The 121,843-nt window shown below is 34.4% G+C and overlaps 10 protein-coding genes and 1 long non-coding RNA gene across 25 annotated transcripts; 6 read left to right on the top strand and 5 right to left on the bottom strand.

Annotated features, from left to right (window-relative positions):
• Positions 1-4,067: 4,067 nt before the first annotated feature.
• On the bottom strand, positions 4,068-37,552 carry LOC106672869 (eyes absent homolog 1). 6 transcript variants are annotated; one of them, XM_014404634.2, is made up of 11 exons: positions 37,453-37,552; positions 33,518-33,618; positions 7,472-7,592; positions 7,317-7,403; positions 7,142-7,247; positions 6,395-6,914; positions 5,887-5,976; positions 5,466-5,806; positions 4,984-5,105; positions 4,815-4,918; positions 4,068-4,406 (listed from the first exon to the last, which is right to left on the bottom strand). In XM_014404634.2, exons 2-11 carry the CDS (start codon positions 33,584-33,586, stop codon positions 4,326-4,328), a joined length of 1,641 nt encoding a protein of 546 aa, XP_014260120.1. In that variant the 5' UTR covers positions 33,587-33,618; positions 37,453-37,552; the 3' UTR covers positions 4,068-4,325. The 6 variants fall into 6 exon arrangements, with proteins under 6 accessions (XP_014260120.1, XP_014260121.1, XP_024080329.1 ...); XM_014404635.2 differs by lacking the exon at positions 37,453-37,552 and adding an exon at positions 33,679-33,750; XM_024224561.1 differs by lacking the exon at positions 37,453-37,552 and having other exon boundaries at positions 33,518-33,720.
• Positions 31,248-32,451, top strand: LOC106672872. The gene is made up of 2 exons (XR_001341320.2): positions 31,248-31,389; positions 31,583-32,451. It is a non-coding gene; the product is annotated as an uncharacterized LOC106672872 (long non-coding RNA).
• Positions 34,210-35,984, top strand: LOC106672871 (heterogeneous nuclear ribonucleoprotein K-like). 5 transcript variants are annotated; one of them, XM_014404641.2, is made up of 2 exons: positions 34,210-34,505; positions 34,963-35,984. In XM_014404641.2, the coding sequence occupies exon 2, from the start codon at positions 34,966-34,968 to the stop codon at positions 35,812-35,814; it is 849 nt and encodes a 282-aa protein (XP_014260127.1). In that variant the 5' UTR covers positions 34,210-34,505; positions 34,963-34,965; the 3' UTR covers positions 35,815-35,984. The 5 variants fall into 5 exon arrangements, with proteins under 5 accessions (XP_014260127.1, XP_014260128.1, XP_014260131.1 ...); XM_014404642.2 differs by having other exon boundaries at positions 34,246-34,434; XM_014404645.2 differs by lacking the exon at positions 34,210-34,505 and adding an exon at positions 34,575-34,662.
• Positions 37,553-44,177: 6,625 nt separating the features above from the next.
• Positions 44,178-53,561, top strand: LOC106672904 (exportin-2). Its single transcript, XM_014404706.1, has 13 exons — positions 44,178-44,445; positions 44,519-44,664; positions 46,473-47,174; positions 47,412-47,889; positions 47,950-48,145; positions 48,276-48,376; positions 48,456-48,612; positions 48,679-48,770; positions 52,191-52,491; positions 52,554-52,721; positions 52,798-52,944; positions 53,072-53,232; positions 53,290-53,561. Exons 1-13 carry the CDS (start codon positions 44,361-44,363, stop codon positions 53,379-53,381), a joined length of 2,826 nt encoding a protein of 941 aa, XP_014260192.1. The 5' UTR covers positions 44,178-44,360; the 3' UTR covers positions 53,382-53,561.
• A 2,043-nt stretch (positions 53,562-55,604) lies between these two features.
• Positions 55,605-59,033, bottom strand: LOC106672915 (eukaryotic translation initiation factor 4E-1A-like). The gene is made up of 5 exons (XM_014404723.2): positions 58,779-59,033; positions 58,433-58,588; positions 56,499-56,676; positions 56,284-56,426; positions 55,605-56,217 (listed from the first exon to the last, which is right to left on the bottom strand). The coding sequence occupies exons 2-5, from the start codon at positions 58,573-58,575 to the stop codon at positions 56,106-56,108; spliced, it is 576 nt and encodes a 191-aa protein (XP_014260209.1). The 5' UTR covers positions 58,576-58,588; positions 58,779-59,033; the 3' UTR covers positions 55,605-56,105.
• A 2,588-nt stretch (positions 59,034-61,621) lies between these two features.
• LOC106672903 (protein arginine N-methyltransferase 1) lies at positions 61,622-67,024 on the bottom strand. 2 transcript variants are annotated; one of them, XM_014404705.2, is made up of 8 exons: positions 66,917-67,024; positions 66,543-66,643; positions 64,035-64,177; positions 63,504-63,793; positions 62,651-62,888; positions 62,433-62,593; positions 62,302-62,353; positions 61,622-62,238 (listed from the first exon to the last, which is right to left on the bottom strand). In XM_014404705.2, exons 2-8 carry the CDS (start codon positions 66,613-66,615, stop codon positions 62,068-62,070), a joined length of 1,128 nt encoding a protein of 375 aa, XP_014260191.1. In that variant the 5' UTR covers positions 66,616-66,643; positions 66,917-67,024; the 3' UTR covers positions 61,622-62,067. The 2 variants fall into 2 exon arrangements, with proteins under 2 accessions (XP_014260191.1, XP_014260190.1); XM_014404704.2 differs by having other exon boundaries at positions 66,775-66,984.
• Positions 67,025-67,621: 597 nt separating this feature from the next.
• LOC106672884 (derlin-1) lies at positions 67,622-71,118 on the top strand. Its single transcript, XM_014404672.2, has 6 exons — positions 67,622-67,892; positions 69,875-69,986; positions 70,074-70,165; positions 70,398-70,546; positions 70,608-70,718; positions 70,784-71,118. The coding sequence occupies exons 1-6, from the start codon at positions 67,740-67,742 to the stop codon at positions 70,893-70,895; spliced, it is 729 nt and encodes a 242-aa protein (XP_014260158.1). The 5' UTR covers positions 67,622-67,739; the 3' UTR covers positions 70,896-71,118.
• A 452-nt stretch (positions 71,119-71,570) lies between these two features.
• Positions 71,571-81,359, bottom strand: LOC106672883 (serrate RNA effector molecule homolog). 2 transcript variants are annotated; one of them, XM_014404670.2, is made up of 15 exons: positions 81,084-81,359; positions 80,917-81,009; positions 77,613-77,708; positions 77,213-77,380; positions 75,879-75,945; positions 75,475-75,802; positions 75,329-75,379; positions 74,959-75,008; positions 74,790-74,900; positions 74,570-74,710; positions 73,553-74,026; positions 73,217-73,495; positions 73,039-73,151; positions 71,732-71,821; positions 71,571-71,665 (listed from the first exon to the last, which is right to left on the bottom strand). In XM_014404670.2, exons 1-15 carry the CDS (start codon positions 81,176-81,178, stop codon positions 71,593-71,595), a joined length of 2,229 nt encoding a protein of 742 aa, XP_014260156.1. In that variant the 5' UTR covers positions 81,179-81,359; the 3' UTR covers positions 71,571-71,592. The 2 variants fall into 2 exon arrangements, with proteins under 2 accessions (XP_014260156.1, XP_014260157.1); XM_014404671.2 differs by lacking the exon at positions 77,613-77,708.
• Positions 81,360-81,964: 605 nt separating this feature from the next.
• LOC106672912 (signal recognition particle receptor subunit alpha homolog) lies at positions 81,965-88,076 on the top strand. Its single transcript, XM_014404716.1, has 6 exons — positions 81,965-82,290; positions 85,870-86,375; positions 86,445-86,580; positions 86,755-86,897; positions 86,952-87,588; positions 87,653-88,076. Exons 1-6 carry the CDS (start codon positions 82,174-82,176, stop codon positions 87,953-87,955), a joined length of 1,842 nt encoding a protein of 613 aa, XP_014260202.1. The 5' UTR covers positions 81,965-82,173; the 3' UTR covers positions 87,956-88,076.
• Positions 88,077-89,967: 1,891 nt separating this feature from the next.
• On the bottom strand, positions 89,968-96,620 carry LOC106672909 (ornithine decarboxylase 1-like). The gene is made up of 8 exons (XM_014404714.2): positions 96,349-96,620; positions 93,000-93,106; positions 92,771-92,931; positions 92,154-92,680; positions 91,980-92,088; positions 91,678-91,908; positions 91,236-91,444; positions 89,968-90,237 (listed from the first exon to the last, which is right to left on the bottom strand). Exons 3-8 carry the CDS (start codon positions 92,855-92,857, stop codon positions 90,150-90,152), a joined length of 1,251 nt encoding a protein of 416 aa, XP_014260200.1. The 5' UTR covers positions 92,858-92,931; positions 93,000-93,106; positions 96,349-96,620; the 3' UTR covers positions 89,968-90,149.
• A 2,549-nt stretch (positions 96,621-99,169) lies between these two features.
• LOC106672901 (focal adhesion kinase 1) lies at positions 99,170-115,324 on the top strand. 4 transcript variants are annotated; one of them, XM_014404703.2, is made up of 17 exons: positions 99,170-99,434; positions 99,871-99,997; positions 100,058-100,306; positions 101,971-102,312; positions 102,377-102,454; positions 102,533-102,779; positions 102,876-102,917; positions 103,029-103,130; positions 103,323-103,505; positions 106,960-107,367; positions 107,471-107,675; positions 110,946-111,025; positions 111,122-111,321; positions 111,846-112,124; positions 114,386-114,485; positions 114,662-114,890; positions 115,058-115,324. In XM_014404703.2, exons 2-17 carry the CDS (start codon positions 99,890-99,892, stop codon positions 115,194-115,196), a joined length of 2,991 nt encoding a protein of 996 aa, XP_014260189.1. In that variant the 5' UTR covers positions 99,170-99,434; positions 99,871-99,889; the 3' UTR covers positions 115,197-115,324. The 4 variants fall into 4 exon arrangements, with proteins under 4 accessions (XP_014260189.1, XP_014260188.2, XP_014260186.2 ...); XM_014404702.2 differs by lacking the exon at positions 99,170-99,434 and adding an exon at positions 99,544-99,640 and having other exon boundaries at positions 111,122-111,279; XM_014404700.2 differs by lacking the exon at positions 99,170-99,434 and adding an exon at positions 99,544-99,640.
• The last annotated feature ends 6,519 nt before the right edge of the window (positions 115,325-121,843 follow it).

The raw sequence follows: 121,843 nt of genomic DNA, 5'->3' as shown, positions 1-121,843 counted from the left end.
TATGCCTATTAAATAAATATGCATATCTCATATAAAATAATAGCAAAAATAAAACAAATTAAAATACTGATAAATAATACACATACAAAATTGTGTGTGGTTTTATGTTTTGTTTGACTGTGTGTATTTATTAGTGTGAGTGATAAGGGATAATGGTGAAATATAGCACTACCATAGCCCCTCCAGCAGTGAGTGTTTAGAGATGGTGTAATATTTATGAAAGTACCAATCGACCTAATTTAGGCTATTAATACTATGTATAGGACAATGGAGGATAATCAAGTGCTCTATTGACTAATCAGAATAAAAGCTATGCATGATGTACCAATTAATATATTTAGGGATAGGGATTACTTTGACCTAAATATATCTATTGTGCTCCTCTATTTTTTATAACTCACTGGCCAGATTCAGGTTGTTATTCAACCTCCATAGCCAGTGGCTCCTTAGTCTCAGGATCTTCCTTGTGGCGTGTCCTCTCCTAGTTCTGCACTTACAAAGACCTTCACAAAAACATAAACCATATTATGCGTTCTACTCTTTTTCCTGGCAGTATCTGCCCAGAGTTTATTCTGTCTGTACTCATATTCAGTGCATATACCACCTTAGGTGGCAATGCGCTGACAGACCAAACAGAATCCTGGTTCCGTTGCGGATGTCTTTCAGAATTCCCTTGCATTTTGCAGATGGCGCTTTATGCATCTCTTCACGTGCCTCATGCCCAGAGTATTATTCCACCAAATGTTGGATTTATTTATCCAGTTAAAGATATATCCTCTTTTGTGGTAAGATGCTAGGCCACAGCAGGGTTCAGGACGTAGAATTCCCTCTTTAGCCAACATGTTAACCTTTTCATTACTACCATTATGCCCTGAATGCCCAGGGACCCTAATTTATCTAAGGGATATAATAGCTCTTAAAGGGCCCAGTATAATAATATATAACCTCGACTAATATGTATGAATAGATTATTTGTATTACTGTATGATAGAATTTAGTTACTTTTAGGACATATTTTAGTTTGCATACATTGGGGGCTGAAATGACCTACCTGTCAACAGCTCCCATTGGTTGGAAAGCAATTCTGGATATCTGGCTTGGGAGAAACTACGTAACCCAGGTACATAACAGGGTAGGTGAACTCCCTGAGGTATAGGCCCTAAGGTCAGCACATTGGGGGGAGGGGGCTGACAATACTCCAGGAAGAAAGTCCAAAGCTCAATAAAAATAATGCAAAATTGCATTTGACAAAAGTAGTAGAAATGCAGTCAAAATCTTTAATATGTATATCCTAATTTTAATTTTAATTAAATATTGAAACAAATATATAAATTTATGAATATAATTATAGGTTCAATTTAAAAAAGAAGGATAAATAAATGAAATAATATAAAAATAAAAATTAAATATAGCACAAAATAATAAAACAATTAATAATAAATACTGTTAAAAGTTTTTATTTTATTTTATTTTTAACTATTACTAAACACTAAAGACACTCTTACGTGACATCATACTTCCAAGTTTCATAATTCATATTCAATTTCATAATTATATTATTTTTTTTAAGTAGTTCAGTTGTTGGAAGGTTGTTTGAACATAAAGCATTACTGCATGTGGAATAGGAGGGAATAAATAATAATTAAATATAAAATTATGATTTTTATACAATGACATTATGTTCAAAAGTTTATGCCTATATGAAAGGGAAGTTAAATTGAGTTGTGCTAGAGGATATTTATAATTAATTTAATAATTTTTATCCTAAATCTAGATGCAATAAGTCTTAATAACTTATTTTGTACCTTGTCGATGCTATCAGAGTTGGATTATGGAAAATAATAGGAGCATACATTACATACCCTATATTCAAGATGTGATGTAGAAAGGTAGAGCAAAAAAGATTTTTAATTGAAATGTAGAAAACACTACATTCACTCTAGCATGCACAGGTCAGTATTACCCTGAGGGGAAGAGGGAAGAGGACTGATGGCCTATAAAGGGTCTTCATTCCTTCTAGATTTCCAAGTTCAGGCAATATTTCCTGGCCCAAAAAGAGTTATTGCCGAAGCATTTGACTAGTTCAGATAACCAACTCACACCTCCCAGCCTTGGTGGCCTATCTTTCCAAGAAAATGTCCGGCAGTTATCTCCTGAATGTACAATAAATGAATAAAAGGTCATGGCCCTTCATGGGAAGCACCCTCAAGAATTGTGTTTGCCACATGTATGTGCATTTCCACATATATGTGAAATATAGAAAGAGTGGCCACCATCCCAATAGAGGATAGTCTCCTCCACTGGTATAGTCCCAAAAGCCTTCTGGAGAACTTGGAGGCAGTAGGTTTACTCAAAAACCTTTGCCTCCACGCAGAAAGACATAATATTATGCAAGAACTATGAGATTTCCCCCTGTGGTTGGCTGAGTGATAACCCTGTTTAATTACTTACCTTTTTTCCATCCTCCTCCCCCACCCTAAGGTGGAGTTCCTAAGGGAGATCCCTACCGGCATAACAAACGGCTACTTGGCATGCTAAAATTACATTTTTTTAAGGCCTGCATTTGGCTTCCTTCACCTATAAAAGAAGGCCAAATAAAGGAGGGAGATTATACATCTTTAAATATACTTATACTAATTCAATAATTTTACTGGTTTCCTCTTTTAAAGAAATATCTAGAAAGGCTTATAAATATTTACATTTATATATTAAAATTTTACATTGTCTAATTAAATCAAGAGGAAAACAGCCAAAAATAAAATTTCCTAATGAATGATTGTAATTTAATCAAGCCTAATAAAATAATAAACATGAATAAAATATCCATCATAATATTATCAGACAAAATTTGTTAAAAGCCTGGCAGTTGAGAAATCTAGACTGACTTTAAGCGCCAGTTACTCGAGTGCTCTTTTTTGAGTATGTCACACTCTTCCTCAAACCTCATGCATAAGATCTTGTGCTAGACATACTCTTTGAACCTCACACTCCATACACAGGGGGCTCTTTTCTAATTTTACTTTATTTTATTTATTTGGATTTGTATACATTTTTTTTTAAATTTATGGAGGTAACTGACAAGTTGCCATACCCTGTCATCAATTTGGCTAGTCCAGTAATCTGGAAGGATTCATTTTCCTTGGGTTCAACCTTGAACTGGTGGTAAGAATTGGTAAGAGAAAAACATCTCTTAATGCTATTTTCCATACCATTTGTACCGTACCATATTTTCCACCTTTCATACCATTTTTCCTTTACCCATTTGACCATAAACCATTTGCTTTTCCTCATTAATAGAACATATGATTAGCCATTCCATTTCATGGCTCCTCAGGCCAATTGTTTCCCCCCCCCCTATCTCTCAAAACAGTGCCTTTTTATCGGCACAATCAGATATATTAGAAGCAGAAGGTAAAACTTGTAGGGCTGGTTTGTATGCTGTCGTCGTCCTCAGCAATGCGACTCTTTGGCTCTGTTCTTTTGAGCTAATGTTTTTAGTTTTTCTTTTCAGCTTAGGAACTCATGCTTCTGCACCATAAGTTTCGTTGGGAAGGTAAACACTTTTATAGAGGTGCATAGGGCCACCTTAATCCCCATGTAAATTTGGCAATGTTTTTGAGTTTGGTATGGTTTGTCACTTACCTATCATCTTGGTCTGCCTCTCCTCCTTGTTAAGAAAATATAAATCGGCGATGATAGGCAGACCAAGATGATAGCTAACTATCAAACAATACTACAAAAATTATCCGTAAATTTATGGATTAATCTTTTAGGATTGAAAAGAAACGGATGTGCTTGGCTTTGCTCGAACACCATTTTGAAGGGGGAAAATCTGCACTGAAAAACATGGGCTGAGAATTAACATCTAAAGATAATGCGGATTAATAATTATAAAAATAATACAACTCACTCTTCTCATTATTCTGCATAAATATTTAGTTTTAAATCATGAAATTATCTATTGTTTATAAACAATACAGTCAAAACTACATTATTTTATAATAAATAAACATCCACTCTTAAATGAAATATTCAATAAAGCCAAATTCTAAAAGTAATAAAACACATTAGTATTTTAGGGAGATTTATTTATAATAGTGTATTCTTTTCAATGTACACTAAATTCTATTTAATGATTTAAGTATATTGAAAACTGATTTCAACCAATAATTACATCCAAAATGGAAGAAACAAAAAAATATTTACATCCAATTTTTTAATGTCAATTTTTTAAAATATTTTAAATAATATATATTTCAAGTCTTAATTATCAACATGAAAGTTGTTTATTACATTGAATAATTACACATTCCATAGTTACCATTTCATAAAAAGCCCATATCCAGAGCGTTGTAGAGTGCTATGAGGTCTGTGTGTGAAGACACCCTCCAAAATGGAAAGTTCAGCTGTAAAACAAATCACAATGAGATATAAGGCTATAAAGTTAACTTTTTAAATGTGTATATTTAAAATTAAATATTTTATTTAAAAGCAAGTATGTATATGCTAATGGAGCATGCTAATGAAAAATTTGCATTTGTACATAATATACATATGAAATTTGTTGCATTTCAGCATCACATCATCTTCAGTGTTGGATAGACCCAACACTAGAGATTAGAAAATGCTGGAGCCCACACAGTGAGGATAGACCAGCCATCAGTAGTTAATCGGTAGTGACCAAATTATTGCAGGTTCATCATCCCGTGGACCACACAGGTATCTTACAATATACTTCTGTATATATATTCTTTTATTTCTAATGAAGTGTTGGGATTGTGCAAATGAAAATAAGTGAAATAACAGGTCCTTACTTGTTTTGCAGCTGATTCTTCATCCTGTCCATCGCCAATGACAACGTATGTACACTTGCTCCTCCCAAACCGCGTTACAATCCGTTCAAAGACACTTTCTTTTCCTAGGAAAAAGGAATATGAGAAAGACTGTCTAATTAAATAAATGAAATAAATAATGAAATTTTACCAATTTTTGAGGCTGAATAGATATTTTCGACTGAGAATACATTTCCAAGGCCGAATAGGAGTGTTTTTGCGAGTGCGGGTACCAACTGTGTTGTGGTCACCATGACATTAACACAATTATCTCTGCAAAATTTACATAATGTTTAATTGCCAGGTCTAAGCAATAAGTAAATTAAAGTTAGAAGAAACATTTGTAAATTTTATATAATACTAGCTTTATAACCCCAGGGGGATAATAAAAAGTTCTCTTTTTTGTAAATCCTGATGCCCATTATTTATGTGCCCATTTTACAGTCTCTAAATCCATCTGACAGTAATAAGAACTATGTGAAAGTTCGACTAAAATCAGTTCAGTAGTTTTTGTTTTTATCATTAATACACATACGAACCTTCACTTTATATATATATATATATATTATCTTGCAAATTAAAGTTGAAGTGTAATTAATTTTAAGAAAAAACAAAGTCAAAAATTATAATGACCTTGTGTTTATGTGACTTAGACATTTTGTTGCAAGTGTGAGCCAGTTATCTGTTGCAGTTTCGATATCCGATCGAACCTGCAGCCACTGCTCCCGCTTGGCAGGGCCAATGAGTCCTCCCACAGAATTCCTATAATTGTTGTACACGTCTTTCATCTTTCTATATCTAAAGGCGAGCTTCCTCATCCAGTCGACTCCACCGCGAACGCCGACTCCGCCCTGGCATGCAGTGCCCCCACCTCCAGAAGACACTGAGAAGCCATCCGATGAAAAATTATAGGAGCTCAGGTCCTGCCCATTGTCATCGGATGACACATCGTCAATATGGACCTGATCACAATCCTGTAAAGTAAATATGTCATTTAACATGTTTTAATGGTAATTTACATAATAAAGTTATAACAAAAGTGTAATAAAATTACCTCAACATCATTAAAGAAAAAGTGGGAATCTGCAAGATTGAAAATTAGTTCCTCCATCTTAAACCCCAATTGAACTATGGACTGGGTATCCTAGAAATAAATATATTTTTTATCTTGATTAGTCTGCCATTCATTGACCAGATAATTAATATTTTTATGATAACAATTTTCTTAGTGATCGTGGTACACCATTTCTTGTGTTATGTTTTTTTAGATACAATTTGTCTTTTCAAATATTTAAGTTATCAGAATAGTCATCTGAGTATTACACTGAACTGAATTACTGAAATATCTTACATTTATTTATTTTAATTTTTAGCATATTATATCTGTTAACTTTATTGTGAAAAATTATGTTTAAATTCTTATCACAATTCAAGAACATATCAATAAATAACACTCCCTTTTCAAAAAGTATTCATACAATCTTGACATGCCTAAACCTTAAATATTGATTAATAATTTAATTAATAGATTAATTTAATAATTAAATTATAAATTAATCTACCTTGTTATATTTAGAGGCATATGTCCCAGTGAGGAGGGAATGAAAAATAATAATAGTCTCATCTAAATCCCATATGAAGACTCGTTCAAGGTTCGACTCAGAGCCTATACCAGGACTTGGCGGTCCGAGAGGACAGGTAACCCGCCTGCCACGTCCTCGTCCTGTTTTACCTTCCACTCGTCTCTCAGCTTTAGCAGGCGACGGAGGTTCAGAAGTTGCAGGTGAATCCGACACATTCTGGGAATATGGGGGCTGATAGTAGCCTTGCTGTGTTGAATAATAGCTTGCAACTGCCACACCACTGTTCGACGAGTAGTTTTGGTAGTAGTCTTGCTGATAGTTTTGGTAACCAGAACCGTATGAAGGGTATTGCTGATAGCCAGAATAGTTGTAGCCGTTACCTAGCTTACACTGGCTCCTACTTCCAGAAGGTAAAGGGTATGTTGTAGAAGGGTAGCTCGAACCGTAAAAACTACTAGGGTTGACATATGATGTGCTCTGACCACTGTATGCCTGCATGCTGAAAAAAAGTTGAATCTAGGTTTATAATACGTGAAAAGATGAGTCTGCAAGGTGATCAGACCAATTACTGGGAAATAATTTTAAAAAAACGAATAGCCAAACCAGTGGGGTAAGAACAAATGTTATCACCAATAATTATTCGATTAAAAATACAAACAATCCTTTTTACAAGTTCCATAAAACTTTTATTTTCAACTCATTATGTGTAATATGAATTAGTTTTACCTTTGGTAATATTGGCTATTATAGTAATCCTGCCTATAAGAGCAATCAGTGTAGTTTTCTGGATTTGAAAGTTCCTGGTTTGCTTCAGTTTTTACCTCAAGGGCACCTGAAAAGTTATTTTAATAAATATTTCAAACATGGAAAAAAACATTTCAAAACGTTTTTAAAGTTTTACCCGGAAGTTCAGGAGTGAGGGTGGACGACCAGGGATAGCCATGCTGGAGGCCGATTCCTGTAGCCATGCTCTGTCCAACAAGACAACCTGCACATTCAATATTAAAAGTTAATCTTTTTAAATCCACATTTGATGAAAATCTCCCTGTTACTCACTCTCATTCTGTGGAGAGCTGCAGTTCGACTCCGTCCCAGATGAGATCTCCCCAGCCATACTGGAGTTTCCCTCCCGTTGGGCATCAGGTGTATTCGAATTATTGAACCCTTCTTTGACAGACTGAAATAGAAAAATGATGTAGCTAATATGATATAGAATGTATGTACTACGTAATGTACAGATATATTATATTTAAATTTGGTTAATTAACATTAGAAAAAATAAATCTAAAATACATGTGTACCAAGAAGCTTATATTTTAGTTATGTAATCGTACATTTTCATGGAAAATTAAACAGACGTCAGAAATCACAAATGCAAAACTATAATGGGGGTTGAAATTCTATCCAGGAGCAGAAAAGGTAATTTCCAATTTTTTTACGTTTTAGGCGAATACTCGGTTGCAAAGAGGGCCCAGTTAACCATGTGTGTGTACGTGTGCGTGTGTTTGTGTGTTCGTCTGTTCCTATCTATTCCCCTCTCGTTCTACAAAAAGGTGAAACACGATCCTGGATCCCCCCCTGACAAAAGGACGGGCGAAGGGGATGACAGTTGATTGAATGGTTTTAGGCCGGGGGAATAGTTGAGGGATGGAGAGAAATGAGGGCCCCTCGGCTTTTCATTCCGGATAACAAGGGGCCCTTTTACCTCCATTACAATGGCCCTTCATTAGGAACAGAGATCAACAAGCGCCCTTCTCGAAAGTAGATCAACAAGTGCGGCACTCTGAGGTCCCTGAGCCTAGGCGAAATAAGTTTTATCAGCCAGGTTGATGTGTTTGCCAAAAAAAGCAAGATTTGAAAAATATTCCAACTGTGTTTTGTAGCGTCTACGATCCGTCTTTTCTCGTTGGTTTTGCCTGTCACTCGCATTTGGTCAGTGAGTTAAGTCCATCGTAAAAATTGTTTGAAGTGTGCCGGTATTGTCTTTGTACTATCGGCGTTAACGATGTGGACTAAGTCAACTTATAACAATTTAAAACTTCAACTTTGTTAAAATTGTGAAGTATTCCTAAATTCGGTAGGTCGATGTGAGCTGGATCTTCTATTATTATCCCCTTGTTTCTAGTATTCATCATTTATTTTTCTGGCAGTCTGTTTACTACCATACAGTTTCAGTCCAGTGGATTTGCCTGAGAACTTTCCTATGACATTTGTTAATTTTAGTACTATTTGGTCGATTGTTTTTATAGAATTGTTTTCTTTTAGTCATGAATGAGTTTTATATATGATCTGTCTGTTCGTAAGGGTTATCTTGTTAAATGTTTAGTGTAAGATTTTTTTTCTGCAACAGCTTGAAATTTGTTGAATTGTTGCAAGTTGGTCAAATTTAAGTGTTAATTCAATTTTCCGTCATTATCCTTTAATTATTTATCCCTTCTATATACCTCCCCTCGCAGTTAACTGATTTTTATTGTTGTTTTTTATTAAATGGATAAGTTAATTTTACATCATCCTTGAATGGCTATTTGTTGTACACTGTCATTTTTTTTTTTTTTTTTTATATTTCTGAGGCCTTTTGTATAGGTTTTTCAATCTGTATGTATACGTGTAACACAAATTCAAATCATATCGAGGAAACTGTTAAACTGAGTTAAAGCCCTGAAGTTCCGTAATTTATTTTTATGAGTCAAAGATTAAGAACAGTATTGCGCAGAGGAAAAAAAGAGATAATGTTTGAAGGAGAAAGGGCATCAATCGCCTCCTCGATAGGTGCGGGGGCTGCCTTATTAACGGTGACAATAAAAAAAAGTTTACAGAAGCAACAAAAGTGAAATTACAGTGCAATAAATTTAATAATGAGGAACCTTTAACATGTTGAAACCCTAAATTGTTACAAATCGTATATTTTAAATTTACTGTCAAAGAGAAACCTCCAGCATGGCTCAAACTAAAATGGAGAGACGGCAACAGCCCAATGAAGCAACATGGCCCCATGAGACGACATGAATAAGACGTTTAATTTCAAGCAAAATGCCCAATCAAATTTAAGCCGAAAACAGAATGGGAAAAAGGGAAAAAAAACGGCACTATGAGCTAATTCGCTGACGTATTTAGAACGCAGGAAGGTCCTAGAACCGCTCAGAATCCATGGGAAACTACAGCAGTATCTTCCACGTTGAATCCACGCAATCGAGAGAGGTACCTAATTCAATCTGAATAAAGGGTACAAAAACAGAATATAGCTCATGTCAGATAGCCAAGCAGCTAAGTTCAAACATCATTATATCAAAGATGGTGCTGAACTGCAAAACTAAACTAAATATATTAGGTATGCAAAACAAAGTCTCGCTGCTGGGTCCCAGGGTATGTAGTAGATGGCAGAGAGTAGAGGGCAACGGAGAGCGGACGCCCATGCAAGGAAAGGAGCTGCTAAACCGCTTATATGCCCTGAGTGTGGCGTAGGGATTCACACTATCAATGACTATTTTAGACAAAAAGACGAATTAAAAATGAGGAAACACACTCATTGAGCAACATTCCAAGAACCTTCTAGCAAGTTTTGAAAGAAAAGAAACATTACATCAAAGGAAGCAGGGAAAACTTTGAATCCTGACAGGATTCTTGACAGGACACTGCAGACTGAATGGGCATTTGATTGGTACAACCCAACACGGCATGTGCAGATTTTGGAAAGAACTAAAACTCACCGGTGTGCTCTAAGTACGGAACGGGGGTACAATACGTTTTAAATGGCGTATATCTACATAAATTTATCTCAAATAACTACAAAATTGAATTGAGTAAAAGTAATTTGGGTATTATTAAATTATTCCTCAATGGTGATGGTGAAGAATCTTATTTTTTTTTTTTTAATTTAGAATGAGGATTTTAAACAATATAAAAAATGTTACTTTTCTATTATCCATGGGTTCGTGCACTGGGGCATGCATGAAGGATTGAGGGAGATGAAAAATCGGATGACCCTGCGAGGAAGGGTAATGCTGACCTGGGCGGCTGCAACCCTTCAACGTTGAGAAAACAAAGAAATTTTTAGAATAGAAGATAAGGTAATGTTAAACAGAGGGACCCAAGGGCAGAAGAGTCTTATTGCATACGAGAAAGGAAAGAAATTTCAGCATATATAAAAATAAGAAGTAAGCTGTTCAGAAACGCACCAGGTTTTTCTGTATTGCATTTAACATCGATGCAAAGAATAACACTCCGGCTGGGCCGTTGCAGCTGTCGAAATAGGTAAAAACTTCTCACTCACTCTCACTTCTTAAATTCTTTAAAAAATCTTTTCTTATAACAAGTATGTATCTATACAATGATTTCCCAGATGAAATTAAGAAGGCCTCCAATATAGAAGAAATTAATTTTTTTAAACTACAAATAAAGAATGATTAATATTTGAATTTAGCACATCTCTCAAGCATTCAAATTATTATAGTGCATTGTTTGTTATTTTGAACAAATTTGTAAGTTCTTTTCAAGATTTGTTCCTTAATTGATTTAGTGCAGTTTAATGAGGTGATGTAAATATAATTTTATATGTATGTAATCCATAACATTGTAAGTAAATTTTGTAGTTTATTATATGATTTCTTTCTTCATTGATTTATTACGGTTAAATGAATCTATATTTTAATTTAGTTATTATTACTGTTCCACATTCAGCTTATTTTTTTAAAAGTATTATATACATATATATTATTCTATATCTAGAAGCGTATGTATGTAAGTTCAAACGTTCGTTTCTTGTTGAGTGTAAGAAAGGTCAAATTGACAATTCTGCGAGATTTGCAAAAATAAATCGTTTATCAAATCAAATTAATCTCTCTTTCTTCCCTTCTTGTTCCTCTCTTGTTGTCTGTTTGTATGTCTCTTTCCCCCCTCTCTATCTATCTATCTATCTATCTACCTTTAAAGGAGTCGTGTACATTCGATCTACAGATATAGAATGTGGACCCAAAAACATGTATTCTCGCAATATCCTTCAAACTATAAAAGTGGGCTAATCAGAATAGCGTTATTAATCCGTTCTGTAATGAAATCAAATTAGGTTGTGTGCTTTAATAATAAATACTTTTTTTAGAAATTGAGGATTTAGGCAGTTTGTGTTCATATTTAATCACTTTTGTTAAATCGAATGTAAAATAAAAGCACACACGTGTAGATTCAAAAGACCTTTTGTCTATCTAAGATCTGATTGACCTGAGACACCTTGAACCAGCCCCACCAAATAATCCACAAAATAATTTATACTATTTTCCCTATATTGTGCAGGATATTGTATTGCAATTTCCCTATAAGGAAGAATCGTTAAATGGTTTTAAAATAAAAAACGTCTGGTTTGAATCGTATAGTTCGCTGGTGTCAGAGGGCAAGTTCGTTCACCTGCCCGCCTTTTCACAATTTATTCTTCTTATCCGTTGTCTTTAATCCTCATTTTATGATGAATCGTCGTCTTTGTTCTCCCTCTACCATAACCCGAACTATCTCCGTCACCGGGTACAGGCGATAAGCCGGCAGGAAAAAATGCTTGTGTATGCCTTTTTCCTGTAAAAAAGAAGAAGAAAAACAACTGCGGACGGACAGGCGAAGATTTACCAAATCGAGCTTTAATAAACCCCAACAGTTCTATTTTATTTTTATTTTTTTAATGGAATCCACAATGACCGCTCAAAGCCACAAACAACTGAACAAAAATGGTCGGCTGGGATAAGTTGGAAATGGAAAATGTCAACTGATGATGCCCATCAAAACATTCTATTGCCTAAATCTTTTTGAAAAGGAGTTTTCTAGAATAAGTGTCTATAAGAATTTTTCAAGTACAAACGTATTCACTATATTATTGACAAAGTGTACTTACACAAAACTACTCAATTGTGTATGTAATGAACTGATACAGATTCAGTTCAAATAATTGCATATATATATATATACGCAATACAAGTCTAATTACTCTCATAAATTTCGTTTTAATATACATTTTTGCTAAATTTTAATTTTAAAATTGCAACAAGAATGAATACAGAGAGGTAAATTTGTCCAGTAATCGGCTATTGGAACCATTAGGTGGGACATGGAGGTTTTCACGAATTATAGCATTTTATGGAACGCGAAAAGTGATGGTAGAACGACATTTTATTGAATGTTAATTTGCGTAAATCCTCCGTTAAATTCACCAAGGGTTTGGAGCCGGTTTGGTCGACGCCCATCCTGGGTCGATCTCGCCCATGCGCCCTTCGAAAAATCCAATCCAACTTAAAAATACAGCTACACTGTGCCGGAAACGGATAAATCACACCTAGCAACAATGCTTAGACAAACATGGACATAATTTATTTCAAAGATGCTAAACGAGTTATAGAAATATATTCGAACAAGCCATATTTGTCAATAAGAACAAATATTCGATTGCCCTTCCACCGGTCTAAGTCCCAGGCAAAAAAAGCTTTGAATTGTATCAGAACAGCGAAAATAGGCGGACGCACACACTCCAGTGGCAAAAAGTTTTGCAATTCGATTGGAATTGAAAAACAACAGCCTATGACAAGGGGAATACGATCAGAAGGGTCAAGATTTATTTTTTTTTTATCCCTGGATAAAGATAGCTTTTATTAAAAATTTATTGTAAAAGCGACCAATTTTATAACAAAAGTTTTTTTAGAATATGACAACATCCATGTTTATCCGGGTTCGATGGCTCCCCATCATCATATACCATCTTGGGTCTTTATGTAACTTCAATTTGATTGAGCCACATTTCAATATTAACAAATTAAGGCTCATTGCACAGCTTCGATTAGTTATGAAAAAGATTTGCGGTATTTATTTTAACAGAAAGAAATTTTACTTCAATTTGGATAAAATGTGCTCTTTATGAACCTTTCCTAATGACCAAATGTAATTTTTAATTAATTACCCTATATTGACTTCTTATATTGATGAAAATATTTCTTGCATTAAGACTTAGAAAACTAATTACGCTAGACTAAAATTATGCTGATTTGACAAACAAAATAAAGTACACTTTTATGTTCCATATAGAAAGTTCAGATTAAAGGGTCTCCTCATAAGTTAAATGTTATTATATTTTTTCTTTTGCTACTTTATTATATACGTATACATATTTAATATAATTTCAATGTAATGTTACTCTTATTTGTATGCCTTATTTTATGTTTGCTTCATTTACATATTATGTTGTGTATTAAACCAACTTTCTCGACCTTAATTTCCTATAACAGAATAATTATAAATTCAATTAAATATACAAAATTTAGTTAAAATTTGGACAAGTATGTGATATTGTTATCAGATTTTATGGATTTCCCCTTGATAATTGTCTTTTATTCTCGCTGGCTTTGTCTGTGTCGCTGTTCGCTGGTCTGTGCATGTTGTATTTGTATTGTACTTAGCTTAACTTTTTTTCGAAGATTGATATGCTGTTGTTTTCTCCATGACTTAACTTTTTAGTTTTTTGATAACGATGATGCATAACGCCGGCAGGATGGGATACCATTTAAACTGCATGTACACCCCCCAATTCACCCACGAGTTTGCCGTTCCTAAACTAACAGAAAACACTTGTAATCCGAAACTTCACACATGCCGGGGCCCTCGACTCGAAAAGGGCGAGGGTGGATCGGGCGATGGGGAAACGGCAAGCAGGGAAGGTCGAAAACTAATAATAATAGGAATAACTGGTGTCTTTTAACTTTGATTCCACTCGTGTCCGAAGACGATAAATTTACAACAACGGTACATCTTACGACTACATCTGATGAACCGGATTTTAAAACGATCGGCATTCTTCGTGTATACAGAGACGATTTATCAGATTCGAACAAATAAAATTACATTATCTTAACAGATTCCCAGAAACGGACAGATAGAGTCCTGAGAATCACTTCGGAGGAACAGTTTATCGCGATGGAACGAGATAAAATGAGTCTTAGTCCACCATACGTCTCCCTATCACGGGCGACGACCGTAAACGTACTTTCGAACATCAAGGACCCCCAGAATCCTATAAAACATATAAATAATATATAAATTAATAATTCATCAGTTGAAATTTAATAATGAAGAAACTGTTTGATTTTTAATCAATGCCGAAAATGAATTAATTCAAATAATAAAATTGATAATAATAAGCTACGGATGCGAAATTTATAAGATAGAGAGAGATACAGGGGTAGCAATAATAGTGGAATGAATTGTGGTGTGGATGTAATTAATTAGTGTGAAAAGGTTTATTCCCAATTACCAGAAGAATATCCACTATTCTGGGGTAGTGTGAACGAAGTCTGGTATGTGGATGGAATTTATTAGCGCGAATGGAGGTGATATCCCCAATTATCCCGAGAAATATCAAGTACTTTGGCGTAGTGTGGATGAAGTCTGGTAGGTGGAAGGAATTTATTAGCGCGAATGGAGGTGTATCCCCAATACCCCGAGGAATGTCGACTATTTTGGGGTAGTGTGAGTGCTAACCAGACTATTATGTTTTATCTTGTCTCCGTTTTTATGTGCATTTGTGTTTTTTCCGCAATTGACGAGGCCCTGAAGGCAAGCAATAGGATAAAGAAAAAAGAGCGTCGGTCACCGTCCTAATTAGACTGGTCATAACTTGGCTGGAGCAATAGGAAAAAGAAATAAGATTGAGTAAAAAGTAGGGCTAAAACGCGAGAAGGGAAAGAAAAGCAAAGGAGATGGCTGGCAGTGACCAATAAAGTTTGCCGGCCCAAAAACTAACGAAAACAATTTGGGCAAGGTGTCCAAAATAATTATGATACTGCATTGATAGCAGTAACATCGGACACGACAAAAAAGTATGATACATAGTTCTATAAAACGTATAAATTGGACACGCACTTTTTTGAAAGATTATATCATTTTAAGATTTATATTTAAGCCAAGAAAAAACGTAAAACAGAACAAAAATAAACATAACATAACACTGCAATAACTTTGATTGTAGTGTTCCTCCATATCATATAATATAAATAATGATAATTAGCTTAAATGAAATTATGTAAGAAAAGTAGTTTCAGTATTAGATTAACTTTAAAAACAATGTCGTACTTTTGAGTGATAACAATTTAAATTAATAAAATCAATCATAATATGGTACGGAATTGGTATATTGATGATTTGGTATTATCTCTTTGCCCAAGTTTTGTTTAAAATAATATACCTGTAGCTGGAGAAGTGTAGTAATGTAGCTTAGAGCGTGTGTTAGTTTTTTCTTATTTTAGCTTTTGTGAGGAAAATTGGCCGTATTTTTTTGGTGGTCTAACGTTTTACGGTGTACCGGTTTACGGTGTTCCCTCTCGTACACGGTGGACAGTGTCCACAGCCGATTTTTTCGCCCTCCACGGTGGATGGGTCATATAAAAGGCCACACAAGTCGAGTGTTGTACGCCTGTGTTTAATGTCCGCGTTGACCCCCGCAGTCCTCCTCATCCCCGTGGAAATATCAGCCGGAGGAGATCTGAACCGGAGATAAACGCTTTGTTTTATTGCCCTCCGCGGCACATTTCTCACAGCTCGACGTACGCACGCGCGCGCCTCTTCTGAGCCGATGTACGCGCCCGTTGGACACCAGAAAAGGACATTTTTCTCTTACTAACGAGCACTGGGATTCCGGGATTTGCTTTACAATGAGGACCGACGTGGAGTATGTCTCATCTTTTAAGGACGAGCCCCTTTGGCCAACCTCTCCGGCCCCATTTCTCTTTCGACCAACCGTTGAAGAATACTGTATGAGGAAATGGATTTTATCGCAAAAACAACAAATGCAATAGTTTTAATCTCAGAACTCGTTAGTAACAAGAAATTTTACTTTCTGGCTTATTCATCCAGAGATTTTATCACAGATGTCTAACACATTCAATCTCACTGGCATTAATCCGATGTCCGTTTAAAACTACTTCTTGAACGTTTACCAAATGTTATACCGAAATATAAAATATAATAATTATCTTTTCCCTTTAACCTTACATGATTCGTGTAACTACTACCTCCAAAAAACCCATCCATTTCATAAATAAATTAAAGGAGGATCTGACAAAGCTTTTGTTTTACCTTGGTTATCGTCACATAGTATAATTCTGCACTGGTACAAATAAATGATCGCGGAATCGGATTAATAAAATGCAAACTTTTAAACATGAGTGAAATTTTAAATATAAACTAAAGAACCTTAGAATTGGAAATGTACAAAAAGAAGATGCGAACCAACAAAATTGCATTTTTTAATGTACATTACAATCAGGTATAAAATCAATTTGAAAGAAACAGTTCCTGAGTCAGTCGAGCTTTCGACGAATATATTTTGTATACATAGACGCTTATATTTGTTAATCTTGTAAATTATTAATAATAGTTGAAAACTATAAGAACAAGTTGGTTTTGTTTGCCTACCACGCTCATCCCTCATCGGTAATAAACAAAATTACCATTAGAATTAATGATCGTGCTGGACGGAAAGCCGGTGAACTTTGCCGAACCGGCTTAGGGTTTATATGTCCGAGTAGGGTTCATATGTCATTTTATATGACAGACAGTTCCTCACTGAAGATGGCGGAATGCTGAAACGCTTATGAATAATTCAACTAATCAACGAGTGAAGTCGGTCCCAATATGTAACCCTATGATGGTTCAGTATGAGTTACGTTAGTGTATTATAATATTATTCGCTAATAATTCAAGATTTCCAATAATCTGGGACCAATCGTTTATTTACTAGAAAAGAATATGTTAAAAAAATCACCAAACCCTTTGTATTTCAAGTAGAAAATTAATTATGATAGGTATGGATGACAAGGTGATTTGATGATAAAATCAATGTCATATTTTAATTCTGAGGACTGCAACACAATCAGACTTTAAATGGTACGATTTTATCGTTTATTTGTTAGTATGAAAGTTTTTAAAGTAAAACAAAATATATTTTAAACATACATTTAAAGAAAAATTTCAAGAAAATCATAGCTGGTTGCGTCAAAAATGACAGAATACCAGAAATGAGCACGTTGATGAGTTAACAAGCCAATTCGCTTTGTTTGTTTTGAATTGTGCCCAAGCAAAACCCGTTTTGATTATTATTGTTCCGTACCTCTCAACTCAAAATAACCCTAAAAATAAACCGGTGATAAAAAAGTGAGCCAAGCCGGTGCCAATCAAACTCGCGGGACAAGAGGTGTATGCCTGTCTGTCAAACAAGGCTAGGGATATATAGAGGGAGACAGATCAGATAGACCTAGATTATCGCATTTTAAAATTCAAATTATAAAATTAAATGTTTGCTTATAAAAATAAATAAATAGGATTGAAATATAATATTTACCTTACTTATAATTGCCTTTTAGTACGAAATTCCGGGTCCCAAGAGAAAATATGTATGTCAATGGTAAAGACACGAATCACATCCCCTGGAAACTTCTTCCGACACAATTTTCTGCGTTATGAATGCGAAAAATGAGACACAGGAATATATGTATATTTTGTACTGGAGGACGGCACTGGGCTGACTGAAAGATGTACAGACTGCTTTCCTGGGGTTCCTCGCATTTAGAGGGGGTTGCGCCAATGCGGGACCCGGGGTGAGGGAATGGGCGGAGCCGAGGAGGCAGACGACTAAGAGAATCAACGATGATGCCCCCGGGTACAGCTGGGAGGTGTGCCTAATGGAAATGATCCTTTCTGGTCCGCCTTTCCTCGCTGCGTCGGGGAGCAAGTCGGAACTTTTCTAACGTCTCGAAGTCAGTTGACGAACCGTTTTGCCAAGTTGTTAACGAACTGTTCGGCAACATCTAATTTTTGAAGGAAAAACTCTCTAATAAATAAAATATTTACGCTGCCCAACAGATGTATCGTCATGTGCCACAGAATGTAGACAGGCAAAAGAACTACTTGTCAGATAGAGTCATCGTCAGTTTTGATATCACGGAACACTTAGTTTTTTCTTTTTATAATTATTTATTTATTTAAACACATCATTGTACGACCCAACAAGGTTTCAGAGTTGTCGATACCATCCCTTCTGCTCTTGAGAACAAAGAATCGCTTGTGTGCATTCCTAGATGTAGCACAGGCTTTTGATAGAGTCTGCCACCCGGGAAAGCTTTATAAACTTAAGCGCTTACCCACCCCTTATTTCCTTACTCTGAAATCCTATATAACAGACCGATGCTTTAGAGTGAGGTGCGGAAACGAGTTCTCGGAAATCTGACCGATACAAGCCGGCGTCCCACGTGGGAACTCGTTGGTCCCATCCTTTATGTCATTACCACCTACACAGACCGCAATTCTGTCATCTAACTCGAATCCTATCCAAGCTACCTCCAATATCCAAGAGCTTATCGAAGACTGGTGCAAAAAGTGTACGGTCACATTGAAAAAACAGTCTAGTCCTCCACTGTACATCTACAGCAGAGAGATATAGACTTCCACTAAAGTCAAATACCTAGGGCTATAGAAGACTTGGAGAACTACGAAGACTTCTAGGGCCGAAATCTGTCTTTACCGTCAACACTAAACTAACCTTATACAAGATTTTACAGCGACCTCTTTGGACATATGGGATGGAATTGTGGGGTTCTGCTAAGCCATCCAACATCCAACCATTCAATCCTTCCAATCAAAAGTCCTCAGGCAAATCGATAAAGCTCCTTACTATCCACACATAGCACAACGATTTGATCCGTCCCGATTCCAAAAGTTTCACACCAACCTCTCGATCCATCCTAACCCTACAGCTCGAGCACTCACTACACATTCCCATCCCGAGAACCTGCCACGTCGCCTTAATCGACGATGGCCTCGAGACCTCCTTGCCCATTAATCCTTCAAACTGAGAGCCGGCATTGGCTAGTTTCTTATGGCATGTATCCTCCGGGTGCAGCGCTGGCATTAGCGTTAGTGCTGTAAACCGTGTGGAAAAAAACGTAGTGTAATCAAGTTTGTAATATGTATAAACATGTATAGGCTACAAATAAATGATTTTTTTAAAAATATGAGAGAGAGAGCGAGAGAGAGAGAGAGAGAGAGAGAGAGAGAGAGAGAGAGAGAGAGAGAGAGAGCGAGGGAGACTGTATCTATATCGTTGCCGTTATTTTATTACACTGATTGGTGGTAGCAATAATATTCGTGCGTGAATATGTGTTTGTTGTTTTCTATTTGTATATTATATTGTGAAATAAGCCCAGATAGATAAACCTAACAACCGAACAACTATTATTACACTATTCTTCTTCTTTTTAAGAAGCTGAGTGCGCGCATGGAGCGAATAATTTTTTTTCAGGCAACTTAGTAATACAGATTCTTAAAACAATTAAGAATTTGTATGTTTATTGTTTAACAAAGTGAATAGAAAATCTGCACATAATTTGGAAAGAAATAACAGTTTCAGAAACTAAGTACTTATATCAAGATGAATAGCGCCCCTATAACGTGAGTGAAGACTATAACTACAATACCTAATAAATAAATTTACAAAGATATGGATCATGTGTCGTGCGGGGAGTGAACAAACATTGTTGTTCTTCCAACTAACGCGAGGACTAAATTCTCTTTTAGTAGGTCGCGAGGCCGAGTCTCTTCAGTCATCTGGTGGGATTATAGGGGTGGTGAAGGTTTTTGAGGTCATTGTGAAGGAGATGTACCAAGCCCCAAAGTTATAGACCGTACGTCCCGATTGCTTTTACTATTGTCTTGTGGACAGTCAATTTTTTTTTGAAACGTTAGATTTGTGTGCCAGTAGTCTGTGTAGTAGTCCGGAACGACGTTTGTTTAATTCCAAGTCGTCTTCAGGTTAGGATTGAGACGGAATCCAAGTTTGTTTTTGGGATGATAGTATTATTGAGAAATATTGTATGAGGGGTGTTGTTTCGAAAGGTGCTTTTGCTTTCATTGAGCTTTTTATACCTGTGTAAGCTCCATTCGGCTATTTGTAGGAATGTGCCTCAGAAGTAATTGTGGAATAGGGATCTGAAGAAAGTACAACTGTGTCGGATATCTTGTCTGGATATCTGCGGTGTAGAGGACGTAAAGGATCGGTTCAAGTACGTTGCTCTGAGGTACTCCTGCTCCCAGAAGACAATAGTCGGTTAGATAGAGGTACGAAGGAAGGAATTGGTCTTGGCATTGACAGAAGGTATTTGGAAGGATGCACTTTAGTACATACAAGAGGCCTTCATGCCACGCGAGGTCAAACGCTTGTGACAGGGCAAGAAAAAAACCCTACACACTATTCTTTGGGCTCAGGGATGAGGATGTGCGGTTCACAACGCGAAACACTTGCTAGGTAGTGGACTGTTGAGGTCGGAATCCAAACTGAGGGTCTGGGAGCAGGTTGGAGGAGATTAGTGTCGGGATTAATCGTTTGAGGAGGATCTTTTGAGAAGATCGTGAATAAACTGATTGGCCAGTAGGAACAAGCATTTTAGGTGGGTTTACCGGGTTTTGAAAACAGGATAATATTGGAGTATTTCCAGAGCATTGGGAAGTGGGTTGTGTACATTATACTGTTGTAAAGGTACTCACTAACCTACGATAGCTTTCTTAAAGAGTTTTTGGAAAAATAAAAAATGAATTTACAAGCTGTATATACGGCCCTTGATCACCTATGGTGACTCAGTTTGGGGTGCTTCCCAACTGAGCTAGTTGCTCTTACAATTACTGGTGTGTTTCCACGATGGACATAATGGATAGATAATATGCATACTGTCTATAACATTCCAAGCATAACAAAACGTGTGGCTTAATTGCGAGATTTAGTGACGCGTTCAGCTTGTACACATCACGAATCTATTTTCTTTTCACAAGGAGAATTTCAAATACTCCAATTATATGCATAAAACAAACAGATAACGTTTGTCATTGAACGTTGTATGTAAAAATGACTCTAGTCTCACAATTACTTATCTATCTAGTAACTGGTTACTGATTTACCCAAGCTCAGCCCGCACACGCGCACACACTTCTCGCGAGCTGCCGACAATAACTCACGGGTATATCGGAAGAATCACTTACCTCCTGCTTCTACAGTCTGAGGTCAGATCTTGGTCTCATCAGTCGCCTATGGGAGCAACCAACAGCTAGGTCATTTCAGTCCTCAACGTAAAACGTAGTCAAATCCAAATCCACTCATACTCTCACTTATTCTCAAATACATTCTTTCCCAGTTTTACATTCTCTCAGGTAGGACAGTTGAAAAATCTAATTATTTATTTATAAATATCCTTATAGTTGTGTGCTTTGTCTGTTATTAACAATTGTCTTCAGCCTAACTAAATTTTATATTATAAATAAATTTTGATTCTTTGTATTTTTCATTATTATTTCTGTTAATTTAATTTTTAATTATTATTTTTTAATTTTTGGAGGGTATTTCATTTACGAGGTTATATGAATCCTCGTGGTGCCGGCCTTTTTGAACAAAGCCTAATTTGTAAGCACGTCGGGTTCGAACCCACGACTTCTACCTTACAGTGATGAGCGCGTGGAAAGTTGGCCTCATATTGTATGCCCCTTTGAGTCGACGTGCAGAAACAGCCCGCCACCGGCAACTCAGGAGAATATGGTGCAGTGAGCGCCTAGAAGAGAACACCAATTGGAATGCTGTTATGTTTAGTGATGAGTCGCGTTTCTGTCTGTATTAGCAAGTGCCGAAGAGTTTACCGAGAACAGAGGATATGTTCAATGGGCTAGTTCGTGCTCCCTTCAATGCAGTTTGTAGAAGACGGTGTAATGGTCTGGGCTGGGATTTACACTGGAGGACGAACTGAACTACACATTGTTGAAGGCAACCTCACCGCAGTCCGTTATGTCCGAGAAATTATCGAAGAATACACCCCTCAAACCAGGGATCTCACTGGCAGGGATTTTCGATTTCTAGATGACAATCCCAGACCTGATAGAGACAGAGTTGTTCATCAATGTTTAGAAAACCTGGGAATTTCCTATCTGCCCTTTTCTCTATTGTCTCCAGACCTTAATACCATTGAGCACATGTAGGATGCATTGCAGAGAAGTCTTTTCGATCACCATCCGCAAACAGTTGACTTGCAACAACTGAGTGCAGCGTTGCTACATCTATGTACTGAAATTCCTTATGAAATTAGTGAAAACTTTATTAGCAGTATGCCTAACAGGTGCACAGAGATTTCAGCTAACAGAAGACATTATACACGGTATTAATTGTTTTAAAAAAATTATTGTGTCCAATAAACAAAATTATGGAATTAAAACCTTTTATTTTGTTATTTTTCAAAATCCCCTAGTTAAATTTTCCTTCAGTAAAAAAATAATAATTTCTAATAAATTTTCCTGCAATTTATAATAAAAATAAAATAAAAATGCTAGGGAAAGTAAATACTACAAAATTGGCAATATCCCTATTCATTTCTGAGCAGTTTATTCGGATAAAATACGTGCACGTAAGAATTTTAATCCAGAGAAGCGACATGAAGAAGATAAAACAAAACAAAACATAAATAAAACTTGCATATATTTTTGTAAATTCGAAAGCAGTCCTAAAATAAAATATAAGATGTAAAAAGGATAAAATCCCTTGGGATATTACTTCCTATTACGTCTAAATTTAAATACTTTTTTAAATTAATTATACCGGATGGTAGGGCAACTGTGGGTAGGAAAAAATGGTTGCTACCCCTTGGGATAACTCATTGGAACAAAAAAAAAGAATAAATAAATGATCCGCAAAATAAAACCATTCCGGGAATCGCTCATGTTGATTAAATACAAAACGAATATTACCATAATATTGAAAATAAAAAAAATACAATATTTGCTCAATTTATATTTATCATGGTTACTTTATCAAACGCGAACATATATACTTAAATAATGAACATATAATAAATTGATAATCTAAGAATGACAAGCGTTTCTTCCTTCTTCTTCTTCGTCCAAAAATTATGATATCTAATGATTAGTTTCAACACTATCCTCCAATCTGGATTCAGAAGGTGTTGTTTGTCATATCCAAGCAATCATCATGAGCAGTCACCCATTTCAACGTGACACTTTTACCTTTACAAGTAATCTTCTTGATTACGCGTATACTTTTCTACACAAGCGGAGTATGGCAATCGTGATCGGAATTACTTTCTAGAGTCAGTGTTTGTTGGAAAATATTGATAAGCATAAGTTACTTACTGTATAAACATGTAAATTAGAATATAAATATATATACTTGCTAATAACGAAATATATCAGAATACATTACATAACGAAAGATATATTAATTATAATATAATAAACATGTAAACAGTGTTAAAACAATGGGAACTAAAGAAGAAGTTTCAATTGAATGCAACTGAATGATAAGGAATTTTTTAAATTCTTGAAGAGTGATGCAATTATCATTATTTTTGTTAAAAAATTGACCCCTGAATACTTATAACTGTCAGTGTGAATTAATAAATTTCAACATTTGACTGTCAATTTATTAAAACTAACTAAAATCTGCATAGTTAAATGGCCAGTTTGTTTTTAAAAATTGGGGTTTCTTTTAAACAGTGGACAATTTTTTATAATACAATTGCTTTTGTGTGCAAATTAAAATAATTTTGATTTTATTGATATTTTTTCTTTAAAAAAAATGAAATTAAAACTGACCAGAACTGAGACTTGTTATTCAGAACTGCCCGCAACAGCTTTTTCAGGTGAGGTCTGTCGACGTGTCCCATTAGCATGAGGAGGCAGGACAGAGCTTGTTGAACGAGGAGGCGAAATATCGCATTTTCTTTTTATCCCCCTTCTTCCTCATTTTCGAAATACGAGAAGTGACTTTGCCAAGTCGTGCGTTAAGCCGGGGAAGGGTTTCCGATTTCAGACGGCCGCAAAAAGTGGGGGGGGGAGGCAAAAAAGCTCGGAAAGCTGCTTGTTTTATTTCTTGTTTCTTTATCCTGGTAGTTTTAATAATAAGGATTATTATTTCTGCTATAGGTAAGTCTAACACGCCGCAAACAAATAGTGGATTTTGTAGTCCTAAACAATTTTTTTATTTTTTAACAACCATGTCCCTAGTTCCTTAGAATGAAGAACTCATAGTGTTTGTTTTGTCATGCCGTACTATTACTTATTCAATCCACTAATAAATTAATCCAACAAATGTTGATGTATTTTACCACCTTCTGGAAATTTTTTCTAACCATGTAGTATGGTCGATTCTGATCGTTTTAGTATGAATATAGGCCGACCAGGAACGACCAGCCTACAGTACTAGCACATCAGAACGCAGAACCTAGGATGAAATCTGCATTACTTCCGGTATAGCCCATTATTGAATAACTTTAATTAATAGTAATGTGAAAAAAGTATAGTGAAGTAGTATGACTCCTCGTCCGCGTCATTCAACGGGGGGATGTTATGCCTTCCTGTAAGTAAGGAGTAACTTATTAGACGGACCCAGTGAAGTGGTCTGTATCGACTAGTTAAACATGTGTCCATAAACTACCTTTTGGCCTAAACTACGGGTTTTCGGTTGTTTCGGGCATTATTTCGGTTTAATTAGGGGAAAAAGACAGTTTTGAACATTCGTGATATTTACATTCATTTAAATGTAGATATCATCAAGTAGGGTGCAGGAGCTTTAAGCTTCTTGAAGGTCTTAATCCTTTCTGGGCTGAGAGCGTTGTAGAAATGTGTTTGACGGCTTGCCTCCCCAGCGCCACTTCCTTATGCCTTTTCGGTGGGCTGGTGTAATCCACCTCCTGTGTTTGTGTTCTACCTTCCTTTTCCTTCTAACGAAATTTAATTAGTCTTACACCAAAGTAAGGGAAAAGGTTAGTTTTTCGATTCCACTAGCGACCACCATTCTCAATTCTCCCTTCTCCATTGAAGCCTGGTGCTCCTCTCGTCAAGTCGTTCAGGATACAGGCTTTGTATATCGTCCGCAAGTAGGGACTAAAGTCAGCTCCCATACAGGGAACCCATGGAGACCTCTCCTCGGTCATTCAGCACTGGTGTTGTATGCACAGTAGGTATCCTGCATCCGCGACCATTTCGCGAACATCACCAGGATCCATTATCACGACGCTGTCAAGAAATATCAGAACGGAATCGTAGATACTGTGAAGCATATTTGGGCCCATTTGAGCCTCGGGATATCGGGAAGTAACCCCAGCAACCTTCAGTGCAGTGAATTTCGCTGAAGAATTGCTCATTAGGAGTATATATATGCTTTTTCAGGCCTTTCTTACTTAGCTACTATCCAGCTTCTAACCATGGCTTTTGATATATGCTTAAGAAGTTTTCAGGCATCACTGACCTTTTTCGGATCGATTTTCATCAAATTTTTCCGTTTATTCACACACGAAATTTTTTAAACGGGGCAAGGTTTCAGACCTACCATCGTCTAATGTTTCTACTGTTTCATTTTAACTCAGTTTAATAAGTTTTAACTAGAACTGACAAACGAAATATTGGTAGTCAGGTCATTGATCATGCCGATTTTGTCGAATGTAACGTAGAACCAAAAGTCATCTCTGCCGCCTGGTTCAAATGTCGTCGTAAACTGGGGCTCTAACCTATTTTCCTCAAAATATTACCTGACCTAAGTGTTCCATTGTTTATCGGATCAATGCAAAATTTGGATGTAGAATCAAAGACCTCGACGACTTGACTCATATCAAGGCAATCTTTGCCGCCTATTCATTACAGATATGAAGATTAATAGAAATGAAAAATGATGGAGTGAGGTGGATGAAGGTGATCAATTATTTTTAAAAAGGACTGACCTTTTTACCCCAAGGCACAATTCCTTGTTTGAGACAGGATTTTTCGGGAGATTTGCACTAGACGTTAATGATGCTTAAATCTTCTGGTTTACTCATCTGTGTTCCAACGAGAAGTTATGAATCGTAGAGTTCGCTCGCACATACGAATAAGGTGTCGAACGTGCAAGGCACCTTTGCCTCCAGGAGAACGTTAAGGACCCCAAATTACCCCCTGCAGTCATTCAGTTTTTATGACGTAGTTTTACAGGTTTGGGCGTTTTCTGTTAGGATTGTCCCCATAGCTTATAATTCCTTTTAATGTATAGGGAGTCGACGTCGAATGATGGCCTTCACGGACTTGGTGGTAGGACTTGGGATAGCGTAGGAATTTTGTCCAACTGGGGCATTTCTTGTGATTTATTGTTGACACACAATTGTTGGGAACACAGGAACCTATTAACCATATTTACTATCCATTGTTAGTAAGTACATGATTTTAGAGAAGTGATAACTAGTGAATAGAAAAAATTTGTTTCATAATTCAACACTCCAAAAACCAATGCGATAACTTCCAAAATTTATGTAATCGAGGGGTAACCTTTCTTTTCAGACTACCCGCTCTGAGAGCAATGGCCAAATTAAGTAACACCTTTCATACATGTTGCTACAAACTGTAGCAGAATACATTTTTATATCAAAATCCAAGAAGTGTCGATCAGTCTATTACGATCTCCTGGTGAAATGTTATTTGCAGTGAAATAATGTACATACCATGTATTTTTATACGACTTCGATGAATATAGTCAGATGTTATTTGAGCAAATATACAGTAAAGACGTAGCTTTTTGACATTCCCCTCTAATTGTTCTACAAATTACTTCTTTCGTAAGGGGGCAGAACATACTAAACCAACAGTACGCAGAAGCGTTTAAGAACACCAGAATAACAACTGGTGTAAGTAGACCCTCGAGATTGTAAACTAAAGCCGCATTTTTTTTTAACATTTCATCTTTTGTAAATGATGTTAGTAATCATCCCTTTTCATCATCATGGCTTTACCGCACTTTATTTTTCATTGGTTGAATATATTTAAGTTAATGACACTATTGGACATTAATTTACATAGAATCATGGTCAAGCGCTTGGTTTATTTTATTCTGGTATTTATTTTGCATATGGAATATCAGCTAGTTATCTCTCATGATCTCGCTAGTTCTTCGGTCATGGTAATCAGAGTTCTTATAAAGTTTTACAGATAACAGTCAAAGGTAAGATCTTGACAAGCATGATATGCTGGAAAAACCACTCGGCGCTCAGTTGTTTATGTAGAATACTTCTAACAAGGCAACAATCGAACATTTTGTAGAATGATATACTTAAACAAACGAAAGGAACAAGCGGAATAATGCCTCGTGATAAAAGTCAATATAGGGTTAATTCTGTACAAATGTTTTATGTACTTAAATATAAATATTGCAATACTATGAACATGTTAAAAAAAATAATAAAATAAAAAAGAAGGCCAGACATGCCTCTAAGCGTATTTGATATCTTGGAACCTTTAGGTGTTATGATCACTCGATATAAACCTATAAGTTAATGGTTGAAAATAAGAAGATCCTCTCCTTTTCATAAAGTAGTTCTGCCTTCTTAGATTTCAAAGCAATTATAAACTTGCATTAGTATTTGTTGAACGGGTTATTGCATGCTGTTATACGATATAGCAGGGCGAATTTATTATCTATCCTCCCGTTTTTGTCTCTTCGCTTCATTCTGTTTATAGGAGCGCCCTCTCCGCCCCAAACCCTTTTTCGAAGGGGTTCCCACCCTCGCTCCCTCCGGGTATCGGGTTCCACGAATAACGTCTCCGGTTACACAGAGGGGAGGGGCCGTTCCTATGGAGACACCCCGACCACACCCGGGTCCACCCAATTTTAACTGCCGCCCCCGGAGGCGGCGAGATGTAATACAACCTATGCCACTGTATTTTATATCGACGGTATTCCGAGTACATTTGGGATGTTGAGCATTAAAGGGTACTCGAGAATTTTGGAGTTAGTCTTTTTTTTTTATTCTTGCCTAATTTTACCGATTTTCTCTTTCCTTCGCGAAACTTTTCAAGGCTGAAGTGCTAGTGGCCATAGAAAATTGTGAGATTTCTTCATGGGTTCTGCGAGAGGAGGTTAATCTGTAGTTTGGTAGTTAGTTAAACTGATGATCCTCACTCGTTTCGCCAGGTACAGTGATGGTAAAAGGTGTTGCGTATTTGGTTTATACATACAAAATAAAAACTTTTTTTCAAACCAAACAATATAAAACTGCTTTCGTTGAAAAACAGCAACAAAATCAATCACCGAAACTATCGCGTCGAAGTACCGAATAACCATAGAGATATCTGCTTTCTTCTTTTTGTTCTTCTACTTCTTCTGTTCTTTAAATATTTTTTTAAATTAGCTGATCATTGTTCGATTTCTTCCTGGAGTTACGAAACTACTAGTTTCGTTACAATTTGGCTTTTTGGAGTTTCTGGACTCGTACTGCAATTTTACGTTCAACCTTTGCTCCCACAGATAAGCATTAAATGATGAAACAAAACCGCCCAAACAAATTTAATTTAATTATCTTCATTTCATTTTCTACTCTGCTTTGAGAAGATTTCTTCCAAAAGAAGTATTAGTTCTTGGATAGGCAACATTTCAGTTTTATAGTCATTTCTCTACAGATTGGAATAAAGCCTGATTCCTGATAATAATAAACATTTAATTTTCATCATATATACTTTGTAAAAAAAATTAACACATCTAAATAAATAAAGTGTACAGTGACTAATCTCATTATCCATTTTAATATTCTCTTTAGTGGATTTTTAAAATAGAGAAACATTTGTAGTCGCCTAGACGTTAAAAAATGTGCAGTTTAGTCGTTTACTCATATTTCTGGTACGTCGATTTTAGCTGATTTTGTCTTGAATAGTGTTTTGCCATCCTCATTTGTTGGTCTACCTTTGCGTTATCGGTGACTTTAATTCGATAGAGCGAATATTTAACAACCATACATTTTATGGGCTTTAAAAATACATAATGCGTTACATAAGTCGTGACTAGGAGTTTTTGAGACAGTAATTTTTAACCAATAAATCTGATTAACGATTCGAAATGGACAATTATAAAATGAACCTTTTGGTCTAAAAGCTCTGTAAATATGCAAAACTTTAAACGTTATTTTTTTATTATCCTTCTCTTTTTTCCATCATAGAAAATATCAATCGTGCTTTTTTTTAATTTTGCCAACAATTAAAATAGCATAATAGACATTATTACTATTTCGTCTTAAATTGTTTTATCCTTAATTTTGTTTGCATGCTTTTAGTAGATAAACCGTCATCAATTAGGTTGATCAAAATCGAACGTGTCTACACCATCAATCCTCGTTGTCGATCAGTTGTCAGCCGTATTTGACGTCCATTTGCTGAAGGAATGTTTTTTTTTTTCATTTTGGGAATTACATTCAGCTACTTTTTTTTATACTCCTTCCTGCAATCTCTATTGACACTTGGTGTCCAAAGATATATAATCCGAATATAATAAATTAAGGCAATAAAAAAATAGCAGGTAGGTAGGTCGGTGGTCGAGCGGGGCTGGATGAGAAAGTACGATCGGTGGCGAGGGTGGTAGGGCGTGGGTGAGGATTGAATTACAGAGGCAGCGAAGGGGTTTTGACTCATAGTTAACACCGTACTTCCGGAGGAGAGCCAAACACAGGTTTCAAATTACAAACCAACGAGAGATACAATTACAAGCATTTATGCACATATAGGCAAGCGTTAATATTTCATATTCGACAAACAGGAACATAAGAGACCTATGAATATTAAGACTTAATAACATATAAGTAGATACGTCCAATTATGCTGCATTCGCTAATCAGAGGTACGAAAATTGAGCAGAGCTATCGATCTGAATTCATAGCTACAGTACTTCTTTGACGACACCGATGTTTTATTTCGTAACTACTAATTATCAATTAGGGTAGGAGAGAATATTTATAAATATGATTCGGAACCTCTGATATAAAATGTTAAAAACAAATGTTTTAGCATAAAATGTGATTCTCTCTCTCATTCATACACAACATACAAGGTTTTGTAGAGGAGTATGTACTTTAAAATGAGATGGCAAGTTCTTTTAATTTCCATAGACGTCGAAGCTGGTGGCCAGCAATATTTCATAAGTTATAATAATTTAAATGTAAAGGTTTAAAATATCTGCAAGATCTTCCAAGAGATTTCTTTATAGACAACTGATACATATTTTATAAACCAAATTTAATTTTGTCACCAAGATGCTTCCTAAAGGCTGTCTTCTGGGTTCTTGCTGCAGCCCATGTTTTTGAAATATAGTCTGTGAATTGATATTAAAAATCAACTACCCGGATTACACAAAACGAATTTCATTTGCCGATGATTGCATGCAGCTAAGAGCAGTTTTCAATTAGAAGTCATCGGTAATTCAACTCTTCGAAGGGCACAATTTTGATCACGAATTAACAAAATGAAATTCAATCCACAAAAATGTCAGATGTCGCTTGTCCATGGTCAAGTAGAGAAAGGAAAAAGGAACGATAAGTGTCTGAAATACTAAGGAATTATTTTTGATCAAAAACTCACATAGATCAAATAACGGAAAAGTGTGGACAAGTAAAAAAAAAACCGTGTCACAAATACGAAAAGTACACTGGGTTACAACTCATCAAGCAATTCGAACCAAATGTATAAAAGAAAGTGCACATTTTAATTGTCAAGAGTTTAATACATCACACCCAGAGCTGCAAAATAAATAGATATTTTTGTAAAACCGTGTATTGTTAAAAAAAAACTCCATCTTTTATCCATTGGCAGGTTCATATTCCTGAAAGTTCACTATGACCTTTTCTGGATCCTTGTTTAAACGCAGAAGAATGGAAAGTTAGACTGTTAACACAGTAAAAAAAAGACTATTTTATAAAGACCGTATCCGCTGTATGACTACACCTTAGTTTTCCATTGAAATTTGCATACAATGTGTAGGATGAAAAAACGGTTTGCTTATTTAAAACAGATAAATCTAGAACAAAAGACATATGGGTATGTCTGGTAGAGATAAACACTGATGATCAAATTTAACGCACCACTCTATTTAGTTTAAAATTAAATCCATCATCTTTCCACATTAGATACAGGTAATTAGCAGCTATAGTAGTCAAAACGAAAGTAAATGATGTTTTGTTTACTTTTGTACTGATTAATCCCATTTACACAAAAAGTATACATTATGCCCTTCCATTCTGCTAGCCTAAAGATCTCTTTCAGTCAATCTTTTTCCTTCCTTGGTTTGATTTGATATTATCCTTATTCTTAAATCTTGTTCAATAGCTCCAGTCAGGCATTTGAGTGAGTATGACAGTGTCAGGGTCATAACATTATTAGAGGAAGGATACAGCCAGCGCGAAGACGTCCCCAGGAGACTAAGCGAAAATCACTCTCCTATAGGAAGGGTTCAACGGCGCTTCAGAGACAGGGCTTCACACTAGAAGGTGATGAGACAGGGTTGATCTAGAGATAGATCCATCTGTCATCAGACTCTACGAAACCGCGGCATTTCGGAAAATGAGATAAGAAATCTGTGAGGACAAGTCCGAAAAGTTTCGATTTCCTCCAGGGCTGTAAGAAGAAGGCTCTATGAAAATAACCTCAGGGCCCGACACCCGGCTCTTGGACCTCTCCTTACCATAGCTAAGAAAATGTCCAGGATTCAATTCGCACGGAAACACATGGATTGGACATAGAAAGATTGGGGACGAGTTCTCTTTACAGATGAGGTGAAAGTCGTCCTCAAATCTTCAGATGGGTGTAATTTCATATGGAGACGCTCAGAAGAAAGGTACACCCCATGATGTATGGTTGCTCTGGTGGCATTTCACGGTGGGATTGATGTTCTGGGATGGCATTTCCTTGGACACCCCCACTAAATTGGTTGCTGTACGGGAAATATATCTAACTTCACCCAGGTACTTCAACGCATAATCGAAGAACAGGCAGTGTATTTTGCTCCCCACATCGGTGATTCTTTCTAATCGAGGATAATGTCAGGGCCTATATAGCACGTGTTGTGGAATACTTCCTGAATAAAGGGAATTGGAATTTTTCATAAGACAACAGCAACAAAGCACTTTTTTCTTTTTATCTATGTACACCTTAACTACATATACTAAAGCCAATTATAGTAAGACATTTTATTCTTATATTATTAGACTGAGCATTTATCTAAACGTTCAACTATTTCCTTTGAAAAATTGTTCTATTTCATAATTCTTGAAGGCTGTTTTTTTAAAAATATTTTTTATTATTATTAATCTATACAATATTAACCATCTTGACATATCCATTGTCATATCGATTATCAATCTAAAAATAGTACAGCTCACAAACTGTTCTATGATAATGTATATATTTTTTTTATTTGTAGTATTTGTTTACATATTTGTATTCAGTTGGCTCCAGGGCATTATTGCACCTTTTTCTCTTAGTCTGCATTAAATATAAGAATCATTTTATCATAAAATATATATACGTTAATCATAACCACCCTCTGCTGGGTCCCAGGGCAAATGAGACTTGGAGGGCCGCGAGAGAGCTTGAAAGGAAAGGGCTGATAGGACTTGAGCCATTCTTTGGCATAGGGATTCACACTAACAATGAGTACCTCAGACAAATGGACGAAATGAAAATGAGTAAACAGAGAATTCGGCATAATCCATGAACCTTCTGGCAAATTTTTGAAGGAAAGAAACAACAGAAGCAACAAAGGAAGCAAAATTTGGTCAAATAAATTTGGTATAACATGGCACGCGCAAATACTTACAAACTGTGGCGCTACATTAGTCTACAGGAGGAAGTATTTTTTTGAAGTACAACGTTACCGTAGAAGAAGTCCACTGAAACCGGGACTACTAATAAAATTATTGATGAACTAGGACTCGCCAGTGTATGTACTGAAGTACACAACGGGGATTACACGGCACAGTTATTTTGTTATATTGTACACACCTAACATAACATCTCTCTACATATACAACATAAAATAGTTTAGAGGAAAAAATTATTTTTGCTTTATGGTTACACAACGTATACGCAAGAATTGGTTAAAGAATACGTGCAATGCTATTTTATTTCAATTTGCAACTATGCGAATCGTACTATAACCCCGATGCTTTTCACAATTTAACCAGAATTCTTGTAAATTTTTGACAAAAGGCAAACAGACGATAAGCGGGAAGAGGAAATAAGAATGACATATAACAAACTCACCTTCTTCCCTGAGGGTGCAACATCCCAACGAGACTTTCTCTGCTGCGAAGCGCCGTTGTCCAGTAGCATAATTGCAACTTATGGAAATGTCATTTAACCGACTATAACATTAAAAACAGAAAATGTACACTTTGTTTGTTTACTTATACCTATTGTTTTACATAAGACTCAATTAAAGCCACGCTGTAACCTCAACCCATGGTACAAGGTTATAAACAGAGTTGCCTAGCCATTTGATCGGTGTAGGAATGCCCAAATTTCAACCGCCTATTTCAAATTTTTTAAGAAATAAATTTGGTACTTAGGATGTTCCTTTTTTAAAATCATACTTACAAAATAAAGAAATGAAACAAAATACTATTTTTAATTAAACAATTTTATGTTCTTTTCAATTTTTTAGCCAAACTGCTAAACTACCAAACTTACCATGAACCTGATATTCAGAAAAAAAAATCATTTTATAAAATAGCTAAAACCTATACAAAAAAGAAAGGGTAAAAATCAATAATAAATTATTTTAATTTATTTAAAGTGTGATTTTAGTAAGAAATAACGAATTGATTTGGGGGGACAGAACGAAATCTTGAAACGAAAATGTTGCTTTACCCAAAACAGACAGTCGTAATTAAAAAAAAATTTATGAAATTTAAAATTTTGTCTTTCACTTATGTTTTTTATTTAAAAATCGATGTAACGACGATTCTTCCAATCGAATCTCGTATCATTATCGAAGATTGTCTTAAAAGTTAAATTTCGGCAAGGAAAGCCGGACAACTCGGCGTCTGTGTCTTGTTTTCGTTCCTAATATTTTACTTACAAAAAAATAGTATAAACAAAAGTACTAACTCGAGATACAAAGCGAATATAAAGCAGGGACTTTGTCTTTTGCATGGTACTTCGCTGTTATTTCCCTTGAAGTAAGTACAGAGATTAAAATAAGAAGAAAAAAAAAACAGTCTCGGATTTGAAAATATTTTTGTGCGTGAAAGTGAGTTTTGTTTTTCTTGTATAAACTATTAATTATTATTATTCTGTACGTTTAAGTTATTAAAAATGATTTCCGAAATATTTGTTAAAAACTTTTTCTAGTAATATTTAGCTTAGTTTTACCAAGAGGTTATCCGGTTGCCGGTTTCCGGCTAAAGGTAATCTTATCAATACATTTGAAAGTTTCAGTTTTGTTTTCAAAGCAAAATAAAAGTGCATAATTACATTGTATTTTGTAGTCAATAATAGTGAGTTTAATATTTGTATCGTCAAAATGATTGTAGTCGTACTTTTAGATATAGGAGATACAAATTTCATCAGATTTTTTATAATGGTCTACCGTCATATCGGTCAATGAAAAGATAATCTAGAATCAGCATTAACATCGGTTTATAAAATATAACGATATTTTAAAACAAGTTGTAATCATTGTGAAATAATGCTTTTATGTTTTACAGAGTATGAAGAGAAATTCAGATGGTGGTGGACCGAGGGAGAAGAGAGCAAGACCAAACGGCCAAGATGATAGAGGAGCTTTGAGGCTCCTTATACCTTCAAAGGTAGCTGGCTCTATTATAGGAAAGGGTGGAAGGAACATCACGAGCCTCCGAAGTGACTTTAGTGCTCAGGTGCAGGTGCCAGATTGTTCAGGTCCTGAACGTGTTGTAACAATTTCCGGTACTGAACTAGAAACGTATCTTAAGATAGTTGAACGAATTATTCCATCGTTGGAAGACCAGGGAAAGGAAGTCGACCTGCGTCTTTTGTTGCATCAAAGCCTTGCGGGATGTGTGATCGGCAAAGGTGGTTCTAAGGTGAAAGAACTCAGGGAGAAGACTAATGCCAAGATAAAAATATTCGGCACGTGCTGCCCTCGTTCGACTGATCGTGTTGTTTCTATAATTGGAAAGCCAGAAGTCGCTGTCGACGGACTCAGAGAAGTCCTCCTTCTCATCAAAGACACCCCACAGAAAGGCTATGCGGAATCGTATAATCCCGAGTATTTTGAAGACGGCTATGCAGAAGAATACGGTGGATTTGGGCCTGCTCGCGTTTGGGACAGACCTGATTTCAGAATGCGTGAAAGTTCTGAGCAGGTGACTATACCTAAAGATTTGGCAGGTGCGATCATCGGAAAAGGAGGTATGAGGATACGAAGGGTACGCGGTGACTCCGGTGCTGATATAACAATAGATGAACCCCTTCCAGGCTCTAATGACAGGATTATAACAATAAAAGGAACTCAACAGCAGATTCAATTAGCACAGTATCTGCTACAGCAAAGTGTGAGGGAATCCCAACGATATTAGAAATTGAAAATAAAAAATATATATTTTATATATATATATATTTGTGACAGTTTGCATCTATTTTTTAAGTACATATATTTCATAATTTTTAAAATACAATAAATTCACTTGATAAAAGTAGGTTCCCCCCTCAAAGTAGGTATGTATATTTAAATATAAATTTATACATTCAGCTGTGTAACTTCTTTCAGTCCTTTGAGTTTTATACAATATACATTTAATATTTATTTATTTTATAACTTAAGCTTGTTTGTGAATATGTTAATCTCTTAGATGAATACCTCCTATCTCATGAATACCTCAGAAAAGTATCCAATGCCACAATATAATGATAAAATGTCTTTCTAAATTCTGTACATATTTGGTATTGTTGCAAATCAATAAGTGTTTAAATACATTATTTATTAAATATGTATTGTTTTTAAAAAGGGTGGACACTAGTTTTTCATTGTGTATTAATAGTTTTTATTTAGAAAATTATAGTTTGTTACAAATTTTGTTTTAAACTGATATTAAGTTTTTATAAACTTGCCTTTTTCGTGTGGTGATTTAAACGTTTAAATACATTTTTTTTTTAAATATGTATTTATGTATTGTTTTTTAAAAAGGGTGGACATTAGTTTTTCATTGTGTATTAATATACAATAGTTTTTATGTAGAAAATTATAGCTTGTTACAAATTTTGTTTTAAACTTATATTAAGTTATTATAGACTTGCCTTTCTCGTGTGGTGTTGGATTAATAATAATTAGTATGTACATTACTACAATCTCAGCATGACTACAAAAAAGAAAACGTATTCAGTAAATCACTGCTAACAATCAAAACAACTGAATAATTAAAAGTCATAATCAGAAACAGGATTTTTATGCAGTAAAAATTGCCAAAATATGCATTGAAAGCCCTGAAATATGCATATATATATAAAATAAATATAAAATTGCATATTTGAAGGATTTTTATGTAAAATTGCCTTTATTGCGCAATCCTTCAAATATGCAATTTTATGCGATATTCATCAAATATGCTTTATAAAATTTAACCCACAGCTAACTAGATACTTGATTCAGATAGATAATTGATTTCATTGGTCGTATGTGGTGGCAAACAAAATGTGAAACTGCATAAAAATCCGGTTGTCATAACAGATTTTACAAGGTTTCCTTACAAACAAATGTTCTACACAAACCTACCTCACATTAGAAAGATTTTTCAGTATAATAATTATATGTGAAAATGATATTGCCTGCTATCCCGAAATGCCAATAAAAACCAAAACTATAAAAATGAAACAATGCCTTGTAGTTTGACAAAAAAATAATAAAAAAATTCCCTTACTAAACCATCTACAATTCCCATGCAATTAATTCCAACTATATTAACATGAATTGAAACTCTGCTTATCAAATTTTTCTTCAACTATGATTACTGATCATGATTAACCTGATTAGCAGCAGACAAAAGGTATCATAAATGGTATTAAAATCATCCAACATGTAGACACCTTCAAGACAAAAAAATTATTTTGTCGTTTATTTCAAACTATCTATGAGTTGAATGAACTATGACTATGAAATGTTGAATAACTATGAAAAGTTAAAATAAGCATGTTGAGGTATTACAAAACTTGAAACTTACATGAGTTGATAATTTGTTATAAAAATTCAGAAAAGTACTCGCCTCTCCTCAAATCATTTCTATTATAGTTATTTTAATGTAAACCAAATCATACGAGATTAGAAATTCATGTGTTTTAATAAAAATGATTTTGAAAGAAAAATGACTAGAAAATCGAAAAGTGATAGATAAAAATTGAACTCACAATTATTCTATCACTATGATTTTCCAGTGTATTAGGGAATTTTCTTCCAAACCATCATAATTAAGTAAATTTTATTAAAACTCACAAATTTCTGATCTCATTTAATTTGTTTTACAATAAAATAAGTATGATGTAATTAATATAATAATAAAAATGCTTATAGTTTGAAATAAACAAAAAACAAGAGGGTCTGGTTTTTGTTGCCTTTGAATATATGTAATATATATGTTGTAGGTGTCATTCCTAATATTGTTCTCCCTCCCAAGAGACCTAATTATTTATTTCTGTATTTTTAATTATGATTCCTTGTCTAGAGCTTGACGAGAGTACATCATTAAATTAGGTTAAACTTATTCTTGTAACTTCAAATAAAGTTTTTTTAAAAAGGAATCCGCAGTTGAAGTTATTTAACTGGCGCAGTCAGTAGGATGGCTAAGGATTTCAAGAGGACATTGAAGCAATTGGAGAAGGACATGGTATAACTTGAAGTAATACTGTAAATCCAGAAGAATTTATTATTTTTCGATTTTTTTTTTTTTTAATTTTCAAATATACACAAACATTTACTTAAAACTTAAGTATAAAACATATGTGTTTGTTAAACTGAGTAAAATAACAAAAATAAACATATAATAATAATATAATAAAAATGTAATAACAAAAACAACATAAAACTAGTAACAATATAATTTTAAAAAAATTGTTATATAAATAATATAAAATGAATAAAAATTGTAAAATTGCATCGAATAGGATTCAAGAGCAAAATTTTGGTTTAAATCAAATTCCTACTTTTGATAGTAATCCAAACCATCTAAATAGTTTCATTTCTGATGGGAACGAAATTCAAGTTTTTTTGGTACACTAAACCCTGAATTAACCGAATATGAAAAATCAGTTGCCTTTTTAGGTATAAAATAGAAATTAATAAGTAAGACTAGGGAACAGACAAAAAAGCAAAATTTAACACATGGCACGACATAAAAACTCATTTACTGAATAGTTTCGAACAGACATCTAACTTAGAGATGATAATGAATGAAATCTCAAATTTACAAACAAAAAATCAAGTTATTCGAAGAGACGCCAGACAGATTTTTTGAATTTAAAGGCACACTTGGACTGGAAAATTACAATGACCAACAGCAAGAAGCGGTCAGCGAAGTAGTCGAAAAATGGGTGGTTCACAACTTTATAGGGAAACTGAGCGAACCATTCAAAAGTTATTTAGCAAATAGAAATCCGAAAACTTTGCCTGAAGTCGGAAGTCTCCTTCACAACGACTATCAGTACATGAAACCAAGTAATTTCACAACATTGAATAACACGGCCTCAATCTTTAATAAATCACCAGGTAATCAATGATTTTTAAACTACGGGCAGACATCTCAATTTAAACATTTTACTAAAGAAACAGTAAATTCCCAACAGACTCATCATCAACAAAATATGTTTGCATCCAAAAAACATTCGCAATGGGCAAAACATTCACCCAACTCCTATGAGCGTTTCCACACGGGATATAACAAAACCCAATATTAAATCACAACTTTAATAACCTTTTGAACAAAATATATATAAATTTGAAGAGTTAAATAATGTTGCAACTCTGCAGCTGCAGAAAATTTAGAAGGCAATGAGTCTCAAAATTGCCTTGAATATGATTCCACAGAGGATAATTTACAAAAGCTGCATGCCCACATAGACTTCAAAACAAACACACTTAGCACTACTCGTCAGAAAATTAAAATTCTCCATTACCAAGTGCCTAAATCAAACCATAACATAATGAACAGGAATTCAGAACAAATGTTCCAAATTCCCATGCAAAATGTACAGTCTGACAAAACGATAATCCCACGCAGAAAATTAAGAAACTTACAAATATCAAAATCTCTTATTAATGCGAGTAATTCAAAAGCAAAGGTAAAAATGAGACCACGATTTAAAAGAAGAAAAAAAATAAAAACTTTTTTAAAGTTGGCCTCAATAGAAAAATCTCATTATAATACGAAACCAAATATTCATTTATCTAATATAAAATGTCCAAGGAAGTTGCTTTATCAATTTAACAATAAAAACAATGATTATTTACACCACCCTCGTGGTGCTCAAACTCAGCTTCACCTACGAGATAAAAGATGTAATGCACAATAATGGAATTCTGCCGATTAGCTTAGGAACAGCAAAATTGCAAACCTTGGAACACACTATGATCCATTATTATGACTTAAAAGAATGAACTTCTGAAATAGACATTTTAATTAACCAATATCTCAAAATCACAAAACACGAAAAAAATTCAACAAAACTATTCTAGAAGAAACACTACCTACACTCGTAACTTAATAAATTATTCCAAATCACTCATCGACGAAAAAATTAACCATATAAGTGCACACAGGAAACTTAGACAATACAGACCAGGAAAACTTCAACAAACATATTAATCAAATTAAAGATAACCAAATAAATATTGAAAATCAAATTCAAATCCTATATGTACTGCTCTTGAATACTCTTCAGTATATTGAAAATTCCTTAACATTTTCTAAATTACAAATCATGCACCCAAGTATAATGAGTAGTCATAATTTATTTCAAGAATTAAAACGTTTAGAACAGTATTTAAAACTTCAACTCGTACTGAAAGTAAAATTTGAAAATGTATTAAATTTTAAAGTATGTTAAGAATGTATTGTACGATCGATAATGATCATAGGATAACATATTTCCTTCAACTACCCCTATTTCTGAGTAAATTTTTGAATTATTTAGCTTTCACCCCATTACCACAAAATATAAAAATGAATTTGTTACAATAATATCAGATACAAATTACGCGATAAAATCAAAAAATAATAAAATTGTAACTCTTAATGGAGACTGTGTAAAGTCCAAGATATACCAATGTTCAAAAAGATTAATATATCCACTCATTAAGATTCCTGTACAGAACTCCTGTTGACTGGAAACACTACACTTTGCAAATTCAGTAAACTCACATTCCACGATAATCAACTAATCTTTATTCCGGAAATCAACCAATTTCTGGCAATATTCACAACCCCTGATAAAATCAAGGTACAACATAATTTAATCGAAACTAAAACCGTGGAAGGAATATTTCTCATTAAAGCTAACAATGAAGAAATGATGTACAAAAACGAGTCGTTAATCTTCAAATCATTCACTTATGGAAAACCCACCTTGATACAAAACATCAACCTATCAATTTCACCGAAGCAGTCTAAAGGGATTACCATAAAACTATGGAACTTCAACCTAAAGAAGATTTCGCCAAATATCTTTAACTCAATAAATATGTCCACCAATATCTACCTATCTTACCATATGGATATGCATACTGTATTTTATATTCATTGTAATCATCATATGTTGTGTAATTAGCTATAAGAAATTAGAAAGATATGTACTCTCAAATTTTATGAAAAATATTGTTGATATAGAAAATGAAGTAAGTTTAGAACCCCAGGGTTCATCTATGAGGGGAGGAGTTATGTGAAATTATCTGTTTACAACGCTTAGTGCAGGTGTCATTCCTAGTATTGTAGTCAACACCTTCTCCCTCCCAAGAGACCTAATTATTTATTTCTGTATTTTTAATTACGATTCCTTGTCTAGAGCGTGCGAAGAGTATATCGTTAAATTAGGTTAAACTTGTTCTTGTAACTTCAAATGAAGTTTTTTAAAAAAAGAATCCGCATTTGAAGTTATTATATATATATATATACTTCTATGTATATAAACTAAAGTATGTATATATACTTCTATGTAAGTATAAACTTTAATGTGGAGGACTAGGCGAGTGGTTAAGGCGATAGACTCTCAGATAGTAGATATTGCAGATGTGGGTTTAGTTTCCATCATTGCTTCTGAATTTTTGACAGTGTAAGGTCTGGGGAGGGACTCAGGTGATCCAGCAGATCTGTTTAATCATAGAGTAGTTGAAAGCCAAACAGATTGGGTGTTATTCTCTTTATCCTCAATCATTTGCCTTTTAAGGAGTTTTTCAAATAATTTATAAAACTGGCAGTAGACATTTTGGCCTGCATGATCTGAGTTCGTGTTGCAGTTTTTTGGTTTAGAGACCATGATGATTAATAGGAAAAACGAGTTTACACTAATCAATTATTGTAAACAGTGATAAGATCAGCCAGAGGTTGAGCTACTGTTGTAATATGCATGCTATTTTCTATTGCTGGTCTTAATTTGCGTAACGTTTTTCCTTGTGATGTGATTTTGTTAGGAACCTGACTCCGATGAAGATCAAGAATCCATCAAGTCTTTATAAGTCCATCATATGTCAAAAATTAAGTTGCAAAATCACACAAATATAATTACTTCATGGCCCACAATTGCCCTGTGGCAAATAATATGGCTCCGCAACCTCTTAAATGATTATTCCAGAGTGGCTACTTATTTTTTATTTTTTTTTATTTTATTTATTTATTTACGGATCGAAATCCACTATAAAAAAGACATTTTACAATAACAAAAAATATAAATAATATATGTAAAAATACAAATAATATATATAAAAAGAATAAGGACGTATATCCATGGTAATAATATAAATGGTAAATATAAATGATAAATATAAAAATACAATTAAAGAGTAAAAANTTAGAAAAATCAGTATACACTGAGTCTACTTGGTGTCCAGAGTTTATTGCATCTAAGATGTAATTTTGAAATGTGAGCAGGTTAGTAACAGTTGATCTATTAGAGCAGAAACCATGTTGCTGAGGTATAATAAAATATTTACTGTCATTTTTAAGTTTATTACAAATAATAGAATCAAATATCTTGGAGAACATGGATTGAATAGATATTGGTCTGTAATTGAAAACATTAGATCTATCGCCAGCTTTATGTAGAGGAATGACAAAAGTGCTTTTCCAAGCATTGGGGAAAATACCTGTTTTTAACGACTGGTTCAGAATATAGTGTAAAGGAGCAGTAAGAGCCGCAGAACACTTTTTAATTAATATAGGGGGTATGCAATCGGGACCAGAAGAATTTTTCACATTGAGTAATGAGATAGAATTTAGTATTTCATTGTGTGAGATATAGTAATTAGAGGTAGTGTGAGAAGATGGCATAAGGAGAGAGGTTGTTTCAGGTAGGGAAGTGGGAAGATCAGAACTATGGTCATAGACTTGGGAGAAATATTTAGCAAAGAGATTAGCAATGTCATGGCCATTAGATGAAGATTCATTTCCTAAACGCATGAAAGAGGGCATGGCCTTAGAAGTGTTGACAGAATTCACATAATTCCAAAACTTTTTAGTATTAGATTGGATTGAGTTTTCTGTATCAAAAAGATAATTCTTATAGCAAATATTCGACAGTGTTTTACATTGGACTCTAAGAGATGAAAATTTTGAATAATAATAATTATCAAGAGTTTGCTTGTACAATGAATGATACATCTTTTTTTGCTTGACTTTTTCAATAAGTTCTAGACAAAACCATTTCGGATATGGGTAATTATTGCCAGTTTTAGTTTTAGGAACATACATTTCTATAGCTATTGAAAGAACTTGATAAAAATAATTTAAACACTCGTTTACATCTGTAATACTAAATAGAATATCCCAACGGAAGTGGGAAAGATAATTTTGCATGGCATCATAGTCACCCTTGAAAAAATTGTATTCAACATTAGAGAATTTTAAGAAAGATTTACTAAGTTTATAAGGTAACTACCTCTAAATGCCGATTAATGTCTCAAGACAAAATTAAGTGTAATCTGCTGGTTGTGTATAATACTCATAGTTCTTCTGCAAAAAAACAGAGGAGATATTGATATACCTACTAACAAACTGTGGTGCCACACTTGCATGCAAGAGGTTGTGTTTTGGGATGTACAATGTAACCATAGAAGAGATTCAACCACTGAAACTGGGCCCAATAATCGAATGTCTTGATGAGTTAGGTCTTATTGGCATGCTGTAAGAATGAGGGGTACGATAGCTCTTAAAGGACCAAGTATAATATAATACACTCTCTGATCAATACACCTACATCTACCATATATGCCTAATTTATGTAATTTCTGAAGTAGAATCGTATGATCAACACTATCAAAAGTCAAGGTAAGTACAATCAACTTGTAGTCCTTAGGAAAAAGATTGTAATGTATATTCTTGAAATATTAGTAAAATGGTTATTGTAGATCTTTGCAAATGAAAACTATGTATATTATGCCATGTATTTTTACAAGCCTATTGTAGCATTATAATTTTATTAGAAAATCCAAAATCTCTTACAACTTAGAAACTTCTCTAACACCTGCTTTCCTGTTGATTTTTTTTACCTTGACTGCAGATGAACTGTGACGTTTGTGTATGTGAAAGGCAGACGATAAAATAGAGTAAAACTAATTGATGTAATAATTAATTTCAATGAAATCTTATGATGAACAATAATTGTTGGTAACAAAAGTGACTTTTTGATACCCGAAAAGTTGTGTTGGCTAACCTTCATACATAAAGCGCGCTGTAAAGCTGAAGGTGGGATTGTCTTGTAACAGCAGTACAGCACTCTAATCTAACGTCTCTCTGTTCGACTTTTGTTCCTAGTTCAGTGTTCAGTCATTGCTGTCTTTCCGCCAGTCGAGAAAGAAGACTTTTCGAAAAAGGAATCTGATCGTGCCGTCATTTTTTGAGGAGCAGTCGACGTCTCGTTAAACGTTAAAATGGAAGTGAACGACGACAATCTGAGGACCCTGTCCAACTATCTTATTCAGACGTTGGACCCCAATCCTGCCGTGCGCCGGCCCGGTGAGTTTTATTACGTTTTATAATTGATAAAATAATATTTATTCCCCCTGTTTAAACAACGTCTTCTTCTCAGCCGAGAGGTTTTTGGAGAGCGTCGAATTGAACAGGAATTATCCCGTTTTGCTTCTGAGGCTCATAGACTCGAAAGAAGTCGATCCCACTGTTCGTATGGCTGGAAGCGTCGTTTTGAAAAACTACATCAAGCGAAACTGGCCGACGGTAAGTCAACAGTATAACAGAAATTTGTTCTACATATTACATGGAACAATTATATTTATTTTTGTTTTTAAAGACATTAAAAGGGAAGTCAAAACATATTTATCGAAATAATCTCGTTTTTATTACAGCAATCTTTGCTGTATACGTCCTAGGCTGGATCTGCACTGGAAGCGTATTTGCACGACACTAGTGACAACTGCAATAAGAAACTAGGCCTGGTTCCCATGGAGGCAATTAGTATGAGATACAAAAAGTATCCTGACGACTAGATTCATTCATATCCCCTCCATCCCATCTCGATCCTCTCCAAAGGAGTTTGATCATGTCATATTTTTATAAAGGTGGCTCTAGACTTGCGCTGATTGCTGTCGAATATTTGCCAAATCTCGAGCTGTTTGTCTTGGTGTTTGCCAAATAGTGTTTCTTTGTATACTCATATGTGGGGTTTGTACAACCACCTAGTTGGTGCGGAAACAGCGTATACGTATTTACCAAATGCTATCCAAGTCCTCTACTTCTACCAGTCGTGATGGACAACAGTGATACTGTCATTGCTGCAGCCGTGATTACTGTTTTGTGTAGTGGCTTCAAACTCAAGTCACATAGTACTGTTGCCCAACTTACTTTTGATCCGTTTCCACGCATAGAAAACCTTCTTCCGATTTTGGTGATTTGGAAGAGAAGTGTTCCAAATTATTAGTTCAGTCATGTTGTCCCAAAGTATGGGATCTATTTGAACTATTGAAATAAGTTTGTTAATGTCAAAAGTGTCACTTCTATCTATTTTTTAAAAGTTTAAAAAGGAGGCATATGAAAACAAGTGTCAGACAGAGCAATATGCTCGATTCAGAATGAACTGCGGAAATGACATGTTGAGCAATGTTCTGTCAGGCATCACAAGGGACTAAAAATCGGTATCTTTGAGTTCGGTTATTTCATGAACGTTTGTGTACTTTGAAGTGGACAAGGAAACTGACATTTAGGCGAGCATGGAATATTGTTGCTCGGCAAGTAACAGCACCTGTACCCGGGGGATTCGGGATTCGTTGAATCTTTGCTTAGCATTTGGTGACTTCCACATGTGCCAGTTGCCTTCAAGTCTTCCCATTTGAATGAAGGAGTTTGTCCCTACAATACCACCGTCACCTTGATACCGATTGCCTTTGTATGAACGAGCCTTACAGGTGACAAGTGGTAGAAATTCCAACAGTAGAAATACTAGGAACCGACTTTTCACACCCCCCTGTCTTACGCTAAACTCCTATCGATGGAGGTGGACTCATCGCGCAATCACATTACTTGGGAGATTCCACGCTCATTGCTTGATCATTTTTTGTGCGAAACACTTCCAGCATAGAACCAGTCCTAGGCTTATCTCAAAATTGATGTAATTTGTAAATTTAAGAATAAAGCGAAAATATTTTTTCTATTATTTTCTTCCCCGAGTTATTATGGGGGCTTTCATGTAGGTCCAGTCAAAGATCATATCTATCTCAAGTGTTTTCTGGCCTGTACAGCATCCCTATAGTGTAATGTTTACTGATCAATAATTCTTACAGGACTCTTGATTACGATTACGTCCAATTGGTATCAAGCTTAAATTTGCTGTAATTTTTCTTCATGTTCTATTCTGAACATTTTCTGAAGTTAGCATCTTCTATAGTTATTATTTTAATTGTCCCATTAGTTCCTGTTTTGTGTGCAAATAATGGACATAATTTCTGATTTTGATTTAACATTAATAACCATTATGAAATAGATGTTTATTTTCTTAATATAGAGAATAATTTTTTATTGATTTTATGCAGGAGGAAGATGCACAGGATAAGATTGATGGAAATGATCGAGAGACAGTAAAAAAAGTGATAGTTCAGTCAATGGTAGTAGCTCCACCATCAATCCAGAAGCAACTGTCAGATGCAATTTATACAATCGGAAAATCTGATTTTCCCATTAAATGGCCCGATCTGGTCCCAAATATGGTTTCACAATTCTCCACGGGTGACTTCAACGTCATAAGCGGTGTCCTGACAACAGCACACTCCATCTTCAAACGATATCGATACGAATTCAAGTCGCAAAGCTTATGGGAAGAGATCAAATTTGTACTTGACACATTTGCAGATCCATTAACCAAACTTATGAGCGTACTCATGAAAGCATTTTCAACTGTCGACGATGCTGCAGTACTGAATATCGCATCCTGCCTTCTCCTAGTGAATAAGATTTTCTATTCTCTTAATTTTCAAGATCTACCAGAGTATTTCGAGGACAATGCACAAACGTGGATGGAGTGTTTTCAAGTGCTTTTACGTCTTCAGGATAAACGTCTCGAATCAGATTCAGATTCTGAGCCTGGCTTAATTGAATCGGTCAAGACCCAAGTGTGTGACAACATCTCTCTGTACGCTCAGAAGTATGATGAAGAATTTCGTCCCTTTCTACCCGGTTTTGTAACAGATATTTGGAATTTACTCATCAACACAAGTTCACAAGTGAAAAATGATATTGTAAGTTGACCAAAATTTAATACACAACAATATAAAACAGGAAAATAAAGTAGATAGTAGCATAATAAGACAATGCAATTATACAAAAATTTAAAATAATATGTACATACATACTATAAAGGCTCCTTGACCCTCATCGGTTGGATGTGAATGTCTCCTGTATTATAGGAATTACTTTACATAATTTTTTATTTACTTGATTACATTAAATTAAATGGTTATTTATATATTGTTTAGCTTGTCAGCAAGGCGCTTAAATTCTTATCAACAGTTGCTGAACGAGACATGTACAAGAATTTATTCGAAGAGGCTTCAGTCCTTTCAGACATTCTAACCAAGGTCATCATTCCAAACCTACAATTCCGAGAAGAAGATCTTGAGCTTTTCGAAGACAATCCTGATGAGTATATCCGAAGGGAGGTGGAAGGCCTCGATTCTGAAACAAGGCGAAGATCAGCATGCGATCTTGTCAAAGTCCTTGCAGGCCACTTTGGTGAGCAGGTGTCCAGTGTTTTCTCGCAATTTGTGCAAGTCGCATTGAACGACTACAGAACGGATCAAGGACGTTGGATGCAGCTGGACCTTGCTCTCTACATTGTCACATGTCTTGCCGAGCGAGGTTCAACCACTAAACATGGAATCACCAAGACATGCGATCTTGTTCCTATCCCTGAGTTTGCAGCTGCTAACGTTTTTCCTGAACTCGCCAAAGAAGGTATTTTAGCTATTTTCCTCATTGCTAGTTTGTTGTATATAACACTGTCTTAATTTTCAGTAAACCTTCATCCTGTGATTAAAGCAGATTGTATAAAGTATATAATAAAATTTAGAAGTATCCTCCCGAAAGAGATGCTTCTAGGAGTATTGCCAGACCTCATTAGACATCTAAGTGCGGTGAATCCAGTTGTTCATTCCTTTGCAGCTTGTGCCATTGAAAAGCTTCTCATTATCAGGCAGAACAATGAACTTATGTAAGTGCTTTTTTAATAATTCTTAAACTTATTCAATTAAACAAATCAAATTATTATTTACTAGTCGAGCCAAGTCCTTATGCATTAGTTAAATCAAATAGTCAAATTATTATTTAATAATTGTTGGCAGATTGACCGAGCAAGTTTTAGCCCCTCTTTCAGGGGATCTTCTTAAAGGACTGTTCGGAGTTTTGACGTCTAAATCTGAAGAAAACGATTATGCAATGAAAGGTTAGATGATTTTCATCTCTGGATATTGTTTTGTATATGTATTTTATGTATTTATTTTTAATATTAAAATTGTTTCCAGCTATCATGAGAAGCTTTGCAACACTTCAGGATTCTTTGCTTCCATTCTTGAGTGAACTGCTACCAGTGCTTACATTAAAATTGAGAGTCGTCGCAAAAAATCCTATTAAGCCGCATTTCAACCATTTCCTCTTTGAGACTATTTCAATTTCTATAAAGTGAATTGATATTAAATTTAGTTATAATTTGTTAGAAGCTATAATCTTTTTTAATTTTTATTGAAGGGTTGTCTGTCAGAAGAACTCTAGTGCAGTGAGCTTGTTTGAAGAAGCCCTTTTCCCCACATTTGAAGTTATTCTACGTGAAGATATACAAGGTTAGTGTGCTATGTAAAGATTGGATTTCCATGTTATCCTGTTATTCCCTAACTTAGAATGCAATGAAACTAAGACAAAATTTGAATCATGAAAATTTCTGACACTCCTTATTTTTATTTTGCACACTTTGTCATTATTTTATGACATACATTTTAACATTTTATGGCATAAAATTGAATTTTTTCTTTCAAATTTGTTTATTGTTATCTTTTTTTGCGTGTTTATTATTATTATATTTTTTATGCATGAAAATAACTTGTAAATAATATGAACAGTTAAACAGTATTGAATAAACAAGTTGAGGGTAAAGTCATTGTGCTGTGCCTAAGTTTTCACTCCCTATGGTAAAATTATCCAAGAAATTGTTATATGTGTGACATCTATTCTGTTTCATTAGTTACGTATTTTTCATTCAAAGTATTTTGTTGGCATCGGAGCAGGGCAGACTCATATTTTAAAAATATAATAATAATAATAATAATGCGTAAATATTTATGTAAACACTGATGAAATAACAGATGCACGAAATCTGTACCCTCATTGCAGGTATTTTGCTTCCAGAAATAGAGTCAACATGGTACTTAATATATTCACTTAAAATATTCGTTATAGCCATCATTCTGGACCATCACACTAAACCCTTCCCCATATATGGATGTCCTGAATGTCGCACCTTTTCTTAATACCCTGCTTCAAAGCTTGTTATTGGATGTTAAGGATATTTTTGGAATAAGATTGGTATCACAGGCCTTTACTCTTTCGTATCGCTTTTGCAACTTTACTGTGAAGTTAAATTCACTAATTTCGTGGTCCGCTTGACCAATTAATACATTACAATTAATTAAGGTTTTTAGTTGAGATGAAAAAAAGTTAATGGCACGAGAGGTATTCGAACCCACGACCTTCGGCTAGAGACGCCGCTGCTCTACCACCTGAGCTATCGTGACCTTTATCCACTCGGACATCAACTCCCCATCTAAACCTCGAGTAGATCGAGGTCACGATAGCTCAGGTGGTAGAGCAGCAGCGTATCTAGCCGAAGGTTGTGGGTTCGAATCCCTCTTGTGCCATTAACTTTTTTTCATCTCAACTAAAAACCTTAATTAATTTTACTGTGAAGATTGTTTTTTGATTTGACCTTTGGAATTTTTTAATGATTTTTTGAAAAAACAATTTTTATAATGCAAACTTTTGCCATCTTGGGAGTCTTTAAAAATTAGTAACATAATGAAAATGTTACTATCATATAGAACTACTAGAAACCAATTCTGAGACCATATCAGGGTATTTATTAACGGCATGGAGTAGCTTTTTTGGTGAAAAATCCTATCAAGATCAGGTGGTTTTTTTATGCTTCTAGATTCATATTTCCTGCATTGCACCTGGCTATGAGTTGCAGGAAAAAACAAAATTAAGAAAACATTTACATAAATAACTAAACAGTTGTTCATAAATTAGTTAGCGACAGAAAAAATATTTCTAAAGGACCCCTCAAGGGTGGATAGCATAGTGTAAAGATGTCGTGACAGGCCCCTTACTTTCAAAAGCTGTAATAAAATATTTTTAAAAAACCTGGTGGGGAACTTAATTTTATTCTGATAATTTTTATAAATTTAAAAAATTTAAAGAAGACACATTGTCTGTAACAAAGATGAAAGAAATTTTAAAGGATAAATCGCTTAAATTTGAATTAGCATTTAGGAGTTCACATTTTGGAGCAATGCTGAAAACTCTAAAAAGTTTTGCAAGAAAAAAAATCTTTTTTAATGCTTAATTATGTAATAACAAAAAAAGTATAATTAAGTTTAAAACAATAAACCAAAAATATTGGTACTTGAAGAATTTAATCCTGTTTTTTGGAAAAAAAACCTCTTAAGGTTTGTTCCATTACGTTACAAGCGTGGTGTGACTGGCAGTCAGTGACATGTGCAGATCTTTCCCAGGTCTTGCACTTTCATCAAATCACGAAGTTCTTATTGGATTTATATGTGAAATAAAATCTATAATACAAATGTATTTACATTTTAAAAACAAATATGGGAGTAAAAAAATTTGAAAAATTAAAGTTTTTTTTAAAATTTTCTAATTAGTACTAATTTCCAATGTACTTACACTTGGATTTTTTTTTTGGAACACTGGTACTCTGGAAGTCCATATAATCATGTAGCGATGTAGCGGAAATATGTAAAAAAATATATATCTATGTATGCAATACCCTCTAACAAGTGTAGATGTAGAGCTCTTTTGAAATGCATTCTGGTAGCAGAAACCTTTGGGATGGTGAGCCACAATGAAAAAATTGTTTTTGAACTTTATTGTTTGGAATGGTAGATATGCTCCTGTAGCGAATGCGGTTGCTTTGTCATCTCAGTCCTGGCCCATGTGGACCCCTTTTCACCATCTCTCAACATTTGATGTCTCTCGTCTTCGCCCTCTTCCGACTCAGTTCAGCTTCTTAGCTTATTTTCTCTGATTTCTGCCACACACCCAGCTCTTTCCTCATTTTAAGGCCCCGTTTCCACTTTTTTGAAAATTCATCCACCGCCTCTCATTCGGGATCCAGCACTCACCTTAGCCAACCTAGACAATTCCTTTGCTAAGAAGGATAGCAAAAGAAGTTTGCTGCTAAGAAAAAGAAGTTTGCTGCTAAGAAGGATAGCAAAAGAAGTTTGCTGCTAAGAAAGATAGCAAAAGAAGTTTGCTGCTAAGAAGGATAGCAAAAGAAGTTTGCTGCTAAGAAGGATAGCAAAAGAAGTTTGCGAGAGTCAATGAAATTGCGGGGAAAAACTCAGAGTAGAGGATGGAAAATGTGAAAAAGGAAAAACTGCTACCTCCCAGATCGGCAATCAAGAGGTTATTGGACAATGAAACACCTTACAAGATGAAGATAAACAGAGGTAGTTTGAAGAAAAGAAGAAGGATTATAGCAGACTTAAAAGACAGTTTCCTTACTTTATCCGAGTATGACAACATGGATGAAAGAAGTTCTGGTAGGGAAGATGAGGTAGGAGTAAAGGAGAACGAAGAGGGAGAGCTAGAAAGAAAAACGGACGAGAGTCATTCCGAATTTGGTCGCAATTCACACCGAATCAAGCTCTTGGAGGGAGCTTTGAGGACTCTTGCATCAAAACCACAACAACAAATACATACTTTATTGTTTTAATTTTTGCACTGTTTAAAGTTGTTTATTGCATGTTTTGTATTTCATAAATGTGTATTATGTTTTAAAAATATCTATAATTGTTTAGTTATAATTATACACAATGTTTAAGACAAGAATTAATTCTATTTTAAATGGTATTTTTTATCTTTATTATATTTTACACATTTTGAAAGTCTTTATTGCATGAAACTTTGTTCTTTACAAATATATAATATAATGTAAAAAATGATGACATTGATTTATTTATATTTTGCAGAGTTTGTTCCTTATATAATGCAGGTTCTTTCAATGATGCTCGAGATCCACAATGAAATTCCCGGTCCCTACCTGGGCCTGTATTCTTGCCTTTTGGCCCCCGCCTTATGGGAACGCCCCGGCAATGTAAAAGGCCTTGTACGCCTATTTAAGAGCTACATCAGGAAGTCAACCCCAGCGCTTTATGAGTCTCATCTCAAATTACCCGGCATACTTGGTGTTTTCCAAAAGCTGATATCGACTAGAGCAAATGATCATGAAGGATTTTTTCTTCTCCAGTGTCTCTTCACTTACTGTCCTAGGTTGATATCAAAACTAGTCTTTAAAATTGTTCGTACAATCTAAAATTATTTATTTTGTTTAGGAACCTTCTCGAGCCATTTATTAAGCAGATATTCGTTCTATTATTCCAGAGGCTAATGTCTAGCAAAACGACTAAATTCGTTTGCTGCCTCTTAGTTTTCTTTTGTTTTTACACACTTCGATTCTCAAGCACAGAGTTTATCGACCTAGTAGATTCTATTCAACCTCGGTACATCAAAATCTATCAATAAATAATTCAATAATGATAGTAATAATAAAGTATTAATTAAGTTTGGTTTTTAAAGGATGTTTGAGATGATACTGGAAAAACTGTTTGTCCCGTATGCACAGAAGATTACCGGAAAGACAGAAAGGCGCACTGCTGCACTCGGCATGGGAAAAATGCTCGTGGAAAATAAAAGGCTTCGAGAAGGGGATTATTCTCAACAGTGGTAAATTACTTTACCTTCATTTATTGAAAAGTTGAATACATTTTATTTATTTTTTAAACTAACTTCTTTATTTGGAACTTTTATACTTACATCATTAAAAAAATAATATGTTGTATTATTGTTTTAGGCAGCAACTTCTCAAAGTCCTCACAGATTTGATGGAGAACCCAGTAGATGAAACAGTCTCTGTCGAGGACCATTACGTCGACGTAGAAGATTTCCAGGGCTACGAGGCCACTCACAACGAACTCGTATTCATTGGACAAGTTAAGGAAGATCCCCTAAAAGGTAAGAATATGCATGCTAAAAGCATATATTATATGTATAATTTTTTTTGTCTTATAGGAATGGTAGATCCTAACTTGTACCTTCAGCTAGGAGGGTCCCTTACCACAAACCAAATGGAAATACTGAAGAACTGCTTTGCTCATTCATAACTTTTTAAAATATATTTATATATATAAGAAGTTTTATACAATTTTTCTACAATTAAAACTATAAAAACCCGGTCAGAAACATTGTAACTACTTTTTAAGCTTGTTAATGTATATATATATAATTGTTAAGTTATTGTAAGGTTCTCCTTTCTCTCGAATTAAAAAAAAAAAATTGTGTTATTGAAATTGTAGAATAAAACTTTTAATTTACTTTTTTTTAAAGATGAATTACCATACTATAAAACTCAAAGTTATTAATGAGTATTATTTTTAAATTAATACTTATTACAAATAATAAATATCAATTTACAAATTAATACTTAAATTGTACATTACTTTCAACTTTGTTGAATTGAAAAAGCTAAAGGAAAGTAATTCCTGACATACAAGAGGAGTTAACATACAACTACCCGTTGGGTGACGCAGACGAGGGATCAAACCATTTTACAAACTATAATTAATTTAAAAATCATGGGCTCTGCCAGAATTAGGATCCAGCACCATAGCATGGCAAATACAAGTTGGATGCCCAAACTATTCAGACACTGCGGATTGTAATTGTAATGTGTGTTGCTCAAGTTTGGGTATTGGGGAGCGAGTAACACAGCCACTGGCTCTGTCAACATCCATTATTCAACATGTTACTCTTCATTGGACAGTACTAAATGGATGTGGGTCCAGTTGTTCTGCCAAGTAAGTTGGCAATAAGATAAACCATCGTCCTACTGCCCTAAACTAACATCCTACATTCTAAAAATGTAAAATAATGATTATGGCGCAGTAAGATGCCTCTTCAGGTTCTCTGCCCAATTTTATTTTCCAATTACTCAAGTTTCCTCAAGCAACTGGTAATAACCAACATTAGAATCTCAATCTGCGGATGACATAATGATACTTGTGTGGTAAATGTATACAACTGTGATTTACACATCTTACCAGAAGTAAAAAAAAAAGTTCTTTAAGTGGAATATGGATTTACCCTAAAATAAGAAAAAAATGCCACATCGTTCTAATTCAGCACTCCAAAGTTTTGATTCCAACCATATTAGATCTTGGTAGATAAAAATTAGAATTGCTCTTCATTCAAATTCTTTGGAGTGGTGATTGACCAAAAATTACAGTGGAAACCTGAAATTAATATATGTAGAGAAAAGTGTGAACAAGCCTTAAATGTTCTAAAATATATGTTAAGAATTAAATATGGTGCACATCTGTACAGCGATGTACCAAACCTACAACGAACATCTTCACGCTACCAAAACATAGACTTGATCAACTGGGCTGGACAGATTGTAAAGCCAGCAGAAAGATGTATTGGACCTCACCAGATTCAGTACAGACAGCACCTATCCTCTGCAGAGGCATAATTCCTTGGGGGAACAGACACTGCAAAGGTCATATATGCCTAATTTCATCAAACGTAGCTTTCAAATAGGAAAAGAGGTTCAGGAATAGCATTGACATAATTGCACATGAAAGAAATGTGCCAGAGAAGTCTGCCGTACTAGCTCTTTAAAATTGGTATAAAACACAGCTCGACGTGTCCCCTTCCTTCCAAAAAAAGAGAGCTTTACTTCTGCTGTTGGGTGAAGTGGTCTGTTCTTGCCTACCAAAAGGAGCATCATTATAAACAATATGAACAAATCTCAAATCAGAATATCTATAGTTTCATTGTGATTTATAAATTATTTAATTTGTGGGTGGGTTATGGTCCTATATGAGGTGGGATTCTGAGTGCTTTGAGCCCTGATATTTGTCCGAGTCCATCTGATGTGTTCCTAGTAGGAAAGAGGGATACAAATCACTAGTAGAACAAGCGATTGGTATCCACGGCGATGGCGTGGTTGGGGCTGCAAAGTTTGCATATAAGATGTAAGGTTACAAAATAGGAAATACTTTGGGTGCAATGATTAATATTTTATCCAAAGAAGAATTCTCCTCAAACTGTCACACATGGCTTGGAGACACAGAGAGAAGTTTGGTGTACAGAATTCCAACCACACGCAGTAAGTTAAGAAAAAGGGTAGTGTAAGCGAAAGAAATCCTTGTTGAAACTTCCATTTCTGCAATCAACATAAATACAGTAATTTATCTCACAAAATTTCTGAAATCGCCTTACCTAGTTAAAATCTCCTGTTCAAACCAACAATCACACATAATTAGTCATTATTAAATACATAAATAAAAAGTGAACAATTTTAAACTTCATTTTTTATTTTTTTGTAACTAAATTATTTTTCTTTTTCAATATATATTCAAAGAGAGAAATATAAAGGAATTACAACCAAATGCACGGAGCCTTCTCTTTCTCAGCTTCTGTCGTGTCTTCTGTGTCTTTCTCAAATCGCAGGTTATTTGTGTTCTGTTTTTTCTTTGCTCATTCTGGCAGTTTAGGCGGGTTGATGCCGGAGTCCAAATGGGAAAGGGTCAAAATCGGTGTGGGGCACAAAAAATAAATTAAAAAAAGTTACTGAAATTACCTCAAACAAGAACGTTTTGGGCGAGGAAGAGGCAATATCAGAGTATGCGAAAGGAACTAGGTAGGAAAATAAACAAAACCAAACAAAAAAAAAAAAAAAAAAGGAACAGTCTGGTATTAAAGTTGATTTAAATTTTTTTTTTTAATTTTAATATTTTTGTTGTTTTTTTGTTGTTCTCTTTTGCTGATTTTTAATTTTTTTTTAGTTTTAGTTTTTAAGGGGTTTGATTGTTGTTAGTTTCTTTTCAGACATAGTATTTATACTTCCCAGTGCCTGAATTATGGAGGGCATCAGTATGCACCTGATAAGAAATTATTTCATGCGGTGGATATCCTATGAGCTCTTTGAGTTTCATCCTAAAATCAATTTGTTATATTTCATGTTATCTTACCAATCATACAAATTTTATTCATTCTAACTACCCAATGCCAATAATCTCATGCTGCCCATTTTCAGAGTCACGGGTCCACAACCCAATTTTATTTCCCTTACTCCTAATGTTGATCGTTGCCCCATTAATCTTGTCGTTGAGACCATGAAAGCATTCCCCAATCATATTTAACACCTGAAAAACATCAAGTGATTATGGTTTAACATAAGTTATTAATAGTACAGAGTGGTAGACATTGTAACTCACCAGTTCCAACCAGTAATGGTCCAATCTCTGATGTGATGTCTTTTTGTCAACATTTAGTATCCATCGACCTCCATTCTTGTTTGCTTCGTCTTCCCACATTGGCCGAATCCCCTTCTTAAAAAGTGAGTAATCACATCCTCCTTTCAAATGGCTAACCGGCTTGATATGGTTAAATAAACTAAGAAAAAAATTTGTAATGACAATGATGGGCAAGCTGCCATTTCATCAAGAATTACACAAAATTAAGAAAACTACACCACAGCACAGTGGGAATTTATTATATAAGCTGATCAAAAACGATTAGGGATATTGCCAATTTTATAGTATGTACTTTTGCTAACTTTTTTATTTTATTTTTGTTTATAAATGGCATTAAAACTTATGGAAATTTATTTATTTTTTTACTTTTATTTTTACTGAAGGAAACTTTAATTGTGGGATTTTGAAGGTTTTAATTCCATAATTTTGTTTATTGGATAATAATTTTTTTTTTAAATTAACACCGTGTAAATATCCTCTGTTAGCTAAAATCTCTGTGCACCTTTTAGGCATAGGTGTGAGGTCTGGAGACAATGGAGGAAAGAGCAGATGGGAAATTCCCAGATTTTCTAAACATTGATGAACAATGATCAATGAGATCCCTGGTTTAAGGGATGTATTTCTCAATAATTTCTCGGACATAATGGACTGCGGTGAAGTTGCCTTCAACAGTATGGACTTCAGTCCATCCTCCAGTGTTAATCCCAGCACAGACCATTACACCGCCCCCTCTAATTTGCACTGAAGGGAGCACGCACAGCCTGGGGCATTGTTTGCATCCCCATGACATTATTTCTGTCCTCTCTTAGCGATGTAATGTGCCGAGATCCATTACCAGGCCTCCCATTGGCACTTCAAGTCTCTCAGAATCGTTCTAAAGCCTGGGAGATGACACTCTGGGAAATGCCGACTGCCTCTAGGATATCCACTTGCCGGAGCCCTTGATTATTGATATTACGAACTTCTGGTTCAAGATGATGTATTTCCATGGTTAAAGAGGATTAAAACAACTGAATTAAAATGGAGAAAAGACGAAAAAAGGTGTTTGTTTTCAAAATGAATAATGTTCATGTTTACTATTTTTAAGTAAATCCGTTTTTTATTTTTTTTTAAACGATGGTTTGCAACAGCAGAGGTTATATTAACCCTCGGGGTGCCGGTATTTTTGAAAAAAAAAAAACCATTTGTAAGTATGAAGGGTTCGAATGCAGGGCCGCTGGATTCGAACCCGGGACCTTTACCTTACAATGATGAGCGCCGTGTCAACGCCTAAACCGTTGCGGCCACCGACACCCACAAATCCGTTATTAAAAATGAGGATTAACATTTGTTTGTTTTTGGTTAGTATTTTCTATTTTGTTTTACCCAACTAACAAGAATATATCAGTTAATTTAATAAAATTAATACAATAATTATAAATTACAAATATCCCTATTCATTTTTGAGCAGTTTAAATGAATATTTATTTATATATGGGAAATTAGCCCTTTACAAGTACATCATAATAAAAATATTGCTGCCATAACAATATTAAAAATAATATAAATATACAAAACTACATATAAATCAATAAAGTATTTTTAAAAATGTTTATAATTTAAAAAATTTTAAATGAAAAAAATAGTTTTAGATAATTTAACAATTATAAGAACAGAACTTAAAAATGGTAAAAAACTTGAATATATATATATTTTTTTAATAACTTTTCATTTAAACGTGGAATAATGATTTTTTTAAATCTTCCCGTTTCGCCTCTCCAAGAAACAAATAATTTTGACGCTATTTATAATTTTAAAAAATTTCGGCAGTTCAAACTTGTTTGTTGTATTTTTAATTTCCGATTTTTTAAATTTTTTAATTTATTTGTTTTATTTTATAATGTGGGGGTGCTTACCACCAAAAATCTTCAACCGTCCCGAAACTCCCCACCTCCATCAAGCACTCTGCCCAGGACTTTGTCTTGTTCCCGTCCAGGTACCAAAGGGTCCAAGTGTGCTCCAAAGGGTGCTTGTAATCCCAATACGAGAACACCTCCATTTATATTTAATTCCTGAGAAAAGAACAGACAAAAAAATTAAATACGATTTTTTTCCGTTAAGGTTTAGGTTATGCTCTTTTTTTTCTTTTTTTTTACGAGAACTGACTTTTTCCGTTAAGCCATTTTAGGATGAGCGTTTTATATTTTAAAAAAGGAAATAAGGAAAATATAAGATTTATTGTAGCAATTGTTTTTTTTTTACCTTTGATTTATCTAAAATGTGAAAATGTGTGCTCCTAGAGAGTTCTTTTTTTTAAATTGAAACTGGGGTCAAAACAATTTTTTACTGTTTCCTAAAACATTTTTTGTTTTTTCCAACTGAGGTTACTTGATTTCCGGAAAAGAAAGGTGGGGCGAAAAGGGGCCCCTTCTCTTAGTTTAAACTTATCAAAGCCCTTTTATTCGACTTTCAACTGTGAATCGTATTTTTCCGACAATTTTCTTTATTTCGGTCTTATGCTCGCTATCATAAAGTCGTCTCAGCATAAAATTGCTGTGGATGAAGGCATTGTCAATCGACACTGCTAGTCTGTTTTGCTAAAAGTGGGAGTACCTAAATAACAATATTTCGCGTAAATTATCTATTAAAGACACAATGTGTTATGTGAGCCGTGTGGAGCACCATTGGGTGTATCACCTCATCACAAGTTTCAGGTCAATTACATTTTAGAATTAGCACAACAATAAGTACAAATTTTTTACAAAAGTTAACAAAAACGTATAATTACAAATATTATTAATTATAATTATACGTTGTTATTGTAACTTTTGGGATGGCTGAATGAAAGAGATGATAGATTTAAAGATATTTCATTTTGAAATGGGTACAACCAAAAAAACCATATATACTGTACGATTCAAACAAACAAGAACATACTCTTACAGAGGAGTAGCCTGATTGAACCATAGCTCTGTGTGGGTGAGAACAAGCTGATTTGCACTCTACTGCAACTCACCAGTTTGTCCCTGGTCAGGAAGAAATTGGGGATGTGATGATTGAACCATAGCTATCTGAGGGTGAGAACAAGCTGATTTGCACTCTGCTGCAACTCACCAGTTTGTCCCTGGTTGGGAAGAAATTGGGGATGTGATGATTGAACCACAGCTATCTGAGGGTGAGAACAAGCTGATTTGCACTCTGCTGCAACTCACCAGTTTGTCCCTGGTCGGGAAGAAATTGGGGATGTGATGATTGAACCATAGCTATCTGGGGGAGAGAACAAGCTGATTTGCACTCTACTGCAACTCACCAGTTTGTCCCTGGTTGGGAAGAAATTGGGGATGTGATGATTGAACCATAGCTATCTGGGGGAGAGAACAAGCTGATTTGCACTGCTGCAACTCACCAGTCTGGCCCTGGTTGCGAAGGAATTGGGGATGCAAATGCAAAGATTGAATCATAGCTATCTGAAGGTGAGAACAAGCTGATTTGCACTCAGCTGCAACACAGCAGTCTGGCCCATACTACAAGGAGGAATTTGGGGACTTGGTGATTGACCCAGCCAGTTGGGCATAAGAACAAACCAATTTGTACTCTACTGCCTAATGGCGTGGATAGCCCTGATTCCTAGTTTCCTGATTACAATTACTTTCCCTAGTTATCCTACCGGATGAATGCTGTATAACTACATTTATTACTACTAGTAAATATAACAACATAAGTTAGAAACAAAACAAGCCAATTTCACTGGTACTCTTTACAATTATTATTCATGCTACAATGTACACTTAGTAAAACATACCAAATGAAATCAGAAATAAAAAATTTCACCAGTTGATTTTTGTGTATGTTGTTTTCAATTTGAATTAGAAAATAGATAACATTATTTGTTCATGTAAATGAACTTTAATCAATCCTTAATTGCATAACATTCAGGATTATTTAATATTGCACCATTTAAGAACTATTTGTTTCCACTAATCTATAGCTGTAGGCCACACGCCAGTGTGTCCGAAAGAAATGCCTTTTGTTTGCTTATATGGCCTGTGCAGGATCTATCTCTACAATCTTTCCTTGATCTCTGAGCAAGACTTTGGTTTCCAACTTCTCACCTTATCCTCTATGCTAAGACACTGACCATAGAAATGCTTAACTAGCAAAAAGGTTTGGACTCTTTCTGCAGTGTGGCCTTTTTCTTACAAGTATGAGTATACTTACTTCTTCATTGGTTTCTAGCATCCAGTTTGTCTCTGATTGGACATCCGATTTAGCTTTATGTTTGTAACCTTTAACTGTAAACGCAATGTGCATTTCAATCTCATGAACACTTGAAACTATGAGTTTTGGATATGTTAACTATTCAGATTGAGTTGGACTGATTTTGGCTTGAAAGATTAGACTTAGGTGTACAAGGTAAAAAGCTCTTTAGATACATCAGTATACAAACAAATTGTTTCTTCTGTGAGCAGAGGTTTTTCCCCGTGCTCCTTAAATTGTTGAATTTTAAAAGAAGCATTTAAAATAAGCATTTTAAAACATGCACCAAGATTTACCAGGAAGGGTAAAATTATGGTCAAAACGCAACTATTTTATGAACTAAAAAGTCTATAAATATTTATTATATCTAAAACATATTGAAAATGCTTACAATTTACATCTAAAGTAGACTGTCATTATCCATGGGGAATACACACCAAGCACCACCGTGTAACTGTAGGTAATAGGAAACATCTAAAATTTCAGGTGTCGAATTTTCTTCTATTTGCATACCAATCAGACACTTTCTGTATCGCATGTGCCATCGTCAACTTATGTACAAATATTTCAGGTTGTTTTATTTATTTTCTTCTTTCCATCACTGAACCTCCCTTTATTGCATATTGGTTTAGTTCTGTTAATAAATTTCTAGACTGAAAAATTGATTAGGTACTAAACAAAACCTGTATTGGATACAAAAATACCTGCAAGTTGAGAACGGAAGAAAAGACAATTGGGCTGTGTGGTGTCATCAGTGGTCTGCCTATTTTTGTTGCTTCCGTCCAGATCTCAAGATCTTCAGCATTTTACCAGCTTCAGGAGATAAGAATAAAAGAAAAATTGGAAAATCAAAATTTCGACTTTATTTTATTGTTTCACATGTAGGAGCACTCTTTCACAGACAAAAAATATGGTACAAAAAAAAGATATTAAACCACAATGGAATAATAATGAAAATAGTTGAATACTTCAAGTTATAACCAGCGATTAATGTAAATGTAAGCAATAAAACAATTAGAATGTATTTTAAATAGAAAACAAATATCAGGGTGAAAATAGTGTAACGAGACATTATTGAAATGACACATTGTTTCTTGAAAAAAAGCACACTTTCCCTGTATTTCATTTTTATTATACATACACGACATACCGATATTATAATTTAAATTTTAAAAAAGGAGAAGAAAGAAGAACCAAAAAAATTAAAAAAATTAGATTTTCCCAAACTATCCTTCTTTCAATTTCCTTCCATGCTTGATTTCTTCATTCCATGATTTTATTAACCGTTGTGTTTTTACCGCATCCGATAAGAATTGACCTCATGGAGGGAGTCGTATTCACCATCGAAATTGACAGCAATCTTGAAATCAAGGTCACGCGAATTTCGAGGGTTCGGCCTTAATGTGAAAGTACCGTTCACAATTTCATCCCTCTTTGCCGTGATATACTTCTCAAGATAAAACACCTGTAAAAGTAATAATTATGTAATTAACTCAGTTCAAGTGTTAAAATTATTAAGTTATATTACGGTTTGCTTCCAGTGCGTGTAGGGAGATTCTGGCGATGTTGAAAGCCATACTCTGTGTTTTAAATAACATCAAATTAAGTTTGTAGGATTGGCTCAAATTTATTTAAAAGAAAAAGAAACATTTTTTTCACCTTTTATGACATTTAGTGAATTCGACAGTAAAATAAGTGACGAGTGCTTGTATATAGTCATCTCTAAAGACCTGCAGAGCGAAATCAGTTGAGAAGTTCAGATCAGCCTTTGTGACTGTGTATAGATCCACTTCTTTAATCAACGATGAATTGGTAACGACCTATAATTACAAAAATGATTAAGTCTCGTACAACAAATTTTGTCACGAGGTTCTAACCTGTTTTGGATCGACAATATCGACTAGTGGTTCAGTAATAGCAACTGAGCGTATCGAACTCATGTTAAAACCGTAAACGTTGTCCCACCAGTTGATCTTCTCATCCTTGTACTGACGGTCCTCAATCGCAGTTATGTACAGAGATGCACGGTCGGGAAAGAGCAAACCACCCGGGCAAAGCCACTTGTCACGGGCAAACACAACTGTGTCAAGCATCGACTCGTAAAATAAGCAGTAACTGGTTAGAAGAGAAAATAAATTAAAGTTTACCTAATCTGCCTAATTGGCAAAACTGAAATAAATTCAGGCATTCTATTATAACTATTAACTTCATCCTCTAAAAAAAGGGTCGAGTTTAAAAATATAGGAAGCAAATGACTGAAGTTCAATAAAATTTTTTCCTTCTCACAGAATAATGCAATAACAAAACAATGATTCAACAATTTTATGTAATCTAATTGATATATGTAGAGATTAGTGACCATTAATCGATAGTTATTCAGATATCGTGAGATGCGGTCGGGTGTGATGTAGGTTTCAGAAAAACATTTTCTTTATCGTGCCAACGTTTCGATCTTTTATTGAGATCATCTTCAGGGCTAAAAGTGTTTGTCTTCTGTGTAATTGTGCCATCCTTGCATGTCGTGTTGAGAGTGCCACTGCCAGTGAAGATGATCTCAATAAAAGATCGAAACGTTGGCACGATAAAGAAAATGTTTTTCTGAAACCTACATCACACCCTACCGCATCTCACGATATCTGAATAACTAATTGATATAATAAATATTTACTATACACTATATATAATTGAAAAGATCTGTTAGATATATTAAAAACAAATGAAAAAGCTAACCCCATCCATTCGGAGATGATTATGTCAACCTTTTGGACATCTTCAGGCAGTTCTACCTCTTCAACTTTTCCTTTGACAATCGTAATGACATTTCCGAGCTTGTTATCATTAACGATTCGCCTGGCATACTCAACAATGTTTGAGCACTCGATCCCGATGACCTTTCTCGCACCGGCCTTAGCGGCGAACATTGAAAGAATGCCCGTCCCACATCCGACATCCAATACGACCTTGTCCTTGAAAAGGTGCTTATTATGGTAGATGGAGTTGCGGTACGTAAGAGTACGAACCTGAAATATAAAAAAACACCAAAGAATGTAGATAAAAAAACTGAAAAAATGGTTATGAATATATCATATATATTATGCTAATATAATAGTATATCAATTTAATAGTTCAAAAGGACAGTTCTCACAATTTACAGATTTCTTTCAGTTTGACGATGGGCCTTTAATTGCACAAAATTCAGGAAAAAACTATCCTTTCAGCCTATTAAAACAGAAGGCTATCGACAAGCTATAAAGTTCTTACTTCGTCCTTAAGCATTTCCTCATGGATCCCAAAATGGGCGTATGAATCAAAATAATAATCCTTCGAAGTCATCTCCTCTGGATTTATATCACCGCACTCATCGGAATTGGAACCGTTTTGCAACTCCATGAGGACAACTCCTTCTACAAATATATATTAAAAAAATGAATAAAAAATAAAAATATGATTAACTTTGGTTTACCCCCCCCCCTATCTATTATTATATGAGAAACAATAGAAAATGGCCTTAAGGGGGTAAGACAAAATCTAGTTGTGCTGTCATGCATTCGACTGTGTTCTCGAGCTTTCGCGGATGAAGCAGCCGATGGCTCAGTTCCTCAGGTGTGTGAGGGGGGACTTCCATGAGAGCAGAGCCAGGCCCATCAGGTGAAATTAAATTTATTAATCATTTTAAAAACTATTTTATTTTTGCATGAATAATAAGTCTTTTAATATGTATTGGAGGCTCTAATTGATTCTCTCCAAACTTTTGCCTGCTTTCAATATACTGTTCCTTCTTTCTTCTCAATTTGTTTTATTCTCTAATGTGTCGCAAAATGCTTCCTCTTCCAAAATGGAAAAAAAACCGTCCTGACTCTTGGTGAAAGAGTAAATTTTTGGAGTATGTTACATTTTTTATGCAGGCCAAAGCTTTTCTTCAAAACAGCTCAGGGAAATTTTAACCTTGAGGGACCAACTTATGCGTCTACCAAGCAATGGATTTTAACCCACCTTTAAATCAAAGTTTCAAGTTTAAAAGGGATATCAAGGCCGCTTCAAATCCTTATGTGGAAATTCTTAAAGAAATTAATTATTTGGTGAAACAGTCAATTAATATTAATTTGTTTCCTTGTACATTAAAAAGTACAAACAATGAAAAGAACAAGTTCAAACACTGTTATGTCTTCCACTACGTTTATTTCGAATAAACTATTTTTTTAGTTCTAAATTGTATCTCAATTTTGGGTATCATTGCTCTCCTTATAGTACTCAACATTTACAAATTAAACATTCATGGCAGTTTTCTGGAACCAAACACCCGCGAATGTTAAGAGATTATTGTAATTATTCCTTATATGATAAGATTGTTTTAAATAAAAGAAAGATACTTTCAAAGTTTTATTTAAGTATGGAGATTTGTATCCCCTTAAAATCTCTCTTATTTTAGGGGGAACTCCCAGGACCTTTCTTCTCAATTGAGGACTTTCCTGGAATTTAGCTAGGTGAAATCACAGTGCACTAATCTGGCATGGCTTGGTAACAATTTTTCTTATAAATTAATTATCCTTCAACTAAATCTGCACTTGATAATGGATAGATTCAGTCATTTAACTCTAGACAAGAATTTTCTTGAAATAAATTGATGCGCTTAAGAATAACTTGTGAACACCAGCTTACAGCCTTTAAAAAAAAAGTGGTGTTTCTGAGTTCCTTTGTCACTTCTACAAGGGTCTCTCTTTTCTCCTACCACACGTTTGCTCTCTGCTCACAGCTCCTCTTGAGTCCCTTGAAAAAGACCTTTGATTTTTATATTGGTCCCAATAAGGATGATGACAGTTTTATCGTGTGAGGTCTGGACCCTTGTGCTGTCCAAGTGTCGTATTTCCTCATGCTTCATGGGAACCTTCCTTCTTTTTGCTTAGTTTAAATTCTTGGAGGAAACAGGGATGATTTATTGCATTATAGTTTTGTGTCTTTAGCATGTGTTAATAGTGAATGTAGTTTATTAGATCCATTATATTTAGTGTTCTAATTGACCAAATTCCTTCCTTCAATTAATTATCCTTTGTATGTAAGGTCTTGGTTGAAATGAAAAAGTTAGTGTCATGAGCAGGACACGAACCCAAGACCTTTGGCTCAATACATCGCTGCTCTAGCCACGAGCTATCGTGGCTTTGATCCACTCAGACACCAACTTTTTCATTTCAACCAAGACCCTACATACAAAGAATAACTAATTGAAAGAAGTAATTTATTAGCTTGAATGTGTAGTATGAGAGGGTCGATGGCTGAATGTTTAGTACCCCATTGACCTTGAAATAGGTTAATATGTGTGGAGGAATATTTAGTACCACTAATTGAATGAATGTTACCTAAATAGGAGAGAATGTATTTAAGAATGAGAATGAATGGGCTTGGAACTGCATGTGTTAGGTGCTGAATTGTCCTAGCTGTTAACAGCATCCAAAGCCCAACCTTAGTGGCTGGACAGATAAGAATGAGGCCTGTCCCTAGAATGCCAACACTCGGGGTTGGTGTTTCTCGAGGGGCTGCCCGGTAATTTATTGTAAATAACAAAAGCTGGAATTGCCCATGGGCTATGAATAGTGATAGGCTAAACTCTGCACATGTTTTTATGTATATACGTACATGTGCGGATTTGCGCTTATTAAATCAAAATCAAAATCTAAAGGTTGCATACAGTTAATACTGAAATTATAAAAATTGTATAGTATTTTTAAAAGATGAGCAGGGCATATTAAAATAACTTTTAATTGAAAAACTAACCTGAATTTTTGTTGGGCATCTCCCCGTTTTCGACCGGAACCGGCCTCGCGGCATAATCGACCTGCACGTCCATCTCTCAGTTGTGAAAAATACGATTCGAACTGAAATAAAGAAATGTCACCGTGTTTTAAACCCATGGATTCGACAACTGCCTAGGACATTTTCGACTGGACAAAGGTGGAGAGGAAAAAAAAACTTTAAATAATCATGTGACGCTCCGTTTTCTACTCACTTCTTCCTCCCGTGTTTCTCCTCTGGTTCGGAAAATGGGCCGGCGTTAACGGACTTTTTTGCGAAAATGGTTTTACAAAAGATTCGTGCAAAAGCCGGGCTTTTGACACGGGGGTTGCGTAAATTAATTATTATTACACTACCTTTTATATACAGCCTCGGGAAGATGCGCGATATTCAGAAGTTGGCCATCTTAACTTTTCCCCCACCTCAGAGAACCGACGCCGGATTGTAATCAAGTCTCGGAAATAATACTTTCAAACTTTCTTTTATTAATTATTTATCAAAATAATCTTGCGAAAAAATGGAAAAGTTCGTAAAGAAATCGTTGCTAAACGCACGATAGTGTATTATCTACTTGCATATTATCAGCCAAATAAAGACGGTGCGCGGGAGGGGCTCCCTTCCATCTCTTGGAGACCCAAAAGAAAAATCCCCAATTTCTTATTTAGTATTTTATTCTTTTAACTTTAATGAAATAAAATAAATATTTTTAATTTGCTGCAATACTCCAAGGATGTAGGTTTTCACAAATTTTCTTTTCAAACGAGCCAATAAATAAAAATTCATCATTATTCCATTTCCAAGTTCGTTTAATAATTGAACCAAATAAAATGTTTGTCAATAATTTAAATATGAAATAAACGTAATATTTTTCATTTCAATAAAAAAAGTACTATTTATCTGTGAAAGTTTTAACGAAGAATCATTCTCTATCTCAAGAATTTTTTTCCTCATATTTTCATATTCTGGCAGAAGAATCGAAAAGTATATTTTAAAGAAATTAAAGAATAACAAAAAAATAAAAAATAAAAATTAAATAAAACATAACTTTCAGTGTTTGCAACCTTTTAGTTCTTGTTATCAGTGAATGCGTTGTCTTAAAATCGGCGATGTCATCGGGCTAGTGAACGCATATTTCCATCATTTTCTCTAGTTTAAAGTATATAGTGTAAAAAAATTGAAATGAGCGACATTGGTGTCTGGTTCAGGTCTTTGCCTATTTTCACGCGTTCTTGGCTCTCTCTGACTTTCGCCTTCACGTTGCTGGGACGTTTCGGCATTCTGCGCGCCTACCAGTTGACCCTCTCGTACGATCATATTGTCAAATACTTCCAGGTTAGCCGCATCTGTAGTTTTACTTCTATCTAAAAAGTGTGGTTTTTACGATCTGAACTTGTAATTTTCTTAGATTTTCGGCCGGCAAATATTACGTATAAATATGATTAAAATTACAGAATGATATTCGTTGGAATTTTCAATAAGTACACGAAACGCAGGTAAATGTCCGTCCAACTGCTGTCCTACAGATCTGTATCCGTTGCACAGAGATAAAAATGTTTCAGTGAGAAGTTCGAACAGGTAGTCTCTTCAATGTTCGAGACAATTCAGTTCAGGTTAAACAATATTTCCACTGTGCAGGTTTTTGCAAGTCGGTTTTTGGTTCCCATGGTCGGTTTTCCCATGTCCCAACCAGACCACCTTGATATACTTAGCCTGACAGACTTACGAGTATTCGCCAAATGCTACGGAACATTTGTCAAGTCTCGAGATGCTCGTCTTGGCATTCGCCAAACAGTATGCCTATGCACACATCAGAGCTTGTTCTACCACTTAGTTTGTGCGAAAATGGCGAATACGTATTTGCCAAGTGTCGTCTGAGTCCTCAATTTACTACCAATCGTGATGGACAACAGCAAACTTATTATGGCAGCTGTGGTTTATTTCCAAAGTTTAAATTTAAACTGTGGTTTTTGGAAGGGGGCAGGCAAAATTATTTCTATGCCACTTTTCAGAGTGAAAACTTACTATGCCTTGTTGGGGAGCTACATGTATAGAATAGGAATACATCACTAAACTGCCCGACATGCGACCTATGTGCCATCTAATATTAGAATGCCCGGAATATGAAAACCAGCGGAAACACTTGTTGGACAATCTGTACAGTGACCCTGAGTATTTCTGGCTCAGACTGGAAATATTGCAAGTAACGTCAGTTTTTTATTTAATCGATAAGTTTCTTAAATCAGTTAATATCTTGTTTTAAGGTAATATAAAAACAGTGAGTTGTCAAATTCCCTTACCCAATTTTGATGTAAGTAAATGGAGAAAAGACAATTTGAAAAGGGAAAAAGTACGCAATCAAAAGAAGGTATAAAGTTGGGTCACAATGAAACCTCGAAAAATAATCTTTCAGACATGTAACTCACCCAATTATTCGCTTTTTTGCTCAGTTGGCTCTGTAACGCTTTACAGTTCTTGCCTCACTGTTATTTACTAAACAGTTTTCTGCAGTCAGTTGTCCTTGTCTCAACAGCTATTCACTTCTCAGTTCACTCACTTTGACATCAGCTCTATGCTAACTCCGTAGATCATAAAGTTGTCTGTCATCTTCTTGGCAGTTTGTAATCGCCCACATTTGGCTTTACTCTCCTTGCCTCAACTCCCTTCGTTCAATTCCCTCGAGGTGATTCTTTTCAACTTCTGGTGTACAGCTCTTGGCTTATTTTTCGACATCATGACGGGAGTTGAATTTTTCTTTCACTGCAGAAACTTAAAAACTCCCATATTTAAAATTATTTATTATTGATACTTCCGAAATTAATGTTTTTCCCTTACCTCGGGTTGACTGCATAAATGGACTCCTTTGATTTGATTACAACCTGTTCATTCTGTTTTTATATCACTTCTGTTAGCAAGTAGTTAAAGTGAAATCCTGAATGAACCGATTCTTTATGTATATAACTTTAAGCCTAACGAGATGTTTATTTAGATTTGTGGTGCTTCATCGGACATGGCACATGTTGTCCTGCATTGTGTACATTCCAGTAAGGTACGGCCCTACTCTTCCTGGGAACCATCCTTCAGAAGTGCAATGCTAGCTGACAAAATATGTATCGGGAAAATTTGAAGTTCTTAATTTACCCAAGTTGGAGCTTTTTACTTAATCACCACACTTGTAATTCAGTCATGGTACTGATGTTGCCTGTGTAGTGTTATCCTTAAATTTTACAAATATGAAGGAAAAAAAAGAGGGCTTTTTAACTATTTATTTACAAATATAAAAAATATGTTAAAAATGTATTTGCTTTATGTTTTAGATATGGCGACCTTTCACCGCACTCTTCTTCTATCCACTTTCACCAGTAACAGGATTTCATTTCATCATAAATTGCTATTTTCTTTACATGTACTCAATAAGACTCGAGACCGGTAAATCATACGTTTTTAAAACATTCAATACACACAATAAAAATCATACTGATGATGAATGATCATGCGATTATTGATGACTTTTAGGTCAATTCTTTGGAAGACCAGCTGACTACCTTTTCTTACTTGTCTTTAATTGGCTAGTATGTGTTGTTATCGGCCTTCTGGTGCAAATATCAGTATGTAATCATTTTTATATTTAACAAAAAAATAAAATAAAATAAACCAGAGAAAAGTACAAGTACAAAACATTTTATATAACTAACATTCAATTTTGGAGACCGCCAAGTGGTCTGGTTGATAAACTCTCAGCTTGTATTTGTGGGTTTGATTCCCACCGTTGTTCCTAACCCTTTTTTCACTCTAACTTATCCCCCAACTATACATGATGAAATAAATTTTATTTTGAAGGTTCTCATGGATCCAATGGTATTGAGCATACTTTATATATGGTGCCAATTAAATCGTGATGTAGTTATTAGCTTCTGGTTCGGCTCTCGGTTCAAGGCGATGTACCTACCTTGGGTACTGCTTGCTTTTAACTCGATTGTAATGGGCGGGTAAGAATTGTCAATTCAAGATGATCAATCTAAATTTAATTGTAAATGTATTTTTTATTAGGGGTGTGATGGAGTTGTGTGGGATCATAGTGGGACATATCTATTTCTTCCTTATGTTCAAGTACCCACAGGAGTTCGGTGGCCCTCAACTGCTTTCAACACCTCAGATTTTGTAAGTGCTTATTGTTATTTTTAAATATTACAAGTCTTACGTAGTTTTTCGTTTTGACCTTTTAGCTATGATTGGTTCCCGTCTGTACGAAGTAGCAACGAGGGCTTTGGTCGACCACCTGATGGAAGCCCAAGGGGGTACAACTGGGGGCAAGGGCATGTTCTAGGTGCCCAGTAATTTATAAATGTACTCCTTAATTTTAAAATAATTATTTATAAAAAAAATATTAAAAAATGCTAATATATGTAAGTTTTTAAAAAAAATACCCACTACATTCTCATACAAACATTATGCAGGACGACCAGATTTATACTAATTATTCATAATGAATTTTGTTATATCGTTGGCCCGCTAGTTGAAATATATAATTTTTTTTTTAAATATATCTTTACCATCCTTATACATCAGTGTGTATTTGCTTCTGTGCAATTTTTTTCAACACCTTTTTGGTGACAGTGAGCGATTGTTGTTTAGATAATTTCAATAGAAATAATTTATTTTTTTTTATTGTTTAGTCAGTTACTGGTTCTTTGTTTTGTCTTATGGTATAGTTGACATGTTATATTATTGTGTGTAATATATTTATTATTTTTTCCGTTATTAATTGTGCCATTTTGATATTTTCAGTACAAATAAAATACATTAGATTCAGTTTTGTTTTTTAAAAAATAATTTATTATTTTGGCGTTTTAGTTTCCATTTATTTTTATTTTTTAAATAGACTCAAGTATTTAAAAATCATAGTCATTACACATCTTATAAACAAAAACATTTTCACATATTGTTCAAATTTATTTTCTTTTTAAATTTTTTATTACACTACCTATTTTTACATTTTTTTTAAATTTTTAATTTTTTTTTTTAAATAATAACTTTATATAATCTCATCTGGCTCTGATGGTGCATCCAAGTCCCTATAAGTGATAATTGGCCTATAATCCACAGACCTGGAAGAAATAAGTATAAAAATAAAATTTGTGACTGTGATTGATGTTAATTTTGATCTATATTACCTTCCACGAGGAAAGCCACCTCTCCCTCTGGCAAACGGGTGTCCTCCAAAATGGCCAAATCCCCGACCTTTAAAAGGTGGATACTGGTAACTGTAAATGATAATACATTTATTTATTTTTTGTAAGCTTAACATTTGAGCCAGGCATAACTTGGCAACTGCAATCCCTGAAAGGTCCTAAGTCATCGAATAACCGCTTAAAGGGATGAAAATAATGTCAGTTTTAACAAGTTCAATGTGATAGGCGACAAGCTCTTGGTACTTTCAAATCTCTCAAAAAATATTCCCCTAGTAAGTAAACAAGTCAAACAAAATAGGTCCCACAGTAAATGCGTTAAACCAAAACATTTGACTGGGGTCTTCTACTTCAAAAATTATATACACCTTAAGAGTAAAGGTCTGCTGTAAGCTGAAATACCTAAAGTTGTCCCCCCCCCCAAAAAAAATGAACATAGTTAAAAGAATAGGGTTAAAAACATTTTTATTAACTAACAATGCCCAAGCACTTGTACAACTGAGTAAAGGGATTTACACCAATTTCATGACTCGGCCTACAGTGAAATTCTAAATAAAAAAGGACTATTTAGATAAATTTCACTAACATGGAAATTACCAATCCTGCAGAGTTTTTGCTGTGCTTGGTCTTGTAACTTGGTGGTAACTTACCAATGTCTGGTCCGTTTTTCCGAAGTTCTTAGGTCCTAAGTTGCAAAACGTTTAGTATAAACAGATTTTAAATAATCATCAGTTAGGCTCAACAAATTTAGCACATGGTATACAATTTCTTTAAGATCATTTGTGGAGAAGGAACGCCAGTAGACACTGAGATTGTACAAAACTGATGGAAAAACTTAGACAGTACTGCACCTATTATGAATCGAAAAATTTTAAATGAGACCTTTTTATTTTTTACAGTACCTCCAGATAATAAAATGCAATTAAAAACTAAGTATTTTTAGCGAGGAAATGTTTCAGAGGATTGTTTATTCTGATGCACAAATATGCTCGATGAATTTGAAAACCCTCTAATCATACGAAAGGCTAAAATCTTAGGCATTCCAAAGAAGTCGATATCTTGTAATCTCTAATGTGACTCATGTTAATACTAAACATTTTTTCTCCCGCTCTTATTCCAAAAATAGACGCCTCTATAGCAGACAATATATCCTTCCCTAAGAGTGCCTCTTATAGTGGAAAAAAAATCCAAATTGAAATGCATTAAAATAAACAGAAAAATCAAATTAGAACAGATTTAGGCCTTCGAGACTATGCAGTCAATGTGTTCCATAGAATTATGTTTATACTTACTGGAAAGTAGGATCTGAAGGAGACGGTACATCTTTCTTTCCTCCTCTATTTCCAGGATGTTCTGCTAATTGGGGCCTCTTTGGATCTCTAAGATAATTGTTAAAATAATCCACCTATGGGAGAAAAGGATTTAAGATATATTACTGTTTGTAGATATTTGTATATATTTTTTACTCACTTCTTTTTTGACTTCGTCAAGTTGGTCTGAATATTTGTTGAAAATGTGCTTCCGGACAAATTGAGCCCCTTTGAATTTTTTACCTGAAAGTGGGCACAGCCATTTGTCTTTTGCCAACTCTTGTGTGTTGGCCTGTATAAACTTCTCGACTTCGGCTTCTTCTGATTTGGCACCGAGTTGAGTCAATTCTGCCTCTGAAAGTGTTTCAGGCGGTCTAACCAATGGTTCGAGTTTTGTCTTGTAAGATTCACAGTAATCATTTATTTCCTGTTGCGAAACCTAAAATACAAATAAAAATAACACATGTCGATAATAAGTGAATAAAAGCTTGCTTACTTCAGTATTTGATGGCATTCCACGTAGATGCATTATGCCACATCTATTGGGCATTTCATCCTCAGAAGTATATTGGCTCATGTTATAATAATCAACAGAATAGACGATACGCAAGTAGAGGAGGAGACGATCGAGAACTTTCAGAGCTGCGGAATGCCTGTTTTTTGAGTCGTCGGTGACAACTCCCTCCCCTAGCAGTTCCTCCTCTTCAGCTGGTGCTTCCTCCACAAGGAATTCCGTAATATCACGGAGTACTGGATTTCCGCTTGCAAGGCAGAATGAGCTGGCATCAGTCTCCTTGGCTGATTCTTCTTCTTCCCAGAGGCCATAGCGAGCGTCCAATTCCTGTATTATCCTCGCACAAAGTTTTATGTCATGAAGTACCACCTGTTTGTGAGCGGACAGCCCAGAAACACTTCTAACACGTCGAGAAAGATCACGGTTCACAATTGCGCCCATCTCACAATCTTTTACCTGCAAAAACATCCATTATTGATAAAATTTTAAATATGACATGATTTTTTAAAATGATTTATATTATAGTTCATTACAACACCAGGGAGCAAGTTTTCCGATTTTTTTTGTTTGAAATAGTATTTTTTTACTTTTTTTTTAAATGAAGGTATTCAACTATGAGGTTATATGAATCCGAGGGCGTCTTTTTTTTTTTTAAATAAAGCCCATTTGTAAGTGTCGGGTTTGAATGCAGGGCTGCTGGATTCGAACCCAGGACGTTTACCTTACAGTGATGAGCTGTGTCAATGCATATACCGTAGCAGCCACCGACACCCGATTTTGTCTTTACGGATCAATTGTTTTATTTTTAAACACTGAAAGCAATTAAATTCACTCGTAAGAAATTTGTAGAGAATACTTAATTGTAAATTATGTATTCAATAAGGAAATATTAAGGAAACAAATCATCATGGTATTATTTTTGCTAATATAAATATGTTTTCCTTTAGAAATGGTCATTGAGAAGAAAGTATCAATTCCATCATTAGAATTTCAACTTACCCTTATGTTGTTGATATTCCAGCATATTTCTTTGATATTAACATCTCTTCTAAAAGTGACCCAGCCTCGTCTAATCCAATGTTGTTCTGGCTGGGGGTCTGAAAGTGAAACTCTTAAGAATCCAGGATATTTTTTACAAATCTGCAAAGGGATAAGGCAAACAAATTAATTATAAGAATTGTACGTTTGTAATAAAAAAAATTAATAAATAAAAGTGTACCGTTTCAATTTCTTGCTTTGTAATCCTGGGCGAGATGGTGCGAAGAAAAATCGATGATGTTTTATGGAGAGGACGTGGAGTAAGAGGGACAACTTCATCATTTTGCTCTTTCTGTAAAAGAAAGTCAAAAATTATTAATGAAAAAACAAAAATTGGTTTTATGACTCACATCTGAATCATCCCCTTTTGGTTCTTTTTTATCTTCCTCTTTCATCTCACCTGTAATAATACAAATCAGCATTAAGGTATACAAACAATACTTAAGGCACCATTTGTCAGAAATCAATATAAATATGTTTAAATTTTCATTAGCCTTACTTTTATCTCTAATTTTAAAATTTATTTGATTATCTGCATTAAAATAAGAATTATGTGCAAATGATACTAAAAATGTGAAAGAAAATATCAAATTCAGATTTAATATAATTCAATCATGGAGAGAATTTACCATTGTGGAAAAAACCCTATTTACAATTATTATATTCTAATTTTTAGTGTTACAATACCATCAACAAAATTATGCATGTTGCATAACTCACCATTGTCTTTAATCTCGGAGTTTTCGTCTTCTTTTGAAGGTTCATCATCAACTGAATAAAAAAATGATTTTATAATAAATTCTTATTACTGCAGTGTACATAAATAGTAAGTGTGCAATATGGTTTTATTTAAAACAGTAATATACCTCCAGGAGGTCCTTCTTCTTTTTCTTCTTTACTTTCCTCTTTTTCTATATTATCTGCCTCAGCGTCTTCCTTAATTTCCTTGATTTCGTCCGTGTCTTTTTCTTCCCCATCAGGCTCCTTGACTTCTTTTTCTTTCTCCTTCTTATCTTCCTTATCAGGGGGAGTTTCTGTCAGTTCAAGTACCTGGAGGTCTAGGTCAGTACCTCCTTCCAGCCGGATGACAACAGAGTCGAGAAGTTTAACAACTGCATCACCCTGGTCTGCATCTACACGTACTTCATCGATCTTTGACTTGTTAAGCATTTCCAAAAACACGGACGCCCTTTTCTAAAAATAAAACAAAGTAAATAAATTTCAAAAAGCCTAATGTGGAGGAAAAAAACAACTCAAAATTAATATTTACCTTCAAAGCTGATATTTGTTCCTCTTTGCGCTTCTGTGACTCTTCAGGATGATATTTTAATTTAAACCTACAATTGCAAAGAAACAAATAAAAGAAATTAGTATTCTATTTTGAAATATCAATTCAAAAAATAAAACTTTAAAACTGGAGAGAAATGACTAACATGGAAATAAAATTAAAACATCATAATTTATTTTTAAAAAAATTCTGAAACTTTACCTTTTGTACACTTTTTTCGAGAGCTTTTAAGTTTTTTGTAATTTTTTAAAACAGGATTTTTTAGTAAAACAATTTTTTTTATAATTGCTCATATTCCGAAGAGAATGGAGACAAATGAGATTGTAAAGTAACATCTTATACATCAGGAGCCTAACAACCGTAACACTTTTTCAACGCACAGTTTATAAATTGCATAGAAAAAGATAATAATGAATTGGCGTCGTAAATTGTCGTACCCTTTTTAAAATATATTTGCTCTTGCTAGAAAAAGAGTTGGTTTGTGTGTTTGTCACAAATGATTAAAAAAATAAATAAAAAAATATATGTACATATAAACAAATACAAGTTTATAGAAATAATGATTGTCAAACAACACCTAAACAGTGTAAAAATGCAAGCCAAGGTTTTTTCTATTAAAATACATTGTAGGTTTTTTATTATTTTTAGATTTTTTTAGTTATATAAACATGTAAATGAATAATTAATTAATGTATCTCAATTAATTATTTAAAAAATTATAGATTTTTTTTTGGCGTGCACCACTGTATAGATATGTTAAGAAAACATGGGAACTTAAATTATTTACTGACAAAACTACTAGAATATCTACAATGCATAATAAAAAAGAGACAACTCTGCTGGAAATATTTGTGGCACTTGTTTATCAAAAGCATAGTGATACTGACAGAGGATTAATAATATTTGTAAACTGATGAAATGAAGTAATATTGAAAGTAATTTATGTTTTATATACTAACATAAATTACTATCTCTAGTTATTTTTGTTTACCAGTAAAAGTACAATAAAATCTTGATTAGTTCCCATATTTTACTTGAAATGAGAAGGTAGCTGTCAAGATGGATAACGTTGTGACCTTATAAATATAAAATGATTATTATTGATTAAATAATCATGAATACTTTGGACCACAGTATGGTCCAGAGTATTCATAAGTAGAAAAGTGGTCAATACATCTAATGCTTAAAACTGAATAAATAATGAAAAGTATCCAATATTACTAATTGCCTTCTCATATATAAAAATAAATAATACAAAAAAGAAAAAATATATAAATATACAGGTAGGCACATAAGTTTGGCCTAGTTATATTTACCACTCCTCTTCTTTGTGTGCGACAAAGAACTCATTAAGCTGCTGTCGCCTGAACTCCATTTTATATTCAGCATACTTTGAGATAGCTTCCTCATCCGTAATATTATCATCTTGCGTCTGCAGGAATGCTTTGAATGTCATAATTGGTGGCTGCGTGTCAACATCCCCTCTGTTGATTGTTATGGTTTTGTATTTTTACAAATATTTTCATGAGATTTATAGTTTCAAAAAAAGGCAAAAGAAAAAGACATGGTAAAAAATTAATAAACACAGAATTATTAAAAATAAATAAATTAATTAATTAAATAAATAAATAAAACATCTTCAAAACTCCTTCGTTTTTTGAATGTTTGTGAAATAGTGAAAGGTTTATTTTGTCTATTCTGCAAATCTTAACGTACCTAGAGTTCCCCGGCGGATAGCTAACACTGTCTGGCACCCAGGAGTTGTACGAGTTGTATGGTGGCTCATACCTCATTCGACGGATATCCTCGTTCCTTTAGAAAAGAAGAAATATAGTTGGGGAAACCCAAGCCGAAATGGTGTTGGACACGAAATCTCATTTGAAAGTGATTGAAAAGTCGAATATTGTGAAACATTGCAGTGAGGTTTGTAAAGTAATATAACTTTATCATCTATAATTGTCCTGGTATATATATTTGCCAGTTTTTTCTATCATGACAAATTCCGGCATTTTATCATCTTGATTTTTTCGTTTGGTCAGTTGGTGAGTTTTCTCATGGTGAATGGACATGTAAATCAAGATAAGAAAATTCATTTCTGTCAATGTGGAGTACGTTGTACAATGTTTGACTTGTTCCGAGATCACTGTCTCTAAGACTACACACTACACTTTTGATCAGCTAAGAAGCGAGTCTGTGATCTTCTTGTCTGCCTATCTTCGCTGTTTAGTGCATCAGGCATGTTTAACCTTTTTCACCAACTTCAGTCAGTTGCCATTTGTTTCCATTTAACATAGTATCAATAACTTAATATCATAGGCACCACTTGCAATGTAAAAGACTTGTTTAGTTTAAAAAACATAATAAACCAAATTATCATACACACAAACTACACACTAACTCTAGATGCCTCATTGCGTTTCATAAAACATCCTAATAAACTAAATACTTAACATTATCAAAAATAAATGGCATGCCATATGACCACACATAAATCTCCCATACACATCCTTCATAACAATGTAACAATGTTATCACACTGTTGCACAAATGGTTATTTCACATACATTTCTACTATTTGGCGTAGCCATGGGCAGCAATGTTGGCCATGTAGTGATGACACAATAACTGAACGCTGTTATAAAGCTGGGTTTCTACTGCATGAAAATCACTCGCGCAATAAGTTTTATAAAATTTGTCTCACATTGTACCTAGCCGGGACTCAGAAACTTTTGGCGTGAGGATGTTTCAAGGTGAGCCGACGAGCAGTCTGTTTTTTGGTGTGCTTACGTTGTTTCTTTCTCTACACTTAAACACACTTGTCTCGAGTTTGAGCATGAACAAGAACTTATCTGAATGTATCACAGCAAGCAATTTTTGTGGGATGTTAAAGAAAAAACTCATAACAAGAACAAGTGAAAGGAAGCGTAGAAAGAAATGAGCAACAAAATAGGACAAAGACCAAAAGTACAACAAAAAAAGATAGCAAACACTGTTGTAGCAGTTGGTATAGTTCTAAACTCATGCTTGTCTTTCCTATGGGTTGCAACATGTTTTGCCTCATGGAAATGTTTAACCTGAGAGTGTTTCACGAGTGATTCTTGCATTTAATTGGGCGAGTGATTTTTTTTCGTACAATATTTTACACAACTACCTTTCACATTACTCTTTCCCTCTTCGATTGATGAAATTTTAACAGCAGGACCCTCAGATCAAATACAAACATTAGACACAATTAACAACTTTACATCCTCACTTACAATTCACAGGAACAAATACTGTTCCTAGTCAAATAATAGTGTAATAAGACAAAAAGTTGGCAAAATAAGTACAGATTGGTACCAAAAACCAATGAATTCAGATCGCTACCTCTTACATATATATACAAATCCTAAACACTGAAAAAACAAAAGCAAACGCAACTTTCTAGAAATGGTTTACAATGACAGACACACAGCATTAATTACATCATAGGTACATGTAAACTCAGCCGTAGCTTTCTAATATTAGTAACTATGCCCATCAAAAATTGAATCCAGAAAATCCCCATTTTCAACTTTCTTTGAATCAAATAAAACCACCTTGACCAAAGAAAATTTCCCAGATTTACCAACAAACAGCAGAATGCAAATTCACTTTTCACAACAATTACACATGAAACAAACATGACACTACAAGAATAGCATCACACTTTATGTAAGTATGAAATATTTGGTACATCTATAGTGTATAATCATTTTTTATAATCAACATATGTTTGTAATTCACCCAGACCCTGAAGATGACTCGAATAAAGGTCAAAACATCGACAAAAATTCAAAAGGTGTTTATCATACTTTATTCCTGACCTCTCCTCACTACTTCAATAGATCATTTAACATCATTAAATCCAGTGTAGAAGATGGTGCAAAGCTAAACATGCCTTAACAGACCAACACCAACTTATGTGTAAAATTGTAACATGTTATTAAATGCAAAGCCAATGAGAGTAGGCAAATAGGTCGGAGACAATCACACTACAATAAGTATAATCAGTGAAAACTTAGAAAATTTAGTACACTTTCAAATGACAATTGAAACAAAAGAATAACGTTATGATTTCAAAATCAGGGTTTATGACTCCTAACTCCCCACATTTCAATCTAATACTGATTGCTGATCATAATCATATTTATATTACAATAACATAAATTATGAGGAGATTGGGATCGAAAGGCTCTGTTCACATGTAGGCAATTGGTATTCGAGACAGACCAAGGAGATGGAGGTTACACAGGGACAGACCCCCCATCATACAGTCGGGGAGACTGGAAGAAAATACCAATTTTTGTCATTTGGGATGTTCAGACTCTTTTTGTACAAAGGCACATAAGGGACATTGTCATTCATACAGTTCATTCTGTATCGAACAGATTGCTCAATCCGACTGTCATTACTTTTAAAAAATAGAAGTGACATTTTTGAGAATGATAACTTAATTTATTGGTTATTTACTTCATCTGGATCATGCATTGTATAGATAATATGAAGTAATGACATGCAGTAATTGTTAGAAACTTCCTTCCAGTAGTTCTTTACAAAGAAGGCGTAGCTGCCTTAGTCACATTCCTAATTAATTGGTGAATCCACATTATTCTATCCCTAGTTGTTTTTCATTTATCTAAATACCAAAGAGATACAGCTTCTAACTTGTCCAATAAAGATCGGATCAAGTGAGAACAGCTAGAGAGGAAACGACTGAATCTAATTGCCTAAATACTCTTTGTATCTAATACCGGTATCGCATACCAATCGCCCCCGTGCGAACTGGGCCAAGCCTGCAAAACTTCCTACAACTAGAACACGCATTTTAAGGTAATGAGGATGGATTTCTGAAGGTGTAGACGGGAACGGGATGAAAAGGGAGGAACTCAGTAGGGAAATGTAATATGATAGAAAACAAAAAGAACTTTGAATGAAATTTGCAGAAGTGATTTTCTTGAAGATGTCCATTTCCAAGTAATATTGTCTAAATAAAACTTACGGTTCGAATCTCATCCTTTTGTTAGGCGGCATATCCTGGTATCCCTGATAGCGATCCCTGTAGTCGTTCCTGACTCTCGACCGGCCCCAATCGCTGTTGATAATTTTTATTTGTAATAAAAGAATCTCGTTAAAACAATTGTAATATATAATTGTTAAGCGGCTCACTCTTCCTTCCTCCTGTCGTTCCTGTAAGACTCGGTCCTCTCGCCCTGAAACTTGTCCCGCCGCTTCTTGTCATATTCGTCGTCCGAGTCACCCATTTTTCTTTTTCTCTTATCCAAAAGAAGAAGAAAATAAACTCGAGACAAATGGATAAAAGACCTCGGTTCAGAAAGTGCAATCCTTTGTTTTTCTAATTTTCTTTAGATCTCAAATTGAAGTACGACGAAACAGAAAGCACAACCGCGAGAAAGTTAACCAAGCTTCCTATAAACGGACATCGCGCAGGGTTGAAATTCACAGGTATACCAACACTACTCCATCACAAAATTGTTTTAATTCAAAAAGCCAAAATCAATTGTTAAAATACGCAACTTTGTTTAATTTTGTTTGAACAAATTAAAAGAATCAAGACAAAATATTATTTTTAATTAGCATTAATTATACTTCATGTATAATTCAATTTTCCCCCTTCCAACATTTCTTATTGATAAACCCAAAGTCGATCAATTGCGATATTATATATATATAGCACAAAATGGTAAAGAAATTAAAACGAGACTTAAAGAAACAAAATTATGGTAATATCTAGTTGTGTTGTAATTAATATTTTTTGCATGTTCAAAATTGAGCGGTATTAAAAACCTGCTTCTCATTGGAACGTCGCATTGGCTGCGGATCGGAGGCTTCACTCTAACAATTTACGCCGAGATATCTGTTGTTACTCCTTCACCCTGATGATGAATGTTTAATCCTCGAAATCCGATCGTTTTAAACACAAAACCTGTGAGTAAGAGCCATCCTTTTCAAAAATTATATAATATATATGATAAAGTTTGAAACTTTTATTAATCGATTAATTATCACATCAAATTCGATGTTTTATCATTGACTCGAATAGCCACGTCAGAAGGTTATGCGAAATCGCAAACACCTTGGGATTTGTGATCTGTTCAAATTGTACAATCCACTCGTCCGGTTTTGAAGCGTTGCATCGTCCTGCTGATTTGTTTTCCCGTTTCGGCCCTCTTTTCGTTTTTCCGTGTCGTCCTCCGTCTCGTTTACAACCGTCGAGTGAGAAAAAAAATTCGGTGTCATGTTAGACCTCTTCACGATATTCAGCAAAGGCGGAATCGTCCTCTGGTGCTTCCAGGGGACATCGCAGATCTTCACCCCGTCCGTCAACGCCCTCATCAAATCCGTCATCCTCCAGGTGAATAGAAAATGATTTTAGCCACCTCCACCTCCACCCCAACGTATTATGGTGACGGCGCGTCGGACGTCAAAGGCCGACCGTTCCAGACAGACGCGATATTTCAGAATATTGGAACAAACACAACATCCGCGAACCACGAAAATCGTGAACAATTTGACAAAACATACACAATTTTTTTTTTTAAACTAGAAGTAAATTTATTCAAGATTCAAAACGTCCCTGGTTTCATCATAACGGAATACGTGTTAACATATGGAACCGTGAAACTGGACGGTATCTGTTTGTATGTATGAATTTTATTCCATATAAGTTTTGATTTACAGTATTTTGTTTACATAATTGTACTCAGTTGGCTCCAGGGCATTATTGCACCTTTTTTACTAGTCTATATTAAATATAAATTATTTGGAGAGTGTGAGATGAACGTCCCAGAACAACTGTCGGAAGAGTCTTCTATCACTACCAAAATACTGGAGGTTACTCAAGAAGGCGTGGATCAGGTCGCCATCGTGCCACATCTCGCAGAGATGACCATTTCATAGTTTCAAATGTACTCTGTAATCGACATTCTACCGTTGAGATCAAGCGAAAACTTCAACAAGTTAGAAAGGTTGATTCGATTGATTTAGAAAGGTTGGTTTACGCATTGTAAGAAGCTGGATTACATGCGAGAAGACTTGCCACTCATAAAATACACTGAAAGGCAAGAAAGTGGCCACCATCATTTTTTAAAGTAAACATTGCAATCATTATAATTTTGTTTGTTGTTTACTGGATATTTTTAAAGAAAATATAATACATTGGTAAAATAAACAGTAGAATAATTTTACCAAAAATGTTGCTATGGAAACAATCCATTATGTTTAATGGTCTGATTGACCAAAGTACTTCTTCCAATTAATTATTTATCAAAGTCACGATAGCTCAAGTGGCTAGAGTAGCGGTGTATTGAGCCGAAGGTCGTGGGTGCATCCTGCACATGACGCTAGCTTTTCATTTCAACCAAGACCTTACATAAAAATAATAATTTATGGAAACAATGAAAAAAATATTCAATTCAGTAAAATTGCATTGATCACTGCATCGATTTTATTAGGTTTTGAATGTAGTGCTGCATGTTTCCATACTCCTTCTACATCCTCATTCTTAATTCCTGCAAATTCTTTGTCATTGGGTGACTTTTATTCTCTTTGACAACTCATCCCAAAGCTGTTCGATAGGGTTTAAGTCGGGACTACATATCACTCCAAAGATTGAATTTAAGCCCGTTCCAAATGGTCACCAAAGATCCTAGCTTATTAGGAACAACTTCTTGAGATAACATATATTCAATTTTTGTATAGCTGTTAAGGAACCCTGGATCAAGGTAAAGTTTATGTGACCTTCCATAAAATGCCTGTCCAAACCATAACACCACTACCTCCTTAGCTTCTCTGGAGAGAAAATTTAATAATTAAATTTAAATATCACTCTCCTGATCTTCTCCAAACCCTCTCTCATAAGACTTCAAACCAATCCTTGACTCATCTGAAAACAAGATTTTAACCCAATCCTGGTCATACCAATTGATATGATTTCTGTGGTACTTCTCTGATGTTCTGGACCAGTGGCAAGCCTTCTTGCTCGTAATCCAGCTTCTGAAAGTCTTCAACTTGTTAAGCCATTGCTTGGTTTCATTGGTGGTATGTTGATTACAAAGTACATTCGAAACAATAAAATGATCATCTCTCTCAGATGAGATACGATGGCAACCTGATCCATGCCTTCTTGAGAGTCCTCCAGAATCTTGGTAGCGACGGAAGACCCTTCAGACAGTTGTTCTGGGAATTCATACACTTGCCTTCTTTCATCTTCCAACATTGCTATGATTTTGTCGAATCTGTCTCAACCATCACTCAAACAAATTTGAAACTGAAAAATGGTACAGCTTAAAAAATCTAACCACTGGAACATTAGAAAGAAGGAACCTACATCACACCAGACCGCATCTCACGATTTCTAAATAATTATCGATTAACGGTCACTAACCACCACACGTTAGAAAGAAGCTTTACAGAAAAACCAACAAAGAAGAGATTGACTATTCAAAAATTTATTTAGAAAATCCAATTGTAAACACGAGTGGGAGATTTTAGCTGTCTGTGTTTTATTTATCTGAAATCCTTTAAAACGGACCAAATATTGTTGTAAGATAATTAATGGAGGACATACAAGAGTTTACTTTATAATACTTTTCTTACAGCTTGTGAAAATTCCAAAGTTCACCTGGCAGGTATACAATACGTATAAAGATACAACGTTCCCCCCACACACATACACTCAAATAAAATAAATAAGAATGAACTTTTTTGAATTACAAATCTTGAAATTGACAAAGTGATGCACATAATTATTTTAACATATCAGTACAAAATAAAATATTAATTTATAATCAAGTATTGAAACTTGTATGGATGTACAGTATACGGCTCGGGCTGTGCCAAAAGAATGTAATCAAAGTGCAACAATTCCAGAACAAAGTGCTACAAAATGTGGTAGATAGTGCAATAGCGACATATATAGAGACCCAAACATCCTTCATATCGGCCCGGAGATGATAATTATGATTTATTGAACTTAAGAAAAATGACAATTGTGCTTTCAAAGCATTTATTGGATCCATCTGCTAGAGGTCGTTGATTAAACAATCAGAAAAAACAAAACTGAATGAAGAAAGATAATATCTAAGATCTCACACAGTATGCTTATAAGCACTATTTGAAAGCCATCTGAACACCATGACCACATAAGACGTCTGAAGGAGAATTTGATTTAGTTTTGTAGAAACTTCATGTAGAAGCTAATTTTATAAACTGTGTCAATAATGAGTGTACTAAAGTTATTTACTATTTATTTACTTCTAAGTTAGTCATTGTATTAAAATTAATAGCTGTTCTCATGTGACCAGTTTTATTAAATAAATTTATTTTTTTTAAATCTTCCAATTAGACAATGGGTTCAGTTTTAAAATTTAACATAAAATCTTTGGAAAATCTGCGTCTTGTAGTAATGTCTTAAAATACAATTTAATTAAAAAATATAATCAGAATTTGTACATGTTTTGATGAATTATTGATTTATTTTGTATTACTTATTTAAATGTTATTAATATTTCCTTCTCATGACACTGTTTAATATATAAAATTAATTTCTGTTTGGCGGTTTTTTTGTACACATTTTTTTCCACAATACAAATTGTGTATGCTAAATAACGTTTCTGTATGTATTTAAATTGAATTTTAGTAGGAAGTTGTGGAGGAGTGCTACATCGCTTTCCACACTCTATTGTTATTTGTAATGTACAAAAATCTTGAAAATAAACATTCAATCATTCTTTCATATAAAATTAATAACAAACAAGATTTAATATACACCATTTCTTGAAATAAGAGAGAAATAAACAAAATAAAGGATAATTAAATGTAATACTTATTTAAATATGTTTGGCTTTTAATAATTATTGTTTTTCACGTACACCCCACATTATTCGATATTATTTAATATGACAATAATTTTGTATGTAATTTTCTGTTTTAGGAGAAGACGGGTAATAACTCTTTTGAGCACAACTCGCTTACACTCAAGTATCGGTTAGATAACGAGTTTGAGCTTGTTTTTGTGGTTGCATACCAGAAAATCTTACAGCTATCATATGTCGACAAGTTCCTCGACGATGTCCACTTGGAATTTCGAGACAAATATAAAGACGAACTTCAAGGCGGGAGCACATATGGAGACTTTGATTTTAATGATGGTTTTTTATCTGTACTTAACCGGGCGGAGGAGTGGTCTAAGAATCTCTCCTCAGTCCCAAAACCGATGCGTAGTTTTGAAGAATCGGGTAAATCTAAGAAAACAGTCGCTTCGATGATCGAACGTAAAGATGATCCAAAAAAGAAAAAAGAAGAAATTAAAAAAAAGGAAGTTTTTCCAGAACAGCCGAAAACAGAAAATGGCAATTTGAGCGAGGAGGAACTCATATTGGCCAACAGGGCTAAGATGGCCTTAAAAATGGGTTCTCCAAACCAAAAAAAGAATAAAATGTATGCATTTGTGTTAAATGAGTTTTGTGATTATGATGATGAATTATTATTTTTAATTTTTTTCTTTAGGAAAAGCCCAAAACCAGCAAAAGAGGGAAAGAAACCACGCATCTGGGATCTTGGTGGTAGCACAAAAGATCTACCAGATCTTGAGAGGACAAAAGATAAACCTCCTGAATCTAATGAAGTCAAGGCTGATGTTTCTGTAAGTATTTTAATGATTTTCTCCTTCCAACATTTAAATTTTTTAATGTTTTTCTGCCCCGAATTGAGTACAATTTAAACATAAATAAAAGAAAACATGAATATTGCTTTAAATATAATTTATTGTATAATAAATTACTGTAACATTAATTTGTCAATTTCTTTGATATATTAGATGGTTGGCAGGATGGTGGGAGGCATTAAGGATCTTGAGGTCGAATCTGATTCTGGGGATGAGACAGAGGAAGAGGAAGAAAATGAAACAAAACTTGCGAAGAAGACTGAAACCAAGTCCAGAGGCGTTTTTTCACTTTTTAGGTTTGTTGGTACTTTTAATTATATATATTTTTTGTAACTTGTGTTTTTTTAAAGGGGGCTTGTGGGAAGTAAGAGCCTGACGAAGAATGACATGTTACCTGTGCTTGAGAAACTTAAAGACCACTTAATTGGAAAAAATGTCGCTTCTGAGATAGCAAACAAGCTCTGTGATTCTGTCAGTGCTAAATTAGAGGGCAAGGTGCTTGGAACATTTGAGAGTGTCACAAACATTGTGAAATCTACAATGACCGAGTCACTCGTTCAGATACTGTCGCCATCACGGAGGGTGGATATACTTCGTGATGCCAAAGAGGCGAAGAGTGAAGGGCGACCTTTCACAATGGCCTTTTGTGGTGTAAATGGTGTAGGCAAATCGACCAACCTGGCTAAAATATGTTTCTGGCTGATAGAAAACGATTTGAGCACTATGATAGCGGCATGTGACACTTTCCGTGCAGGTGCAGTTGAACAGCTTCGTACACATATGCGCCACTTGAATGCCCTCCATCCTCCAGAGAGGCATGGCGGAAGACAAATGGTCCGCCTATATGAAAAAGGTTATGGAAAAGATGCTGCTGGCATTGCTATGGAAGCCATTACACATGCAAAAGAATCAAAAGTTGATATTGTGCTCATTGACACAGCAGGGCGTATGCAAGACAACGAACCATTGATGAAAGCCTTAGCAAAGGTATGCATTTAATTACAAACAACCAATCAAAGGTTATTTTGCTTAAAAAATTTATTTGTTATAGCTTGTTCGTGTTAACGAACCTGACCTCGTACTTTTTGTCGGAGAAGCTCTGGTCGGAAATGAAGCTGTGGACCAGTTAAGCAAGTTTAATCAGTCTCTGGCTGATTACTCATCATCGACTCAGCCTCACCTCATTGACGGAATCGTTCTTACAAAATTTGACACAATCGATGATAAAGTCGGAGCTGCCATCTCAATGACATATATGACAGGCCAACCAATAGTGTTTGTCGGCACAGGGCAGACATATACCGACCTCAAATCGCTCAATGCAAAAGCAGTTGTGCACGCTCTTATGAAATAGAGCGGTCGATGCAAATTGTGAGTTGTTATTATTTTTAAATTATTATTTTAACATTCTGTTTTGGCTTGTGTAAGTATTAATGGAAAATAAATATTGTTAATAAATTAGTGTTATTCTTGGATATATTTTTTATATATACCTTCTCTTTATTCATCAGTTAATTTAAAAATTGTTCAAATATTTAGTCAAATATATTCTTTATTACATTTGTATATAACATATGCTCTCCCTCTCTCTCTCTCACATGCACATGTGCTCAATAAGTGAATCGGATACGTAGTTTATATAAAGTTACTTTCAATATGCATTAACACTTCTGTTACTGGTGTCATTGCAGAACGACTCAAGTCAACTTGCATTACTCTTCAAAAACTCATATTTCGGGAGTGGTATTACAATTCACTTTTGTAACAAATGTGTTAAAAGGGTATTGAAAAGTATTAAATATTTTAACAGTGGTAATATTATCAAATGAAGGGGTGGCCTATAATTTTATGCCTGAGTTTGTAAATATTTTTGAATTAGATTTGTATGACAAGCCAAGAGAATCAAGTGTAGTTATGTATCTCAGCCCCATAACCAGTACATGCAGATTTTTTTAATCTAACTACTTTCACTGGAAATGGAGTACTTGTTATCACCCTATACACAAATTGCGCAGGACTAATTGATGGCCGATGTGGGCCAATTAATTAATTACACAATAAATTTGTCTCCCTCATCCTAATCAAACACTCAATCCAATAATTTAATACAAAGTTACTATTACATCAAAAATATTTACTGTAAATGGTTCATACCACAAACTGGTAACAGGGCTCATACGGACGGCATTCCTCTCACAATCCATATGCATTTGTATACAGTACATAATAACAGTACGAGTGACACATCTAACAACTTTTTTCTACATCAGGGTTTGTATAAAAATTGACAACCGTAATAAAGACTGACATTTAATGTGGTAACAATTTAATTTATCTAATAAAATTAATTATTTTAAGCATTATTTATTTTATAGTGAATCGATTATATGTATTTGAAAAACTCAATATATGCAAATTTACAATTAAATTTTATAATTAAAATCTGAAAATCCAACTAAATTATAAAAAAATTACCTTGTGAAATTCTTTACTAAAATTTTTTATTCGATTTCAAAATGTTTTGTAGGATGAAATAAAATTGAAAACAATGATTCAAAGATCCGCTTTGCACACAGCATTACAGTTTTACCCTTGCCTGAGGATGGTAAAAAAAATTTGGCCATTGGACTTTAGATCCGGGTAGTCTTATAGGCACTTTGAACATTCGGTACAATGAACTTTGTTCATGAAAAGTGAGTGTTGGAACCGAGCGGATCAGCAGGTGTCTAATGTAAAATTTTAGGCAAAAAATTTCTTGTAAAATTTTAAGCAACAATAGTATAAGAACTTGGACGAAGCGCATTATAGAAAAGATCGACCCTCAATTCATTTACTAAATATTGTAAAACCATAAAAATTATGTAGTTTCATGCTGTTTTCATGCTTACAAAAGTATTTTAAAAAAATGATTATTTGGAGATCATGAGATGCGGTCTGGTGTGACATAGGTTCAGAAAAACATTTTATCATGCCAATATTTTGATCTTTATTGAGATAATCTTCAGGGCCTGGGATTTATAAACATTTTTGTTGTTTTTTTATGAACCAAAGTCACACCAGACTGCATCTCATGATCTCCATATAATCATTAATTAACGGTCACTAAAACTACACATTTTTAAAAAGAAAAATGCAATTTTATACATAAAACCACAAAAACAAACAATTTCATGCAAAAACGTGGTCAAATAAGAATAGTGTAAAAAAAAAAGGACGTCCTTTCTATGATTAAAATTTCTGTCCTGGTTTCATTGGGAATACAGAATCCACTGATGACTTTTGGGTAAAGTATATTCAATTCCATAAACAGAATCACTTACTTTCCATTACAAATTTTAACATAAGGTAATAAATAAATAAGAAAAATTAACCATATCCACATATATTTGTTGTTTGTTTTATATCTGTCTCTACATCTACATAATTAATTTAGTGCCTCTTTGCTGGCGACTCTAAATATAAATAAAATCAATTTTGTTCTTATCCCCAACATAATAAAATAATATGGAAAAATTGTTAAAATATTGTTAGAAGTATTTTTTTGCCTTTTACATGATTATTTTCTCATTTGCTTTAAACCAGGATGGCGCTGTTTCAAAAGTGAAGATATCTGGGATGATATCCTTTAGAAGATCCCTTAAACATTAACAAAAAGGAAATACATAATTAAAATATTGGTTTACATTTCAAAAAGTTATACATAATGCATGATAATCCGAACTAATAATTCCAAATGTTGGTTCAGATAAGAGAAAATTCAAATTAGCAGGAAAACATGTATAATATTTATATATGCAGTACCCAACAATCATCACAATGATGATCAGACCTTTTTAAAAAGATAGTTCCTACTCACAGTAAGTTTTTTTTGTAACGATCCGGATTCCGAGCCCTTAGCTCATCATCAGGTTGAAGGAGTTCTACAACCACGTCTCTCGAACTCCTGATGAGCTAAGGGCTCAAAATCCGAACCGTTGCAAAACAACTTACTGTGAGTAGGAACTATCTTTTTAAAAAGGATTGAACACTGCACTCACTCCACCATTCATCATTTCTAATGATGATCAGATTTTAAAGATACATGCATTCAGATGTCAAATTAAAATAATGACGTGCATATTATAAGTTGAAATTTAATAGTAAATTATTATTTATTTGGATATCGTGAGATTCTGTCTGGTGTGACATAGGTTTAGAAAAGCATTTTCTTTATTGTGCCAATGTTTCGATCTTTATTGAGATCATCTTCAGGACTCAAAGTGTCTTTGTGCCCCCTCTCAATACTGCACACAGTAATGACACATCTACACAGAAAACAAACACTTTGAGCCCTGAAGATGATCTCAATAAAGATCAAAACGTTGGCACAATAAACAAAATGTTTTTCTAAACCTATGTCACACCAGACCGCATAGTACAATCTCCAACTAATCATTTATTAACGCTCACTAAACACTACACACTTTACTAGTAAAAAAAATTAATTTAAAGGGATATGTTCAGGAATTCCAATTCCAAAAGAGGACAATCAAAAGATATTACAGTTTTTCTTGTAGTTGGGCAGTAGAAGTACAAATAGACTCAATTCAAATTAACGCAGGTTCGGATTACCGTACATATTTAAAACCGCATACCATGTCTCTTTATCAGCAAAATGGTGTACTTTAGGCTGCTCAAATCCATTGAAATTTGTTGAAGTCGTGATCGTGTAAGCACCCATGTTGTCAAATATTATCCAATCTCCAAGTGACATCTCTGGGAGTGGAAAATTCTGGGTGATCAAATCAAGCGAGTCGCATGTTGGTCCCCAGATTGTGCTTTTGTGCATTGGTCCTGAGTGTTTCTAAAGACAATCCGTTTAAAATAAAAAACAGCAAGAGTAAATTATAATAAGAATTAATTTAATTATTATGAAAAGTATGGTTGAGTTGAAAAATTAGTGTCACGAGCGGGACTCAAACCTCTGGAACAAGAACCCCATAGCAGAGGTTGTTTGTTCAAGTAATTACTTTGGTTAATAGAACCAACAAAAACATAATAGATTAACATAATAATTAATATTGTTAACAAATTTACCTTCAACGGTATAGGCAAGACTTCTGCTTTGTCAAAAAGGAGACAGTTAAAAGAGCCATAGAGGCCATCATTAATGTAGTACATATGTGATGACTTGTCAATTCTCTTTGAATGTATTCTGGTAGCAAGAGTGTATGCGTTGGTGACAAAGAAGCGCCCTGGCTCGGCAATAAAAGAACCTTTGAAAAAAGGGAAGTGTTCACAGATTCCCTCGAGAACTGAGGATGACATCTACAATACCCATTACAAGGATTTATTAAGTTTTAGTTCAACATAAATGAACCAAGACATTATTGACTTACATTTTCAAAGGATTCCTTTGTAAATCCACCCCCAATATCAATAAGCTCAATGTCAAAGCCATAGTTCCTGCATTGTTCATAAACGTCCTTGGCATAATCAAGTGCCCTCCTAATTTGAGAAGAAAATTATTTAAAGTATTAAAAATATAACTCATATTAAAAAGTCAATGTTACTTGTATGCTTGATTTTCTCTGCAACCTGATCCGACATGGAAGCTCACCCCTATGATGTCAAGATTGAGGGAGGAAGCGAGCTTGATCAAGGTGTGTGCCATATGCGGCGCTATGCCGAATTTGAGCCCCATGGCTGGACACTGTGAATCGGCTGCATCGGCACAGATCCTAAGGACGAGCTTCGCGTACGGATGGTATTCTCTGATCTTATAAAGCTCACTGCATGAGTCAAATGTCATGAGGTTGACACCGACACTTTTAGCATAGCGCAAATGCGATATCTGTTTCACAGGATTGGCGTATATTATACGCTCTGGTTTGACTCCAAGAGAAAGCACCTTGCCAATCTCACCCTTTGAGGCACAGTCAAAATTGGTTCCGAGTGCACTCAATACTTTCAAGACAATTTCAGAATCATTGCATTTAACTGCATAATATGGCTTAATATTTGGCAGAGTATTAACCCAGGCTTCATACTGTTTCACGATATCTTTGAGATTCATCACAAAAAACGCATCCTCCTGATTCTACATGATGAAAATATAAATAAATATATGAAGGATAAAAATGTAAAAAATAAAATAACTTTGCTTATATTTATTTGATTGACAACTCACCGGCGATGATGTTATATCTTCAATGATTTTCCAAGCATTTCTCCCATCCTGAATCACACTTACAGCATTATTAGCAGGAATCTTCATTTTTTTTATTTAATGAATGGTCAAATTAAAGAACAAAAATGGTTTCTTTTTATATATCAAGAGGCTCCAGCAAACTGAAAACAAAATAAATCGTTTAAAATACGTTGGGCTTTATTTACACATGTCAACCGGGGGAACATACGAGGCGGTCGTGGAAGCTGGGAGAACCCGTTTTGAAGTTCAGTGAGTATCCCAAGGAGGGTCTACGTTAAGGCTAAGCAACCAGAAGCCAAAGCGATACAGCGTACCCTGTAAAAACCATTTAACAATTATTATACTAAATAGGTTTTGTACAACAAAACAAAACAATACTAGTTAACCACTTTATTTAGGCAATAAGACAATGTATTAGAAAAATATACCCCAGAAATGTCTGTAAAAGAAAATTAACCTTTTATTTAATTTCAGAAAGAAATTTAAATGTTACAAAAAACCTTGTTTTAATTTGTGACGAGATATTTTATTACATATTTTAGTGTTATGTAATATAAAGCTGTAAATATTTGGAAATTTTACATATAAAACCGTGATACACAAAACATAAACAAATTGATTAGCTCTGTCATAATTAATTATTGGTAAAACTGCATAAAATGCAATAAAATAAAGTGACATTAAGATGATATATTAGAATATATTTTGTTTGATTTTAACTCTACATCAGGGTTTAAATCAAAAATCAGCAATCATAAAAAAAAAATTCCAAAGAAGACCTTTGAAATCATTATCTTCAGACATATCAAACTTGTTTCCAATTTGATAAGATAGTTTATCCTTATTTTATAGCATGAGTTTTATCTTTTATAAATTAAGGTTCACCTTATAAAGAGGGTCAAATGTGAAAAACCCAAACCCTCAGTTAACAAATATAAACTTCAAAATGAATATTGATTTAAAAAATCAAAACTGCATGACAACTATTACAGACTGTTGAAGGTAATTTTATTTAAAATGTTTCTGATATAATTTATTAACAAGCCTTTCTTAAACAATGGATTCTGTTTTACCCATACAAAACAGTTTTTATAAATGTGATAGATAATTTTTTGAAAATGCATTTTTAAGAAAAGCCTGTTATTCAGTCAACAAGCGAAAAATAGAATTATGTAACCACACAATTAATTTAATTAGCATAAATAATAAAATTAGTAATATAACGTCTATTAAACCCAAGGTGAAACAGGAAGGGAGGAGGTGCAAGAGTGAAAATTAGAATTGTAATCTTATCAGAAAAAGACTTAGAAATTTAATCAGAAAATCATGATAAAGCGTAAAACAAATATGAGATAACTAACTAGGACTTGTTTTCCCAGCATTTTAGGAAAATGCAGGCGAAGGTTGGCAAGTCGAATATTCATTTTCATACACCGGAAAGGAAAATATTAAGTTATATAAACATATAGGGGAAAAAAAGTTTTTTACATTTCATAGGTCTGCAATGATATAATTAAATAGCTTGGTTTTGTTTTAACCCTAAAGTAAGAAAAGAAAGTGAGATAAAATACATTTTTATAATTCTTTTATATCTGGTTAATTTGTAGATATTCTGGATCTTTACTTACTCCACTATATTAAAACACGGATATAGAAGAATAAAAGGATCTGCGAAGGACAGGGGACATATCAAAAGCGCTGGAATCGCAGAGATAAAAGTGAACCTCAAGATTTTCAAATCTCCTTTTATTACTTTATGATTTTATTAGTTTGTCAAAGAATTACAGCATATAAAAAAAGAAAAATAAGATTTTTTTCTTTGAAGTTCGTTTTTAATTCTGAAACTAATTATAACCTTTATGACATCATTATGACGATACCTTTTGAAAACACTGGAAAACTGAATTTGAAAAATGAAATTTTATAGTAAACACGTATGCAAGATGAAAACTGACAAAAGATGATTGTCAAAGATCACCCTGCTTCGCCTGTTGGTCTCAGCCACATTTCATCATTTCTTTGTGTCATTTCATTAATCGTTCAACTAGTGCAAACTAGCACTAAACAATAATAATAATGTGAAAAATTTAGAGGCAGACAATAAATTAACATAAACGCAATACCTGACACAAACATAGAAGTCTGGGCACATTCACTTCCCTGGAGTACTCGTTAATACATTCTAGCTAATAACTTACTTTTACTCTCCAGACGTCACCACAAAGTACTTAATATTTCTAGGACTGGAGTTAAACAACTACTTTTCTCACGCTAATAAATTGCATTTATTCCAAAAAATTAACATAAACACAGCTCCCGATACAAACATGGACGACTGGTAACATTCACTTCCCCAGATTATTTATATACCTCATCGGCTGGGTTAAACCACTACATTCTCGCTAATAACTTACTTTTACTCTTCAGACATTACACACTCACCCCAGAATACTCAATATTCCTCAGGGCGGGGTTAAATAACCGCTTCCGTTCATGCTAATAAATTACATTCATTCCTATATACATATTAACAAACACAACATTCGACTACTGCAAAGTGCCAACAGGTGTTGCGTTTCAGGCATGTGCTACCAGGCTGACACGAAAGTAATTTTACTAGCTTATTGATAAACAACACAGAATTGATTCAAGTCGGGCAAAGATGATAATAGTTGTGCCTGGTTCAAACTACCACTAAAATTAATTAACATTAAAACTTAGATATGGTTGTACGAAATAAACAACAATGTTTTTTCTTTTGACCTTAAATAACCAATTGTTTTTATTCAGGCTTCAAACTCTTTAGGCACGTTTAAACAAAAGATAAAACCACCTGTACTCAACAATTATCTCATTTTATAACGGAAATAATTAAAAACGTCACTCTACCAGTGTTCAAGTAACAATTTTATAAAATTGGAAAAAGGTGCAAAGATTATTTATTATTTAGTAGGGGATTTAAATTACACCTCAATTTGACAGAAAAATTTAAAAAACTGTTTGAAATGTCGTACTTTTAATTAATAAACAATTAGAAATGATTTTTTTTCTTCAATATTTTAATTGTAGTAAAAAAATATTCAAAACAGGTAATGAGAAAATTTATTTAACCTGTTTGATGGCTGTTATAAAATTTCAAAAATTAGGTCGAAAAACGTGTTTAATTTTTTCGTTTTAATTTCTAATAAATTTTACTTCCCTTTTTGGGAAAATGGGGGGGGGGTGATAATGCCATGGAGCCAGGATAGGGCACACTCCGTAGAATTTATTATTTTCAAATGAAATGTATTTTAAAAAAATGAATAAATAAATAAATAAAAATAAAACAGAACGTCTGTAGAAAATAAAATAAAAATTGAAAATAAATAGAGCATGGGTTCCGATTTGCAATGGAGGAAGTGATTGGGTAAAAGAAGGTAGGCGTTTTATCAGAACAAGATTAAAAAACAATTTAAGCCAAGGAAAGATACTTTTTTTAAGAGTTAGGTTTAAAAAATAAATAAAAATAAAATGAGTTAACTTGTACAAGTAAGTCAACGTGCAAATCCTTGGCTCACCTTCACTTGGAATCCGCCGCCTTGAATTTCTAGGACTGGAGGTGGAATTGTGACTGATTTGAATCCAACTCGAGTTTCCAGATAGATCAAACCGTTTGCCGGGGGGGCGAGTCGAGACTTGAGAACGTCCTTTGAATTAATCTTCTGTTCCTCTTTTCCTTCCCAACTTTCGATGTGATGGCAAGGATCAAGAGATGACAGACGAACAATGGGCCGGGATAGTAGATGGAGATCAGGACAGACGTAAAGAAGTGAACGATACCTCCCCGTATTGATTTGTTCTTGACGTCCAGGTTGGGAAACGTGACGTCGACAAATTTCCCTACGACAAACAACCTCAAGACCAACAACCATCCCGGAAAGCTTAAAATTTCTTTAAAATCAATTTTTCTTTATTATATAGACAATAATATAAAAATAAACACGCATTTTCACTTATAATCATACCTTTACCCTTTACGTCCACATGGGATTCGTTTTTGGTCTCTTTCTCATAAAATTAAAAGACGAGAAGCTAGGGAAGTAGCACAACAGTATTTGTGAGAGAAAGCGCTCATTTCTCTATTTTATACCAACGGATAAACCCACACTTTTCATTACTGGTGTTTCCTCCTTTTTTACTTCTCTTTTAGCAGAAGAGCAAGCACAAGAAGTGCTCCTGTTTCCTCGGGTTCTAATATCATACTGCCCTCCCAATAGTCCCAATCCCAATGAGAAGAGAGGTTGATTTCGCAATTCGGACTCGGTTCTTCCGCCTGTACTTCGTAACAAATTGTCCATACAATCCCCCTATCCATGTCATTATAGGAATGCACTGTCAAAATTTCAGCCCTTCAGATCCAGCAGTCTGTCAGTCAGTCACGGAACTGATCTAATTTATATAGATAGGAATGGAATTTTTATTAAGATATCGCACACCTACAATAAAAGTGACACCACTCAACAAAAGAAAATTTTGCAGGATAGGCAAATGGAAGTTTCCTTTTTTTTCCTTATGCATTAAGTATACGCCATTACGGCTGTTGGCAACAAAAACAGTCATGATCCATCAATATTGTCTTTCGTTTCTCCAAAATACCGTGCCAAGACACACTCGTTATAAGACAAACAGATAGCACACAAATTACAGATTGATACCAAAAACCAATGAACACTTATCACTACTGATTATTTGAAGGTCGTGAGATGCAGTCTAGCGTGACGTAGTTTTTAGAAAAACATTTTCTTTATCGTGCCAACGTTTCGATCTTTATTGAGATCATCTTCAGGGCTCAATAAAGATAGAAACGTTGTCACGATAAAGAAAATGTTTTTGTAAAACCTACATCACACCAGACCGCATCTCACGACCTACAAATAATCAAGTAACGGTCACTATACACCACACACTTATCACTACCTCAATTACACATCACACCACCCTTTACACACAATATTAAACACGGCTAAAGGATTATTACACAGAAATCTCTAAATCCTTTCACCTAAAAAATATTCAAACATACAAACGAATCTTACATAACAACAATTACCCTGAAAACATAATCAACAGAATCATAAACAATTATAACCCAGCACTATGCAAAACAACATCCTCTACAGTACACAAAACACATCATCAACTCAATCACACAAAGACAAACCTATACACATGTCCATTCCATTCACACGTTGTCACACAAGTTAATTTCTCTCCTCAGAACACATTAAAATAGCTTTTAAAAACCACAAAACAGTACACACAGTTTTTTCCAAAGTCAAAGACACGACCCCAACAGCCTACAAATCCAATGTAATTTACAAAATTATCCAGCTACATACATTGGAATTACATCGCAATAGCTGGAAAAACGGAAAAAAAAACATAAATTATTTAAAACACCAAATACCAATTTGAAAAACAACACAACTTTGATTTTGACAAAACACAAATACTAAATACTGAAAAAATATAAAAAGAACAGAACACAAATTCATATTTCAGAACAGTTTCACACAACACCAATGTGATACCACGAGAATAGAGCCACACTTTATGTGAGTATGAAATAGTTGGTTCAAAGTTTGTATTTACATCTATGTTGGATTTATCCAATTTACATACGTTTTGCAGTTCACACAGGCCCTGAAGATTAGACGATTAAAGGTCGAAACGTAGACAGAAAAATGCAAAAGGTGTTTTTCTAAACTACCTCCTTCTTGACCGCTCCTCACGAAGTCAACGAATTATTAAACAACCGGTCCTAAAAAAACACCTATTACGAAAAAAATATTTTTACCATTGATTTTACAATTGTTTTTCATAATGTGAAAATGTTACTCCGGTTCAGCATAAAATCCTTCATTTAAAAAAAACAAAAAACTGTGAAAAGTGACAGTACGTTCCCGTCCCGCCAATTCAAAAGGGACACATGGTGCTACCTAGTAGCTAAGAGTCCATCTACAGTTGTGTCATTTTTCCTGTAGCATCATACACACCCGAATCCTTCAAAAAACTAAATAATCCGGTTTTTATAATTTTTCAACTTGTATCACTTTTCTTGTGCGATATTGTATTTTCTTTTTGATGATAATTTCAAAACTGAAAAGAAATTGAAGTTTAACCATGTTGCTACCGTTATTTTTTTCGTGCCTTTCATTATTAAAATAATGTGATTATTTATTTAACCAAATATTTTTATCTGAACTTTTTTTAAAGGTATTTGTTTATTTATTTATTTTTTTTTGTTAGCTTGGTTTGAGAGATATTTGGAAGAACGATATCCGCTGTAAAACGATCTTCCGAATCGATAACGCGGTAGTTCGCTTCCCTTTATCGATCCGAGTCGAGTCAAGAGTCAAGACTCAACTACTCGACCTCAAGTGACATTCGTCCTCCTAACCAGAAAAACAAAATAATAATTATCTAATAATAAAGTTTAATTATCATTCCTTCCCGTTGGAAGGTTGTTAATAATGTGTCATCGTTCCGTCGCCGCGAGGTCGTCCGTACTTTAAAACCGGCCTCCCGAGCCCTGGTCTTCCTCAAAAGTATACAGGAAGTGGCGAGTCTTCCAGGAAGTCGTCTAGCTATGCGTTGATACTTGGTGAGTCCCGGGTGGCATATCCTCGGTGAAAATGTTTCAGAGAACAATAGCCCAAAATGGTCGTGTCGATATGAAAAACGTTTTTATCGGATTTCCTGCCGATAAAAACCGTATATGATAACTGCTTTTTGCCCCCCTGCAAAGCTCAGAATTATGGAATTTGCAAAGGATTTCGAATATTTCAAGTCTTTGACACTGATCAGAAAGTAATATTGTTTGACTTTGCAACCTGTTGCTCTTCTATTCTTCTTAATAATTTATTTTCCGATATCATTTGTCATTCACTTTCCTGTTCTCTTGTCACATTCAGTCTACTAACATAATTATTTCCGCTTTGACATTTCAACATTTCTCTCAGGATCTCATAATCTCAAATATAAATTGATGGGGTGTCATTCGTTTCGATGGGATCTTTCAAACCGTTTTCTGATTGTAGGCATGATGAAAATCTTGAGATGGCGTCGAAGAACGAAAGGAGTAAGGACGAATCGTCAAGGATCAAAGTCAGACTCCCGAACGGGACGTACCAAACCGTCCGATACAATGACTGCGTCGATGTTAAGGTTAGTTAATCAATCCAGTTTTTAATTTTAATCAATTAATTTTGTTTATTTATTGTTAAGACGATAATTTCTGGCGTGACCGGCACGCTCGATGGTACGAGACGTCGGACAGAATGCTATGGCTTGCGCCTCAGGAACTCGTCTGGGGAGGTCTTTTGGCTTCACCAGGATACGAGTATGGGAAAGGTTACCCAGAGGTATAAGGATGCTGATGAATGCTCGTATGAACTCAGGATACGTTTCGTTCCACAGTCACTTGAAGAGTTGTACGATGAGGATAAATTTACTTCATTCCTTTATTTTGACCAGGTGATAATATCTTTATATCCTTTCAAGCATTAACTTGAACTAATTAACAAGATCTATCATTTAGTTGTTACTCTTCACCTCTGTTTTGTGTCACACATTAAAAAGAAAGTCTCTTCTGCGAAGATGGCCCTCAATACTGTTTGGGGCCTTGCGCAAACATGATCCTTCCTTTCAAAAAATATCAGCTTTTTAACTTGGTGGCTAGATCTATTTCCTGGTATGGATTACAAATTTGGAGATTTGAGAATCTAGAAAAATTATTAATCTTTTTCATAAAGAAGTTGTTTGCTTTTTCAATGATCACTCCCAATTTTATATTATTATATTATTAGAAACTAATATAGTCCTGCTGGAGATTTTCACTTTAAAATTGCAGGTCAAGTACTGCCTCAAAATTATAATCCTACCATCATTTTGACTTCTGAGAATATTAACAATTGAATTAATCAATAGGAAATCTTCATGTATCTTTGGATGGAGCAACTGTCCATGTTATTAATTAAAATTGGTGTGAATCATAGGGATAGGGATAAAAGAGGCGGCTAGAAGGCCTACTGCTGCTCGACCTGAATAGATCTATTGTGCTCCCCTGTTAATAATAACTCACTGGCCAGCTTCAGGTTATTAATCAGCCTCCACTGCTTTGCCAGCGGCTCCTTAGTGTAGTATCTTGCTTGTGGTTGATGTCCGAGAGGATCAAAGTCATGATAGCTCAAGTGGTAGAGCAGTGGCGTTTTTAGCCAAAGGTCGTGGGTTCAAATCCCGTGCCACTGACTTTTTTATCTCAACCAATGCCTTACATAAAAAGAATAATTAATTGAAAGAAGTAACTTGGTCAATTGATATAAACGGATTGATCATATTAATTATACTTTTTATCTAAGGTCATGGTTGAGATGGGAAAGCCAGTATCACAAACTGGATTTGAACTCACTACCTTCTGCTAAAAAAAGGAAAATTTGTAGGTTGAGATGAAGAGTTGGTGTCTGAGTTTTCGAAGTATTAGAACACCTACGTATTTAGCTAAAGGTTGTGGGTTTGAATCCCCATATGACACTAGCTTTTTCATCTCAGACATAGTCTACTAAATATGTGTATGGATTAATATATTAACTAACTATAATAATATCTTAACTAATTGACAAGATGAAATATGTAGTTTGGGTTTTTCTATCAACCCATTACCTGCACCCATTATCCTCATGTTTCAACATTAAGTCTCTAGTCTTCATTAATATGTTTGTTTCTATTAGTTGTGCCCTTTTATAATGTTTTGACACTTCATTAGGAGATATTAAAAGATATTTTTAATTAATTAATTTTTTAGTTGAGATAAAATAGTCAATGGCACGAGCGGGATACAAATTTTTAATTAATAATAAGGTCTCCTGCAAATTGGTTTCTCCAATAATATCATGATATAGGCAGCATTTTCAAATCCCGATTACATTAAAAGAATGTCATTTATTTGAGTGTAAAAATTGGTGCATTATATTTATTAAATGATAGTAATCATCATAGTAAAAGATTAATTATTTATATTTTTGAAAGTTAGATTGGAATAATTCACTAGATATTTAGAAACACTGAAAACAATTTTTAATATTCATACTCATTATTTAGATTACTTGATTCATTAATAATGGCCCAACATATTTTTTAAGGTGAGATTTGATTACTTGGAAAGCGCTGAGGCCTCTAAGATTGAGCTGGACCTGGCTGTTACATTGGCTTGTTTATGCATCCGACACCACTTCCGCGATGTACCAGGAATGAGCCTGGAGAAAAAATCCAACTTGGAGTACCTCGAGAAAGAGTTGGGCCTTCGTAGATTTTTCCCACAGAAGATACTTGACACTCAGAAATCGAAAACGCTTAGGAAGCTACTCCAGGCAAACTATAAGAAGATTGGACAGTCGACGGAAAAAGAATACCTTACGCATTTTTTTCGAGCCATGCTCGGTGTTTTCCGTTATGACGAGGAGCGATTTCAATGTTCTTTAGGGGTAAAAAGTCGCATAATTCCATTCTAATCTTTGTGTTACTATTGTTTAATGGTTTGTTGTTTAGTCTGGATGGTCTATTCCTGTCGAACTGGTTGTTGGTCCTAATTCAGGAATCGCCTATATTAACCACCGTTCTACTACAGTAAGTAATAAAACTTAAGTTTACATTTAATTAACTATTATTGATACCAAATTACAAATACATTTTTTTAAATTACAGCCAGTAAAAATGGCAGATTTTGGAAAAGTTGAGAATCTTCAAACACTCTATTCCGACTGTACTTCCCATCCAAAGGCGCTTGTGCGACTTGCTGTTTCGGAAACAAGCGATCCGCTCACTATAACTTTCTCATCGCTTGCTGAGGCTGAATCACTTGCACACCTGCTAGACGGCTATTGGCGGCTCTCTGACACTTCGAAACTGAATCCAGACAAGAAGAAGAAAGACTTTATTTGGGACCGAACTGGTATTTTTCTTTCATTATTCCCTACTCTAATAATAATTTAATGTTCAATTTATAAAAGAATTCAGATCTATTTCACCTTTCTTTCTTTTAAAAAAGCTGCCGTTTGGAAACGATTTCCTTGTCATTGTGTTCAGAAAGGTAAATGTTAATTGATCAATACAAATGAATGTTTGAATTTTGGAATTTGCCTTGTATCCTTGTCATATAATTGTGTACCGTTATAATTGTATTGACTTTGTATTTTTACAGATTTAAAGAAGTCAAAAGAGAAGGATGGAAAGACGAAAAGTATTACATCTGAAGACTATGCCGAAATAGCTGATGAGGATGGGGATTATTCTACTCCCGGAGGTAAAGATAAGCACATTACAATTTAATTAACGTTAATAATTTAAATTATTTAATTGTTTACACACACTACCAATATTTAATCTTTAAAAAAAGTATTAAGTTACATTTTTAAAAGTAGATATTTAAAAACTACACTTAATAAATAAAGTAAAATAGTTGCAGTTTCGTAAATTGTATTTTGTGTTTTAACAGCTAAAAACTATGAGCTTCGACGCAGTCAAATTGAGCTGGGAGAAATAATCGGGGAGGGTCAGTTTGGTGATGTACACCGTGGTACCTGTACCACAGCTAAGAATACCAAAATACAAGTGGCAGTAAAAACCTGCAAGCCAGATGCTGATATGACTATCACAGAAGTTTTTCTAGAGGAAGCTTGTAAGTGCTTTAATTAAGTTCGAATTAATTGTTTTTTGTGTGGTGTTAATTGTTTTTGTTGACTCTGTTATGTAAGCATGATGAAAGACCTGGGATTTAATTTTGAATTAACTGTTCTTTAAATCAAATTGGATTTTTAATCTCAAATAAAGCTATTAAAGTATTAGGTTTTATACACAGGAATACCAAGCATTTTTCTGGTATAAATTGTGCCAAATTACTCTATTGCTCCCTGGTTTGCTCTCCAAAGGACTATGGATTATACTATATTACACTGAATTATCCTATAGGATACATAAATTTATTGTAAAATGTGCTACATAGGTTCCTGAAACTTTTAATCATAGCATAAAGATCATAGCAAGAAGTCCCTTCCCCCAAGACTCTCTAAAACAATGTATAATCTCCACACTATTAAAAATAGGTGGATCATCCTGCCCACTAAAGTTAGGCTCCAGGGGATTGCAACAACTAGGTCACTTCAGCTCACAACAAATGCAGTTTTTTAATCCAGACACATTTACAATTCAATTCTTGTTAAATACATTATTTCCTACCATTCAATCAAGTAAGGCAAAACATTGACTTGTTTAATTTTGTACTTAAAAATTTTCTTCATTTTAAGTGAGCCACACTTCGCACTCACATATTTTCTCCACTTACAGAAAAACATTTAATCCTGGATATATTTTTGGACTGTAAATTCGGAAAATTCACCAACATACCCACATAAAGAAAATGTAAACTATTTTTTGTGAACAAAAAAAAAATCATATTTGAATTTTAATTTATCATTAATGAGCTCAAATTCGCAAATTGTATTAACTCTATGCTCATGCCCATTTATCAGTAATGCTTGTTAGCATGTACATTCTTAGAGCTATAAGATTTAATGATTATAATATTCTCAAATGTAGCCATAACAAGTTGCAGGATTCACGACAGAAAAATACTGTGAAATTTCTCAGTTTTGTCCATGTGTTCAAAACAACCCAGTGAGGATAGGCTGACCAAAGTTAACTATGAGTAATGACTTAATTACATAAATTGTACTTATTATTTCACAATTCTCTTTTACTACATTTTTTAATCAAATACGTAACATTCTAGATATATGTATTAGATATAAAAAAGGTTTGTGTCCCTGCTCAGGCGCTAATTTGTTACCGGGTTCCTCCTCAGACTGTTGACAATCCACCTGGTCACCTGGGGCTCAGTGAAGATTTTTTTTCGTGGCCACTTTGTCTCCAAAAATAAAATAATCAAGTGCCACATTGTTTTTCCTTTCCTTTTTGGGAAACAGTGAACCCTTGGGGTGAAACAAGAACAACACACAGCAAACAAACAAGGAAAAATAAAATATCAATCCCTCTGTATTGTGAATAAAATGGAAAACAAAAAGGAAATAAAACATGTTCTCTTCTACAATAATAAAAAAGAAAAAGAAACAGGAAACAAAATTGCATAAAAGAAAAGTTAGAACCTCGTCCTGGCCCTTTTCCTTCTCTTCCAGGGCGGTTCTTCTCTCGCCCCTGCAAACTCTGCTCCATGTCAATAAAATAAATCCAAAATAATTAAACAAAAACACAATAAAGTCCTTTTTCACCTTTCAACCCATTCAAGCTCTAGCTTGGCCTGTAGGTTTATTCTTCTTTCTCACATTTTCACACATATGAGCTGAACTGTGCTCCACTTAACGTAGCAATACTCTGCAATAAAGATAGGCTTTAACTTTTATATATACATTTTAAGCACACACTATCGGTTTATATATATATNAAAATTGTCACCTCATTTTCGTAATTATATTTTTGCAATATTATTATTATTGTATTTTTGTAAATTTATATAAGCTCAAATCTGCACAGTATGCACACACACGCGCGTGCACACACACACACACACACACACACACACACACGTGTGTACAGAATTGTATGTGTAATTTACAATAAATTACTGGCAGGCAGCAAGAATCACCCACCCTGGGTGTTGTTAGACTGAGTTCAGATCTCAGTCTTATCTGTCCCACTGCCAAGGTTTGGCTCCAGGAGCAGTCCATCAACAATTTAACCCCTAACTCTTGCAGTTTTTAAATCTACACACTCATACTTTCCTATTTACATATCATTCATAGTTGAGTGTTGGAGTACTTGATATTCCTCCATCAATCCCTTACATATATTATTATTGCTAATTTTATTATTTACTTTATAAACTGCTCAAAAATGAATAGGGATATTGCCAATTTTGAAGTATGTACTTTCCCCAGCATTTTTATTTTATTTTTATTATAAATTGCATTAAAATTTATTAGATCCCATACTAGCAGATCCCACAAACTATTATGAATCGTTTGTGTTTTGCGTTGCCCACACATCTTGTACTTCATTTAGGATCTGGCGAGCACTATGAAAAGGTCTGTTGTGCAGAAATGACAATATTTCTGTCCTCCCTAAGCGTCGTAATGTGTTGAGATGCACTACCAGGCCTCCTATTGCACTTCAAGTCTCTCAGAATTTGGCTAGAGCCCGAGAGACAAACTGCCTCTGTGATATCCACTTGCCGGTGACTTCGATGGCTCATTCTCACAATAACATTACAAACTTCTGGTTCAAGATGATGTCTTTCCATGGTTAAAGAAGAGAGTACAACTGGATTACAATGAAGAAAAGACAAGAAAAGGTGTTTGTTTAAAAACTGAGTAATCTTCATGTTTACTATTCTTAAGTAATCCATTATTAAAAATAAGGATTAACATTTGTTGGTATTTTTTATTTTGTTTATTCGACTAACAAGAATATATCGAATTAAAATTAATAGAATAAAAATAAATTACAAATATCCCTATTCATTTTTGAGCAATTTATTTACAGTTATTACTACAGTGGTAACTTGAAATACGAGTCAATAATGTGTTTATAATGAATAAATACATACGTATAAACATATGTACATATAAAGGAGGATCTTTAGAAATAAACTGATTTGGTGGAGCCAATTATCCTATATGTACATAGTACAAATTAAATGCTTCATTCATTTTACTTTTGCATAACAATTATACAAAATAGCAATGAATTATACTTTAAAAAAATTAAATAACTGTTAGACTGATCAAAAACAAACCAGGAAAAGAAAATGTTTAAAAAAAACTCAACTGAATGCTTCTGTGGTGGGGTAAACGTGAACTGAACAAGCAAGTGAGCGGGAATCGTGAGCGATGTGGCAGTTGATCAACACCATAGCAGGCTTGTCTTTTAAAATCTGACCCATCGTTGGAGACAAAATTTCAACTTATTGGCAGCTCGTATCCAAAAATTTATATGTTGAGCACTCGTATCTCAAGGTACCACTGTATTTCTGTAATGGACTTATGTCCGCATATCATCAACTTAAATAACATAAATAATTTTATTGAAGCACATTATATATTTTAATTTTCTTTTTGAAGATGTGATGCAGCAATTCGACCATAAACACATCATCAAACTGATAGGAGTGTGTACTGAAAATCCTGTTTGTATTGTTATGGAGCTCGCTAAGCTCGGTGAACTAAGGGCATACTTGAATGACAATAAATCGACTCTTGGATTGTCAACCCTCCTTCTGTACATCTATCAGCTCAGCACGGCACTGAGCTATTTGGAGTCGAAGAAGTTTGTCCATCGAGACATCGCAGCCCGCAATGTACTCGTTGCTTCTGAAGATTGTGTCAAGCTTGGCGATTTCGGGCTGTCGCGATGGGTAGAAGATCAGAGTTACTATAAGGCATCAAGAATGAAGCTGCCAATAAAATGGATGTCACCGGAAAGCATAAACTTTCGACGATTTACTACTGCAAGTGATGTATGGATGTTCGGTAAGTTCTTAAAGTAAATTTAAAAAAATGAAGTTATCAATATTATTATTCCTATATTATTCTGTTTTTTAAATGTATGTCAACCTAAATTACTTTTTTATAGGTGTTTGTATGTGGGAGATTCTCAGTCTTGGCATCAAGCCTTTCCAAGGTGTCCGAAATAACGAGGTGATTGGAAAACTTGACAATGGAGAACGTCTTGGACTTCCACAAGGATGCCCTCCACGGCTTTATAGTCTTATGGTGCAGTGCTGGCAGTACGAGCCATCAAAAAGGCCGAAAGCAAATCAGCTCAAGAACAGTCTTTAGTGAGTATATTGTTCAAGAGTCTGAATACAAATTTTCCTCTTGTTATACTTGAAATCTTAATCATTTTACAAATCCAACAGTGTCCAATAGCATTTTTCATTAAATAATTAATAAAATTAGGAAAGTTCTTGTCTTTTTGGTGCAGTGACTATGCTCTCCAGCTTACATTTGTGAGGGTCAGTTTCAATTATATGATTGATTTTTCTTTTGAAACATATAGAGAAGACTATCCAATAAAAATTTGCCTTCACATATGCGCCCAGCTATGTAGGCTTGTTAAAACAATGCTTTATCACATCAAACTAAAAGTAAAGAGAATGTTTAATAAAATAAAACATAATAACAAAATTAGAAATTAAATTAAAAATTGAAAATGTACTCCTTTAAGTAAAAGAAAAAAAATGTATTTATTTTTTAAAATAAAATTTTTAACTTCGGCGAAAAATTATAATTTTGAAATTATTGTCTTTGACAAAAATCAAGGTTAAAATGCATCATTCAAAAGGCACCTCGTGTAGACTTGAATTTCCAGGATCCTAGGTTTGCCGTTCCAAGATGGCCGCAAAATGTCTTCTTGCTGTTCAGTTGTTACCACTTATTAACTGGACCTCTGATTGACATATATTTCGAAAACGCCTCACTACATCGGCGGAGTTTGTTTATCCTGTATATCCCCTCTTTCCTCCCACATCAATCCTTACTCAGGGGAGACAATTCCAAAAAAAAATGGATAACAACGCCATAGGGAAAATCCAATTTCAAAATTTGGTGAAATCGTCGCACATTGTAATTATACTATGTACTTTATGGTATATTGTTCCTTAAATGGTCTGCCTCCTCAAAACATTGTATAGAATAGTTGCTCTCATACATGCTGAAATCTTCTGTGAAATCTTTAAGGTATTGCATAGATAATTTCCCATGTCAATTCCAAGTAAAATAATTAATGTATGTACATAATTACACATAATTACTTACACACATTCTTATGAGTCTTAAATAAGACATATCTTCCATGTAAAACAAATGTGTGGACCCATTTAACCATGCTAACAGATTTCTTATGCATACCGTAGGTATGTTACTATGATACCTCAAGGTTGCATTTTAACTTACTCCATCAATGCTGTCTTTGTAACACAAATATATGTACATAGACACGTCCATGCTAAAGAGCTGACCTTACCATAATACAAGGCTTTGGTTCTTCCCACAAAGTAGTGTTTACTTTAGCACATTCGTTACAACACTGATTTGTAAAGATTCTAATTTAATCTAAAAATTTTATTAAAATTTTTTTCCCAAAAAAGTCAAATTGAAAAACAATTTTCATAGAAATGTGGTCAGTGTGATACTAAAGGCCTGTGAGGCTATGAGCCTGTGACACCTATTCAGTTCCAAAAATACCCCCAACAAGCTTCTAAAGCAGGGGTTTTCTAACAAGTTGTCCGGAAAATAAAGCAGGTTTATGGTTATAAAATAAAAACAACATGATTTTAAACATTTTTTATTAATTAAAATTTTGTACTCTCTGTCACTCTCAATATACTTCTCCCAACGTGATGGTAACTTTTCTACACCCTCTGAATAGAATTTTGAGTCTTTATTATTAACAAATTCTGTAAACGCATTTTCTAACAACTTTTGTCAATAATTTTTTTTTTTTTTAATAGTATGAAATTGTTGGCCAGGAGTCTGAAAAAATGGTAGTCAGAAGGCAAGAGGTCTGGAGAATAGGGAGGGTAAGGCATAACCTCAAAACCAAGATGCAATAGTTTTTGTTGGGCCAAGCGTTGTCGTGTAACAGAATCGGCCTTTTCCTATTGACCAAAGATGGTTTCAGTAATGCTAATTTCTTGTGCATTGGTTATTCGGAAATTGTGAGATGCGGTCTGGTGTAATGTAGGTTTCAGAAAAACATTTTTTTTATTGCCAGTGTTTCAATTTTTATTGAGATCAGCTTCAGGGCTCAAAGTGTTTGTTTTCTGCATAATCGTTCCATTCTTGCATGTTGTGTTGAGAGTGCCCTGGTGGTCTTTGTAACACAAATATATGTACATAAACACGTCCATGCCAAAGAGCTGACCTTACCAAAATACAAGGCTTCTTCCCACAAAGTAGTGTTTACTTTAGCACATTCGTTACAACACTGATTTGTAAAGATTCTAATTTAATCTAAAAATTTTATTAAAATTTTTTTCCCCAAAAAAGTCAAATTTTTTGCTTAACTTTGAGAGCAATACATTTTGTTATCCATTGTTTTGCCAGTATTCAAGAAGCAGTAGTAAATTAACTAAAATGAAGCGCACCTAGGAGTTACTGCCACTGTTTTTGATGAGTTGGAGCTTTGGAAAATGTGGTGCTGTTTCTCCTTTGTAGAGCCACTGTCCAGAACATATGCTGTTATAGTACAGAATCGAAAAGGTTTCTGTGTTAGCAAAGAAGTTGTCAAATTTCATAACGATTATTTATTTTATTTATTTATTTTTTTGGTGGTCGTTTAATGCATGAGGAACCCCACTTTCGAGCTTTTTCACCTTTCCAATTCACTTAAGGTGGTTAGCGATGGTCAATTTACTAACTGAAAGATACTCTGCAAGTTCTCAAACAGTTCTGGGATTTTCTTTGTCTTCAAGGCTAAAGTTTTCCTCTAGAACTTTTTTTAAACCATCTCTGAATGGTGCTCTCATTCACAGTGCCATTGTGTCAGACTTCATTAATGTTTCTAGCCGTTTCAACACTGTTTCGACCAAGTTTAAACTGAAAATCACATGATGACATCTTTAATTTAGTAAAGACTAAATTATTCTGAAATAACAAAATGTTACTGAGTTAACATAGGTCTAAGGTTATATAGAGAGGGTAATTGAAAGGAAACATGAAAACTTGCATTATTTTCCAGAAAATGCAATATAAAAGGTGAATCATTCTTGAACGATGTCCATATATGGGAAAGAGTTTAGTTCAGAACGACGGCTGTAATGAACATGTTAAAAATAGTGTACAAAAGAGTTGGGTTTTGATGTCTTGCTTTATGGGCTTTGTCATGTTTCCATAGGCAAGCTGGAACTGTTGACATAAAATCATTGTTACTATCATTCAAGTATTTACCGTGCCATCTATCTCGAAATTGTCAGCATCAACATGTTTTCCTTGATGTAAGCTTGCTTTTCCAAATAACATTATCTTGATGATGTCAGTTTTTTAAACACAAGATTATTTAAAAAATGGTTTGTTTTTTCTTATGAAATTTATTTGTTACATTTCAGTGAAATCATGATGGAAGAAAAAAATCAGCAACAAGAAACGCTTAAGAGGGAAAACAGGCGTGTACAAGCAATGTCTTGGGGTTAGTTACTTATATTAAGTGTATACTACATACATAATCTAAAGTCAACCCGATATCTGTGAGAATTGTTTAAACAATTTTCTTCTTTTAAACCAGGCTCTTCTGTATCTGACGACAAGAAGGAAGGTGGTTTGACATACATAGTTGCACAAGATCCACAGGTCCTGGCGCAGCTAATGCGTGAGTCTGAAGTGACTAAAAGGCTCAATCCAACCCTCTACACTCAAGCGGCCTCCCCTTTCAACGTCCTTGCGGTAGAGATTACGAAAAGAGATGAAGGCTACGATAAAAACACAGTAATCAAAAATTAAGAGGAGAAAGCACAGTAGAGATGATTGATGACTGGAAAACCATAAAAAGCACTTTGAATGCTTGTGCACGCATTTTATTTATTTTAAATAATAATAATAATATAACTATATTATGCTTGCTTCATTTCAATATTTAATGAGGTCTTATTTTTACTAATTGTGCACTTGCTGTATTATAAATATTTTAATTATTATTTTTTATTATTTATACAATTATTTATATTTTTTATTATCTTTTTTTTTAGAATTTTGCTATGCTTGTATACTTTAATAGATTGCTAGCATTTACACAAATGTATATACAACCTCAATGTAATTTTTTTAAAAATATTGTTTAATTTGCCTGCTCTGTTTTGTTGTAGCCTTTGTATTTTATATTTTATTTTAAGTTTACCTTTTGTATATTTTAAGTTAAAAAATATTATTTTTGCATGTTAGATATTTGCACAAATGATTAAAAAAAAAAAAAATGAAATTACAAAATTTTTATTTATGTATTTCAATTCCAGGGCAGTTCATCTTCTTCAGGACTTTACGGCGATCTTCTAGCCGTTGAACGAGGCGTTATTACACCGAGCGCTGAAAGCGAACAGGAAGAAATAGAGAAGAAGATGAGAGAACAGCTACGAGAGGCAGAAGAAGATTCGAGGTGGCTTGTTGAGGGCGAGAACAATCTGAAGAAACGCCTTTCCATAGCAACATCTCTATCAGATGAATCGAATGAAGGCGCATCTAACTCAGACTCACTTACAAGGAGTAAGAAACCAGAGCAAGTTGTTAGGCTTAAGGTAAGAATTTAAAAATTCTTCTCAGTCAAACTTCCCATAAGATAAGATACCCCTTGGGAATGAGATTTTGTCCATTTATTGAAAAATTAAGTACATTAAGTTGAAGTAAAAAAATTACATTTTCACTGTTTCTCTAATTTTCTCTTTTTTGTGGATTCAAGAATGACTTTTTCTCTGATAAAATTAATCTTTCTTGTCACACTCATATCCAAATCAATTTGTCATAATTACAATCTGAGAACTGACCAGGAAGAACTGTAGGTGGCAGCAGCCAAATATTCTCTCTGTATCAGCTTGCATTTCTCTAAATGATAGGAAACTAGGGGAAGGTGGAAGGAAATCTTCAACATTGATTTGAATTCTGTCTTTTGTGTACACGCACAACAACAAAATCTTAATCCTAATCTTAATCAATTTAGAAAGTCACAACTCTAAATCTGGGATGATGAGTCTATTAACAAAGGGATTTATCCCAAACGAGATGCTCACGATGATTAGCATTCAACAGCATCCTTAGCAACTTTCAGGTTTCTTGACTTGCAATGGGTTACAACAGCTGGTCCTTGCTGGCTGAGTCTAAGGCCTAGTACGCATTGGGATTCTTTGAGTCGACTCTTTGAATCTCGGAGAGTCTCGGCTGCGTCTAGCCTGAGTCCGGGCTGCCCCGACTCATTATTGTGATGAATCTGGTGTGATGCGGGCTAGCATTTTCGGACTCTTGAATCCCATCCGATGTGGGATTCTTTGACTCAATGTTGTGCAACATTTGCCAGTGCAGACGTGAATTGGAACAAGAGCTCTTGCTTCATTGTTTAGTTGAAGTTTTAGTGAGTGTTTTCTTGAAAATTTGGATACTGTCTTGTATTAAAGGTATGTTGTGGAGTACCGGAGTTGACTTTACAGTTTATTGAAGACATACATTCCCATCAGTGTTTGTAGGATGTATCATTCATGGAATAGAGAAATCGGGAATTGAAAAGCCAAACATTGAACGGATTAACACAAAAATTCAGTGTTTCCACCGCCGAAATTGAAAAAAAAAAAAAATGCACACTTTCAAATGACAGTTTTTTAATGCACTTCCAATTGGATCCACTACGTACAATGCAAAAAAGAGCAAGGGAAATTCCTGAGAGCTAGTTCCTCCGTCATTTTCACAGGCACTTATGAATGTGAACTGAATCATGGTCTGGACACGGTTCTTTGTCGCGGAGCAGAGTCGGGGCTACATCGCAACAATGAATCTACGCAGCCCCGACTCTGCCCCACAACCTGAATCGATTCAAAGAATCTCAGTGCGTACTAGGCTTAAGACTGAGTGTGCTGCCTCTGTTCTGGATCGACTCTTAGAGTTGACTATCTGGGGGTGAGTCTGTGATCTTGACTGAGGACAGTTTTCTGAGGTGACTGCCTGGTGAATTGACTGGCTTTCAAATTCCAAATCATCCCTTTGTATACCAGTTTCTCTATTGCTGGAGTAGGGGTGGAAGGAAATTCAAAAATCAGGGGAGTTCCCACTCCACTGGGTAGACTACCAAAGGCAGGTGTCACACACCTGATTGTTCGACCCCAATTTATGATGCCCCACATTGCTGTATATTTTTAGCCTTATGACAACCTTTCAGCACTAAATAACTCTACATCCAACTACTATTGCAACTTCATGTTTTCTAGATTCGTGGGAAACATCAGGTCTCTCCCATATGGATCTGTGTCACCCTTCGATGTTCTTATTTGTTTGTCCAACTGTTTAATTATTGCAAGGCTATTTCTTTGACACCCTTCGACCACCTGCTGAACTATTGCAGTGTTAGGTTTTCCAGATTTATGGGGGGGGGTCATCACGTTGATCCTGTCTAGGTGATTGCCCCTTCCTATTTACTGCCTTTTTTTCTATGGTTTTGTGTGTAAGTGTGTGTGTTCTTACTTTTACAACTAGAACATATTCTAAGATGGCAACCAGCTTACAGAGTCAAAAGTGAGAGGGTTTACGTTGTGAGATTCCTGCAACATCCTTAAATTCTGTTCTTCTTTCTGTTGTATGTTCATAAGTTACTATTTCATTGAAAAATATGTTGTTATAGTGTTTGTATCCATTTATTATAATGTTATTAGAAGTACTTTTCTTGAGAAAGGAAATGAGTAACACGTTGAAAAATAAAGTTGTTGGTCATGATGGATGTTCTACTGTTAGAAGCGTCTGTTTGTGGATGTACATTTTAGTTTGAAATAGCTGCTTATTTTTTTTTCTTTTCTTGTAGAAAATGGAGCCAAAACCAACTGCAGATCTTGATAGGACAAATGATAAAGTTTACGAGTGCACAAAAAATGTGGTGAAAGCCGTTATGGCCCTTAGTCAAGGTCAGTGCAAAATTAAAATTGAACGTCTTTTATTTCTCTTTAGATGTCACTGTTTTTTATTAACTCTGTTAAAATTTACATATTTTAGTTAAAGTTGTGCAACAGAGCACACAGCATCTTCAAAATAAAAATTTAAAATATTGTAATATAAGAATTTTTAAACTATGATGTTGCAGGAGTCCAAGATGGCCATACTGATGTTTATCTCAGCCTTGTGAGAAAAGTCGGCATGGAGCTGCGATCACTTCTCACAAGTGTGGACGTTCTTGTTGAAATATTTCCGGAATCTGCAATAAGGGAGGTTGAAATGGCACACCAGGTCCTCGGGAAAGATATGTCTGAGCTAATTAACGCCATGAAGCTAGCACAGCATTATTCAACCAACACACTTGACTGTTATCGCAAGTGAGTGAAAAAAAAGTTTAATTTAAATGCTGAGCGCAATAAATATTAGATCTTTAAATTTGAAGTAGCGATTGTTTCTCCTGATTATATCAGTTTTCTCTTTTAGTTTTTAAAGAATTGTCTATTGTCTAACATATTTTTAATTAATTAATTATATTTTTTTCAAGGGGAATGCTCTGTGCTGCACATGTTCTTGCCATGGACGCCAAAAATCTTTTAGATGTTGTAGACCGAATTAGGCTGGAGCATGAGCAGGTCGATGCTCTAATAAGTGCAAAGCATGAGGCCAAAGAACCTCAAAAATGAGTCATAATGATGAAGACAAAGAGAAAGAAAGCTTTTGTTACCTGATTTACTTTGTAAAATGTTATTTAAAAATTTTTCTTCTTTTTCTTTATTTCTTTTGTTATGTAATATTATATATATAAATTATGTTGCTCCTATCTAATTATATTTTCTTTTATTTGTACATATTTTAAATTTTGATAAATAACAAATGAAAATATGATTATGGCATTGTATTATTAATTTTATATTTCTATTAAAAGTGATTTGTAAATTTTTTTCCTTGTACTGAGACTCATTTTTATTTAGTCTGATTTTATAGATTTGATAATTTGTATATTTTATTGTGCGTAAAAAAATATATATTTAAGAATGTAGAAGTGAAATATTTTATTGTCCTTTATAGAAATATTTCAGCCATTTTTCTATCAACAACTGGGGTCAAAATGAATTTGAATGTGAACTCTCATCCTCATGTCACAGTGGTCCCTGGGACAGGTGGCTGGGATCGTGTACCGCACATGGTACCGCTTTTCCCTTGCATTCAACGCACGTTTGTTTTCATGCAAAATCCAACACACTTTTGCCTATGAGATTTCTTTGGGGATGATTGTTTTACTTTTTAACTTTTACAACAATAATTTATTTTTTTATTTTAAGGCTTATCTCAGTTCAAGTCCTTTTTTTACAATTAATATCAACTGTTAATGTGCTTATAGCTATTGTATTAGGTTTTCTCTTACATTCTCTGACATCTTATTCATGTCATGTGACCGCAATCCATATATCCTTTTGTTAGGTGACTGCTGACGGGGGACCACTTGGCATTATTGGATGTAACCCAAGGACCACTAATGTATTTTGAAAAAATTGTTACAGTTGTTTAGGAAACAAGAAAAGATCTATGCTTTAGTTCATTTATACCCTAAGGATACTAGAAAAAAAATTGTATGGCACAAGTGTTAATAAAAAGCATTACTTTAATTAATTGTTCTTTTTATCTAAGGTTTTTGGTTTAGATGAAAAATTAGTGACACAAGCGGGATTCGAAGCCTTATTGTGAGTACTGTACCTTATTGAGCTGAAGGTCGTGGGTTCGAATCCCACTCATGACACTAAATTTTCATCTCAATCAAAAACCTTAGATAAAAAGAAAAAGAATAACTATTAGAAAATGAAATTTTGTTTTTGCTATAATAAATCAACTCCAAGAGTTAAAATAATTTAAGACATTTTATTAGTGGATTTTCTTTAAATTTATTGTTTTTTCGTTTCTTCCTTCAGGTTGCTGGATTTTAATTATTTTAATATAGAAGATTTACTAACTGCATGACCCTGGTGGCGGGGGGGGGAATGCATTTTCTAAAGGAAACTCACTGATTTTTCATTCTTCTCTGCGTTTTGATATGTTTTAATGTGAAAAATCACCTTCGAATACATGTTAATATAATTTTAACATACCTTCCTAGTAAATACTCATTTTCAAGAATACAAAGTGTAATGAGTGGAAAATTCCAGTAGAATGTAAACGAATTTTTTTAAATAATAAAATGCTGGAATAAGCGGGACATCGAAGATGGCGAGAAATACTCATCTGGCCAATGTAATTTCTTACTATGTACTTATACAATCCATTTCTACATATGATATTTAATAATTTTGAACTTCATCTATAACAATTGAAAGATTTTAAATAGTTTTGTTTCTTTTTTCTTCAAATCTTTTATAAATTAATAGGCCAATTGTTATTGGCTAGGCCATCAGTCATTTTCAGATAGTTTGTACTATTACTCGAACGTCTCGGCTTTGCTTGTTCTATGCTTGTGGGATTGTGGGTGTTTTATTGTTTTATTTAATGAAAGCTTCAGAACAAAAAGATGAACTAACACCGACAGACCTTAAGGGTTGTGAACGATGCTACTATCATTGCGGTTCAAGTGCGAATGAATTTAAACTTAAATGAGTTGTTACATCAAATAATGATACACATAAAAATAGATAGAAAATCAACATTTAAAAAAATAATAGTAACAAAAAAGGTTGTTGTTAATAAAAAAAAGTTTGTATGAACTTCACTGGTGATTAATCTGACTCCCAATCTCTAAATATTGGGCTATGAAATTGTCTTGGGACGTCTTATCAAGGATTTTAGGGTTGCATATTGATTCCTCCTTGACATAGGAAGCTCATATAAATTAACACGTACCAAAATTAAACAGGGTGTTTTTTTCAATCTGGTGAATTCTAAGAGCCGACACATTCATAAAATTGTATACATTAAGTAATTTTGAATCACTTCTCTCCTATGATCTGGTTTTCTGGGGGAAATAGTACTAGCCCTATTAAGGCCTTTATAATATTTTTTTTTGCATAATGAACGGTGTAAGAATAAGGAACTCTTGTTGAGCTTTTTGTAAATTATTATACATATAGTAATTATTATAAAATAATGACCCTAGCTGGCTAACACATTTATAGAATTGCCATTTTCATTTTGAAAAAATCCTTTTCCCTACTAATTTGGCAATTCATTTTTATAATATTCTTTCGAACAATGGTTTTAGATCGGGCTATAATAATAGTAGATGTCTAATAAATGTGTTTCACACATGGGAATACACATTTTCAATGTTCTCCCTGTTATTATCAAAACGATTAATAGTTTGTCCGGTTTTAAAAGGGTTTTGAAGATAAATTTACAGGGAAAATCGTATTATGATCTAAATTAATTTTTTAGTGCTACCTTATTACGATAATTTTGTAATTATTGTATTAATTTATTTGTAAATCGACGTGTCCATACAATGTATAATATGACAATAAATGTTTCTATTCTATTCTAAGATGGCTGACAGTCCAAACCATCGGGGCTAGAAGACTAGAGGGATCAAAAAAAGATTTCAATGACTATACTTAATCGTAAGAAAACAATTTCTTTTTCATACATCATTAATACATAAAATCCATGTATATAAGATTAACTTGATAAGAAATCAAATAAAATATTTTAAAAAATCAAAAACTAAACTGTTGGTCGTACGGCACAATTTGTCATTTTATTTCACTTCGAGTAGCAGAAACATGCGTGTCGTGTGGCGAAGTCGAAAAGATTTAGGATGTTGTAAGGGGGAGAAGGTCGACGAGTTAAAGTTTATCCGAAGTTCGAAGAACTGAATAGAAATATCTTTGACGAGAACTTAGATGAACTTCGCTGAGCCGCTGTTTAGACGTCTCTCACTGTTTAAGGTGTGAGTGTGTAGGGAGAGAAGCATATTATTTCATAGAATCTGCACTTTATTGGGATGAAAAATGAAAGATTGTCCAAACAGATCTCGTCTAGTTGTACCATTTCAAAAGATATTTTATATAAGGATTACAGAAGAAAAATCACTTATCAAATGGTGAATTCAATCACCAGGAGTGAATACGGAAATCCAGTGAACAAAGTTCTTTGCTGTTACAAGGAATAGAAATTCTTCTATGACAACGCAAGCGTCAAGTTTCGTTGGTGACGCTGCAAAAATTGTTGCTCTAGGGCTTTGGCATTCTAGCTCATTCAGCGTATTCACCAACAATGCACCGTGTGATCACAATCATCACGGCGTTGTTTGAATTGTGCGGGGTTAAAAAAAAACAGAAATTTATTTAAAAAATTTTAATTTCTAAAAACTAACAAGAAAGAACACTGCTGCATATGTTAGGACTTTTTTTTCTGCTTGTTCAGAGTGTACTTACTTTATTAACACATGCCTTAAAGCCAATGGTGATTTAATTAAGGTTTAACAGAAATAAATTAACAAATATGCCAATTCGACCGAAATGCAGTTTATAGATTTAAGAGGTATAAAAACCGAGAATAAGAATGAGAAAGAATGTTCATATTAGATAAATAGATAGTAGAAAGCAAGAGATGGAGAAAGGGAGAAAGGGAAATGGAGAGGGGGGGAGAGAGAGAGAGAGAAAGAGAGAGAGAGAGAGAGAGAGAGAGAGAGAGAGAGTGAGAGAGTGAGAGAGAGAGAGTGAGAGAGAGAGAGAGAGAAAGAGAGAGAGAGAGAGAGAGAGAGAGAGAGAGAGAGTGAGAGAGAGAGTGAGAGAGTGAGAGAGAGAGAGAGTGAGAGAGAGAGAGAGAGAGATGTAAAGAATTAAGAAAGACAGCTCATTCACTTTCTATCAGACTCAATCACTTAATAAATTTCTCAAGAGTAGTATAAGAACGATTATCTGCGGCTTTGACCGTGTAAACAATGTAAAAGACAGTAGGTTCGTGGAAATTAGTTTATCAATTAACTTTTCGAACGATGCGCTATAAAAATAATGTTTACAATAAAAATTGTTTTTACAGGTGAAAGGAATAGGGCCGTTGTTATGATACTTCCGTCTATATTCCTGCATGTCGCCTTGATTTTGAATAACTTCAGCTGAAGAGAAAGGCCTCGAGGTCCACTTGCTCAAGCGTAAGACGATATTCATGATCGTCATCCACCTCTAAGACATTTTTGCACATTGTAATATAAAATAGAATAGTTAAAATACGAGATGCCTTATTTGTAGCATGTTTAATTATATCGGATTATCTACATACGGACTACCGAGTACATATATCGATAGAGGTTGAATTTCAAACATGAGTATCGAAATGGTTATAAAGTTTAAAAATTGTATAATACACAATGTTCTTACTTGTCGCCTGATAATTTGTTATATTTATTTATTTATTTTTTCGCTTCGATTTCTATTCCCAAAGCACGTAATCTTCGATAAGGTCGAAATAGTTGTTATCTGGTTTCTGGCAGGGTTTATGAAAACTTTCGAACCGTTGTTAATGATTAATTTTCAAATTCAAAGGGAATCCCCGATAAGACAAACAATATTAATTTTATTTCTAAAAGTGTTCTTTATCTTATTTCAGCCATTCCTTCATGTTGTTGGATTAACAATATATAAAAAAAGAAAGATGAAAATTCATTTCATTCCCACCATCGGAGCTCCTGAACAGTTGCCTCCAAATGAACTGGGTTGCATTCTTTGGCGGTGATGTGATAATTGCTCTTATGCGGTAATAAGCGAAGGATTTAAAAATAGCTCCACTCCTCCCATATTCATCCATCCATCCCCCATCCCCTCCTCACTATACGAATCCTTAATTCGTTACAGTTTCAAATCCAGAATCAGCATTTCTACTCTTGATCGCCTTTCAAACTCACTCGAGTCCTCTCGAGTCATGCCTTATCGCTCCAAAAACAAGAAAAACTTTTCAAACACATTCCTTAATTTCCGTTTGACCAGATTGCCAAGATCAACAGGATCGTGAAGATGGGGAAATATTTTGCTAATTAATTTGCAGAGATTTGTGTGTGAATGTGTGTGTGTGTGTGTGTGTGTGTGTGTGTGTGTGTGTGTGTGTGTGTGTGTGTGTGTGTGTGTGTGTGTGTGTGAGAGAGAGAGATAGAGAGAGAGAGATAGGTAGATAGATAAGATAGTAATCTTTGAAACAGATTTCAAGACACTTCAAATTTAAAGGTTGAACAATAAAATACGTGAAAGTTCATGTTGAACGAGATTGCAGACCGAGCGCGAAGTAAGCAACAATGGACTTGACTTTTGGACTTGGAATATGTCTGAGCTTTACGAACTGGAGAATCAAAAACAAATGTTCACTGCACCGTTGGAAAGCTACGTGGAACCAGGCAGAACAAGGGTCGTACGGCAATAAAGTTCTTCCCTAGGGTATCAACTTTTGGCATAGGAAAGCGAAATCATATCTGTAATGATCCAGTCACTACATGGAAACATAGGATCTCATAGTTTTTTTATTGTGACCTCTACGAAGGGCCGAGCATAATAGATCTATCAGGTCGAGATGCAGAAGGTTTTGTGGCCGCCTCTTTTATCCACTATTAGATTAGTTGTGCAGCAAGGATTAGATTAGCCAGTACGTCACAGTTAATAGACAAAAATTAGATTAGAAGTTAAACCAGACAAATCAATTCAATAATGTAATCCAATGACGCATCAATTACATATCAATTATACACTTAATGTTCTATTATTCAAATAATATCAGGGACCGAATGATAACCAACAGTATCGTATTTTGTCTATAATTACAATATGCGTTTTCATTAACTTTTTTAAAACATAACTGTCTTTTACAGCCAAATTTTAACTGATATTTGTTACTTCAGTGCCAGCAATATTTTAATCCCTAAAAATAATAGTAAATATTGACTTTGACCTGTTGTTTGTACAAATAAACAATAAAATAATAATACCTAAATCCAATTATATACCGAGTTATGAAACTCAGCTTGTTGTTACTGTCGATGTTCGTAATGGGTCGTGCTGGTTGTCGGACGCTTTCTGAACAATTATATTTAGGATGAAAAATTGCATAATATCGAGGAATCTCCAAGAACCATAGGTCGAAGTAAGGAATAAATTTCCACCGTTTTATATAAACCAGACTACAGAAAGAAGAAAATATCAGGTAGGCCAGTTGGCATAGATGTCTTAACCAGCAGGGGAAAACGAGCAATTTGGAGGATTGCTTCCAATTCCTGTTTGACAGCTTGGATATTATAACTGCAGTATAAGCATAAAAAAGTAAAAAGGGTCATAAATGTTGCCACCACAACCACTAAATCTCTCTCTCTCTCTCTCTCTCTCTC

This window comes from Cimex lectularius, unplaced genomic scaffold (genome assembly GCF_000648675.2).
Source record: "Cimex lectularius strain Harlan isolate CLEC.00 unplaced genomic scaffold, Clec_2.1 scaffold46, whole genome shotgun sequence".
In the NCBI taxonomy this organism is placed as follows: Eukaryota; Metazoa; Arthropoda; class Insecta; order Hemiptera; family Cimicidae; genus Cimex; species Cimex lectularius.
This window is presented reverse-complemented; position numbering and strand designations above follow the sequence as displayed.

Excerpts from the sequence above, each read along its gene's own strand:
- LOC106672884 (XM_014404672.2), top strand. The coding sequence starts at position 67,740 with ATGAGCGACATTGGTGTCTGGTTCAGGTCTTTGCCTATTTTCACGCGT. Across the intron at positions 67,893-69,874 it reads ATATTGTCAAATACTTCCAG|ATATGGCGACCTTTCACCGC; the intron begins GTTAGCCGCATC and ends TTTATGTTTTAG. Across the intron at positions 70,166-70,397 it reads GCCTTCTGGTGCAAATATCA|GTTCTCATGGATCCAATGGT; the intron begins GTATGTAATCAT and ends TTTATTTTGAAG.
- LOC106672883 (XM_014404670.2), bottom strand. The coding sequence starts at position 81,178 with ATGGGTGACTCGGACGACGAATATGACAAGAAGCGGCGGGACAAGTTT. Across the intron at positions 75,380-75,474 it reads AGAAGAAGGACCTCCTGGAG|TTGATGATGAACCTTCAAAA; the intron begins GTATATTACTGT and ends TTTTTTATTCAG. Across the intron at positions 74,711-74,789 it reads CAAAGCAAGAAATTGAAACG|ATTTGTAAAAAATATCCTGG; the intron begins GTACACTTTTAT and ends ATCCCTTTGCAG.
- LOC106672901 (XM_014404700.2), top strand. The coding sequence starts at position 99,549 with ATGATAACTGCTTTTTGCCCCCCTGCAAAGCTCAGAATTATGGAATTT. Across the intron at positions 102,918-103,028 it reads TTGTCATTGTGTTCAGAAAG|ATTTAAAGAAGTCAAAAGAG; the intron begins GTAAATGTTAAT and ends GTATTTTTACAG. Across the intron at positions 112,125-114,385 it reads AGCAAGTTGTTAGGCTTAAG|AAAATGGAGCCAAAACCAAC; the intron begins GTAAGAATTTAA and ends CTTTTCTTGTAG.
- LOC106672915 (XM_014404723.2), bottom strand. The coding sequence starts at position 58,575 with ATGGAGGTGTTCTCGTATTGGGATTACAAGCACCCTTTGGAGCACACT. Across the intron at positions 56,427-56,498 it reads ACCATTACTGGTTGGAACTG|GTGTTAAATATGATTGGGGA; the intron begins GTGAGTTACAAT and ends GATGTTTTTCAG. Across the intron at positions 56,218-56,283 it reads CATGAGATTATTGGCATTGG|GATGAAACTCAAAGAGCTCA; the intron begins GTAGTTAGAATG and ends AATTGATTTTAG.
- LOC106672904 (XM_014404706.1), top strand. The coding sequence starts at position 44,361 with ATGGAAGTGAACGACGACAATCTGAGGACCCTGTCCAACTATCTTATT. Across the intron at positions 44,665-46,472 it reads TCAAGCGAAACTGGCCGACG|GAGGAAGATGCACAGGATAA; the intron begins GTAAGTCAACAG and ends GATTTTATGCAG. Across the intron at positions 47,890-47,949 it reads TCCTGAACTCGCCAAAGAAG|TAAACCTTCATCCTGTGATT; the intron begins GTATTTTAGCTA and ends CTTAATTTTCAG.
- LOC106672869 (XM_014404634.2), bottom strand. The coding sequence starts at position 33,586 with ATGCTACTGGACAACGGCGCTTCGCAGCAGAGAAAGTCTCGTTGGGAT. Across the intron at positions 7,593-33,517 it reads TTGCACCCTCAGGGAAGAAG|TCTGTCAAAGAAGGGTTCAA; the intron begins GTGAGTTTGTTA and ends TTTCTATTTCAG. Across the intron at positions 5,977-6,394 it reads ATGCCTCTAAATATAACAAG|GATACCCAGTCCATAGTTCA; the intron begins GTAGATTAATTT and ends ATTTATTTCTAG.
- LOC106672909 (XM_014404714.2), bottom strand. The coding sequence starts at position 92,857 with ATGAAGATTCCTGCTAATAATGCTGTAAGTGTGATTCAGGATGGGAGA. Across the intron at positions 92,681-92,770 it reads AAGATATAACATCATCGCCG|AATCAGGAGGATGCGTTTTT; the intron begins GTGAGTTGTCAA and ends TTCATCATGTAG. Across the intron at positions 92,089-92,153 it reads AGAGAAAATCAAGCATACAA|GAGGGCACTTGATTATGCCA; the intron begins GTAACATTGACT and ends TTCTCAAATTAG.
- LOC106672871 (XM_014404641.2), top strand. The coding sequence starts at position 34,966 with ATGAAGAGAAATTCAGATGGTGGTGGACCGAGGGAGAAGAGAGCAAGA.
- LOC106672912 (XM_014404716.1), top strand. The coding sequence starts at position 82,174 with ATGTTAGACCTCTTCACGATATTCAGCAAAGGCGGAATCGTCCTCTGG. Across the intron at positions 82,291-85,869 it reads TCAAATCCGTCATCCTCCAG|GAGAAGACGGGTAATAACTC; the intron begins GTGAATAGAAAA and ends TTTCTGTTTTAG. Across the intron at positions 87,589-87,652 it reads TGATGAAAGCCTTAGCAAAG|CTTGTTCGTGTTAACGAACC; the intron begins GTATGCATTTAA and ends TATTTGTTATAG.
- LOC106672903 (XM_014404705.2), bottom strand. The coding sequence starts at position 66,615 with ATGGACGTGCAGGTCGATTATGCCGCGAGGCCGGTTCCGGTCGAAAAC. Across the intron at positions 62,889-63,503 it reads ATCATCTCCGAATGGATGGG|TTACTGCTTATTTTACGAGT; the intron begins GTTAGCTTTTTC and ends TCTTCTAACCAG. Across the intron at positions 62,354-62,432 it reads TTCACTAAATGTCATAAAAG|AGTATGGCTTTCAACATCGC; the intron begins GTGAAAAAAATG and ends TTTAAAACACAG.